General features: G+C 41.6%; 8 protein-coding genes and 4 pseudogenes across 9 annotated transcripts; 4 read left to right on the top strand and 8 right to left on the bottom strand.

Moving 5' to 3' along the window:
• The first annotated feature begins 8,324 nt into the window (after positions 1-8,324).
• LOC113916090 lies at positions 8,325-20,987 on the top strand (annotated as a pseudogene).
• A 4,300-nt stretch (positions 20,988-25,287) lies between these two features.
• On the top strand, positions 25,288-26,223 carry LOC118357207 (olfactory receptor 7A10-like). Its single transcript, XM_035728622.1, has one exon. It carries the CDS (start codon positions 25,390-25,392, stop codon positions 26,221-26,223), a length of 834 nt encoding a protein of 277 aa, XP_035584515.1. The 5' UTR covers positions 25,288-25,389.
• A 1,249-nt stretch (positions 26,224-27,472) lies between these two features.
• LOC118357206 (rRNA-processing protein FCF1 homolog) lies at positions 27,473-28,159 on the bottom strand. Its single transcript, XM_035728620.1, has one exon. It carries the CDS (start codon positions 28,157-28,159, stop codon positions 27,563-27,565), a length of 597 nt encoding a protein of 198 aa, XP_035584513.1. The 3' UTR covers positions 27,473-27,562.
• Positions 28,160-37,811: 9,652 nt separating this feature from the next.
• LOC118356810 (olfactory receptor-like protein OLF4) lies at positions 37,812-38,779 on the bottom strand. The gene is given in 2 exon segments (XM_035726601.1): positions 37,812-38,698; positions 38,701-38,779. Coding segments are annotated over 2 exon segments (966 nt in total).
• A 12,996-nt stretch (positions 38,780-51,775) lies between these two features.
• Positions 51,776-52,708, bottom strand: LOC118357109 (olfactory receptor 7A17-like). The gene has a single exon (XM_035728263.1). It carries the CDS (start codon positions 52,706-52,708, stop codon positions 51,776-51,778), a length of 933 nt encoding a protein of 310 aa, XP_035584156.1.
• A 7,786-nt stretch (positions 52,709-60,494) lies between these two features.
• On the bottom strand, positions 60,495-61,427 carry LOC113935273 (olfactory receptor 7A17-like). Its single transcript, XM_027617015.2, has one exon. The coding sequence runs from the start codon at positions 61,425-61,427 to the stop codon at positions 60,495-60,497; it is 933 nt and encodes a 310-aa protein (XP_027472816.2).
• Positions 61,428-76,206: 14,779 nt separating this feature from the next.
• LOC113912172 (olfactory receptor 7A17-like) lies at positions 76,207-77,139 on the bottom strand. The gene has a single exon (XM_027575108.2). It carries the CDS (start codon positions 77,137-77,139, stop codon positions 76,207-76,209), a length of 933 nt encoding a protein of 310 aa, XP_027430909.2.
• Positions 77,140-79,808: 2,669 nt separating this feature from the next.
• LOC118356804 lies at positions 79,809-80,715 on the top strand (annotated as a pseudogene).
• A 4,839-nt stretch (positions 80,716-85,554) lies between these two features.
• Positions 85,555-90,500, top strand: LOC118356003 (annotated as a pseudogene).
• An 11,273-nt stretch (positions 90,501-101,773) lies between these two features.
• On the bottom strand, positions 101,774-102,607 carry LOC118356802 (olfactory receptor-like protein OLF4). The gene is made up of 2 exons (XM_035726579.1): positions 102,260-102,607; positions 101,774-101,974 (listed from the first exon to the last, which is right to left on the bottom strand). Exons 1-2 carry the CDS (start codon positions 102,605-102,607, stop codon positions 101,774-101,776), a joined length of 549 nt encoding a protein of 182 aa, XP_035582472.1.
• Positions 102,608-113,109: 10,502 nt separating this feature from the next.
• LOC113930153 (olfactory receptor-like protein OLF4) lies at positions 113,110-121,874 on the bottom strand. 2 transcript variants are annotated; one of them, XM_035724710.1, is made up of 2 exons: positions 120,974-121,871; positions 113,110-113,141 (listed from the first exon to the last, which is right to left on the bottom strand). In XM_035724710.1, the coding sequence occupies exons 1-2, from the start codon at positions 121,869-121,871 to the stop codon at positions 113,110-113,112; spliced, it is 930 nt and encodes a 309-aa protein (XP_035580603.1). The 2 variants fall into 2 exon arrangements, with proteins under 2 accessions (XP_035580603.1, XP_027463063.2); XM_027607262.2 differs by lacking the exon at positions 113,110-113,141 and having other exon boundaries at positions 120,939-121,874.
• A 13,003-nt stretch (positions 121,875-134,877) lies between these two features.
• LOC113912188 lies at positions 134,878-136,399 on the bottom strand (annotated as a pseudogene).
• Positions 136,400-144,179: the final 7,780 nt, after the last annotated feature.

Here is a 144,179-nt window from a genome sequence, read left to right as displayed (position 1 = left end):
AATGTATCTAAACAAGAAAGGAGTGGTATTTTTATGATGTCAAGACATTTTACTGATTGAATATCCCTCTAGAAAAAATTGCAAAGGGAATAAACCTGCAAATTACCACAGAAAATACACAGTGTAGGATAATAGAAGGGGATTTTTAAAGATGAAATAATAAAAGACTTTTCTGAATGCTTTAAAGCACTGGGTTTTATACGAAAACAATGAATTGTGGATCACTACATCAAAAACTAATGATGTATTGTATGGTGACTAACATAACATAATATAATAAAATTTAAAAAAAATGCAAAACTTTTGGAATCAGAAAATCAGGTTTTGAATGTCAGATCTACCACATATATGCCGTTTGAACTTGGGAGAGACAACTAACCCATTTCAAATATGAATATCCTTACTCAAATAGTGGGGATAGAAGCATCCATCCTCCTAGGGTGGCAGACAGCGTTAGTCAGTATAAGTAAAAAGCCTATAATATAGTTCCTTCCTGTGAGTAGATGAATGATTATCACAGGTGAAGAGATTTGACTGAGTTTTTTCTTCTATCTCACAAATACCTCCATCATTTCCATGCCTCTTGGTAATGAAGTATTACAAAGTAAAGCTAGTTAGCATACCCCTTTTTGCATATGAAACACAATTTTTCATGTAAATACTCACAGTGAGAGAAGATGCTGAGAAATGTATGTCTCAAGAACTGCTGTTGCAAGGGAATAGCTACCGGAATGGGCCTGGGGCTTTCTATAAATAAAGAACATGCTCAAAACCACCACATCTTAAAAAGTTCACTGCACATGCCTCCAAGCTAATACTCTGTTTTCCTACTCCCCTAAGCTGCAAAACTCAATATGTTCTCCTTTCACTGGAACCACTTTATGTCCCCCATTTCCTTCCTCTGTCGCATCCAACTGGACTTCCATTCCCACCATGTAACGTCAACAATGATGCCTGTATTGCTGGGTCCTATGGACACTTCTCTTTTGAACACACTACGTAAATTAATTATAAATGAGTCTACCTAGCCTCAGGTGACCTCAGATAAAAGTTATCAACTTCCATTCTCTCTGATCCTTTCCTGAAATACCTGTTGAGCTCTGAGACTCACCTGGGAGGGGTGTATTAGATGAAAGTCTCTGTGTGGAGGCCTGAATTTATCCCTAGATAGTTGATGATGGAGACTGAAGCTCTGTTCCCAGACAGGAGAGCAAGAAGGAGTGAAACATGGGTCCCCCAGCCAGATTTTGGAACACAAAACCATAATAACCATGTTCTGGCCAATTCAAGATTTGACATGCTGAAGTTCTGCTGACGTTCTCTGGTAGAGGAGATATTTAAAGCTCTGTATATTGGGCGCCTGGGTGGCTCAGTCGTTAAGCATCTGCCTTCAGCTCAGGTCATGATCCCAGGGTCCCAGGAGTCCCATCGGGCTCCCTGCTCAGCGGGAAGCCTGCTTCTCCCTCTTCCACTCCACCTGCTTGTGTTCCTGCTCTCGCTGTCTCTCTCTGTCAAATAAATAAAATCTTTAAAAAAAAAAAGTTCTGTATATCTGCTCATTAAGCACTTTTCCCATTATTACTCCTACCTTGGCACGCTCCGTTCCCAGTAGGCCACTGGTCTGGACAGAAAGGAAATTTTTCCTGCTGAGACTCTGTTCCTGGGAGACCAGATTAGAAGTCAGGTGAATCCAGTTTTGTATTCCTCGTTCTCATGAACTTGCCTGTCTTCCAGAGGTCAAACCTCTTTGTGCTTTCCCTTAACCTTGAGATGATAATTTATTTAGTTGAGGGTTAACTTTACCATTTATACTTTTGGGGTGATGTTTACCATTTACAGTTTTGGGGTGATGTTAATAAATAAGCCATGTGATCCTCTTCATGTGTGGTTTGGAAAGGAATGTCTAAGTACTCAGCCTGGAGTCTGAAATAAATTCTGTGTTTGATTCTTCAAAGTGAGGGCTCCTGAGTTGACATCAAATATACCTCTCAAAAAGACTTTTAGTAGGCAGAATAATGTCCCCAAAATATCTCCACATCTTAATCTATAGAATCTTTGGTTATGTCTTGTGTCATGGCAAGGGAGAATTAAGGTTGCAAATAGTATTAACATTGCTAGTCATTTGACCCTAGGAAAAAGTTATTCTGGTTATCCAGCTGGGCTAAATAGATCACAAGGGTCCTCCAATTGTAGAAGAGGGAGGCAGAAGACTTGGAGTCAGAGAGAGATTTTGAGATACTATTTTGCTGGCTTTGAAGATAAAGGGAGGGTACATGAGCCAGAGAGTATAGGTGGCTCTAAAGCAGGAATAGGCAAGTAAACCTATTCTCCCCAGACCTCCAGAATGAACTCTTCTATGCAGACCATAGTCTGCATAGAAGTGAATTTAGCCCAGGGAGACCTATTTCAGACTTCTGACTTCCAGAACTATCAGAAAACAAACTGATTTCTTTTAAGACAGCAGTATGGTAATTTGTTGCAACCACAATAAAAATCAAATCCAGACGTTTAGCCAATAATACTTTGTTCAAGAGAAATTAATTTAGCCTTGGATCTTATTCATTTATATTCTCTTGGATAAGGATATTCAGTATTGAAATCCTATTGAAGTAGAAAAAGAAACCGAGGAAGCCACAGAGAAATGGAACATTCCATGTTCATGGATTTGAAGAATAAACATCATTAAAATGTCTATGCTGCCCAGAACAATTTACACTTTCAATGCAATCCCTATCTGAATAACATTGACATTTTTCACAGAGCTGGAACAAACAATCCTAAAATTTCGAATCAGAAAAATGGAATCAGAATCAGAAAAAACCCTGAATCACCAGGGGAATGTTGAAAAAGAAAACTAAAGCTGGGGGCCTCACAATGCCTGACTTCAAGCTATATTACAAAGCCGTAGTCATCAAGTCTGCATGGTTTTGGCACAAAACAGGCATATAGATCAATGGAACAGAATAGAGAGCCCAGAAATGGATGCTCAACTCTATCGTCAATTAATCTCGACAAGCAGGAAAGAACATCCAATGGAAAAAAAGACAGTCTCTTCAATAAATGGTGCTGGGAAAACTGGACAACCCCATGCAGAAGAATGAAGCTAACCATTCTCTTGCCCAATACACAAAGATAAACTCAGAATGGATGAAAGACCTCAATATGAGACCGGAATCCATCAAAATCCTGGAGGAGAATATAGGCAGTAACCTCTGACATTGGCCACAGCAACTTCTTTCAGGACCCATCTCTAAATACAAGGGAAAGAAAAGCAAAAATGAACTTTTGGGACTTCATCAAGTTAAAAAGCTTCTGCAAGGCAAAGGAAACAGTCAACAAAGCTAAGAGTCAATCCACGGAATGGAGAAGATATTTTCAAATGACATAATAGATAAAGGGCTGACATCCAGGATCTATAAAGAACTTCTCAAACTCAATACCCAAAAAACAAGTAATCTAGTCAAGAAATGGCAGAAGACATGAACGGACACTTCTCCAAAGAAGACATACAAATGGCTAACAGACACATGAAAAATGTTCAACATCACTAGCTATCAGCAAAATACAAATTAAAACCCCATTGAGATACCACCTTACACCAGTTAGAATGGCAGAAATTAACAAGACAGGAAACAACAAATGTTGGCAAGGTTATGGAGAAAGGGGAACCCTCTTACACTGTTGGTGGGAATGCAAGCTGGTACAGTCACTCTGAAAAACAGTATGGAGTTTACTCAAGATGTTAAAATTGGAGCTACCCTATGACCCAGCAATTGCACTACTAAGTATTTACCCCAAAGATACAGATGTAGTAAAATGAAGGGGCACATTCATCCCAATGTTCATAGCAGCAATGTCCACAATAGCCAAACTGTGGAAGGGGCTGAGATGCCCTTCAACAGACGAATGGATAAAGAAGATGTGGTCCATATATACAATGGAATATTACTCAGCCATCAGAAAGGATGAATACCCACCACTTGCATCAACATGGATGGAACTGGAGGGTATTATCCTAAGTGAAATAAGTCAAGCAGAGAAAGACAACTATCCTATGGTTTTGCTCATATGTGTAACATAAGGAATAGTGTGGAGGACCACAGGGGATGGGAGGGAAAACTGAATTGTAAGAAATCAGAGAGGGAGAAAACCATTAGAGTCTCTGGACTATGATAAAGAAACTGAAGTTTACAGAAGGGATGGAGGAGGGGGGATGGGGTAACCAGGTGATGGGCATTAAGGAGGGCACGGGTTGGGATGAGCACTGGATGTTATAGGCAACTAATGAATAGTTGAACACTATAACAAAAACTTATGATGTACTGTACGTTGGGTAACTGAATATAGTAAAAAAAAAAAAATGATTTTAGTGCCATTTTATTGCTTGTGTCCCTGTTTCTGTAGATTGCTTCTGTCACTTTCTGATCTATGTGACTCTTTAGGTCTCTCTTTGCTTACAGTATCCCCCTTAATATTTCTTGCAGGGGTGGCTTGGTGGTTAACATATTCTTTTACTTTCTGTCTGTCCTGGAAACTCTTCATATCTAGTTCTATTCTGAATTGCAGCCTTGCTGCATAAAGTATTGGCTGCATGTTTTTCTCATTTAGTACCCTGAATATATTTTGCCAGCCTTTTCTGGCTTGCCAGGTTTCTGTGGACAGGTCTGATGTTAATCTGATATTCCCCTCTCTGTAGGTAAGGAACCCCTGTCTTTTTTTTTTTTAAGATTTTATTTATTTATTTGACAGTGAGAGAGACAGCGAGAGAGGGAAAACAAACAGGGGTAGTGCGAGAGGGAGAAGCAGGCTTCCCACTGAGCAGGGAGCCTGATTCGGGGCTTGATTCCAGGATTCTGGGATCATGACCCGAGCTGAAGGCAGATGTTTAATGACTGAGCCACTCAGGCACCCCAAGAAAACCCCTGTCTTGAACTGCTCTCAGGATTCTCACTTTTTCTCTAAAACTTGCAAGCTTCACTTATATGTTGGGGCATTGATTTGATTTTATTGATTTTGGGAGGTGTCCTCTCTGCCTCTTGGACATGAATGCTTGTTTCCTTCCCCAGATTAGGGAAGTTCTCGGTCATGATTTGCTCAAATATACCTTTTAGCCTTCTCTCTCTTTCCACCCACTCTTGGATCCCAATGATTCTGACACTGGTTCTTTTCAATGCATCATTAAATTCTCCAAGCCTGTCATCTTGGGCTGGTAGTTTTTTTTCTCTCTCTTTTCCTTAGCTTCCTTCTTTTCCATCATCCTGTCCTCTAGATCAGTTACTCTCTCTTCTGCCTCATTGACTCTAGCTGTTAGAGCATCCAATTTAGACTGTATATCAGTTATAGCATTTTTAATTTCAGCCTGATTAGATCTCATTTCTGCACTTAGAGATTCTCTACTGTCCTATACACTTTTCTCAAGCCCAGCTATTAACTTTATAATTGCTATCCTGAATTTCACCTCTGACATCTTACTTATATCCATATCGATTAGATTTGTGGCAGAGATGTTACCTCTGCTTCTTTCTTTTGTTGCGACTTCCTCCTTCTAGTCATTTTGCCCAGAGAAGAATGGGTGAGTGGAATCCAAAATATCAACCATGTCCCAAACAAAATACACACTAGAGAAATCCGAAGTTGTCAGAAACCAAAACAAGACAGCAAACAAAATCAAAGTAAAACAGAATGAAAAAGAAAAAGAGAATGAAAAAAAAAGAAGAAGATCAAAGGGGATGGGGGCTATAATCTCATAAGGTGGACAAAGCAGGGTGATCCACTTGTTCCTGAGTGTATTTTGCTCTGTATGTTAGAAGACACTACCTCCTAAAATTTCAAAGAAATAAAAACCTATATATATAAGTTATATATAAAAGTTCTGTATATATATAAAATTGAATAGAGTGAAAAAAGCCAAAAATGAAGCATATATCTATAAAATGTAGATGTAACAAATAAAAGTTAAAAAGCGACTTAAAAACATGGAATTGGTAAAATAAGGAACTAGTTGAAGTGAGAAACAAGAAAAAAAGGAAATGGAAAATTTTGGACTGAAGATCAACAAAATCATGAGAAAAAACCTCCAGCTCTATATACTATTCCCCTGGCCCTGGAGTTTTACAGTCTTGTGGGATCCATAAAGTAGTTTGCATATGATCTTCCAGTTTGTCTTGTGGGGAGGTGCCTGCTGTGCTGGTTCTCAGGTGTCTTTTCCCGGTAAGAGTTGCACAGCCTATTGCCAGGAGGCTGGACTCAGTGTAAGCTGGTCCTCTGTGTGGCTTTTTTTTCCTCTGAAGCCTTTCCGCTGCTCTTTAGAGGATCAGAATAAAAATGGCTGTGGCCCAATATCTGGCCCCACATCTGAAAGATCCCAATCCCCCCCTCTTCAGTAAACCCTCTGGGACAAACAGTCCTCATTTTTGTGTGTGCCAAACTCAGCAGACTCCTGCGGGTGTGTGCCCACAGCAATCCTCCCGGGAAGGAGTTGAGGGACCCACGTCACAGCCGTTTGTATGCAGTGGGGCTGAGAGTGGTCACCGGCTGGCTCTTGTGTGTGTGTGTGTGTGTGTGTGTGTGTGTGTGTGTGTGTGTGTGTGTACACTCATTCCTCATTCCGCCATTCTGGGGGATGGCTGAGTTTCGCCCTACTGTCCTTTCTGGGGCCGCTGCCCTGAGAGCTGTTGCCTGGTCATGGGCGCACCTGTTTTGCCCCTCCTGGGAGATGGCAGATAGTCAGCACATCCTAGTGCTTATCAACATACTCAGGGGAGAGCTGTCACCCGACCAGCCAGGTTTGCGGTTTATGGTGACCCGAGCTGAAAGTCCGTTCCTGGGCTTGCTGCCTGCAACAAGTTTCCCTGCTCCACTGCTTGGGCACTCTACTGGCTCAGGCACCCCAGCTCCTTCTGTGACTCCTGGGATCCTGAGACTACACTGACCCACCTTAGAATTCTGCCCTTTTCATCTCCTGAGCCCCTTTCAGAAAGCGATGTCTCTCACTGGAGCAGGTTTCTAACGGTTCTCATCTTGCCCTCCTGGGCTATATCATTTCCACCAGCCAGCTTATGGAGGCTCCCTCCCTCTCCCCTGTCTCTCTTCCGATATCTCCCCACAGATTCATGTCTCCACACCTCCTACCTTGCAAAAAGCAGTTGCTTTTCTTCTTGTAGAGCTCCAGATATGTTTTCTTATATCTCAGGCTGAATTCATGGGTGTTCAGAATGGTCTGATAGATATCCTGCTAAATTCAAGGGACCAGATGAAACGAGGTCCCCTACTCTTCCACCATCTTACCTGTCTTGAAGTGGATTCTTGCTCTTCACTCCTTCTCAGTTCTTCTTGCTTCTCTTCTCAGAGCATCATTTCAGGGCCCCCCCTCCTCCTGCAGCAGGAAACGACACTCCCATATGTCTGCTTACCTCTCGGGTCCTGCTTTATTCCAATGTTCACCATTCCTCTTATCTGTGAAGCACTGACTGACTGAGGCAGCCCTGCAGAGTGAGAAGAGCCTTGACTTGGAGTCATAAAATGTGCAGGATTTCTAACCCTAACTTTAAAAACAAAACATGCCCAAATATAACATCAGCATAATATGTGGTGCTTATTTACTTTTAAGAATGATATTTAAAGAAATTCTACTCAAAGAAAGAAGAGAGAAGGCATAATGTCTGACTTTCCAATGACAAAGAACAGCGTGTCACAAAGGGGCGCCTGAGTGGCTCAGATGGTTAAGCGTCTGCCTTCCGCTTGGGTCATGATCCCAGGGTCCTGGGATTGAGCCCCGCATCGGACTCCCTGCTCAGTGGGGAGCCTGCTTCTCCCTCTGCCTCTCTCTCTCTCTCTCTCTCTGACTTTCATGAATAAATAAATAAAACATTAAAAAAAAACAGCGTGTCACAAATGACCATGCAAAATAATATAATACAATCTGGGTCACAGAAGCAATGGAAATCATTATGAAATTTACAAATATTTGCTTTGAAAAGCTGAATACAGGATTCATACACAGTGTCTGGAATAGTTAAGACTAATGTACAAATATTATTCCTTCTACACAGATGGTAGAAAACAGCCCTGATTATTGAGCTCCTATTTTGCCTACATATTATGTAAGGAAGTTTGAGGGATGGTATAGAGGAAAATGAAAGTGAGGAGATGAAAAGTAAAGGACTGAAACCCACAGACGTTCTAGACCAGCACTACTCAGTCATGAATGAACAGGGAAATCCCCCATGATCTTGTCACAATGTGGATTCTGATTCAGCAAGTCTGAATGTGGCCTGGGACTCTGCATTCAGAGTAGCTCTGGGCAATGCTGCTCCTGCTGGTCCATGGACCACACTCTGAGTAGCCAGGCTAAAAGGGGCACAACCGCTTTGGAACTAGGACTACATTTCCAGATGGCAGTGGCAGCAGAGGGAAGGATGGAAGCATTTCAAATTCCCCACCCAAGGCAATTATAACAGGATAGTACTTTATTAATCCATTCACTGGAAATTAAAGGCAATCACATTTCTGTGCTGTCCATGTGATGGTCATTGGATACTGATTTTTTCCCTTTCCTGCTCCTTCTTTCATCCACATGGAATCAGGAAATCAAACACATACTTCAGAGTTTCTCCTCCTGGGACTTTGAGCGAAGCCCGAGGTTCAATTCATGCTCTTAGGGTTGTTTCTGTCCATATACTTGATCACGTTCACTGGGAACCTGCTCATCATCCTGGCCATCTGCTCAGACTCCCACCTCCACAAGCCCATGTACTTCTTCCTCACCAACCTGTCCTTTGCTGACATCTGTTTCACCTCCACCACCATCTTCAAGATGCTGTGGAACATCCAGATTCAGAGCAAAGTCATAACCTATGAAGCCTGCCTCATGCAGGTTTATTTCCTCACACTCTTTGCTGTGTCGGACATCTTTCTTCTGACCGTGATGGCCTATGACCATTTTGTGGCCACGTGTCACCCCCTGAAATACTTAGTTATCATGAACCCCCAGCTCTGTGGGCTGCTGACCTTGGAATCCTGGTGCATCAGTGTCCCGGGCTCCCTGTTGGAGATTTGATGTTTTTGAGGCTGTCCTTCTGCACAAACATGGATATCTTACCCTTTTTTTGGGATCTTCCTCAAGTCCTGAAGCTTGCCTGTTCTGACACCCTCATCGATAACATAGTGGTGTATTCTGCAACTGGGAGTATGGCCATGATTCCTTTCCATGGAATGCTTTCTTCTTACTATCAAATTGTTTCTTCCATACCCAGCATTTCCTCAGCTGTGGGCAAAACAAAGCCTTTTCCAATGTGGGTCTCACTTCTCAGTGGTCTCCTTGTTCTACGGCACAGGCCTTGGGGTTGACCTCACTTCTGCAGGGACTTCATCCTCTAGGACGAGTCTGGTGGCCTCGGTGAAGTACACCATTGTCACCCACATGCTGAACCCCTTCATCTACAGCTTGAGGGACAGGGACATGAAGGGGGCCCTGAGCAGGCTTCTCAGGAGGGTGGTGCCTTTCAGCATCAGGAACCATTACAAGACTCTCCTGAGTAGCTGGGCCCACAATATGGAGGCCCAGAGATCCTGGCTTCTTTCATCTCACTATCTTTATTTTTTCCCAGGTGTACACATTTTAAAGCAGTTCTCTCCTTGGGTCTTCCTTGTCTTCTCTATTTTTCTTCTTCTTGTCTTTTATTTGTCTTCTCTATTTTTCTTCAGGTTATATCCTGGGTTCCCCTTTTCACTTTATAACCAGTCATTTTCTTTCATTTTTTTTAAATTTTTTATTGTTATGTTAATCACCATATATTACATCATTAGTTTTTGGTGCAGTGTTCCATGATTCATTGTTTGTTCATAACACCCAGTTCTCTATGCAGAACGTGCCCTCCTCAATACCCATCACCAGGCTAACCCATCCCCCTACCCCCTCCCCTCTAGAACCCTCAGTTTGTTTTTCAGAGTCCATCATCTCTCATGGTTCGTCTCCCCCTCTGACATACTCCCCTTTTCTTCCTCTCCTGTTATCTTCTTCTTTTTCTTTTTTCTTAAAATATGTTGCGTTATTGGTTTCAGAAGTACAGATCTGTGATTCAACAGTCTAGCAATATTCACAGCGCTCACCGTAGCACATAGCCTCCCCAATGTCTATCACCAAGCCACCCCATCCCTCCCACCCCCAACCACTCCAGTAACACTCAGTTTGTTTCCTGAGATTAAGAATTCCTCATATCAGTGAGGTCATGTGATACATGACTTTCTTTGATTGACTTATTTCACTCAGCATAACACCCTCCAGTTCCATCCACGTCATTGCAAATGGCAAGATCTCATTCCTTTTGATGGCTGCATAATATTCCATTGTGTATATATACCACCTCTTCTTTATCCATTCATCTGTCGATGGACATCTTGGCTCTTTCCACAGTTTGGCTATTGTGGACATTGCTGCTATAAACATTGGGGTACACGTACCCCTTCGGGTCCCTACATTTGTATCTTTGTGGTAAATACCCAGTAGTGCACTTGCTGGATCGAATGGTAGCTCTAATTTCAACTGTTTGAGGAACCTCCATACTGTTTTCCAGAGTGGTTGCACCAGCTTGCATTCCCACCAACAGTGTAGGAGGGTTCCCCTTTCTCCACATCCCCGCCAACATCTGTCGTTCCCTGACTTGTTAATTTTAGCCATTCTGACGGGAGTGAGGTGGTTTCTCATCGAGGTTTTGATTTGGATTTCCCTGATGCCGAGCGATGCTGAGCACTTTTTATTGTGCCTGTTCACCATTTCGATGTCTTCTTTGGAGAAATGTCTGTTCATGTCTTCTGCCCATTTCTTGATTGGATTATTTGTTCTTTGGGTGTTGAGTTTGATAAGTTCTTTATAGATTTTGGATACTAGCCCTTTATCTGATATGTCATTTGCAAATATTTTCTCCCATTCTGTCGGTTGTCTTTTGGTTTTGTGGACTGTTTCTTTTGCTGTGCAAAAGCTTTTTATCTTGATGAAATCCCAATAGTTCATTTTTGCTCTGGCTTCCCGTGCCTTTGGCGATGTTTCTAGGAAGAAGTTGCTGCGGCTAAGATCGAAAAAGTTGCTACCTGTGTTCTCCTTTAGGATTTGGATGGACTCCTGTCTCACGTTTAGGTCTTTCAACCATTTGGAGTCTATTTTTGTGTGTGGTGTAAGGAAATGGTCCAGGTTCATTCTTCTGCATGTGGCTGTCCAATTTTCCCAACACCATTTGTTGAAGAGACTGTCTTTTTGCCATTGGACATTCTTTCCTGCTTTGTCAAAGATGAGTTGACCATAGAGTTGAGGGTCCATTTCTGGGCTCTCGATTCTGTTCCATTGATCTATGTGTCTGTTTTTGTGCCAGTACCATACTGTCTTGATGATGACAGCTTTGTAATAGAGCTGGAAGTCCGGAATTGTGATGCCGCCAGCTTTGCTTTTCTTTTTCAGTATTCCTCTGGCTATTCTGGGTCTCTTCTGGTTCCATACAAATTTTAGGATTATTTGTTCCATTTCTTTGAAAGAAGTGGATGGTATTTTGATGGGGATTGCATTGAATGTGTAGATTGCTCTAGGTAGCATTGACATCTTCACAATGTTGATTCTCCCAATCCATGAGCATGGAACGTTTTTCCATTTCTTTGTGTCTTCTTCAATTTCTTTCCTGAGTATTTTATAGTTTTCTGAGTACAGATCCTTTGCCTCTTTGGTTAGATTTATTCCTAGGTATCTAATGTTTTGGGTGCAATTGTAAATGGGATAGACTCCTTGATTTGCCTCTCTTCTGTCTTGTTGTTGGTGTACAGGAATGCCACTGATTTCTGTGCATTGATTTTATAGCCTGCTACTTGACTGAATTCCTGTATGAGTTCTAGCAGTTTTGGGGTGGAGTCTTTTGGGTTTTCCACATACAGTATCATATCATCTGCAAAGAGTGAGAGTTTGACTTCCTCTTTGCCGATTTGGATGCCTTTGATTTCTTTTTGTTGTCTGATTGCTGTGGCTAGGACTTCTAATACTATGTTGAATAGCAGTGGTGAGAGTGGACATCCCTGCCGCGTTCCTGACCTTAGGGAGAAAGCTCTCAGCTTTTCCCCATTGAGAATGATATTCGCTGTAGATTTTTCATAGATGGCTTTTATGATATTGAGGTATGTACCCTCTATCCCTATACTCTGAAGAGTTTTGATCAAGAAAGGATGTTGTACTTTGTCAAATGCTTTTTCTGCAACTATTGAGAGGATCATATGTTTCTTGTTCTTTCTGTTGTTAATGTATTGTATCACGTTGATTGTTTTGCGGATGTTGAACCAGCCTTGCAGCCCAGGAATAAATCCCACTTGGTCGTGGTGAATAATCCTTTTAATGTACTGTTGGATCCTATTGGCTAGTATTTCTGTGAGAATTTTTGCATTCATATTCATCAAGGATATTGGTCTGTAATTCTCCTTTTTGATGGGGTCTTTGTCTGGTTTTGGGATCAAGGTAATGCTGGCCTCATAAAATGAATTTGGAAGTTTCCCTTCCATGTCTATTTTTTGGAACAGTTTCAGGAGAATAGGTATTAATTCTTCTTGAAATGTCTGATAGAATTCCCCTGGGAAGCCATCTGGCCCTGGGCTTTTGTTTCTTGGGAGATTTTTGATCACTGCTTCAATTTCCTTAGTGGTTATAGGTCTGTTCAGGTTTTCTATTTCTTCCTGGTTCAATTTTGGTAGTTGATACATCTCTAGGAATGCACCCATTTCTTCCAGGTTATCTAATTTGCTGGCATAGAGTTGCTCATAATATGTTCTTATAATTGTTTGTATTTCTTTGGTGTTGGTTGTGATCTCTCCTCTTTCATTCATGATTTTGTTGATTTGGGTCATTTCTCTTTTCTTTTTGATCAGTCTGGCCAGGGGTTTATCAATCTTGTGAATTCTTTCAAAGAACCAGCTCCTAGTTTCGTTGATCTGTTCTACTGTTCTTTTGGTTTCTAGTTCATTGATTTCTGCTCTGATCTTTATGATTTCTCTTCTCCTGCTGGGTTTAGGCTTTCTTTGCTGTTCTTTCTCCAGCTCCTTTAGGTGTAGGGTTAGGTTGTGTATTTGAGACCTTTCTTGTTTCTTGAGAAAGGCTTGTATTGCTATATACTTTCCTCTCAGGACTGCCTTTGCTGTATCCCAAAGATTTTGAACAGTTGTGTTTTCATTTTTATTGGTTACCATGAATTTTTTTAATTCTTCTTTAATTTCTTGGTTGACCCATTCATTCTTTAGTAGGATGCTCTTTAGCCTCCATGTATTTGAGTTCTTTCCGACTTTCCTCTTGTGGTTGAGTTCTAGTTTCAAAGCATTGTGGTCTGAAAATATGCAGGGAATGATCCCAATCTTTTGGTACCAGTTGAGACCTGATTTGTGACCTAGGATGTGATCAATTCTGGAGAATGTTCCATGGGCACTAGAGAAGAATGTGTATTCCGTTGCTTTGGGATTGAATGTTCTGAATATGTCTGTGAAGTCCATTTGGTCCAGTGTGTCATTTAAAGTCTTTATTTCCTTGTTGATCTTTTGCTTAGATGATCTGTCCATTTCAGTCAGGGGGGTGTTAAAGTCCCCCACTATTATTGTATTGTTGTCAATGTGTTTCTTTGCTTTTGTTATTAATTGCCTTATATAATTGGCTGCTCCCATGTTCGGGGCATAGATATTTACAATTGTTAGATCTTCTTGTTGGATAGACCCTTTAAGTAGGATATAGTGTCCTTCCTCATCTCTTATTACAGTCTTTGTTTTAAAATCTAGTGTGTCTGATAGAAGGATTGCCACCCCAGCTTTCTTTTGGTGTCCATTAGCATGGTACATGGTTTTCCACCCCCTCACTTTCAACCTGGGGGTGTCTTTGGGTCTAAAATGAGTCTCTTGCAGACAGCATATTGATGGGTCTTGTTTTTTAATCCAATCTGATAGGCTGTGTCTTTTGATTGGGGCATTTAGCCCATTTACATTCAGGGTAACTATTGAAAGGTATGCATTTAGTGCCATTGTATTACCTGTAAGGTGACTGTTAACTGTCTGTTGTCTGTGTTCGTTTCTGCTCTTTGCTGCTTTTACGTTCTCTCTTTGCTTAGAGGACCCCTCTCAATATTTCTTGGAGGGCTGGTTTCGTGTTTGCAAATTCCTTTAGTTTTTGTTTGTTCTGGAAGCTTTTTATCTCTCCTTCTATTTTCAATGATAGCCTAGCTGGATATAGTATTCTTGGCTGCATATTTTTCTCGTTTAGTGCTCTGAAGATATCTTGCCAGTCCTTTCTGGCCTGCCAGGTCTCTGTGGATAGGTCTGTTGCCAATCTAATGTTTCTACCATTGTAGGTTACATATCTCTTCTCCCGAGCTGCTTTCAGGATTTTCTCTTTGTCTCTGAGACTCGTAAGTTTTACTATTAGATGTCGGGGTGTTGACCTATTAGTATTGATTTTGAGAGGGGTTCTCTGTGCCTCCTGGATTTTAATGCCTGTTTCCTTCCACACATTAGGGAAGTTCTCTGCTATTATTTGCTCCAATATACCTTCTGCCCCCCTCTCTCTCTCTTCTTCTTCCGGGATCCCAATTATTCTAATGTTGTTTCGTCTTATCGTATCACTTATCTCTTGAATTCTGCCCTCGTGATCCTGTAGTTGTTTCTCTCTCTTTTTCTCAGCCTCTTTATTTTCCATCATTTGGTCTTCTATATCGCTGATTCTCTCTTCTGCCTCATTTATCCTAGCATTTAGTGCCCCCATTTTTGATTGCACCTCATCAATAGCCTTTTTGATTTCGATTTGGTTAGATTTTAGTTCTTTTATTTCTCCAGAAAGGGTTTCTCTAATAACTTCCACGCTTTCTTCAAGCCCAGCTAGTATCTTTAAAGTCATGATTCTGAACTCTAGGTCCGAGATCGTACTAATGTCCGTATTGAGTAGGTCCCTGGCTGACGGTACTACCTCTTGTTCTTTTTGCTGAGGTGATTTCTTTCGTCTTGTCCTTTTGTCCAGAGGAGAATAGATGAATGAGAGAACAAAATGCTAACAGGTTTACAACGTCCCCAGCAAATATACTGTATACAAATCAGAAAAGACCTGAAACTGGGGGAAAAGAAAGGGAAAGAAAGAAAAAAGAAAGAGAAAAAGGAAAAAAAAAAGAAAAAAAAGATAAAAACAAAAACAAAACAATACAAAAAAAGCAGAATATGATCAAATATGATCAGGCTAGTGCATAGATCAGTGCCACACACTAGATTTTGGGCGTATTTTGGTCTGTTAGAAAAAAGTGCCTCCTAAAATTTTACAGGAAGAAAGACATATATGTACAAAATAAGGGTTGATACAATGAAGGGATGGAAGATGACTGTAAAGATGAGAATTATAAAAGATTTTATAAAAGGACTTGGTAAGATAAGTTGTTTGAAAAAAGAAAGAAGATTTAAGAAAAAAAAAAAAGGAAAAAGGGAGAGAATGTGATCAGGCAGGAGACTAGAACAAAACCATACACTAGTGATTTAGGGTATATTTTGATCTGTTAGAAGAAACTGTACCTCAAAATTTTAAAGAGAGAACAACTTATATATATATGCGAAAAATAAGGGTAACTACTATGAAGTGATAAAATATGACTCTAAAAATGAAAAATAAAAAATGTTTTTTTTTTTTTAAAAGAGATTGATAAGATGTTGGTTGAAAAAGGGAAAAAGAAAAATAAAAAAAAACAGTCAACAAAAATTAACTTTGATGAAATAATGAATCATGGTAAAAAAAAAAAAAAGAAGCCATGAATCTATGTGCAGTATTCCCCTAGCGCTGGAGTTCTCCCATTCTCCTTGGTGGATCAACTTGGTCTTGGCTTGCTGGCTGTTTGTGCTGATCTTCTGGGGGAGGGGCTTGTTGCTGTGGTTTCCAAATGTCTTTGCCGGAGGCGGAATTGCCCCGCCCTTGTCGGTCCGGGCTAAGGAAGCTGCTCCGGTTTGCTCTCAGGAGCTTTTGTTCCCTGCAAGCTCTCAGTACAGCTTTGGAGGACCAGGGCAGAAATGGTGGCCTCCCAATCTCCACCCGGAGGAGCTGAGAACTCGGGGCCCCGCTCCTCAGTGTGCCCCCAGAGAAAAGTAGGCACTTCCGTGTCCCCGGTCTCCGGCCGCACTCCGTGCTCACCCGGCCTGTGATCGAGCGTTGCTATCTCTGGCACCCGACCCCGCGCGGAGTGTCCAAACCCAGCAGATCCCTGCAGTGCGTTCCCGCACCGCTCCTCCCCGGGAAGGAAGGGGTGTCTCCCCGGATCTGCTGCTTGTTGGGTCCCTGCTGGGGGAGCCGTGCCCCGACTGGGCCGCAGATCACAGTTTATGGCAACCCCGAGCTGAGAGCCCGCGACTCTGCTCCGTCTCTGCAGCCGGCTTCCCCGCTCTGATACCTGGGAGCTCTGGCGCACTCAGGCACCCCCGGTCTCTCTGTGACCCCAAGGGTCCTCAGACCACACTGTCCCGGGAGGATTCCACCCCCCGCTTAGCCACTGCAGCGACGTCCCTCAGCGGAGCCGACTTCTAAAAGGTCTGATTTTGTGCTCCGCGACTCTATCACTTGCCAGAAGCGGCCGGCGGAGGCCCCTCCCCCACCGTCTGTCTTCCCGAATATCACCTCGATTCACTTCTCCGCATGTCCTACCTTCCAGTAAGTGGTCGCTTCTCTGTTCAGAGAGTTGTTGCTACTCTCCTGTTCGATCTCCTGTTGAGTTCGTAGGTGTTCAGAATGGTTTGATCCCTATTCAGCTGAATTCCTGAGACCAGACGAAATCTAGGTCTCCTACTCCTCCGCCATCTTGCTCCGCCAACCTATAACCAGTCATTTTCATTTGGTGTGACTACAACCTGGTATTTTTCTCCGTAATCTTCGGTAATCGTTTGGATTTCTTAAAAAAAAAAAAAAATAAGTCAAATCTCATGTAGTTAATATCCATACTCAGAGTCATGCAATGTGTGCCTATTTTGGAAATGTCCCGAAAACTCACTTACAGAAATGTTTTCTCAGGTCATGTGAATAAAATCAACTCAAAGATCTGACTCTCCCCCTTTTTCCTGATCTGATTCACTTTCCATACAGTCACATCAAATTTACTAAATTTCTCTGCTCATCCACAATATAGATTTCTTGAATTTTAGAACTCTCTCTTACTTATCTTTGAAACTGCAGTGCTTACTATAGTTCTCAGGATGGAGTTTATGGCCAGTGAATTTTTGTTGAGTGAAAAATAGATGTGTGGGTGGTTAAATACAGTCAGGACCAGAACATGAAATGTATTGATTTAATGAAAACTGTTGAGATAGAAAACACATTTGGTGTTTTTGTTTTGTTTTGTTTGTTTGTTTTTAGTAGGTCCCAGGAGGACCCAAGGTGGGGCTTGAACTCAGAACCCTGTGATCATCACCTGAGCTGAGATCAAGAGTCAGTCATTTCACTGAGCTACACAGGTGCCTCAAGAAATTTGGTTATTGTTATGGATCTTGATAACAAAAAGTAATAATAGCACTCTACCAGTACTGATTAAGTGTTTATACACATTATCTAATTTAAGTTTTCCAATAATACTTATGTGATTAGTATCATTCTCCTATTGTTAGGGAGGAGGTGGAGCTTATGGTATCTAGCTGACTCACTCAGGGTCAAGGCTGTGGTGAAAAGGCTCACCCCTTCTGAGGTCTGTAGAGGGCTGCCTGGTTCAGATGCTCTCTCAGGCATCAGATTATGTTGCCTCCAGCCAAATTTTATTATAATAACAGTTTAACCCATAACACATAAACATGCATTTCTGGAAGTCAGCTCCCCAGCTAAGAAATGTTCTGTGTTTGGGGGCTGCAGGCTTACAAATAAATAAAATTCTACAGTGATATTTATTATGGTTTCCTTAATATTATAATTTCACTTCATTTGATTGTTACAAAGCTTAGCACATTTTTGCATGTATATGTTTATTCACAGGTATTCTTCCTATATTTTTCATTTGCACCTTAGATCATTTCTCATCTTAGGTATTTTTATTCTCATTGATTTAAAAGAACTTTTTACATGGTTACACTTTATATTTTGTAATATCCAATGTGTTGTAAATATTTTTCTTACATTTACACTTATTTTTAAATTTTCTTTATTGTTGGACCTGTAGATTTTCATGTGCTGGAATCCATCAATTATTATTCTCAATTCTTTTACTTCCATCTGGTTTATGTTCAGAGGATTAATTTAATCTTTCTTCTAGAAGTCCACTGCAGTTTTATATTTTTTCTACAGGTTCATTTTAGTCATTGTATTTTTCTACAAATTCACTCAATGCCAAAAAGTTGTTGGCATTAAGATAGAAATTTAAAAACAATGAATTGCGGATCACTACATCAAAAACTAATGATATATTGTATGGTGACTAACATAACATAATAAAATTTTTAAAAAGGTGGATTTCTACAAAGAATAAAAAAAAGATAGAAATTTAATGTTATTGTATTTCTGACTAATAGCAAATTGACCAAGCACCATTTATTTCCAAAGCCTTGCTTTCCTCATTGATTTTGATTCCACTTTTATAATATAACAGTTTTTTCTTAATAAGATTTGTGTTTTCTTATTCTCCTGTCTTGACACCAATAGGCTTAAGCCAATTTCACAATGTTTTGATAAACGCAAAGGGGTAACCTGCTTTCTTGCCTTCTCCAGCTTTTAGAGACTGCCTGCATCCCTTGTCCTATGGCCCTGCCCCTCCATCTTCAATGCCTGCAGTGGCTGGCTGAGTCTTTCTCATGTTTCATCTCTTGGACTCTTATTGCTGCCTCCTTTATCCATTCACGGACCCTTGTGATTACAATGGCTTTATCCAAATAACCCCAGATAAACTATTTTAAAGTCAGGTTATTAGCAATCCTCATTCCTTCAATAACTTTAATTCCTTTTCTCTTGTAACCTAATATTTTCACAGGTTCTGGGGATTGGGATGTGGACATTTTTGGAAGGCCATCATTCTGCCTAATATACCAGATGACACAAATTTGCCCAAATGTATGTGAGCTGAAATCTCTTAGTGGAGCGTCTAGGAAAACATGTATTTTCCTAAAAAAAAAAAAAAAATCCTCAAAATGGTGAAATAGGAGTTTTCGCTCTTCTTTTCCCCAAGGGCACTATTTTTGACAATAGCTCATGGGTGACAGTACCTTCGTGGAAGTACAGGGGTCCAATGAAGAAACTCAAGCCTAAAATTGGAGGAAAATACAGCCAGCATTGAACACACTGAAGAGAGTAAGAGGAACAATTACATTTTACCCACGTACCCTCTATCCTAAGGCAGCACATTCAGTGCTACAGGAGATCTTCTTGGCCAGGGAATTCTCCTGTGGATGAATGTGAGTGTGTGAGTGAACGCCTGTTTTCCCCACCTGTGCAGGATGCTGCCAGTGACACACACTTCATTCCCAACCCACCCAGAAAACTGTCCCAGACGCAGAGGAATCCTGGACTTAATTCCAGACCTAAAGGAGACCTTTTTTGGTGTCATAATGAGCTTAGGAAATGTGGAACTTAGATGGTCACAATAGTCCCTGTGGATGGAGCACCAGCTCTGGGCCAGGGAATTTCCTGTGTGTTCTAAAATATTACTAATTTCTCAGACCGAATCCTTAGATGGACTTTCTCCAGTTTACCGATAAGGGAACAAAGGCTTTAAAGGTTCATTTCCTGTCATGAGGGAAAAGTGACACCTGTAAACTTGTTTGACTACCTAAGGTCAGATCTGAGGTGGGGGGGGGTTGGTTCTGGTAGAAGAAGAACACACCTGGCTCTGACACCGGACCACAGCCTTAACACACAAGGCAACATCAATGACTGGGATCTAGTTACAGATGCAGGATCTCTGGGCCACCCTAGACATGCCAAATTAGTAGCAACACTTCCCATGCTATGACAGTCAAAAATTTCTCCAGATATTTTCAAGTGTCCTCTGGAGGCAAAATCATCCCTGGTTGAGAACCCCTGGCCTATCTTGTTGCATTCAAGTCAAAGCACATCAGTTCATAATGACCCAGTTCATAATTCTGGGTCGATCATTCAACCCTTCCAAGTCACATTTCTATAAATATGCAATGAGGCTCATCATTTTATGGTCATCATAGAATGTCTTTTGCACAAAATAAATGAGGCCATCCATATAAGATTCTAAGCTTAGCCCACGGTGCCTTAAGTGATCTAAATGCATTTCTTATACACCCAACTGTTTTAAAAGTGAAGGACTAAATGTCAACTTTTAACCTGTATTAAAATCATTAAGCTCCTAATTGATTTTTCAAAAGAATTATGAACAAAAGGATTGTTGTACCCATGGTTTTATAGCAAAGGAACACACTGTTGCTTGTTGAAGAAGGAAGAGCAATTTTCTAGAGCTATCAGGAGTTGTGGTCCCACCAGGAGTCAACGTTTTGGAGACCCAGGGGGCATGGTCAAGACAGCTTCCTCAGGCTTAGATTTGGAAAAAAACTTTCACTCAGGGCTGTGGAAAGTCTCAGTGTTAGAGCTCTAGAAGCCAGGCAAGTTCAGGGAGGTGTGATAAGCATTGGATGCACTTGAATTCTAACCTGGTCTCTTGGGAACAAGAATCTACAGGAAAAAATTCTATTCTGTCCAGATAAGTTCCCATGGGAAGATGTGCTCAAGGGTTGGAGTAATAATGGGAAAAGTGTCTAATGAACAGGGATAGGGAACAGATATAGCAAACATAAGGAGTTGTAAATTATCTCCTCTTCTGCAGCCCCTGGGCATCTTCAACCTTGAACGTGAGGAGATACGGTTTTTGCATTTGGATTCCTACATCTGCTGGGGGACCCATGCTTCACACCTTCCTGCTGTCTTGTCTGGAAACAAAGCTTCGGTCTCCATCATCAGCCATCCAGCGGGGGATTCAGACCTCCACATGGAGACCTTCCTCTCAGAGACCCCATTCCGGTGAGTCTCAAAGCTCAGCCGGTATTTCAGGAAAGGTTCAGAGAAAATGGAAGCAGAAAGCTTTTACCTGAGGTCACCTGACAGCCTATCCAGCCAAGCCTGGAGCCAAGTGATCACTGTGTTTGTTGGAGTGGTGAACTCATTCATTTCTAGTCAATTTATTTAATATGTGAAAAAAAGAAATCAGAGAAAGGCAATTATCATATGATCTCACTGATATGAGGAATTTGAGGAAAAAGATAGAGGATCATAGGGGACGGGAGGGAAGAATCAAACAAGACAAAACCAGAGAGGGAAACAAACCATAAGAGACTCTTAATCTCAGGAAACAAACAGGGTTGCTGCAGGGGAGCGGGTTGGGAGGGATGGGGTGACTGGGTGATGGATATTGGGGAGGGTATGTGCTATGGTGAGCGCTGTGAATTGTGTAAGACTGATGAATCACAGACCTGTACCTCTGAAACAAATAATACAGTATGTGTTAATAAAAAAAAAAAAGAAGTATCTGTGAACTCGGCAATACAAGGATTACTGTAGATAATTAAGTGGTGGGAATAAAGTCCAGTTGGATTAGACTAAAGAAGGAATGGGAGGCATTCTCTTTAGGAAAATGTGAACACCTCAAGGAGATTTGCAGTAAGGGGGAATATGAAAATAGACTATTAGGGATGAATGCGGGTGCAGAGCAGTGAGGGCATTTACAAAATACTTTTACTGGGCTTCTAGGTGGCTCAGTCAGTAAGCTTCGGGCTCTTGGTTTTGGCTCAGGTCATGATCTCTGGTTCCAGGGATCAAATCCTGTTCCAGGTCTGTGTTCAGTGGGGGGTCTGTTTGAGATTCTTTTTTTTACCTTTCCCTCTACGCCTCCCCTTGATTGCACTCTCTCTCTCAAATAAATGAATAAATCTTTAAAAAAATAAAAATAAAAAATATTTAGGATGGGGTATATTGGACCAAATTTGTATTCATCAGAAAGATCCAGTCCAATGGAGGGAGGCACTACTTGCAACTGCTGTTCTTGAGACATACATTTCACAGAATCCTCTCTCACATTAGGTATTCACTTAAAAAGTTTGTTTAAAACATAAACAGGCTTATGCAAAAGGGCTTATTTTGCACTCAGTTCATTACCTGGAGGCAGAATATATTCTGGGTTTTACTAGCCATTTACTTTATCTATGGCAAATTATCTGTGCAAGTTCTTTGCTCTATATCCTGGGGTATGAGGATTTTTATTCTTGCTTTTGTTTGTGTGTTGTTCTTGCTGAATCATTTTCTTTCTTTCTTTCTTTTTTTTTTTTGATTGCATTCTTTCAACCAAATAATTACAAATGTTGAAGCCAAATTTGCCATCTGCTGTTTAATTCTTGTATGTATGCACAGATCTATTTGGTAGCTAGTGTGAGAGATTATAAATTCTGAGTGGTCAAATCTATCAGGCAGTCATATGGCTCAAGGAGGAAAACCATGAAATGATTTGCTATGCACCCTGACTGCATATGATGCACTCTGATATTTTCTATTGTGTCTTATTTATTCTACCGTGTTATATTCTTACAAAACCACAGTCTGACCCCACAAATGTTTCCAATCTCAGAATATGGAAAACATTTCTCTCCCATGTCCTCCATTCCTGTGCTAGTTGCTCCCTGCTTCTGTTCTCTCTCTCATCACTGAGCACAGAGTCTCTCATTCCTTCCCGAAAATTTATTTGCTCCTACTGTTCCCGACCAAAATATGTCTGGGGTAAAGGGTAGGAGTCTGTATAACATGCCCCACGGCACTTTCAGTCTAGCAGGGAAATATACATGGAATTAAATAAAAGTTACACAGTGATAATCCCTCCATCCAAATTATTGCAAGAGAAAGTGTCCTTTTTCTGGGGGAACATTAAAATACAAAACAAAGCAAAAACAAATTCATGAAGGAGATGACACTTTGCAGTCTGAAAGAGGCGATGGGATTTGAAGATAGGAGGTGAATAATCCCAAATAGATCAGGGCAGCCGGTGTATGGCGGCTCAGCCTGGAGACTAGGGCTTCAGGTGAAGCTACAGCTCAGGTTCAATGTTTGTGAGATCGATGTGTGTGAGGCAGCGTGAGTGGGAAGCTGGTGTGGGTCAGGGGAGGCCAGCCAAAAGCTGGAAGCTATGGAATTTGGGGTTCAGTCTCCAGTAGGGAGTCACCTGGAAAGGGTTAAGGTGGAGAGTTGGACAGTAACTTAACTGCAATATAGAAAGAGCATTCTGGGTAAATGTGAATATTGGCTAGAGGGCGCCCCCTGTGGTAGGTGTAGAGATGACAAGGGACTGAAATAAGGCTGTGGAACTGGGGACCCAAGAGGTTGGGAAGCGATGGGGACATTGAAAGAAGAGAAAGTAGCCAGATCTCATCACCAGTGATAAGCATTCATTATCAACAGGTGGGAACTAGGCTAAGGTCTTTTCATATATTCACTAAATCTGTCAACCACCTTAGCAGGAAGGACACCTCGAGACCTCCTATTTCGGGGAGGATATTAACATTTAGGACAGTTTGGTTGGCCCTCCAAATTCAAATAGCAAATATACATAGATCCAAAATTCAAAACCCAAGTTTCTGATTATAAAACTTTTGCATTTTACATCGTTTAGAAAAGTTTTTTTTTTTTTTAGCAAATAATCTTTTAAAATCCCCCACTTTTGTTGTACTGTGTGTATTTCTTTTTGTGAATTGTGGGTGTCTTCCCTTTGCTTGTTATTCCGGTGGGATGTTCAATGGGTCAGATGTCTTGATAACATAAAGACATCCCTACTTTTTCTTTTGGAGAAACTGCTTCTTGCTGCTTTATTATTTTGGGCATCAAGGCGCTGTAACTGGGGTTGGAGTGTTGCCAGAACCAAGGACGTTTGCTCCTCCTCACCATCTCTAGGGGCTACCTGAGCTTATTAGATCTGTCTCCCTATTTTTATTCCTCAAAGACTTTGGAACTGATTTTTTGTTTAACTACTGGACACAAAATGATCCTATTCAAAGGGAGACCCATGATTACATGCTCATAGGAGACTTGGCTCCTGGAATTTGGATGCCGTTTTACATTTTTTGGGGAAAGACAGTCTGATATCAGCAGCTTGCCTTGTATCCCTGTTTGCTTTATTATTGTGACTGGAGGTGAGAATAGTGATTTTTCAACCAATAAATGAACAAATGGAAAGCGGAATGGTGAAGGGGAGTGGGAGATACAGGCTTCCAGTTAAGGACTGAATGGGTCAGGGAAATAAAAGGCACAGCCCAGGCAATAGAGTCAATATTATATAACGTTGTGTGGTGACAGTTAGAAACTCCACAGGTGGTGAGCACGGGGTAATGTTTAAACTTGCTGAATCACTGTGTTGTACACCCAAAACTAATGTAACATTGTGAGTCAACCACACTCAAATTTTTTTAAAAATTGATTTTGAAAAAAAGCAAGTCTTTTCTGAGAGCCTTTGCAGGGCTGTTCCCTCTGATGGGCACACACTTCCTCAGATAACCTTGTGTCTCCTTCTGTCTCTTCCTGAGGCCTCTGTGTAAATGTGTGCTGGTTTCACTCATGTGGAGTGTAAGAAACAGCACATAGGATCATAGGGGAAGGGAGGGAAAACTGAATGGGAAGTCATCAGAGAGGGAGAAAAACCATGGGAGACTCTTGACTTTAGGAAACAAACAGCGTTGCTGGAGGGGTGGTGGGTGGGGCGATGGGGTAATTGGTGATGGGTATTAAGGAGGGCATGTGTTGTGATGAGCACTGGGTGTTATACGCAACTGATAAATTATTGAACACTACATCTGAAACTAATAAGTTGGCTAATTGAATTTAAATAAAAAAATGTGTGCTGGCCTACCCAAGCAACCAGTAAAAAATAACACCTCCATGCTCTCTTTCCATTTACTGGCTTTTTCTTCATAGTACAGGTCACCTTCTGATATTCTATCTGATCTTTTATCTGCTTACCTTCTCCATCACTAAACTGTGCAGACTTGTTTCCTGACACCTATATTCTTTGCCTGGAGGTTAGTCAGTACTCAAGTTTATTCCTCAAACGTGTGACAGAATTTCTCATTAAAAGTATAGAATACATGAGTACTTGGGGGAAAGGCCATGTGTGGGATGCCCATTCCTATTCAGAGCCGGGATGGGGGTTCCTGACAGGGGACAATTTCTATAGAAAACTGTGGATATTGACTGTGAATGTAAAATAAAAATAGAATTTCAATGGTATTTGTAATGTTCATTATTGAGAAAATTCGTCATGTTATTTTTTGTTTCCTGGTAGTCGCCTCCACCATGTGGAATCAGGAAATGATTCAGGAATTTCAGAGTTTCTTCTTCTGGGATTATCAGAGAAACCGGAATTGCAGCCAGTCATATTTGGGCTTTTCTTCTCCATGTACCTGATCACTGTGTTTGGAAACCTGCTCATCATCCTGGCCGTCAGCTCAGACTCCCATCTCCACACCCCCATGTACTTCTTCCTCGCCAACCTGTCCTTTGTAGACATCTGTTTCACCTCCACCACCGTCCCCAAGATGCTGTGGAACATCCAGGCTCAGAGCAAAGTCATCACCTATGCCGGCTGCCTCACGCAGATGTACTTTTTCATACTCTTTGCTGGATTCGATGACTTTCTCCTGGCTGTAATGGCCTATGACAGGTTTGTGGCCATCTGTCACCCCCTGCACTACACGGTTATCATGAAACCTTCCTACTGCATACTGCTCGTTCTGGTGGTCTGGGTGATGAGTGTCCTGAATTCCTTATTAGAAAGCTTAACGGTGTTGTTGCTGTCCTTTTGTACAGATGTGGAAATCTCCCACTTTTTCTGTGAAATCAATCAGGTGGTCCAACTGGCCTGTTCTGACACCTTTCTTAACGACATGGTGATGTATTTTGCAACTGTGCTGCTGGGTGGTGGTCCCCTCGCTGGGATCCTTTTCTCTTACTCTAAGATAGTTTCCTCCATATGTGGGATCTCATCAGCTCAGGGCAAGTATAAGGCATTTTCCACCTGTGCATCTCACCTCTCCGTTGTCTCCTTGTTTTATTGTACAATTCTAGGAGTGTACCTTAGCTCTGCTGCTCCCCAGACCTCCCACTCAAGTGCAGTAGCCTCGGTGATGTACACAGTGGTGACGCCCATGCTGAACCCCTTCATCTACAGCCTGAGGAACAGAGACATAAAGAGGGCTCTGAAAAGAATTGTTGGGGTTCCAGTGATGTAAGGGCCCATCGTCCTGGGGCTGAAGAAGGGTCCATGATTGCAAGGCTCACAGCTTCAGAGCCAGGAACTGCTAGTTTTCGATCTGACTAGGGAAGTGGAATCTGCACCTTCTATTTATTTCCTGGAATTTCCAATTGTTTGAATTCAACTTTTCCACACATTTAAGTAACTCCCTTTTTAACCTTCTGTTCTATCTGATGTAGACAGTATTCCACTTTGTCCGTTTTCATATGTTCCAATGTTTTCCCCAAATTTCAATTACAAGTGCCTGGAAATTTCTGTATCTTACATGGGAACAGTGTTAGAGTCCACATTCTAATTTCTTCAAACTTATTTCATTTCTTTTTTTTCCCCAGCAACAGCAGATGTACTACAATTTTTATTTTTTTAATTTTATTTTATTATGTTATGTTAGTCACCATACAATACATCATTAGTTTTTTTTTTTAAGATTTTATTTATTTATTTGACAAAGACACAGCGAGAGAGGGAACACAAGCAAGGGGAGTGGGAGAGGGAGAAGCAGGCCTCCCGCGGAGCAGGGAGCCCGATGTGGGGCTCGATCCCAGGACCCTGGGATCATCACCTGAGCCGAAGGCAGACACTTAATGACTGAGCCACCCAGGCGCCTCACATCATTAGTTTTTGATGTGGTGATCCACAATTCATTGTTTTCGTATAACACCCAGTGCTCCATGCAGTACGTGCCCTCCTTAATATCCATCACCGGGCTAATTTCATTTCAAATGACATACCATGCCAAGTAAATTTTCCCTAGATTTCCCAAAAGAATAATCATGAGCTGTATTCTTCATATGGAAGAAACTACCTTGGCCACTAAGCCCTTCACATAACTTTTTTGTAGAGGAAAATACAAAACCCCAGTTTTCACCTTGATTCTGTCAGTCTTTTTACATCACTACCTTCACTCCTCTTCCTGAGAATGTGGACTCTAACACTGTTCCCATTAGGTCTCAGGCTACTGACAGCGATGCTCAGACTAGGAAAGCCTGGGCACTCCCCTGCACCCCTGTGCTTCTGGACATTCCCACAGATGCTTCCCTGACCAGAGGCTCTGCTGTGGCTGTACCAGCCCTTGGGTTCTTTTTTTTTTTTTTTTAATATGAGCAATCATCTGATTTATAAAAAGATGCAACAATATTTAAAATGATACAAAATATCAATTTCAAAACATCAAAAAGTGAGTGTATTTAACTACAGTCAGCTCATAACAGAGCAAATGAGTAAGAAGAATAATTCATGCTACAGCATATTGCTAATATGAACTGGCAACAGAAAAAGTTGGTAAAGGAAGGCAGAGGAACTCTATCTTTTAAGAATTAGAACCGAGGGGCTCCATAATCATCTGGCATCCGCTCAATGTTGTACCTATGGTTAGAAATGTACATGATGGGAACTCCAGGGATCTTCCGGATTCTTCCTTTAAGGTCCCGGTCAACTGTGGCCACAATGTAACACTTGTGCTGAGTTACTCTCTGTACTAAGCAGTCATCTGCATAGGTTCCTTTGTGTGTGCATGGTAATCGTTCAAATCTTGGATCCTTGGCAATCCTTAGAGCCACTCGATACTTTTGCCCCAGTTTTTCAATTTCAGCCATTACACAGTCAGTTATACAAGGGATACACTTGGCATACAGACAGTCCATCATTGACTGTACTAAGTCAAGTTTCGCTTTAATGGAAAAGTTGATAAAGTTGGTATCAACCAGGATGTGGTAAGGTGGGCCCAGCTGTGTGTTATATTGGAAGAATAAGCAGGAAGGATGTTGGGGGACTTCTCTTTCCTTGAGCGCACTGGGATCTTTCTTTTCTTTCTTTTTAGGTTTTAATCTGTCCTTCTCTTTAAGCCTCTGATCTCGGAGACTAAGCGTTCGCTTCATGGTCGCACACTTTCTGGTTTTCTTTTGCTTCCCCATGTTCACGCCGCGCACTTGTTTCTTCCGGAATCACCAACCCAGCCCTTGGGTTCTTATTGTGATTGCAAGACATGCCTCAGCAGTGCCCATCAAAGAACTCTAACAAAACCAGGTTTATACTCACAGGTCCTGGAGAGCAGTGTCAGAAAGTGCAGAGGGTCAGAGATTCAGAACAAGAGAGAGAAAGCCAGAACTGGGGGCCCTGCCTTTATTGAGGTCCATGGGCAGAGTGGCTAGGGGTTCCTAGGTTCACTCTTTATTGACCAGTTTAAAACATAAGAGTGAAATTCTGGCAGGGAAAGGGAAAGCAGGGTCACTACTGGTTCAGTATTGAGGTTACCCAGTTCTTTCTGAAGAGATACTTCGTGGCTGGGGACAGCCTGACTGCTTATCTGGTAATTGTCACACACCTGACAATATGTTTATTCAACATGGTTGTCCTTGAAATGCATGCTTCAGAAATCAAAAGCTTCATGTCAGGCACTTTCTCTACAAACATGCTATTGTGCTTTAAAACTAGTCTCCTTGTTTTATTCTATTATTCACCTAGGTGTCCAGAAAGCCTATCACGGACACTGGCAAACACTGATTAGCAAACATATGTTTCCCAGTGGAGTCTGCATGGAAATACAAATTTGAATAAATGGATTGACTTGATATGTTCTTAGTGTCAGAGATGACCAGAAATAGGTGGATGCATTTTTTGGGGAGTAAATACTCAGTAGTGGGATCCCTAGATCATAGAGTAGGTCTATTTTTAATTTTTAGGAATCTCCACTCTGTTTTCTGAGTGGCTGCACCAGTTTGCTTTCCTATCAATAGTACAAAAGCATTCCCCTTTCTCCACATCCTTGCCCACATCTGTTGTTTCCTGTGCTGTAGATTTTAGTCATTCTGACAGGTGTGAGGTGATATCTCATTGTGATTTTGATTTACATTTCCCTGATGATGAGTGTTGTTGAGTGTTTTTCCTGTGTCTTTTGGTCATCTGGATGTCTTATATATCATTTGGAAGTATCCTCTTCCATTAAGTAGGTTGTGTTTTTGTTTTGTTGACTGTTTCTTTTGCTGTGCAGGAACTTTTTGTTTTGATGTAGCCATTTGCAACATGGATGGGTATAAAGAGTATAATGCTAAGTGAAATAAGGCAGTCAGAGAAAGGCAAATAACATGTGATTTCACTCACAGGTGGGATTCAAGAAACTAAACAAAGAAAAAAAGAGGCAAACAAACAAACAAACAAACAAAACGGAGGAAAACGTATCTTCAATACGGAGAATAAAGTGGTGTTTGCCAGAGGGGAGGTGGACAGGAGGATGGGTGAAATAGGTGAAGGGGTTTAAGGGTACACTTATCAAGGGGCTCATGAGTGGCTCAGTTGATTTGGCATCTGACTCCTGGTTTCGGCTCAAGTCATGATATCAGGGTTATGAGCTCAAGCCCTGCATCAGGCTCCTCCCAAACACGGAGTCAGCTCCAGATCCTCTCTCCCTCTGCCCCTCCCCACACTGCCCTTCTCTCAAATAAATAAATAAATAAACAATACAACCTTAATAAAAAAAGAGTACACTTATCGTGAGGACCAATGAGTAATCTATAGAATTCCTGAATCACTATATTGTACACCTGAAGCTAATATAACACTGTATGCTAATTATACTGGCATTAAAAAAGTAAAAATATTTAAGAACTGTGAGGGTGCAACATTTCAAGCCACCAACTTTATTACTATCCAAAATATTTCCTTTTCATGGTGTGCATCTATTTACTGAAGCATAGATAATTGGTGTCCACAACTGAGGGGGTTTATTCTTTGAGGTGAAGGATTGCTTAATGTCTTCTAAGTTTTATCACAGTTATATTCCTGTTTCTAATTGAAAATTTCCACTGCTACCTGCTAATATGACTCTATCTTGTTCCATGAAATAACTCCCTTTTCCTAGTATTTGTCTCAAATACTAAGGGGTGGCAAGTGGACAATATCAGCATTAGCCATTTCATACCTCCTTCCTGCTCAGAAATCTCTTCCACCTGCATGATCAGAGGATGCTTCACAGGAGAGCTGGATGTCCTGCTGATCATGTGGTACAGGATCACCAGTTCTTCTGCACAAATGTGCATGTCCTTCAAACTCTCTCAGTTACCCAGAAGGGAGCCCACATAGAGTCACTTGTTCATAAAGTCATTGGAAATAAACTTGAATAACAGAATGATCATGACTGCTCTCCTTAAGGTCAGATAAGCCATAAGTAAAAAGGAGCACAAGTTGTAATTGTCTCAGTTCTGTTCACTTGATTATTGTGTCAGTCAGTTCTTACTGTGTAACAGACTGTCCTTGTCAAATGGGATATCATAATACCTTTACAATCAAATGGAATTATATGCTGGGACTTGTTTCTGATCTCTCCTGGGCTTCTCATGGATCTGGAGTCAGGTGTGAATCTCTACACACTTTTTCTAAGGCTAAACCATAGTGTTGTGTGTGGCTGTAGTGCTCTTCTGTCTCAGCAACTTTATGGGCTCTTATTACTACATTTCCAAATGTAGGCTAATCTTCTATTTATAAAAAATTGGTTTATCATGTGAATTACTTAAATTTCATTCCATTGTTCATACATCCGTATTAACACTTGGCTTTCTTCCCCATTAGAAGTGCTACCTCCCATCCCTCTTAAGTGAGAGTCAGCTACATGTGCTCTAGATCCTACCCATAGACATGTACCATTAGGTTTGTTCCACTGAATTAAATCATTAATGTAAAATTATACACAATAACCTGCATACACTTTGGTGAATTAAAGGACCTACACAAAAATGAAAAGTACATAGTTCAAGCTTCTATTTGTGTATGATTTATACACAATAAGCCTGTACATAAGTTTTAACTGCTTTGTTAGGTAATTACTAAAAATTTCAGCTTTCTGAGCATCACATTCCTTATTTCTGAAGGTAATGTGGGATTCTAAACATAACTTCATATGAACATCGTGGACATCACTGTGGTTGTTAGCTTGCTGGATTAACTAATGAATATATTTATCTATGGTCCTAGAAAGAAAAGTAAACATTCAAATCAGCCATGCAGGGGAGATTGTTGAGGATTAACTAGTGGTGATGGAAGAGTGGTGATGGGTGGCAGAGAGTGGTCCCAGTAGGAGTAAGACACAAGTCCAAGAATCTTTGTGAATAAAGGGAATAGAGATATAGGGCATTAGCCAGGAGGGATAAGCAGTCAAGAGAGGGCATTCCTTTTACTCTTTTAAGCCAGGGGCAATTTGAGTATGTTCCCATATTGGTGAGAAAGATCCAGACCAGTGGATCATAAGACGTACATTTCACAGTCCTTTTCTTTGCTGGACATTCAAATCAATTTTTTTAAAAAAAATTTATATGTGAAAGTGGTATATGAAAAAAGCTTTACATTGCAATTATTTCCTTACTGGCCAGTATTTATTTGTGAGTTTCTAAGACATTTGCTTTCTCTATTGTAAATTGTCAGGGTCACTTTTGTGCTTTGTTTGTTGGGTTTGGATTGTTTATATTCCTGTTGTTGATTGCATTTTTCAAACATAAGAATTGGAGTTTTTCCATCAACTTTGCCATTTAACCTTCCGTTCCTTTATGTATGTGTATGTATTTGAGGGTAGTAGGAAAGTTAATACATTCTTGCGCTCAAACCTATCATTTGGTCATATTTTTCTCCCCCTTCTTGCATGTTTAAGTGTAGAAAGTTCTTCTGAATCTTTTGAATAAATAAATCACCATTTACACATATTTCCAACCTATCTTCACATTTCTTTTATTCCTTATTGTATCTTTTGGTATTTTGTGATTAGATCTATTTCTCAAAGTCACGTCACTGGAAGCCCTCATTTGAAAGGTATTCTTTATCATTTGACTAACATTCACCTTTTCTTCCTAAACAAATATGAAGTAATATATCTCTACATGAGATGAAAGCATCACTTTACATAATGCTGCCTATCCACTTTTTTGTTATATTCTTTTATTTCTAATTTTTGTTTTTTAAACATAATCTGTAGGCCCAATGTGGGGGTCAAACTCACAAGCCCAAAATCAGGAGCTGTACTTCTACTGACTGAGCCAGACGGGCACCCCTGTTTTCAAGTCTTTAGCACTTTAATCTTGAATAAGTGACCCAGGTTGATCTCATTACATTAATACTATTTTATACCTGTCTAGAAACTTAGTTTTAGATTGTCATTGTGTTTCAGACTGTTGTTTCAGATAGCTCCATGCCTAACCTATTCTTACTCCTACAGCTATCCTTTGTACCATAAGCTCTTAGTTTCTTTTATTTATTTATTTATTTATTTATTTATTTAAACATTTTATTTACTTTTTGACAGAGGAGAGACAGAGAGAGGGAACACAAGCAGGGGGAGTGGGAGAAGGAGAAGCAGGCTTCCTGCTGAGCAGGGAGTCCGATGCGGGGCTCCATCCCAGGACCCTGGGATCATGACCTGAGCTGAAGGCAGACGCTTAGTGACTAAGCCACCCAGGCGCCCCTTAGTTTCTTTTAAAACTTACATTTCTAGGGGTGCCTGGGTGGCTCAGTTGGTTGAGCATGTGACTCCTTATTTCACCGCAAGTCATGATATGATGTCAGGATAGGTTAAACAAGGCAGAAGGAAGAATTAGTGATCTAGAAGACCAATTGATGGAAAAGAAGGAAAAAGATGAGGCCTGGGAAAAACAGCTTAAAATCCATGAAAACAGAATTAGAGAAATAAGTGATGCCATGAAAAGTTCCAATGTCAGAATTATTGGGATCCCTGAGGGGTGGGGTGAGAGAAGGACTAGAAGACATATTTGAACAAACTGTAGCTGAGAACTTTCCTAATCTGGGGAATGAAACAAACATTCATGTCCTAGAGGCAGACAGGACCCTTCTCTAGATCAAGGAAAACAGAAAAAGGCCCTACAGCATGTAATAGTAAAACTTGCAATCTTAGAACCAAGGAAACCACCTATTTTTTTTTACCATTTCTTTAAATTTTTTATTGTGATGTTAATCACCGTTCATTACATCATTAGTTTTTGATGTAGTGTTCCATGATTCATTGTTTGTGTATAACACCCAGTGCTCCATGCAGAACGTGCCCTCTTTAATGCCCATCACCAGGCTAACACATCCCCGCACCCCCCTCCCCTCTAGAACGCTCAGTTTGTTTTTCAGAGTCCATCATGTCTCATGGTTCGTCTCCCACTCTGATTTCACCCCTTCATTCTTCCCCTCCTGCTATCTTCTTCTTTTTTTTTCTTAAATATATCGAATTATTTGTTTCAGAGGTACAGGTCTGTGATTCAACATTCTTGCACAATTCACAGCGCTCACCATAGCACATACCCTCCCCAATATCTATCACCCCGCCACCCCATCCCTTCAACCCCACACCCACTCCAGCAACCCTCAGTTTGTTTCCTCAGATTAAGAATTCCTCATATCAGTGAGGTCATATGATACATGTCTTTCTCTGATTGACTTATTTCACTCAGCATAACACCCTCCAGTTCCATCCACATCATTGCAAATGGCAAGATCTCATTCCTTTTGATGGCTGCATAATATTCCATTGTGTATATATATATATATATATATATATATATATATATATATACCAACTCTTCTTTATCCATTCATCTGTCGATGGACATCTTGGCTCTGTCCACAGTTTGGCTATTGTGGACATTGCTGCTATAAACATTGGGGTGCACGTACCCCTTCGGATCCCTACATTTGTATATTTGGGGTAAATACCCAGTAGTGCAATTGCTGGGTCATATGGTAGCTCTATTTTCAAATTTTGAGGAACCTCCATACTGTTTTCCAGAGTGGTTGCACCAGCTTGCATTCCCACCAACAGTGTAGGAGGGTTCCCCTTTCTCCACATCCCCGCCAACATCTGTCGTTTCCTGACATGTTAATTTTAGCCATTCTGACTGGTGGGAGGTGATATCTCATGGAGGTTTTGATTTGGATTTCCCTGATGCTGAGTGATGTTGAGCACTTTTTCATGTGTCTGTTTGCCATTTGGATGTCTTCTTTGGAAAAATGTCTGTTCATGTCGTCTGCCCATTTCTTGAGTGGATTATTTGTTCTTTGGGTGTTGAGTTAGATAAGTTCTTTATAGATTTTGGATACTAGCCCCGTATCTTGATATGTCATTTGCAAATATTTTCTCCCATTCTGTGGGTTGTCTTTTGGTTTTGTGGATCGTTTTTTTGCTGAGCAAAAGCTTTTTATCTTGATGAAATCCCAATAGTGCATTTTTGCCCTGGCTTCCCTTGCCTTTGGTGATGTTTCTAGGAAGAAACTGCTGTGGCTGAGGTCGAAGAGGTTGCTACCTGTGTTCTCCTTTAGGATTTGGATGGACTTCTGTCTCACGTTTAGGTCTTTCAAAGTTTGGAGTCTATTTTTGTGTGTGGTGTAAGGAAATGGTCCAGTTTCATTCTCCTGCATGTGGCTGTCCAATTTTCCCAAGACCATTTGTTGAAGAGACTGTCTTTTTGCCATTGGACATTCTTTCCTGCTTTGTCAAAGATGAGTTGACCATAGAGTTGAGGGTCCATTTCTGGGCTCTCTATTCTGTTCCATTGATCTATGTGTCTGTTTTTGTGCCAGTACCATACTGTCTTGATGATGACAGCTTTGTAATAGAGCCGGAAGTCCGGAATTGTGATGCCGCCAGCTTTGCTTTTCTTTTTCAACATTCCTCTGGCTATTCGGGGTCTTTTCTGGTTCTATACAAATTTTGGGATTATTTGTTCCATTTCGATGAAAAAAGTTGATGGTATTTTGATGGGGATTGCGTTGAATGTGTAGATTGCTCTAGGTAGCATTGACATCTTCACAATGTTTGCTCTTCCAGTCCATGAGCATGGAACGTTTTTCCATTTCTTTGTGTCTTCCTCAATTTCTTTCATGAGTATTTTATACTTTTGTGAGTACAGATCCTTTGCCTCTTTGGTTAGATTTATTCCTAGGTATCTCATGGTTTTGGGTGCCATTGTAAATGGGACCGACTCCTTAATTTCTCTTTCTTCTGTCTTGTTGGTGTATAGGAATGCCACTGATTTCTGTGCATTGATTTTATATCCTGCCACTTTAGTGAATTCCTGTATGAGTTCTAGCAGTTCTGGGGTGCAGTCTTTTGGGTTTTCCACATACAGTATCATATCATCTGCAAAGAGTGAGAGTTTGACTTCCTCTTTACCGGTTTGGATGCCTTTGATTTCTTTTTGTTGTCTGATTGCTGTGGCTAGGACTTCTAATACTATGTTGAATAGCAGTGCTGAGAGTGGACATCTCTGCCGCATTCCTGACCTTAGGGAGAAAGGTCTCAGTTTTTCCCCATTGAGAATGATATTCTCTGTAGGTTTTTCACAGATGGCTTTTATGATATTGAGGTATGTACCCTCTATCCCTATACTCTGAAGAGTTTGATCAAGAAAGAATGCTGTACTTTGTCAAAAGCTTTTTCTGCATCTATTGAGAGGATCATATGATTCTTGTTCTTTCTTTTGTTAATAGATTGTATCACATTGATTGATTTGCAGATGTTGAACCAAGCTTACAGCCCAGGGATAAATCCTACTTGGTTGTGGTGAATAATCCTTTTAATGTATTTTTGGATCCTATTGGCTAGTATTTTGGTGAGAATTTTTGCATCCATGTTCATCAAGGATATTGGTCGGTAATTCTCCTTTTTGATGGGGTCTTTGTCTGTTTTGGAGATCAAGGTGATGGTGGCCTCATAAAACGAGTTTGGAAGTGTCCTTCCGTTTCTATTTTTTGGAACAGTTTCAGAAGAATAGGTATTAATTCTTCTTGAAATGTTTGGTAGCATTCCCCTGGGATGCCATCTAGCCCTGGGCTTTTGTTTGTTGGGAGATTTTTGATGACTGCTTCAATTTCCTTAGTGGTTATAGGTCTGTTCAGGTTTTCTATTTCTTCCTGGTTCAGTTTTGGTAGCTGATACATCTCTCGGAATTCACCCATTTCTTCCAGGTTATCTAATTTGCTGGCATAGAGCTGCTCATAACATGTTCTTATAATTGTTTGTATTTCTTTGGTGTTGGTTGTGATCTCTCCTCTTTCATTCATGATTTTGTTGATTTGGGTCATTTCTCTTTTCTTTTTGAGCAGTCTGGCCAGGGGTTTATTAATCTTGTTAATTCTTTCAAAGAACCAGCTCCTAGTTTCGTTGATCTGTTGGTTTCCATTTCATTTATTTCTCTTCTGACCTTTATTATTTCTCTTCTCCTGCTGGGGTTAGGCTTTATTTGCTGTTCTTTCTCCAGCTCCTTTAGGTGTAGGATTAGGTTGTGTATTTGAGTCCTTTCTTGTTTCTTACGAAAGGCTTGTATTGGTCTATACTTTCCTCTTAGGACTGCCTTTGCTGCATCCCAAAGATTTTGAACAGTTGTGTTTCCACTTTCATTTGTTTCCATAAATTTTTTTAATTCTTCTTTAATTTCCTGGTGGACCCATTCATTCTTTAGTAGGATGCTCTTTAGCCTCCATGTATTTGAGTTCCTTCTGACTTTCCTCTTGTGATTGAGTTCTAGTTTCAAAGCACTGTGGTCTGAAAATATGCAGGGAATGATCCCAATCTTTTGGTACCTGTTGAGACCTGATTTGTGACCTAGGATGTGATCAATTCTGGAGGTTGTTCCATGGGCACTAGAGAAGAATGTGTATTCCGTTGCTTTGGGATGGAATGTTCTGAATATGTCTGTGAAGTCCATTTGGTCCAGTGTGTCAATTAAAGTCTTTATTTCCTTGTTGATCTTTTGCTTAGATGATCTGTCCATTTCAGTCGGGGGGTGTTAAAGTCCCCTACTAATATTGTTTTGTTGTCGATGTGTTTCTTTGCTTTTGTTATTAATTGCCGTATATAATTGGCTGCTCCCATGTTAGGGGCATAGATATTTACAATTGTTAGATCTTCTTGTTGGATAGACCCTTTAAAAGGATAGAGTGTCCTTCCTCATCTCTTATTACAGTCTTTGATTTAATATCTAATTTGTCTGATATAAGGATTTCCACCCCAGCTTTCTTTTGGTGTCCATTAGCATGGTAAATGGTTTTCCACCCCCTCCCTTTCAATGTGGGGGTGTCTTTGGGTCTAAAATGAGTGTCTTGCAGACAGCATATCGATGGGTCTTGTTTTTTAATCCAATCTGATAGCCTGTGTCTTTTGATTGGGGCATTTAGCCCATTTCCATTCAGGGTAACTATTGACAAGTATGAATTTAGTGCCATTGTATTGCCTATAAGGTGACTGTTACTGTATATTGTCTCTGTTCCTTTCTGGTTTATCTTCCTTTTCAGCTCTCTTGCAAAGAAATTATTCTTAACAGCTTAATGTAATCCTTTGGATAAGAATGTCCAAATATTTCACATCCAAAGTTAGGAATGACATTGAGACATAGGAAAATGACAAAGGGAAAATCTTTTGGGTATCAGAGATATCACAAATCTTAAAGAAATGAGTTCCATATATTGTACGAGACATTGAAATTGAAAACATAGAAATTCTAGGAAATAAAGTAAGGAAGCAAGTTCTACTTCCACAATATACATAAAATAATCACAACTTCTGACTCTAAGTCATTTGCCCTGCAATCATGGGCACTTCAGGCCTTGGACAATTGGCCCTTTTAGAACTGCCATCCCAGAGAATCTCATCAGGGCTCTCTTTGTGTCTTTGTTTCTTAGGCTATAGATGAAGGGGTTCAGCATGGGTGTGACCACTGTGTACATCACCGAGGCTACTGCACTTGAGTGGGAGCTCTGGGGAGCAGCAGAGCTAAGGTACACTCTTGGGCTCGTACAGTAAAATAAGGAGACAATGGAGAGGTGAGATGCACAGGTGGAAAATGCTGTATACTTGCCCTGAGCTGATGAGATCCCACATATGGTGGAGGAAACTATCTTAGAGTAAGAGTAAAGGACCCCAGCCAGGGGAGCACCAGCCAGCAGCAGAGCTGCAAAATACATCACCATGGTATTAAGAAAAGTATCAGAACAGGCAAGTTGTATCATCTGATTGAGTTCACAGAAAAAGTGGGGGATTTTCACCTCTGTACAGAAGGACAGCCGCAACACCGTTAAGGTTTGTAACAACGAATTCAGGATGCTCATGATCCAGGACACCAGAACCAGCAGTCCACAGAGCTGGGGGTTCATGATGACCATGTAGTGCAGGGGGTGACAGATGGCCACAAAGCGGTCATAAGCCATCACAGTCAGGAGAAAGATGTCTACTCCTGTAAAGAGTATGAAAAAATACATCTGGCTGAGGCAGCCTGCATAGTTAATGACCTTACTGTGAGTCTGGATGTTCCACAGCATCTTGGGGACGGTGGTGGAGGTGAAACAGATGTCTATGAAGGATAGTTTGGAGAGGAAGAAGTACATGGGGGTGTGGAGGTGAGAGTCAGAGCTGATGGTCAGGATGATGAGAAGGTTTTCAAATACAGTGAGCAGGTACATGGAAAGGAAGAGCCCATTATGAGGGGCTGCAGTTCTGGTTCCTCTGATAGTCCTAGAAGGTGAAAGTTTGAAATTCCTGTATTGTTTCCTGGGTCCATTGTTGGAGGTGACTACCAGCACAGGGGAAACTAACATGATTAATTTTCACACAAATGGGCATTGCTCACATTGTGGAAATGCTAAAATTTACATTTTCCATTTCAAGAAACTAATTTCAATATTTTGTGAATGGATTTGGGCCCCTTGAGGGTATCCCCAGTTCCTCTCTGATTAGGAATTTCCTTCCCAACATCAGATGTTCCCCAACGGGTCAGATATTATAAAGTTTAAATAAGAAATCATTTCATGCATTTAAGGAATATATAGAGTGTCGACCATGTTTCAGAAATTCCTAGTCATAAAGTAGAGGGTGCTGAAAAGCAATAGTCCCTACAATTCAATGATGGTGATAGAAAAGAAGCAGATATAAAGATTAAATAATGGACAGATGCTATGAAAAAAAAAACAGAAGCACATTAAAGGAGAGAGTGAATGGGGTTTTACGTTGGGTGTTCAGTCAAGACTGGATAAGAAGGTGACCTTTGAACAGAGACCTCATGGAAGAGAGGGTAGATGATGGGAGGTCTTCCTGGTAGATGGAACAGCCAGTGCAAAGGCACTGAGGAAGTGCTTCTGTCAGAAAAATCAAGGCTCAGAGGGAAGCCAGGGTGTTGAGGGGAATGGAGAAGAGGGAGTGATGAGAGGTGGTGGCAGTGAATTTCCTGGAACCATATGGCCTCATAGCTGCTTAAGTTCAAGACACAGGGAGTTCTTCATCCACAGTATGTACCTCTTGCACTTTATGATCTGGTTGTAATAGGGTCCAGTCCATTGAACATCCCTCCTCTGTATCAACTGTTGATTGAGTTAGGCCTGTGTATTATAAGTGTCACCTTGTAATAGAGGAGCCCATGTATCCCTGCGTGGAGGACTGCTCGCACTCATCGAGATGCCCACATGCACGTGCGCACACACGCGCGCACACACACACGCACACGCACACAGTGTCATACACACAACACAGCACACCATGTCCTCCTGATATGTCTTACTCTATGTCCTTCTCACCCCCAACCCACCGCAACACACTATTTAGGATATGAATGCATACACATCATATTACTTTTCCCATAAGAATTCCAGAAATTCCTATTCATAGCTTTCCAGGGATAAATCATCTTGGGGCTCCATTTTGGAATGGCCACTTTCTGACCTGTGTGTAAGGAAACATAAATAATTATGTTCAATAGAGAGAGAGAGATGGAGGGAGGGAGAAATGAGATGGACATAAAGAGTAAAATGACCTAATCAGCTCATTTGTCCTGAGACACTATGAGGAAGGAAAGCTTCCTTGGTGCTGGTGGCATCCAATCCTGGTTTTACCCCATTTATACCCACCAAAAATAATAAAAGAGCAAAAATAAATTGCCCAGAGACAAAGGTAGTGAGTTATTTATGGTGTAAAACACCTCACAGATTGAACACCACAAGAGAAAAATGAGTAAAGAGAATATACCAACACTTCACAAAATCAGGTATTTTTATTAACAGGTAGAAGCTAGGAGGGGAACTGTTTTTTCTGTGCCTATTGCATATTTATTTGACCCACTGATTTCTGTTTGGTTCATAGAGGATAAGGTGAGCCCCTTTATCACTTTTCTTATGTGACATCTTTTTGTGATTATTTGTCATCTTATCCTTTGGGTTTTAAGTCACTTTCTTGACAAGTCCCAGGAGCACACCTACCTCTATTTGTTCTGTTCTTTTCCAACATGCGAAGACCTCCCCAGACTCTGTAGAATCCAACACACCCCGTGGCAATCTATCCTCCCACTCTGAATACTCTTCATGTGACTTATCTGAGGACATTATCTCGGACTCACATTCATCTCACTGTGCTCTTGTCTATCACTGTGACATAAGGACCAAAGGAGCAGGGACTTCATCTGTACTGTTCGTCTTTTTCTTTATCGGTGTGGATGTATATGCACTCGTATAGAAACGAGTTCAAGCAAATGAGACATTAGGAAATCCAGAGAATGACAGAGGAGATAAAACCAGGTTAGGTCGGTTGGAGCAAGATGGCGGAGGAGTAGGAGACCTAGATTTCGTCTGGTCTCAGGAATTCAGCTGAATAGGGATCAAACCATTCTGAACACCTACGAACTCAACAGGAGATCGAACAGGAGAGTAGCAACAACTCTCTGAACAGAGAAGTGACCACTTACTGGAAGGTAAGACGTGAGGAGAAGTGAATCCAAGGCGATATTCGGGAGGATAGACGGCGGGGGAGGGGGCCTCCTTCGGCTGCTTCTGGCAAGTGCTAGAGCCGCGGAGCACAAAATCGGACCCTTTACAAGTTGGCTCCGCGGAGGGACGTCGCACCAGTGGCCAAGCAGGGGGTAGAATCCTCCCGGGACAGTGTGGTATCAGGACGCTCGGGGTCACAGAAAGACCGGGGGTGCCTAAGTGCAGCAGAGCTCCCAGGTATCGGAGCAGGGAAGCCGGCTGCAGAGACGGAGCCGAGGCGTGGGCTCTCAGCTCGGGGTTGCCATAAACTGTTTCCCGTGGCCCAGTCGGGCCACTGCTCCTCCAGCAGGGACCCAACAAGCCGCAGAGCCGGGGAGACTCCCCTCCCTCCCCTGGGAGGAGCGGAGCGGGAACGCACCACAGGGATCTCCTGGGTTTGCGGACTCCACACGGGTCGGATGCCAGAGATAGCAACGCTCGGTCACAGGCTGGGTGAGCGCGGAGTGTAGCCGGAGACCAGGGAGACGGGAGTGACTGCTTTTCTCTGGGGGTGCACTGAGGAGTGGGGCCCTGAGTTCTCAGCTCCTCCAGGTGGAGATTGGGAGGCCACCATTTTTGCCCTGGTCCTCCAAAGCTGTACCGAGAGCTTGCAGGGAACAAAATCTCCTGAGATCAAACCTGAACAGCTTACTTAGCCCGGACCGACAATGGCGGGGCAATTCCGCCTCTGGCAAAGACATTTGGAAACCACATCAACAGGCCCCTCCCCCAGAAGATCAGCACAAACAGCCAGCAAGCCAAGACCAAGTTTACTGATCAAGGAGAACGGGAGAACTCCAGCGCTAGGGGAGTACTGCACATAGAATTCTTGGCTTTGTTTTTTACCATGATTCATTAGTTCATCAAAGTTAATTTTTCTTAACTGATTTTTTTTTATTTTTCTTTTTCCCTTTTTCAACCAACATCTTATCAGTCCCTTTTTTAAAAAAAATTTTTTTTATTTTTCATTTTTAGAATCATATTTTATCCCTTCATAGTAGTTACCCTTATTTTTGGCATATATATATATATATATATATATATATATATATATATATATATATATATATATATATATAAGTTGTTCTCTCTTTATAATTTTGAGATACAGTTTCTTCTAACAGATCAAAATATACCCTAAATCATTAGTGTATGGCTCTGTTCTAGTCTCCTGCCTGATCACATTCTCTCCCTTTTTTCTTTTTTCTTTTTTTTTCTTAAATCTTCTTATTTCTTTTTTCAAACAACTTCTTATCTTATCAAGTCCTTTTATAAAATCTTTTATAATTTGCATCTTTACAGTCATCTTCCATCCCTTCATTGTATCACCCTTTTTTGTACATATATGTCTTTCTTCCTTTAAAATTTTAGGAGGCACTTCTTTCTAACAGACCAAAATACGCCCAAAATCTAGTGTGTGGCACTGACCTATGCACTAGCCTGATCATATTTGATCATATTCTCCTTTTTTGTATTGTTCTGTTTTTGTTTTTATCTTTTTTATTTTTTTTTCTCTTTCTTTTTTCTTTCTTTCCCTTTCTTTTCCCCTGGTTTCAGGTCTTTTCTGATTTGTATACAGTATATTTGCTGGGGACGTTGTAAACCTGTTAGCATTTGGTTCTCTCATTCATCTATTCTCCTCTGGACAAAATGACAAGACAAAAAAAATCACCTCATCAAAAAGAACAAGAGGTAGTACCGTCAGCCAGAGACCTACTCAATACGGACATTAGTACGATGTCGGACCTAGAGTTCAGAATCATTACTTTAAAGATACTAGCTGGGCTTGAAAAAAGCGTGGAAGTTATTAGAGAAACCCTTTCTGGAGAAAGAAGAGAACTAAAATCTAACCAAGTCGAAATCAAAAAGGCTATTGATGAGGTGCAATCAAAAATGGGGGCACTAACTGCTAGGATAAATGAGGCAGAAGAGAGAATCAGTGATATAGAAGACCAAATGATGGAAAATAAAGAGGCTGAGAAAAAGAGGGAGGAACAACTACAGGATCACGAAGGCAGAATTCGAGAGATAAGCGATACGAAAAGACGAAACAACATTAGAATAATAGGGATCCCAGAAGAAGAAGAAAGAGAGAGAGGGGCAGAAGGTATATTGGAGCAAATAATAGCAGAGAACTTCCCTAATGTGAGGAAGGAAACAGGCATCAAAATCCAGGAGGCACAGATTACCCCTCTCAAAATCAATAATAATAGGTCAACATCCCGACATCTAATAGTAAAACTTACGAGTCTCAATGACAAAGAAAAATTCCTGAAATCAGCTCGGGAGAAGAGATATGTAACCTACAATGGTAAAAACATTAGATTAGCAACAGGCCTATCCACAGAGACCTGGCAGGCCAGAAAGGACTGGCAAGATATCTTCAGAGCACTAAACGAGAAAAATATGCAGCCAAGAATACTATATCCAGCTAGGCTGTCATTGAAAATAGAAGGAAACATCAAAAGCTTCCAGAACAAACAAAAACTAAAGGAATTTGCAAACAAGAAACCAGCCCTCAAGAAAAATTGAAAGGGGTCCTCTAAGCAAAGAGAGAGCCTAAAAGCAGCAAATATCAGAAAGAAACACAGACAACATACACTAACAGTCATCTTACAGGCAATACAGTGGCACTAAATTCACACCTTTCAATAGTTACCCTGAATGTAAATGGCCTAATGCCCCAATCAAAAGACACAGGCTATCAGATTGGATTAAAAAACAAGACCCATCCATATGCTGTCAGCAAGAGACTCATTTTAGACCCAAAGACACCCCCACATTGAAAGTGAGGGGGTGGAAAACCATTTACCATGCTAATGGACACCAAAAGAAAGCTGGGGTAGAAATCCTTATATCAAACAAATTAGATTTTAAAACAAAGACTGTAATAAGAGATGAGGAAGGACACTCTATCCTACTTAAAGGGTCTACCCAACAAGAAGATCTAACAATTGTAAATATCTATGCCCCGAACGTGCGAGCAGCCAATTATATACGGCAATTAATAACAAAAGCAAAGAAACACACTGACAACAATACAATAATAGTGGGAGACTTTAACATCCCCCATCCACTGAGATGGACAGATCATCTGAGCAAAAGATCAACAAGGAAATAAAGACTTTAAATGACACACTGGACTGAATGGACTTCGCAGATATATTCAGAACATTCCATCCCAAAGCAAAGGAATACACATTCTTCTCTAGTGCTCATGGAACATTCTCCAGAATAGATCACATCCTGGGTCACCATCAGGTCTCAACCGGTACCAAAAGATGGGGATCGTTCCGTGCATATTTTCCGACCACAATGCTTTGAAACTAGAACTCAATCACAAGAGGAAAGTCGGAAAGAACTCAAATACATAGAGGCTAAGGAGCATCCTACCAAAGAATGAATGGGTCAACCAGGAAATTAAAGAATATTAAAAAAAAATGGAATCAAATGAAAATAAAAACACAACTGTTCAAAATCTTTGGGATGCAGCAAAGGCAGTACTAAGAGGAAAGTATATACCAATACAAGCCTTTCTCAAGACACACAAAGGTCTCAAATACACAACCTAACCCCACACCTAAAGGAGCTAGAGAAAAAACAGCCAATAAAGCCTAAACCCAGCAGGAGAAGAGAAATAATAAAGATCAGAGCAGAAATCAATGAAATAGAAACCAAAAGAACAGTAGAACAGATCAACGAAACTAGGAGTTGGTTCTTTGGAAGAATTAACAAGATTGAAACACCCCTGGCCATAATTATCAAAAAGAAAAGAGAAAGGACCCTAATCAACAAAATCATGAATGAAAGAGGAGAGATCACAACCAACACCAAAGAAATACAAACAATTATAAGAACATATTATGAGCAACTCTATGCCAGCAAATTCGATAACCTGGAAGAAATGGATCATTCCTAGAGATGTATCAACTACCAAAATTGAACCATGAAGAAATAGAAAACCTGAATAGACCTATAACTGCTAAGGAAATTGAAGCAGTCATCCAAAATCTCCCAACAAACAAAGGCCCAGGGCCAGATGGCTTCCCAGGGGAATTCTACCAAACATTTCCAGATGAATTAATACCTATTCTCCTGAAACTGTTCCAAAAACTAGAAATGGAAGGAAAACTTCCAAACTCATTTTATGAGGCCACCATTACCTTGATCCCAAAACCAGACAAAGACCCCATCAAAAAGAAGAATTACAGACCAATATCCTTGATGAACATGGATGCAAAAATTCTCACCAAAATACTAACCAATAGGATCCAACAGTACATTAAAAGGATTATTCACCACGACCAAGTGGGATTTATCCCTGGGCTGCAAGCCTGGTTCAACATCCGCAAATCAATCAACGTGATACAATACATTAACAAAAGAAAGAACAAGAATCATATGATCCTCTCAATAGATGCAGAAAAAGCATTTGACAAAGTACAGCATCCTTTCTTGATCAAAACTCTTCAGAGTATAGGGATAGAGGGTACATACCTCAATATCATAAAAGCCATCTATGAAAAACCTACAGTGAATATAATTCTCAATGGGGATAAACTGAGAGCTTTCCCCCTAAGGTCAGGAACGTGAGAGGGATGTCCACTCTCACCACTGCTATTTAACATAGTATTAGAAGTCCTAGCCACAGCAATGAGACAACAAAAAGAAATCAAAGGCATCCAAATCAGCAAAGAGGGAGTCAAACTCTCACTCTTTGCAGATGATATGATACTTTATGTGGAAAACCCAAAAGACTCCACCCCAAAACTGTTAGAATTTGTACAGAAATTCTGTAAAGTGACAGGCTATAAAATCAATGCACAGAATTCATTGGCATTCCTATACACCAACAAAAAGACAGAAGAGAGACAAATTAAGGAGTCGATCCCATTTACAATTGCTCCCAAAACCATAAGATACCTAGGAATAAATCTAACCAAAGAGGCAAAGGATCTGTACTCAGAAAACTATAAAATACTCAGGAAAGAAATTGAAGAAGACACAAAGAAATGGAAAAACGTTCCATGCTCATGGAGTGGGAGAACCAACATTGTGAAGATGTCAATGCTACCTAGAGCAATCTACACATTCAATGCAATCCCCATCAAAATACCATCCACTCTTTTCAAAGAAATGGAACAAATAATCCTAAAATTTGTATGGAAGCAGAAGAGACCCCGAATAGCCAGAGGAATCTTGAAAAAGAAAAGCAAAACTGGCAGCATCACAATTCCGGACTTCCAGCTCTATTACAAAGCTGTCATCAAGACAGTATGGTACTGGCACAAAAACAGACACATAGATCAATGGAACAGAATAGAGAGTCCAGAAATGGACCCTCAACTCTATGGTCAACTACTCTTTGACAAAGCAGGAAAAAATGTCCAATGGAAAAAAGACAGTCTCTTCAACAAATGGTGTTGGGAAAATTGGACAGCCACATGCAGAAGAATGAAACTGGACCATTTCCATACACCACACATAAAAATAGACTCCAAATGGTTGAAAGACCTAAACGTGAGACAGGAGTCCATCAAAATCCTAAAGGAGAACACAGGTAGCAACGTCCTCAACCTCAGCCGCAGCAACTTCTTCCTAGAAACATCACCAAAGGCAAGTGAAGCTAGGGCAAAAATGAACTATTGGGATTTCATCAAGATAAAAACCTTTTGCACAGCAAAAGAAACAGTCCACAACATCAAAAGACAACCCACAGAATGGGAGAAAATATTTGCAAATGACTCTTAGATAAAGGGCTAGTATCCAAATTCTATAAGGAACTTATCAAACTCAACACTCAAAGAACAAATAACCCAATCAAGAAATGGGCAGAAGACATGAACAGACATTTTTCCAAAGAAGACATCCAGATGTCCAATAGACACATGAAAAAGTGTTCAACATCACTCAGCATCAGGGAAATCCAAATCAAAACCTCCATGAGAAACCACCTCACACCAGTCAGAATGGCTAAAATTAACAAGTCAGGAAACGACAGATGTTGGCGGGGATGCGGAGAAAGGGGAACCCTCCTACACTGTTGGTGGGAATGCAAGCTGGTACAACCCCTCTGGAAAACAGTATGGAGGTTCCTCAAACAGTTGAAAATAGAGCTATCATACAATCCAGCAATGCACTACTGGGTATTTACCACAAAGATACAAATGTAGGGATCCGAAGGGGTATGTGCACCCCGATGATTATAGCAGCAATGTCCACAATAGCCAAACTGTGGAAAGAGCCAAGATGTCCATCGACAGATGAACGAATAAAGAAGAAGTGGTATATAAACACAATGGAATATTATACAGCCATGAAAGGAATGAGATCTTGCCATTTGCAATGACATGGATGGAACTGGAGGGTGTTATGCTGAGTGAAATAAGTCAATCAGAGAAAGACATGTATCATATGACCTCACTGATATGAGGAAGTCTTATACTCAGGAAACAAACTGAGGGTTTTGGAATGGTGGGGTGTGGGAAGGATGGGGTGGCTGGGTGATAGACACTGGGGAGGGTATGTGCTATGATAAGCGCTGTGAATTGTGCAAGGCAGTTGATATCACCGATATGTACCTCTGAAACAAATAATGCAATATATGTTAAGAAAATAAAAGATAGCAGGAGGGAAGAATGAAGGGGGGTAAATCGGAGGGTGAACACAGTCAAGGAGAGATGATCGACTCTGAAAAATAAACTGGGGGTTCTAGAGGGGAATGGGGTGCGGGGATGGGTTAACCTGGTGATGGGTTTTAAAGAGGGCACGTTCTGCATGGAGCACTGGCTGTTATGCACAAACAATGAATCATGGAACACTACATCAAAAACTAATGATGTAATGTATGGTGATTGACATAACAATAAAAAATTTTAAAGAAAAAAAAATGTACACTCCTAAATTATACATACAACTTGCACTATATACTCTTCACCTTTGTACAGGTCCTTTAATTCTCCAAAGTGTACCCTTTACATATACAAGTTATTGTGTATAATTTTACACCAATGATTTATTCTGTGGAAAAAAATCTAATGGTGCATGGCTACGGGTAGGATCTAGAGCACAGGGAGCTGAGTCTCACTTAAGAAGGGTGTGAGATAGCACTTCCAACGGGGAAGAAAGCCAAGTGTTAATATGGATATACGAACAATGGAATTAAATTTAAGTAATTCACATGATAACCCAATTTTTTCTGTGAATAGATTAACCTACATATGGAAATGTAGTAATAAGAGCCCATGAATTGGCTGAGACAGAAGAGCACACAACCACACACAACACCATGGATGAGAGTTTGAAACACCATGTAGAGATTCACACCTGATTCCAGATCCATGAGGAGCCAGCAGAGTTCAGAAACACTCCCTAGCATATAATTCCATTTGATTTTAAAGGTATTATGATATCCCATTTGACAAGGACAGCCTGTTATACAGCAATAGCTGACTGACACAATAATCCAAGCGAACAGACATGAGGCAATAAGCATGCACTGTTTTTTGTCTGTGGCATACGATCTGACATTAAGGAGAGCAATTAGTCATTCTGTTATTCAAGTTTCCTTCCAATGACTTTATGAGCAGTGACTGGGTGTGGGCCACCTTCCAGGTAACTGGGAATATTTGAAGGACATGCTTGTTGTGTAGAACTGCTGACCCTGAACCACAGGACCAGAAGGACATCCAGCTCTTGTGTGAAGCATCCTCTGGTCATGCAAGTGGATGGGATTTCTGAGCAGGAAGGAGATACGAAATGGATGATACCGATGCTGTTCCTTCACCGCATTTTAGGAAAATTTTAGGTAAAGGGAGTTATTTCATCGAAAAATAAGAGAGTCATATTAGCAGGTAGCATTAGAAGTTTTCAAGTGGAAATAGGAAAACAAATCTGTGATAAAACAGGTGCACTAAGCAATCCGTCACCTCAATGAATAAACCCCCTCAGTTGTGGACACCAAACATCTCTGCTTCAATAAATAGATGCACAGCATACAAAATAAATATTTTGATTATTAACAAAATGGTTGGTTTGAAATGTTGCACGCTTGTAGTTCTTATTTTTTTATTTTTTAATTCCGGTATAATTAACGTACATAGTAATATTAGTTTCATGTGTACAATATAGTGATTCAGCAATTCTATACATTACTCAGTGTTCATAACAATAAGTGTATTCTTTTTTTATTTTTTATTGTTATGTTAATCACCATATATTACATATTTTGTTTTGGTGTACTGTTCCATGATTCATTGTTTGTTCATAACACCCAGTGCTCCATGCAGAATGTGCTCTCCTCAATACCCATCACCAGGCTAACCCATCCCCCCACCCTCCTCCCCTCCAGAAACCTCAGTTTGTTTTTCAGAGTCCATCATCTCTCCTGGTTCGTCTCCCCCTCTGACTTACTCCCCTTCATTCTTCCTCTCCTGCCATCTTCTTCTTTTTCTTTTTTCTTAAAATATGTTGCGTTATTTGTTTCAGAAGTACAGATCTGTGATTCAACAGTCTTACACAATTCACAGCGCTCACCATAGCACATATCTTCCCCAATGTCTATCACCCAGCCACCCCTTCCCTCCCACCCCCGACCACTCCAGCAACCCTCAGTTTGTTCCTGAGATTAAGAATTCCTCATATCAGTGAGGTCATATGATACATGTCTTTCTCTGATTGACTTATTTCACTCAGCATAACACCCTCCAGTTCCACCCACGTCGTTGCAAATGACAATGAGTGTATTCTTAATCCTCATCACATATTTCATCCAACCTCCACCCACCTCCCCTCTGGCAACCACCACTTTTTTCCCAATATTGAAGAGTCTAGATTTTTGTTTGTCTCTTTTTTTCATTGTTTGTTTTGTGTGCTAAATTCCACATATGGGTGAAATCATATGGTATCAGTCTTTCTTTGACTGACAGATTTCCCTTATTATTATACCCTCTAAGTCCATCTGTGTTGTAGATGGCTACATTGAATAAAAAGCTTCTGCACAGCAAAGGAAACAGTCAACAAAACAAAAAGACAACTACTGAGTGGTAAAAGATATTTGCAAATGATCTATCCAATAAGGGATTAATATCCAAACTATATAAAAAAGTATACCAAAAAAATTAATGGTAATTCAATTAAAAATGACAAGAAACATGAGTAGACATTTCTCCAAAGAAGACATCCAGATGATCAACAGACCCATGAAAAGATGGTCAATGGCACTCATGAGCAGGGAAACACAAATCAAAATCACAATGAGATATCAACTGATACCTGTCAGAATGGATAAAATTAACCACACAGGAAACAACTGATGTTGGCAAAGATGTGGAGAAAGGGGAACCCTCTTGCACAGTTGGTGGGAATGCAAACTGGTGCAGCCACTTGGGACACAGAGTGGAGGGGCTCAAACAATTGAAAATAGAACTCCCCTATGATCCATGGATCCCACTACTTGGATTTACCCAAAGAAAATTCATCCTCATACTTGTGGTCATCAGAGAAATTAAGAAAATATCAGGTCAATCTATTTATTCAAATTTTCTTCCCATGTAGACTTCCACCGGAGATATATTTTACTCATCAGTGTTTAATAGTGACTATGGTAGGCATTCTGGAATATAATAGAATAAATAGTTGAATAATAGAATAAAACAAGGAAACTAGTTTTAAAGCATAGGAACATGTTTGTAGAGAAAGTCCCTGACTTTAAGCTTTTGATTTCCGAAGCTTCCATTTCAGAGACAACCGTGCTGAATAAACACATTGTCAGGTGCGTGACACTATTACCAGATAAGCACTCAGGCTGCCCCAGCCATGAAGAACCTCCTCAGAAAGCCCTGGATACTGACACATGAGTGACCATGCCTTCCCTTTCCTGGCCAGAATTTCACTCTTATGTTTTAAACTAGTCGATATAGAGTGAACCTAGGAACCCCTAGCCACTCTGTCCATGGATCCCAATAATGGGCCCCCTAGACCTTTTTGTTATCTCTACAAGAACCTTTGGTAATAAACCTCATCTTGTTAGAGTTCTCTGATGAGTGATGCTGAGCTGTGTCTTGCATTCACAATAAGAACCCAAGGGCAGGTGCAGCCACAGCAGAAGCTCTGGTGAGGGAAGCATCTGTGGGAATGTCCACAAGTACAGGGGTGCAGGGGAGTGTCCAGGCTTTCCTAGTCAGAGCACCCCTGTCAGTAGCCTGAGACCTAAACAGAACAAGATTAGAGACCACATTATTAGGAAGAGGAGTGAAGGTGTGATGTAAAAAGACTGACAGTCTCAAGGTAAAAACTGCTGTTTTGTATTCTCCTCTACAGTAAAGTTATGTGAAGGGCTCTTGGCCAAGTGTAGTTTCTTCCATATGAAGAATACAACCATAATTATTTTTTAGGAATTCTAGAGAAAATTTACTTGGCACAATATTAAGTGGTTTAAAAAGAAATTATTTTTAAGAAATCCAACTTGCCCCATGTAAGATGTAGAAATTTCCAGGGACCTGTGATCCAAGGCTTGGGAAAACAATGGGGACATATGAAAATCTAGAGAGGGGAACACTGTCTGTGTATCAGACAGAGCAGAAGCTTAATAAAGTGAGTTAAGCAAATGCATGGAGAAGTTGAATTCAAACGAACGGAAATTCCAGAAAATATATACAAGGAGCAGATTCTATTTCCACAGATTGATCAAAGAATAGCAGTTCCTGGCTCTGAGTCTGTGAGCCCTTCAAACATGGGCACTTCTTCAGGCCCAGGACGATGGCCCCTTACATCACTGGAACCCCAGTGATTCTTTTCAGAGCCCTCTTTATGTCTCTGTTCCTCAGGCTGTAGATGAAGGGGTTCAGCATGGGCGTCACCACCGTGTACAGCACCGAGGCTACTGCACTTGAGTGGGAGCTCTGGGGAGCAGCAGAGCTAAGGTACACTCCTAGGCTGGTACAAAAAAATAAGGAGACAACGGAGAGGTGAGATGCACAGGTGGAAAATGCTTTATACTTGCCCTGAGCTGAGGATATCCTACGTATGGAGGGAACAATCTTAGAGTAGGAATAAAGGATCCCAGCCAGGGGAGCACCACCAAGCAACATAATTCCGGAATTCATCACCATGTCATTAAGGAAGGTGTCAGAACAGGCCTGCCCAACTACTTGATTGAGTTCACAGAAAAAATGGGGGATTTCCACCTTTGTACGGAAGGACAGCCGCAACACCATTAAACTCTGTAACAAGGAATTGAGAACACTGATGACCCAGGACACCAGAACCAGCAGTCCACAGAACCGGGGGTTCATGATGACTGTGTAGTGCAGGGGGTGACAGATGGCCACGAAGCGGTCATAGGCCATCACAGCCAAGAGAAAGTCATCCCAGGCTCCAAAGATTAAGAAAAAGTAAATCTGTGTGAGGCAGCCGGCATAGGTGATGACTTGGCTCTGAGTCTGGATGTTCCACAGCATCTTGGGGATGGTGGTGGAGGTGAAGCAGATGTCTACAAAGGACAGGCTGGAGAGGAAGAAGTACATGGGGGTGTGGAGATGGGAGTCTGAGCTGACGGCCAGGATGATGAGCAGGTTCCCCAGCACAGTGATTAGGTACATGCAGAGGAAAAGCCCAAATATGATGGGCTGTAATTCTGGTTCCTCTGATAATCCCAGAAGAAGAAACTCTGAAATTCCTGTGTCATTGTCTGCTTCCATGTGGTGGTGGTGACTACAAGGAAAGAAAAAAAAAGCATAAAAGTGTTGAATTTTATGGGCTTCATTTATTTATTTATTACATTTTTCTTTTTTTTAGTTTTTCTTTAAATGTCAGTTAGTGGGGCGCTTGGGTGGTTCAGTCGTCAAGCGTCTGCCTTCCACTCAGGTCATGATCCCAGGGTCCTGGGATCCAGCCCCACATCAAGCTCCCTGCTCGGTGGGAAGCCTGCTTCTCCCTCTCCCATTCCCCCTGCTTGTGTTCCCTCTCTCGCTGTGTCTCTCTCTGTCAAATAAATAAATAAAATCTTAAAAAAAAAAGGAGGTTCATCAAATGCAGGAAAGAAATGGACATGAGAGGTCACAGAGATCTAATAACCGCAAGGGATTCCTGAGACACTGTGATGAGCAGAAAGCTTCCCCAGTTCTGGCAGCCTTCCAGCCCCTGCCACATGCCCTTGCTGCCCAGAATAATTAACAAAGCAGAAAAATAACAGTGTATCTAAACAAGAAAAGAGTGGTCTTTTCATGATGTCAGACATTTTACTGATTGAATATCCCTCTAGAAAAATGTGCAAAGGGAATAAACCTGCAATTTACAACAGAAAATACACACTGTAGTACACAATGTAGGACATTAGAAGGGGATTTTTAAAGATGAAATAACAAAGGACTTTTCTGAATGATTTTAAGTGCCAAATTTTTGAATCAGAAAACCAGGTTTTGAACATCAGATCTACCACATATACAATGTTGGAACTTGGGAGAGACAATCAATCCATTCCAAATGGGACTATCCTCACTCAGAGAGTGGGGACAGCAGTACCCATCCTCCTAGGGTGGATACAGCATGGGTCACTACATGTAGGAAGCTTATAGCACTGTTCCTTCCTGTGAGTAAATGAGTTATTTTCACCATCGAACAGATTTGGGTGCGTTTTCTCTGCTTTTCACAAATGCCTCCATCGTTTACACACTTTTTGGTCATGAAGTATTACAAGAAAAGCTAGTTAGCATACCCCTTGTTGCATATGAAATACACTTTCCCATGTGAATACTCAGTGTGAGAGAAGGTTCTGAGAAATGTGTATCTCAGGAACTGCTGTCACAAGAGAATAGTTACCTGCATGGATCTGGGTCTTTCTATAAATACAGAACATGTACAAAACCACCACATTCTAAACTGTCAAATACTCTGATTTCCTGCTCCCCTTAGCTGCAAAACTCCTTGGACATGTCTAATTTCACTGGAATCACTTTAGGTTCCCATTCCTTCCCCTGTCTCATCCAAGTGGACTTCCATTCCAACCCATGTATCGTCAACAACGATGCCTGTATTGCTGGGTCCTATGGACACTTCTCTTTTGAACATACTACGTAAATTAATTATAAATGAGTGTACCTAGACTCAGGTGACCTCAGGTCAAAGTTCTCAGCTTCCATTCTCTCTGCTCCTTTCCTTAAGTACCTGCTGAGCTCTCAGGCTCACCTGGTTGGGATCTCTAAGATGAAAGTCTCCATGTGGAGGTCTGAATTCCTCCCCGGATGGTTGATGCTCGAGACCGCAGCTCTGTTCCCAGACAGGACAGCAGGAAGCAGAGAGGCATGGGTCCCCCAACCAGACTTAGGAACCCAGAAATAACAACCATGTTGTGGCCAGTCCAAGGTTTCACATGCTGAAGCTCTGCAGCAGAGGAGATATTTACAGCTCTGTGTCTGCTCATTAGGCACTGTTTCCATTGTTACTCCCACCTCAGAGCACTGCATTCCCAGTGGACAACTGGTCTGGACAGAAAGGCAACTTTTCCTGCTGATATTTTGGTCCTGGGAGGCCAGATTAGAAGTCAGGTGAATCCATTTTTTTTTTAATCCTCTTTCTCATGAATTTACCTGCCTTCCAGAGTTCTAACCTCCTTGACTTTACCTTAACTTTGAGATGATACTGAATTTCTTTTGTTGATAGTTTACTTTACCATTACAGCTTTAGGGTGATTTTAGTAAATAAGCCATGTGATCCTCTTCCTGTGTGGTTTGGAGAGAAAAGACTCAGTACTCACCCTAGAGGTGAGATCAATTGTGTTTGATTCTCCAAAGAAAGGCCTCTGAGTTGACATCAAATATACCTAGGAAAAATAGTATAGTAGGCAGGATAATGTCCCCCGAATATTTCCACATCTTAATCTACAGAATCTTTGGATATGTCTTGTGTCATGGCAAGGGAGAATTAAGGTTGCAAATGGGATTAACATTGCTAGTCAGCTGGCCCAGGATAAAGTTATTCTGATTATCCAGCTGGGCTCAATAGATGACAAGCGTCCTCCAGTTGTGGAAGGGGGAGGCAGCAGTCTTGGAGTCAGAGAGAGATTTCGAGATGCTATTTTGTTGGCTTTCAAGGTAAAGGGAAGGGACATAAACCAGGGAGTACAGGTGGCCCTAAAGCTGAAATAGGCAAGAAAACCTATTCTCCCCAGACCTCCACAATGAACTCTTCTCTGCAGACAGAGTGATTTTAGCTCAGGGGGACCTATTTCAGTCTTCTGACTTCCAGTACTATCAGAAAATAAATTGATTTGTTTTAAGGGAGCAGCATGGTCATTTCTTACAACCACAATGAAAAAATAATCCAGACATTTATCCAATAACACTTTGTTCAAGGGAAGTGAATGCAGCCTTGGATTTTATTCATTTACATTCTCTTGGATAAGGATATACCGTGTTGGTGCCCTACTTCAAGTAGCCAAAGGAGTCTGAAGTCACTTTGGAGTTGTTCAGCCCCACGAGCTGGTACAGAAGATCTCCCATGCCATGAGCCATGCTGACTTGCAGGTACTATCGTAGAAAAACTGAATCCTTAATGCGATTTGTTCTATCTTAAATCTTTGTGTCCAAATATTTACATAGTTTAACTTTCACGCTAATCTAAATATTCATTCTTTTCATTCTTATCCTCTCCCACTTTCTGTCAAGTTTATTGTGACAGGAAAGATCACCTAATAATGATTCTGTGTGTGTGCACATGAGCATCCAGGTTTACTTCAAAGAAAAGTGTGAATAAACACACGCACACACAAATATCATACCCCTCACCTTTGAACATTTTGTTAGGATCTACAAAGTATGCCCACAGCTTTGTTTATTAGCCACAATATCACTCTGAAATTGATTTTATTATCCCCATGTTATCTGCAAAAATAAGAAAACTGAGGCTCAAGCTGAGAGCTTTCCCCCTAAGGTCAGGAACACGGCAGGGATGTCCACTATCACCACTGCTAATCAACATATTATTAGAAGTCCTAGCCACAGCAATGACACAACAAAAAGAAATCAAAGACATCAAATTGGCAAAGAGGAAGTCAAACTCTCACTCTTTGCAGATGATATGATACTTTATGTGGAAAACCCAAAAGACTCCACCCCAAAACTGCTAGAACTCATACAAGAATTCAGTAAACTGGCAGGATATAAAATCAATGCACAGAAATCAGTGGCATTCATATACACCAACAACAAGACAGAAGAGAGACAAATCAAGGAGTCGATCCCATTTACAATTGCCCCCAAAACCATTAGATACCTAGGAATAAATCTAACCAAAGAGGCAAAGGATATGTACTCAGAAAACTATAAAATACTCATGAAAGAAATTGAGGAAGACACAAAGAAATGGAAAAACGTTCCATGCTCATAGATTGGAAGAACAAACATTGTGAAGATGTCAACGCTACCTAGAACAATCTACACATTCAATGCAATCCCCATCAAAATACCAACCACTTTTTTCAAAGAAATGGAACAAATAATCTAAAATTTGTATGGAAGCAGAAGAGACTCCGAATAGCCAGAGGAATGTTGAAAAAGAAAAGCAAAGCTGGCGGCATCACAATTCCGGACTTCCGACGCTATTTCAAAGCTGTCATCATCAAGACAGTATGGTACTGGCACAAAAACAGACACAAAAATCAATGGAGCAGAATCGAGAGCCCAGAAATGGAACCTCAGCTCTACGGTCAACTACTCTTTGACAAAGCAGGAAAGAATGTCCAATGGAAAAAAGTCTCTTCAACAAATGGTGTTGGGAAAATTGGACAGCCACATGCAGAAAAATGAAACTGGACCATTTCCTTACACCACACACAAAAATAGACTCCAAATTAGGTTGAAACACCTAAACGTGAGACAGGCGTCCATCCAAATCCTAAAGGAGAACACAAGCAGCAACCTCTTCCACCTCAACCGCAGCAACTTCTTCCTAGAAACATAGCCAAAGGCAAGGGAAGCTAGGGCAAAAATGAACTATTGGTATTTCATCAAGATAAAAAGCTTTTGCACAGCAAAAGAAACCGTCCACAATACCAAAAGACAACCCACAGAATGGGAGAAAATATTTGCAAATGACATATCAGATAAAGGGCTAGTATCCAAAATCTATAAAGAACTTACCAAACTCAACACCCAAAGGACAAATAATCCAATCAAGAAATGAGCAGAAGACATGAATAGACATTTTTCCAAAGAAGACATCCAAATGGCCAACAGACACATGAAAAAATGCTCAACATCCCTCGGCATCAGGGAAATCCAAATCCAAACCTCAATGAGATACCACCTCACACAAGTCAGAATGGCTAAAATTAACAAGTCAGGAAACGACAGGTGTTGGCGGGGATGTGGAGAAAGGGGCACCCTCCTACACTGTTGGTGGGAATGCAAGCTGGTGCAACCACTCTGGAAAACAGTATGGAGGTTCCTCAAACAGTTGAAAATAGAGCTACCATACATTCCAGCAATTGCACTACTGGGTATTTATCTCAAATATAAAAATGTAGGGATCCGAAGAGGTATGTGCACCCCAATGTTTATAGCAGTAATGTCCACAATAGCCAAACTGTGGAAAGAGCCAAGATGTCCATCGACAGATAAATGGATAAAGAAGAAGTGGTATATATACACAACGGAATATTATGCAGCCATCAAAAGGAATGACATCTTGCCATTTGCAACGACGTGGATGGAACTGGAGGGTGTTATGCTGAGTGAAATAAGTCTATCAAAGAAAGACATGTATCATATGACCTCACTTATATGAGGAATTCTTAATCTCAGGAAACAAACTGAGGGTTGCTAGAGTGGTGGGGGTGTGGCAGGGATGGGGTGGCTGGGTGATAGACATTGGGGAGGGTATGTGCTACGGTGAGCGCTGTGAATTGTGCAAGACTGTTGAATCACAGATCTGTACCTCTGAAACAAATAATGCAATATATGTTAAAAAAAGAAGAAGAAGAAGATAGCAGGAGGGGAAGAATGAAGGGAGGGAAATCGGAGGGGGAGAGGAACCATGAGAGATGACTGGACTCTGAAAAACAAACAGGTTTCTAGAGGGAAGGGGGCATGGGTGGATGGGTTAGCCTGGTGATGGGTACTAAAGAGGTCACGTTCTGCAGGAAGCACTGGGTGTTATGCACAAACAATGAATCATGGAACACTACTTCCAAAACAATGATGTAATGTATGGTGATTAACATAACAATAAAAATGAAAAAAAAGTTCAAAAAAAAAGAAAACTGAGGGTCAGGGGTATGAAATTTTAATAACTTACAGAACAAAGTAAAGGTTATTGTGCACTTTCTGGAATTTATAGAAACAGAATCATTCAGAATGTCCTCCTAAATGTTGCACACCTCCTCCATGCATCAAACTGTATAGTCTATTTAAAAATTTTTTCAATGTGTGGTTGACACACAAACTCCTTAAGTTTCCAGTGTGCAACATAGTGGTTCAACTGCCAACTCTTTAGGGTATGCTGGGCTCACCACAAATGTGAAGCTATGTACTTTTATTTTTTTTTTAAGATTTTATTTATTTATTTTGACAGAGAGAGACACAGCGAGAGAGGGAACACAAGCAGGGAGAGTGGGAGAGGGAGAAGCCGACTCCCCGCTGAGCAGGGAGCCCGATGTGGGGCTCAATCCCAGGAGCCCAGGATCATGACCTGAGCTGAGGGCAGATGCTTAAGGACTGAGCCACCCAGGTGCCCCGAAGCTCTGTACTTTAAATAGGTGCAGTTTATTACATATAATTATACTTGAGGGATATACTTGAAGGAAAAAGTCTAGTGGACCATAGCTGAGGGTAAGATCTAGTGCACTGGTGTAGCTGATTCACAATGAACAGGAATGGAAGATATCACTCCTAACTAGGAAGAAAGCAGTGTCTCTAGGGATATGGGAAAAAGGAAATTAAATTAAGGTAATTCACATTTGGTATGCCTGCTCTAAATCAGTCCCTGGTACTGATTTTATATTCAAAGTACTCTTTCCTAAAGAAAAAGAAGGCCCAAAGTGAGTAGAACAAAGGAAATCATAAAAAAGAAACATTTTGCATAGTAATAAAACTTTTGAAATTTTGCATCATCATATTTATGATTATCCTGACACGAAGAATATACCTGGTCAATCTATTTGTTCAAATTTGTCTTTCCATGTAGACTGCACTGGGAGGTATATGTTTGCTACTCAGTGTTTGCCAGTGGCTATGGTAGGCTTCCTGGACAGGGAGCTGCATCACAGAATAAAAGCAGGAGACCAGTTCAGAAACACAGGAGCATGTTTCCAGAGTAACTGCCTGACATTAAGCATTTTGATTGTAACGTAATGACCTGACATTAAGCTTTTGATCCCTGAGGCATGCATTTCTAAGGTAGTCAGGTTGAGTAAACACACTATTAGGTGAGGGACACAATTACCAGATAAGCGCTCAGGCTGCCCCACCTATGAAGTACCTCTTCAAAAAGCCCTGGGTAACCTCCATACTGATACAAGAGTGACCATGATTTTCCCACTGAACACCCAAATTCTAATCATATAAAAATCTCCAATAAAGTGTGAACCCACAAACCCCTAACCACTCTGGCCATGCGCCCTTATAAAGGCAGATACCTCAGGGGAGCTTTGTCTCCCTCTCAATGCCACTCTCCCTCTCTGACACCTCCCTGAATGGCTTTGGGATCCCAGGTGCTCACCAGGACCTGTGAGGATAAACCTGGTTTTGTTACAGTTCCCTGATGGGCATTGCTGAGGTGTACCTTGCAGTCACAGTAAGAACCCAAGGGCCAGTGTGGCCCCAGCAGAGGCTCTGGTCAGAGAAGCATCTGTGGGAATGTCCAGAAGCACAGGGGTGCAGGGGAGTGCCCAGGCTTTCTGAGCCTGAGCATCCCTGTCACACCCTGAGACTTCAATAGAACAACATTAGAGTCCACATCATCAGGAAGAGGAGTGAAGGAAGCGATGTAAAAAGATATACAGACTCTAGGTGAACCCTGGGCTTTTCTGTTTTCATCTACAATAAAATTAGGTGAAGGGCTTAGTGGCCAAGTATAGTTACTTCCAAATGGAGAACACAACTCAACACTATCCCTCTGGAAAAGGTAGGGAAAATTTACTTGGCATGGTAGAAGTCTATGAAATAAATTTATTTTTAAGAAATCCAACTTGCCCCATGTAAGATACAGAAATTTCCAGGCATTTGTGTCCAAGGTTGGGGAAAATTTTGCGATTGTATGCAAATGGACAAAGGGGAACGTGTGTGTATATCAGCCAGAGCCAAAATTTAGTAAAGTGAGTTACTTAAATGTATGGAGAAGTGGAATTATTCAAACAAATGAAAATTCCAGGAAACACGTGGAAGGAGCAGGTTCTAGTTCCACAGCCTGATTTAAGAATGGCAGTTCCAGGCTCTCAGACTCTGAGCCCTGCAATCATGGGCACCTCTTCAACTGCAGGACGATGGCCCCTTATATCACTGGAATCCCAGTGATTCTTTTCAGAGCCCTCTTTATGTCTCTGTTCCTCAGGCTGTAGATGAAGGGGTTCAGCATGGGCGTCACCACCGTGTACATCACCGAGGCTACTGCACTTGAGTGGGAGCTCTGGGGAGCAGCAGAGCTAAGGTACACTCCTAGAATTGTACAATAAAACAAGGAGACAACGGAGAGGTGAGATGCACAGGTGGAAAATGCTTTATACTTGCCCTGAGCTGAGGATATCCTACATATGGAGGAAACAATCTTCGAGTAGGAATAAAGAATCCCAGCCAGGGGAGCGCCACCAAGCAGCACAATTACGAAATACATAACCATATCATTAAGGAAAGTGTCGGAACAGGCCTGCCCAACTACTTGATTGAGTTCACAGAAAAAATGGGGGATTTCCACCTTTGTATGGAAGGACAGCCGCAACACCATTAAACTATGTAACAAGGAATTGAGAACACTGATGACCCAGGACACCAGAACCAGCAGTCCACAGAGCCGAGGGTTCATGATGACCGTGTAGTGCAGGGGGTGACAGATGGCCACGAAGCGGTCATAGGCCATCACAGTCAGAAGAAAGTCGTCCCAGGCTCCAAAGATTATGAAAAAGTGTATCTGTGTGAGGCAGCCGGCATAGGTGATGACTTGGCTCTGAGTCTGGATGTTCCACAGCATCTTGGGGACTGTGGTGGAGGTGAAGCAGATGTCTGCAAAGGACAGGGTGGCGAGGAAGAAGTACATGGGGGTGTGGAGATGGGAGTCTGAGCTGACGGCCAGGATGATGAGCAGGTTCCCCAGCACAGTGATTAGGTACAGGCAGAGGAAAAGCCCAAATATGATGGGCTGTAATTCTGGTTCCTCTGATAATCCCAGAAGAAGAAACTCTGAAATTCCTGTGTCATTGTCTGCTTCCATGTGGTGGTGCTGCCTACAAGGAAAGAAAAAAAAAAGCATAAAAGTGTTGAATTTTATGGGCTTCATTTATTTATTTAATACTTTTTTTTCTTTTTTTAAAGTTTTTCTTTAAATGTCAGTTATTGGGGTGCCTGGGTGGTTCAGTCGTCAAGCGTCTGCCTTTGACTCAGGTCATGAGCCCAGGGTCCTTGGTTCGAGCCCCGCATCGGGCTCCCTGCTTGGTGGGAAGCCTGCTTCTCCCTCTCCCATTCCCCGTGCTTGTGCTCCCTCTCTCGCTGTGTCTCTCTCTGTCAGATAAATAAATACAATCTTTAAAAAAACAAAAAGGAGGTTCATAAAGCGCAGGAAAGAAATGGACACGAGTGGTAAAGGAGATCTAATAAACTCAGGGGATTCCTGAGAGACTGTGATGAGCAGAAGTTTCCCCGGTTCTGGCAGCCTTCCAGCCCCTGCCACATGCCCTTGCTGCCCAGAATAATTAACAAAGCAGAAAAAGAACAGTGTATCCAAACAAGAAAACAGTGGGCTTTTTATGATGTCAGACATTTTACTGATTGAATATCCCTCTAGAAAAATGTGCAAAGGGAATAAACCTGCAATTTACAACAGAAAATACACACTGTAGTACACAATGTAGGACATTAGAAGGGGATTTTTAAAGATGAAATAAAAAAAGACTTTTCCAAATGATTTTAACTGCCAAATTTTTGAATCAGAAAACCAGGTTTTGAACATCAGATCTACCACATATACAATGTTGGAACTTGGGAGAGACAATCAATCCATTCCAAATGGGACTATCCTCACTCAGAGAGTGGGGACAGCAGTACCCATCCTCCTAGGGTGGATTCAGCATTGGTCACCACATGTAGGAAGCTTATAGCACTGTTCCTTCCTGTGAGTAAATGAGTTATTTTCACCATTGAACAGATTTGGGAGCGTTTTCTCTGCGTTTCACAAATGCCTCCATCGTTTACACGCTTTTTGGTCATGAAGTATTACAAAGTAAAGCTAGTTAGCTTACCCCTTGTTGCATATGAAACACACTTTTCCATGTGAATACTCAGTGTGAGAGAAGCTTCTGAGAAATGTGTATCTCAGGAACTGCTGTCGCAAGGGAATAGTTACCTGCAAGGGTCTGGGTCTTTCAATAAATACAGAATATGTTCAAAACCCCCCACACCCTACACAGTTCACCACCCATGCTCCAAGCCAAACACTCTGATTTCCTGCTCCCCTTAGCTGCAAAACTCCTCGGATATGTTCTAATTCCACTGGAACTATTTTAGGTCCCCCATTCCTTCCCCTGTGTCATCCAACTGGACTTCCATTCCCATCATGTATTGTCAACAACGATGCCTGTATTGCTGGGTCCTATGGACACTTCTCTTTTGAACACACTACGTAAATTAATTATAAATGAGTGTCCCTAGTCTCAGGTGACCTCAGGTCAAAGTTCTCAGCTTCCATTCTCTCTGCTCCTTTCCTGAAATACCTGCTGAGCTCTCAGACTCACCTGGTTGGGGTCTCTAAGATGAATGTCTCCATGTGGAGGTCTGAATTCCTCCCCGGATGGTTGATGCTCGAGACCGAAGCTCTGTTCCCAGACAGGACAGCAGGAAGCAGAGAGGCATGGGTCCCCCAGCCAGACTTAGGAACCCAGAAATAACAACCATGTTGTGGCCAGTCCAAGGTTTCACATGCTGAAGCTCTGCAGCAGAGGAGATATTTACAGCTCTGTGTCTGCTCATTAGGCACTGTTTCCATTGTTACTCCCACCTCAGAGCACTCCATTCCCAGTGGACAACTGGTCTGGACAGAAAGGCAACTTTTCCTGCTGATAGTTGGTTCCTGGGAGGCCAGATTAGAAGTCAGGTGAATCCATTTTTTTTTAATCCTCCTTCTCATGAATTTACCTGCCTTCAAGAATTCTAACTTCCTTGACTTTACCTTAACTTTGAGATGATACTGAATTTCTTTAGTTGATGGTTTACTTTACCATTTATAGCTTTAAGGTGATTTTAGTAAATAAGCCATGTGATCCTCTTCCTGTGTGGTTTGGAGAGAAAAGACTCAGTACACACCTTAGAGTTGAGATCAGTTGTGTTTGATTCTGCAAAGAAGGGCCCCTGAGTAGACATTAAATATACCTCGGAAAAACACTTTAGTCGGCAGAATAATGTCCCCCGAATATTTCCACATCTTAATCTACTGAATCTTTGGATATGTCTTGTGTCATGGCAAGGGAGAATTAAGGTTGCAAATGGGATTAACATTGCTAGTCAGCTGACCCAGGATAAAGTTATTCTGATTATCCAGCTGGGCTCAATAGATGACAAGAGTCCTGCAGTGGTGGAAGAGGGAGGCAGAAGTCTTGGAGTCAGAGACAGATTTCGAGATGCTATTTTGCTGGCTTTCAAGGTAAAGGGAAGGGACATAAACCAGGGAGTACAGGTGGCCCTAAAGCTGAAATAGACAAGAAAACCTATTCTCCCCAGACCTCCACATGAACTCTTCTCTGCAGACAGAGTGATTTTAGCCTAGGGGGACCTATTTCAGTCTTCTGACTTCCAGAACTATCAGAAAATAAATTGATTTGTTTTAAGGGAGCAGCATGGTCATTTCTTGCAACCACAGTGAAAATCTAATCCAGACATTTATCCAATAACACTTTGTTCAAGGGAAGTGAAAGCAGCCTTGGATTTTATTCATTTACATTCTCTTGGATAAGGATATACCGTGTTGGTGCCCTACTTCAAGTAGACAATGGAGTCTGAAGTCACTTTGGAGTTGTTCAGCCCCACGAGCTGGTACAGAAGATCTCCCATGCCATGAGCCATGCTGACTTGCAGGTACTAACCTAGAAAAGCTGAATCCTTAAGGCGATTTGTTCTATCTTAAATCTTTGTGTCCAAATTTTTACATATTTTAACTTTCACGCTAATCTAAATATTCATTCTTTTCATTCTTATCCTCTCCCACTTTCTGTCAAGTTTACTTGTGACAGGAAAGATCACCTAATAATGATTCTGTGTGTGTGCACATGAGAACCCAGGTTTACTTCAAAGAAAAGTGTGAATAAACACACGCACATACAAATATCATACCCCTCACCTTTGAGCATTTTCTTAGGGATCTACAAAATATGACCACACCTTTGTTTATTAGCCACAATATCACTCTGAAATTGATTTTATTATCCCCATGTTATCTTCAGAAATAAGAAAACGGAGCCTCAAGCTGAGAGCTTTCCTCCTAAGGTCAGGAACACGGCAGGGATGTCCACTCTCACCACTGCTATTCAACATAGTATTAAAAGTCCTAGCCACAGCAATCAGACAACAAAAAGAAATCATAGGCATCCAAATTGGCAAAGAGGAAGTCAAACTCTCACTCTTTTCAGATTATATGATACTTTATCTGGAAAACCCAAAAGACTGCACCCCAAAACTACGAGAACTCCTACAGGAATTCACTAAAGTGACAGGATATAAAAATCAATGCACAGAAATCAGTGGCATTCCTATACACCAACAACAAGACAGAAGAGAGACAAATTAGGGAGTCGATCCCATTTAGAATTGCACCCAAAACTATATGACACCTAGGAATAAATCTAACCAAAGAGATAAAGGATCTGTACTCACAAAACTATAAAATACTCATGAAAGAAATTGAGGAAGACACAAAGAAATGGAATAACCTTCCATGCTTATGGATTGGAAGAACAAATATTGTGAAGATGTCAACGCTACCTAGAGTAATTTACACATTCAATGCAATCCCCATCAAAATACCAACCACTCTTTTCAAAGAAATGGAACAAATAATCCTAAAATTTGTATGGAACCAGAAGAGACCCCGAATAGCCAGAGGAATGTTGAAAAAGAAAAGCAAAACTGGCAGCTCACAACTCCGGACTTCCGGCTCTATTACAAAGCTGCCATCATCAAGACAGTATGGTACTGGCACAAAACCAGACACATAGATCAATGGAACAGAATAGAGAGCCCAGAAATGGACCCTCAACTCTATGGTCAACTCATCTTTGACAAGCAGGAAAAAATGTCCAATGGCAAAAAGACAGTCTCTTCAACAAATGGTGTTGGGAAAATTGGACAGCCACATGCAGAAGAATGAAACTGGACCATTTCCTTACACCACACACAAAAATAGACTCCAAATTAGGTTGAAAGACCTAAACGTGAGACAGGAGTCCATCCAAATCCTAAAGGAGTCCATCCAAATCGTAAAGGAGAACACATGTAGCAACCTCTTTGACCTCAACCGCAGCAACTTCTTCCTGGAAACATCTCCAAAGGCAAGGGAAGCAAGGGCAGAAATGAATATTGGGATTTCATCAAGATAAAAAGCTTTTGGAGAGCAAAAGAAACAGTCAAGAAAAGCAAAAGACGACCAACAGAATGGGAGAAAATATTTGCAAATGACATATCAGATAAAGGGCTAGTATCCAAAATCTATAAAGAACTTATCAAACTCAACACCCAAAGAACAAATAATCCAATCAAGAAATGGGCAGAAGATATGAACAGACATTTTTCCAAAGAAGACTTCCAAATGGCCAACAGACACATGAAAAAGTGTTCAACATCGCTCGGCATCAGGGAAATCCAAATCAAAACCTCAATGAGATACCACCTCACAACAGTCAAATGCCTAAAATTAACAAGTCAGGAAATGATAGATGTTGGTGGGGATGTGGAGAAAGGGGAACCCTCCTACAATGTTGGTGGGAATGCAAGCTGGTGCAAACACTCTGGAAGACAGTGTGGAGGTTCCTCAACAGTTGAAAATAGAGCTACCATACGATCCAGCAATTGCACTACTGGGTATTTAACAGAAAGATACAAATGTAGGGATCCGAATGGGTACGTGCACGCCAATGTTTATAGCAGCAATGTCCACAATAGCCATATTGGGGAAAGAGCCAAGATGTCCATCAACAGATGAATGGATAAAGAAGAGGGGGTATATATACACCGTGGAATATTATGCAGCCATCAAAAGGAATGAGATCTTGCCATTTACAACGACATGGTTGGAACTGGAGGGTTTTATGCTGAGTTAAATAAGTCAATCAGAGAAATACATGTATCATATGTCCTCACTGATATGAGGAATTCTTTTTTTTTTAATTTTTTATTGTTATGTTAATCACCATATATTACATCATTTGTTTTGTTGTAGTGTTCCACGATTCATTGTTCATAACATGCAGTGCTCCATACAGAATGTGCCCTCTTTAATACCCATCACTAGGCTAACCAATCCCCCTACCCTCCTCCCCTCTAGAACCCTCAGTTTGTTTTTCAGAGTCCATCATCTCTCCTGGTTCGTCTCCCCCTCTGACTTACTCCCCTTCATTCTTCCTCTCCTGCTATCTTCTTTTTTTTTTCTTAAAATATGTTTCATTATTTGTTTCAGAAGTACAGATCTGTGATTCAACAGTCTTGCACAATTCACAGTGCTCACCGTAGCACATGCCATCCCCAACGTCTATCACCCAGCCACCCCATCCCTCCCACCCCGACCACTCCAGCAAACCTCAGTTTGTTCCTGAGATTAAGAATTCCTCATATCAGTGAGGTTATAGGATACATGTCTTTCTCTGATTGACATATTTCACTAAGCATAACACCCTCCAATTCCATCCATGTCGTTGAAAATGGGATGATCTCATTTCTTTTGATGGCTGCATAATATTCCATTGTGTATATATACCACTTCTTCTTTATCCATTCATCTGTCGATGGACATCTTGGCTCTTTCCACAGTTTGGCTATTGTGGACATTGCTGCTATAAACATTGGCGTGCACGTACCCCTTCGGGTCCCTACATTTGTATCTTTGGGGTAAATACCCAGTAGTGCAATTGCTGGATCGAACGGTAGCTCTAATTTCAACTGTTTGAGGAACCTCCATACTGTTTTCCAGAGGGGTTGCACCAGCTTGCATTCCCACCAACAGTGTAGGAGGGTTCCCCTTTCTCCACATCCCTGCCAACATCTGTTGTTCCCTGACTTGTTAATTTTAGCCATTCTGACTGGTGTGAGTTGGTTTCTCATTGAGGTTTTGATTTGGATTTCCCTGATGCTGAGCAATGTTGAGCACTTTTTCATGTGCCTGTTGGCCATTTGGATGTCTTCTTTGGAAAAATGTCTGTTCATGTTTTCTGCCCATTTCTTGATCGGATTATTTGTTCTTTGGGTGTTGAGTTGGATAAGTTCTTTATAGATTTTGGATACTACCCCTTTATCTGATATGTCATTTGCAAATATTTTCTCCCATCTGTCGGTTGTCTTTTGATTTTGTGGACTGTTTCTTTTGTTGTGCAAAAGCTTTTTATCTTGATGAAATCGCAATAGTTCATTTTTGCTCTGTTTTCCCGTGCCTTTGGTGATGTTTCTAGGAAGTAGTTGCTGCGGTTGAGGTCGTAGAGGTTGCTACCTGTGTTCTCCTTTAGGATTTGGATGGACTTCTGTCTCACGTTTAGGTCTTTCAACCATTTGGAGTCTATTTTTGTGTGTGGTGTAAGGAAATGATCCAGTTTCATTCTTCTGCATGTGGCTGTCCAATTTTCCCAACACCATTTGTTGAAGAGACTGTCTTTTTTCCATTGGACATTCTTTCCTGCTTTGTCAAAGATAAGTTGACCATAGAGTTAAGGGACAATTTCTGGGTTCTCTATTCTGTTCCATTGATCTATGTGTCTGTTTTTGTGCCAGTACCATACTGTCTTGATGATGACAGCTTTGTAATAGAGCCGGAAGTCCGGAATTGTGATGCCGCCAGCTTTGCTTTTCTTTTTCAATATTCCTCTGGCTATTTGGGGTCTTTCTGGTTCCATACAAATTTTAGGATTATTTGTTCCATTTCTTTGAAAAAAGTGGATGGTGTTTTGATGGGGATTGCATTGAATGTGTAGATTGCTCTAGGTAGCATTGACATCTTCACAATGTTGGTTCTCCCAATCCATGAGAATGGAACGTTTTTCCATTTCTTTGTGTCTTTTTCAATTTCTTTCCTGAGTATTTTATAGTTTTCTGAGTACAGATCCTTTGCCTGTTTGGTTAAATTTATTCCTAGGTATCTTATTGTTTTGGGTGCAAAAGTGAATGGGATCGACACCTTGATTTGTCTCTCTTCTGTCTGGTTGTTGGTGTATAGGAATGCCACTGATTTCTGTGTATTGATTTTATAGCCTGCTACTTGCATGAATTCCTGTAGGAGTTCTAGCAGTTTTGGGGTGGAGTCTTTTGGGGTTTCCACATACACTATCATATCATCTGCAAAGAGTGAGAGTTTGACTTCCTCTCTGCCGATTTGGATGCCTTTGATTTCTTTTTGTTGTCTCATTGCTGTGGCTAGGACTTCTAATACTATATTGAATAGCAGTGGTGAGAGTGGACATCCCTGCCGCGTTCCTGACCTTAGGGGAAAAGCTCTCAGCTTTTCCCCATTGAGAATGATAGTCGCTGTAGGTTTTTCGTAGATGGCTTTTATGATATTGAGGTATGTACCCTCTATCCCTATACGCTGAAGAGTTTTGATCAAGAAAGGATGCTGTACTTTGTCAAATGCTTTTTCTGCATCTATTGAGAGGATCATATGATTCTTGTTCTTTCTTTTGTTAATGTATTGTATCACTTTGATTGATTTGCGGATGTTGAACCAGCCTTGCAGCCCAGGAATAAATCCCACTTGGTCGTGGTGAATAATCCTTTTAATGTACTGTTGGATCCTATTGGCTAGTATTTTGTTGAGAATTTTTGCATCCATGTTCATCAAGGATATTGGTCTGTAATTCTTCTTTTTGATGGGGTCTTTGTCTGGTTTTGGGATCAAGGTAATGGCGGCCTCATAAAATGAGTTTGGAAGTTTTCCTTCCATTTCTAGTTTTTGGAACAGTTTCAGGAGAATAGGTATTAATTCTTCTTCAAATGTCTGATAGAATTCCCCTGGGAAGCCATCTGGCCCTGGGCCTTTGTTTCTTGGGAGATTTTTGATCACTGCTTCACTTTCCTTAGTGGTTATAGGTCTGTTCAGGTTTTCTATTTCTTCCTGGTTCAGTTTTGGTAGTTGATACATCTCTAGGAATGCACCCATTTCTTCCAGGTTATCTAATTTGCTGGCATAGAGTTGCTCATAATATGTTCTTATAATTGTTTGTATTTCTTTGGTGTTGCTTGTGATCTCTCCTCTTTCATTCATGATTTTGTTGATTTGGGTGATTTCTCTTTTCTTTTTGAGCAGTCTGGTCAGAGGTTTATGAATCTTGTTAATTCTTTCAAAGAACAAGCTCCTAGTTTCGTTGATCTGTTCTACGGTTCTTTTGGTTTCTATTTCATTGATTTCTGCTCTGATCTTTATGATTTCTCTTCTCCTGCATGGTTTAGGCTTTATTTGCTCTTCTTTCTCCAGCTCCTTTAGGTGTAGGGTTAGGTTGTGTATTTGAGAGCTTTCTTGTTTCTTGAGAAAGGCTTGTATTGCTATACACTTTCCTCTCAGGACTGCCTTTGCTGTACCCCAAAGATTTTGGACAGTTGTGTTTCCATTTTCATTGGTTTCCATGAATTTTTTAAATTCTTCTTTAATTTCCTGTTTGACCCATTCATTCTTTAGTAGGATGCTCTTTAGCCTCCATGTACTTGAGTTCTTTCTGACTTTCCTCTTGTGATTGAGTTCCATTTTCAAAGCATTGTGGTCTGAAAATATGCAGGGAATGCTCCCAATCTTTTGGTACCGGTTGAGATCTGATCTGTGACCTAGGATGTGATCAATTCTGGAGAATGTGACATGGGCACTAGAGAAGAATGTGTATTCCGTTGCTTTGGGATGGAATATTCTCAATATGTCTGTGAAGTCCATTTGGTCCAGTGTGTCATTTAAAGTCTTTATTTCCTTGTTGATCTTTTGCTTAGATGATCTGTCCATTTCAGTCAGGGGGGTGTTAAAGTCTCCCACTATTTTTGTATTGTTGTCAATGTGTTTCTTTGCTTTTGTTATTAATTGCCTCATAAAATTGGCTGCTCCCATGTTCGGGGCATAGATATTTACAATTGTTAGATCTTCTTGTTGAATAGACCCTTTACGTAGGATAGAGTGTCCTTCCTCATCTCTTATTACAGTCTTTGTTTTAAAATCTAGTTTGTCTGATATAAGGATTGCCACCGCAGCTTTCTTTTGGTGTCCATTAGCATGGTAAATGGTTTTCCACCCCCTCACTTTCAATCTGGCGGTGTCTTTGGTTCTAAAATGAGTCTCTTGCAGAGAGCATATGGATGCGTCTTGTTTTTTAATCCAATCTGATAGCCTGTGTCTTTTGATTGGGGCATTGAGCCCATTTACATTCAGGGTAACTATTGAAAGGTATGAATTTAGTGCCATTGTATTGCCTTTAGGTGACTGTTACTGTATGTTGTCTGTGTTCCTTTTTGATCTTTGCTGCTTTTAGGCTCTCTCTTTGCTTAGAGGACCGCTTTCAATATTTGTTGGAGGGCTGGTTTCGTGTTTGCAAATTCCTTTAGTTTTTGTTTGTTCTGGAAGCTTTTGATCTCTCCTTCTATTTTCAATGACAGCCTAGCTGGATATAGTATTCTTGGCTGCATATTTTTCTCATTTAGTGCTCTGAAGATATCTTGCCAGTCCTTTCTGGCCTGCCAGGTCTCTGTGGATATGTCTGTTGCCAATCTAATATTTTTACCATTGTAGGTTACATATCTCTTCTCCCGAGCTGTTTTCAGGATTTTCTCTTTGTCTCTTAGACTCGTAAGTTTACTATTCGATGTCCGGGTGTTGACCTCTTATTATTGATTTTGAGAGGGGTTTTCTGTGCCTCCTGGATTTTGATGCCTGTTTCCTTCCTCACATTAGGGAAGTTCTCTCCTATTATTTGCTCCAATATACCTTCTGCCCCTCTCTCTCTTTCTTCTTCTTCTGGGATCCCAATTATTCTAATGTTGTTTCATCTTATCGTATCGCTTATCTCTCGAATTCTGCCCTCATGATCCTGTAGTTGTTTCTCCCTCTTTTTCTCAGCCTCTTTATTTTCCATCATTTGGTCTTCTATATCACTGATTCTCTCTTCTGCCTCATTTATCCTAGCAGTTAGTGCCCCATTTTTTATTGCACCTCATCAATAGCCTTTTTGATTTTGACTTGGTTAGATTTTGGTTCTTTTATTTCTCCAGAAAGAGTTTCTCTAATAACTTCCACGCTTTTTTCAAGCCCAGCTAGTATCTTTAAAGTCATGATTCTGAACTCTAGGTCCGACATCGTACTAATGTCTGTATTGAGTAAGTCCCTGGCTGACGGTAGTACCTCTTGTTCTTTTTGCTGGGGTGATTTTTTCCATCTTGTCATTTTGTCCAGAGGAGAATAGATGAATGAGAGAACAAAATTCTAACAGGATTACAACGTCCCCAGCAAATATACTGTATACAAATCAGAAAAGACCTGAAACCAGGGGAAGAGAAAGGGAAAGAAAGAAAAAAGAATGAGAAAAAAAAAAAGAAAAAAAAAGATAAAAACAAAAACAGAACAATATAAAAAAAGCAGAATGTGATCAAATATGATCAGGCTAGTGCATAGATCAATGCCACACACTAGATTTTGCGCGTATTTTGGTCTGCTAGAAAGAAGTGCCTCCTAAAATTTTACAGGAAGAAAGATGTATATGTACAAAATAAGGGTTGATACAATGAAGGGATAGAAGATGAGTGTAAAGATGAAAATTATAACCAAAATCTAATGATGTAATATATGGTGATTAACATAACAATAAAAAAATAAAAAAAAGATGAAAATTATAAAAGATTTTATAAAAGGACTTGATAAAATAAGAAGTTGTTTGAAAAAAGAAAGAAGATTTAAAAAAAAAAAGAAAAAAGGAGAGAATGTTATCAGGCAAGAAACTAGAACAGAGCCACACACTAGTGATTTAGGGTATATTTTGATCTGTTAGAAGAAACTGTATCTCAAAATTTTAAAGTGAGAACAACTTATATATATATGCCAAAAATAAGGGTAACTACTATGAAGGGATAAAATATGACTCTAAAAATGAAAAATAAAAAATGTTTTTTTTTTTTAAAAGAGATTGATAAGATGTTGGTTGAAAAAGGAAAAAAGAAAAAAAAACAGTTAACAAAAATTAACTTTGATGAACTAATGAATCATCGTAAAAAAAAAAGCCATGAATTCTATGTGCAGTATTCCCCTAGCGCTGGAGTTCTCCTGTTCTCCTTGATCGGTAAACTTGGTCTTGGCTTGCTGGCTGTTCATGCTGATCTTCTGGGGGAGGGGCCTGTTGCTGTGGTTTCCAAATGTCTTTGCCGGGGGCGGAATTGCCCCACCCTTGTGAGTCCGGGCTAAGCAAGCTGCTCGGGTTTGATCTCAGGAGCTTTTGTTCCCTGCAAGCTCTCGGTACAGCTTTGGAGGACCAGGGCAAAAATGGTGGCCTCCCAATCTCCACCCCGAGGAGCTGAGAACTCGGGGCCCCACTCCTCAGTGCGCCCACAGAGAAAAGCATTCACTCCTTTGTCCCCGGTCTCCGGCCGCTCTCTGTGCTCAACCGGCCTGTGACCGAGCGTTGCTATCTGTAGCACCCGACCCCGTGTGGAGTCTCCAAACCCAGCAGATCCCTGCGGTACGTTCCCGCGCCACTCCTCCCAGGGAAGGAAGGGGAGTCTCCCCGGATCTGCCGCCTGTTGGGTCCCTGCTGGAGGAGCACTGCCCCGCCTGGGCCGCGGATCACAGTTTATGGCAACCCCAAGCTGAGAGCCCGCACCTCGACTCCGTCTCTGCAGCCGGCTTCCCCGCTCCAATCCCTGGGAGCTCTGCCGCACTTAGGCTCCCCTGGTCTTCCTGTGACCCCAAGGTTCCTGAGACCATACTGTCCCGCAGGATTCCACCCCCTGCTTAGCCACTGGAGCGACGTCCCTCCGCGGAGCCGACTTATAACAGTTCCGATTTTGTGCTCCGCGGCTGTATCACTTGCCAGAAGCGGCCGGCGGAGGCCCCTCCCCCGCCGTCTATCCTCCGGAATATCGCCTCGGATTCACTTCTCCGCACGTCCTACCTTCCAGAAAGTGGTCGCTTCTCTGTTCAGATAGTTGTTGCTACTCTCCTCTTCGATCTCCTGTTGAGTTCGTAGGTGATTAGAATGGTTTGATCCCTATTCAGCTGAATTCCTGAGACCAGAGGAAATCTAGGTCTCCTACTCCTCCGCCATCTTGCTCCATCCCCGATATGAGGAATTCTTAATCTCAGGAAACAAACTGAGTGTTGCTGGAGTGGTGGGGGGTGGGAGGGATGGGGTGGCTGGGTGATAGAATTTCGGGAGGGTATGTGCTATGGCAAGTGCTGTGAATTCTGCAAGACTGTTGAATCACCCTGATCTGTACCTCTGAAACAAATGATGCAATACATGTCCAAAAAAAAAAAAAAAAAAAAAGAAGAAGACAGCAGGAGGGGAAGAATGAAGCAGGGAAATGGAGGGGGAGATGAACCATGAGAGATGATGGACTCTGAAAAACAAACTGAAGGTTCTAGAGGGGAGGAGCATGGGTGGATTGGTTCGCCTGGTGATGGATATTAAAGAGGGCCCGTTCTGCATGAAGCACTGGGTGTTATGCACTAACAATGAATCATGGAACACTACATCCAAAACAAATGATGTAATGTAAGGAGATTAACATAACAATAAAAAATTTAAAAAAAGATTCCAAAAAAAAAAAGAAAACTGAGGGTCAGGGGCATGAAATTTTAATAATTTACAGAACAAAGTAGTTAAAGCTTATTGTGCACTTTTTGGAATTTATAGAAACAGAATCATTCAGAATGTCCTCCTAAATGTTGCCCAACTCCTCTATGCATCAACCTGTATAGTTTATTTAAAAATTTTTTCAAAGTGTAGTTGACACACAAAGTTCTTTAGTTTCCAGTGTGCAACATAGTGGTTCAACCGCCAACTCTTTAGGCTATGATGGGCTCACCACAAATGTGAGGCTATATAGTTTAAATAGGTGCAGTTTATTACATATAATTATACTTCAGGGATATAGTTGAAGGAAAAAGTCTAGTGGACCATAGCTGAGGGTAAGATCTAGTGCACTGGTGTAGCTGATTCACAATGAACAGGGATGGAAGGTATCACTCCTAACTAGGAAGAAAGCAGTGTCTCTAGGGATATGGGAAAAAGGAAATTAAATTAAGGTAATTCACATTTGGTATGCCTGCTCTAAATCAGTCCCTGGTACTGATTTTATATTCAAAGTACTCTTTCCTAAAGAAAAAGAAGGCCCAAAGTGAGTAGAACAAAGGAAATCATAAAAAAGAAATATTTTGCATAGTAATAAAATTTTTGAAATTTTGCTTCATCATATTTGTGATTATCCTGACACGAAGAATATACCTGGTCAATCTATTTGTTCAAATTTGTCTTTCCATGTAGACTGCACTGGGAGGTATATGTTTGCTACTCAGTGTTTGCCAGTGGCTATGGTAGGCTTCCTGGACAGGGAGCTGCATCACAGAATAAAAGCAGGAGACCAGTTCAGAAACACAGGAGCATGTTTCCAGAGTAACTGCCTGACATTAAGCATTTTGATTGTAACGTAATGACCTGACATTAAGCTTTTGATCCCTGAGGCATGCATTTCTAAGGTAGTCAGGTTGAGTAAACACACTATTAGGTGAGGGACACAATTACCAGATAAGCGCTCAGGCTGCCCCACCTATGAAGTACCTCTTCAAAAAGCCCTGGGTAACCTCCATACTGATACAAGAGTGACCATGATTTTCCCACTGAACACCCAAATTCTAATCATATAAAAATCTCCAATAAAGTGTGAACCCACAAACCTCTAACCACTCTGGCCATGGGCCCTAGTAAAGGCAGATCCCTCAGGGGAGCTCTGTCTCCCTCTCAATGCCACTCTCCCTCTCTGACACCTCCCTGAATGGCTTTGGGATCCCAGGTGCTCGCCAGGACCTGTGAGGATAAACCTGGTTTTGTTACAGTTCCCTGATGGGCATTGCTGAGGTGTCTCTTGCAATCACAGTAAGAACGCAAGGGCCAGTGTGGCCCCAGCAGAGGCTCTGGTCAGAGAAGCATATGTGGGAATGTCCAGAAGCACAGGGGTGCAGGGGAGTGCCCAGGCTTCCCGAGCCTGAGCATCCCTGTCACAACCTGAGACTTCAACAGAACAATGTTAGAGTCCACATCATCAGGAAGAGGAGTGAAGGAAGTGATGTAAAAAGATATACAGACTCTAGGTGAACCCTGGGCTTTTCTATTTTCATCTACAATAAAATTAGGTGAAGGGCTTAGTGGCCAAGTGTACTCACTTCCAAAAGGACAACACAACTCAACACTATCCTTCTGGAAAAGCTAGGAAAAATTTACTTGGCATGGTAGAAGTCTATGAACTAAATTTATTTTTAAGAAATCCAACTTGCCCCATGTAAGATACAGAAATTTCCAGGCATTTGCGACCAAGGTTGGGGAAAATTTTGGGAGTGTATGCAAATGGACAAAGGGGAAGCTGTCTGTATATCAGCCAGAGCTGAAGCTTAGTAAAGTGAGTTACTTAAATGTAAGGAGAAGTGGAATTATTTAAGCAAATGAAAATTCCAGGAAACATGTGGAAGGAGCAGGTTCTAGTTCCACAGCCTGATCTAAGAATGGCAGTTCCAGGCTCTCAGACTCTGAGCCCTGCAATCATGGGCACTTCTTCAGCCCCAGGACCATTGGCATTTACATCACTGGAACCCCAGTGATTCTTTTCAGAGCCCTCTTTATGTCTCTGTTCCTCAGGGTGTAGATGAAGGGGTTCAGCATGGGCGTCACCACCGTGTACATCACCGAGGCTACTGCACTTGAGTGGGAGCTCTGGGGAGCAGCAGAGCTAAGGTACACTCCTAGAATTGTACAATAAAACAAGGAGACAACGGAGAGGTGAGATGCACAGGTGGAAAATGCTTTATACTTGCCCTGAGCTGAGGATATCCTACGTATGGAGGAAACAATCTTCGAGTAGGAATAAAGAATCCCAGCCAGGGGAGCGCCACCAAGCAGCACAATCCCGAAATACATAACCATATCATTAAGGAAGGTGTCAGAACAGGCCTGCCCAACTACTTGATTGAGTTCACAGAAAAAATGGGGGATTTCCACCTTTGTACGGAAGGACAGCTGCAACACCGTTAAACTCTGTAACAAGGAATTGAGAACACTGATGACCCAGGACACCAGAACCAGCAGTCCACAGAGCCGAGGGTTCATGATGACTGTGTAGTGCAGGGGGTGACAGATGGCCACGAAGCGGTCATAGGCCATCACAGTCAGGAGAAAGTCGTCCCAACTTCCAAAGAGTATGAAAAAGTACATCTGTGTGAGGCAGCCAGCATAGGTGATGACTTGGCTCTGAGTCTGGATGTTCCACAGCATCTTGGGGATGGTGGTGGAGGTGAAGCAGATGTCTGTAAAGGACAGGCTGGTGAGGAAGAAGTACATGGAGGTGTGGAGATGGGAGTCTGAGCTGACGGCCAGGATGATGAGCAGGTTCCCCAGCACAATGATTAGGTACATGCAGAGGAAAAGCCCAAATATGATGGGCTGTAATTCTGGTTCCTCTGATAATCCCAGAAGAAGAAACTCAGAAATTCCTGTGTCATTGTCTGCTTCCATGTGGTGGTGCTGCCTACAAGGAAAGAAAAAAAAGAGCATAAAAGTGTTGAATTTTATGGGATTCATTTATTTATTTAATCCTTTTTTTTCTTTTTTTAAAGTTTTTCTTTAAATGTCAGTTATTGGGGCGCTTGGGTGGTTCTGTCGTCAAGCGTCTTCCTTTGACTCAGGTCAGGAGCCCAGGGTGCTTGGTTCGAGCCCCGCATCGGGCTCCCTGCTCGGTGGGAAGTCTGCTTCTCCCTCTCCCATTCCCCCTGCTTGTGTTCCCTCTCTCGCTCTGTCTCTCTCTGTCCAATAAATAAATACAATCTTTAAAAAAACAAAAAGGAGGTTCATAAAACGCAGGAAAGAAATGGACACGAGTGGTAAAGCAGATCTAATAAACTCAGGGGATTCATGAGAGACTGTGATGAGCAGAAAGCTTCCCAGGTTCTGGCAGCCTTCCAGCCCCTGCCACATGCCCTTGCTGCCCAGAAAATTAACAAAGCAGAAAAAGAACAATGTATTCAAACAAGAAAAGAGTGGGCTTTTTATGATGTCAGACATTTTACTGATTGAATATCCCTCTAGAAAAATGTGCAAAGGGAATAAACCTGCAATTTAGAACAGAAAATACACACTGTAGTACTCAATGTAGGACAATAGAAGGGGATTTTTAAAGATGAAATAATAAAAGACTTTTCCAAATAATTTAAGTGCCAAATTTTTGAATCAGAAAACCAGGTTTTGAACATCACATCTACCACATATACAATGTTGGAACTTGGGAGAGACAATCAATCCATTCCAAATGGGACTATCCTCACTCAGAGAGTGGGGACAGCAGAACCCATCCTCCTAGGGTGGATACAGCATTGGTCACCACATGTAGGAAGCTTATAGCACTGTTCCTTCCTGTGAGTAAATGAGTTATTTTCACCATTGAACAGATTTGGGAGCGTTTTCTCTGCGTTTCACAAATGCCTCCATCGTTTACACACTTTTTGGTCATGAAGTATTACAAAGTAAAGCTAGTTAGCATACCCCCTGTTGCATATGAAACACACTTTTCCATGTGAATACTCAGTGTGAGCGAAGGTTCTGAGAAATGTGTATCTCAGGAACTGCTGTTGCAAGGGAAGAGTTACCTGCAAGGGTCTGGGTCTTTCTATAAATACAGAACATGTTCAAAACCCACCACATTCTAAACAGTTCACCACCCATGCTCCAAGCCAAATACTCTGATTTCCTGCTCCCCTTAGCTGCAAAACTCCTCGGATATGTTCTAATTCCACTGGAACTATTTTAGGTCCCCCATTCCTTCCCCTGTCTCATTCAACAGGACATCCATTCCCACCATGTATCATCAACGATGCCTGTTTTGCTGGGTCCTATGGACACTTCTCTTTAACACACTATGTAAATTAATTATAAATGAGTGTACCTAGTCTCAGGTGACCTCAGGTCAAAGTTCTCAGCTTCCATTCTCTCTGCTCCTTTCTTGCAATACCTGCTGAGCTCTCAGACTGAAATGGTTGGGGGCTCTAAGATGAAAGTCTCCATGTGGAGGTCTGAATTCCTCCCCGGATGGTTGATGCTCGAGACCGCAGCTCTGTTCCCAGACAGGACAGCAGGAAGCAGAGAGGCATGGGTCCCCCAGCCAGACTTAGGAACCCAGAAATAACAACCATGTTGTGGCCAGTCCAAGGTTTCCCATGCTGAAGCTCTGCAGCAGAGGAGATATTTACAGCTCTGTGTCTGCTCATTAGGCACTGTTTCCATTGTTACTCCCACCTCAGAGCACTGCATTCCCAGTGAGCAATTGGTCTGGACAGAAAGGCAACTTTTCCTGCTGATACTTGGTTCCTGGGAGGCCAGATTAGAAGTCAGGTGAATCCATTTTTTTTTTTAATCCTCTTTCTTATGAATTTACCTGCCTTCCAGAATTGTAACTTCTTGACTTTACCTTAACTTTGAGATGATACTGAATTTCTTTAGCTGATGGTTTACTTTACCATTTACAGCTTTAGGGTGATTTTAGTAAATAAGCCATGTGATCCTCTTCCTGTGTGGTTTGGAGAGAAAAGACTCAGTACTCACCCCAGAGTTGAGATCAATTGTGTTTGATTCTCCAAAGAAGGGCCCCTGAGTTGACATTAAATATACCTCAGAAAAACACTTTAGTCGGCGGAATAATGTCCCCCGAATATTTCCACATCTTAAACTACAGAATCTTTGGATATGTCTTGTGTCATGGCAAGGGAGAATTTAGGTTGCAAATGGGATTAACATTGCTAGTCAGCTGGCCCAGGATAAAGTTATTTTGATTATCCAGCTGGGCTCAATAGATGACAAGAGTCCTGCAGTGGTGGAAGAGGGAGGCAGAAATCTTGGAGTCAGAGAGAGAATTCAAGATGCTATTTTGTTGGCTTTGAAGGTAAAGGGAAGGGACATAAACCAGAGAGTACAGGTGGCCCTAAAGCTGAAATAGGCAAGAAAACCTATTCTCCCCAGACCTCCACAATGAACTCTTCTCTGCAGACAGAGTGATGTTAGCTCAGGGGGACCTATTTCAGTCTTCTGACTTCCAGAACTATCAGAAAATAAATTGATTTGTTTTAAGGGAGCAACATGGTCATTTCTTGCTCATCATCCTTGCCATCAGCTCTGACTCCCACCTCCATACTCCCATGTACTTCTTTCTCTCCAACCTGTCCTTTGTAGACATCTGTTTCACCTCTACCACCATCCTTAAGATTCTGCTCAACATCCAGACTCACAGCAAAGCCATAACATATGAAGGATGCCTCAGCCAGATTTTTGTTTTTAAAGATTTTATTTATTTATTTGAGAGAGAGAATGAGAGACAGAGAGCATGAGAGGGAAGTAGGTGAGAGGGAGAAACAGACTCTCCGCCGAGCAGGGAGCCCGATGTGGTACTCGATCCCGGAACTCCAGGATCATGACCCAAGCTGAAGGGAGTCGCTTAACCAACTGAGCCACCCAGGCACCCCAGATATTTTTTTTTTTATTGTGTTTGGATGCCTGGACAATTTAAAGCCTATGATCACTTTGTGGCCATCGGTCAACCCCTGTACAACTTGGTCATCATGAACCTCCAGCTCTGTGGGCTGCTGACCTTGGAGTCCTGGTGAATCAGTGTCATGGGCTCCCTGCTTGAGACCTTGACCCTTTTGAGGCTGTCCTTCTGCACAAACATGGAAATTCCACACTTTTTTTTGGTGATCTTCTGAAAGACCTGAAGCTGTCCTGTTCTTACACCCTCATCAATAACATAGTGGTGTATTCTGCAATTGGGCACCTAGCCGTGATTCGTTTCCATGGAATACTTTCTTCTTACTATCAAATTGATTCTTCCATACCCAGCATTTCCTCAGCTGCGGGCAAGTACAAAGCCTTTTCCACATGTGGGTCTCCTTGTTCTATGGCACAGGCCTTGGGGTCCACCTCAGTTCTGCAGCAACTTCATCCACTAGGACGAGTCTGGTGGCCTCGGTGATGTACAACATCATTTTCACCCCCATGCTGAATCCCTTCATCTACAGTTTGAGGAACAGGGACATGAAGGGGGCCTGAGCAGGCTCCTTGGCAGGGTGGTGCCTCTCATTGTCAGGCCCATTACAGGACTCTCCTGAGTAGCTGGGCCCACAATATGGAGGCCCAGAGATCCCAGCTTCCTTCATCCAGTATTTTTATTTTTTCCCCAGGTGTACACATTTTAAAGCAGTTCTCTCCTTGGGTCTTCCTTGTCTTCTTTCTTTTCCTTCAGATTATATCTTGGGTTCCCCTTTCCACTTTATAACCAGTCATTTACACTTGATGTATGTTCTTGGTATTACACCCTGATATTTTCTTGGTAATCTTCAGTAATGGTTTGGATTTCTTAAAACAATAGGGCTAGCCTATGACCCCGCAATTGCACTCCTGGGTATTTACCCCAAAGACAGAGATGTACTGAAACGAAGGGCCATATGCACCCCAATGTTCATAGCAGCAATGTCCACAATAGCCAAACTGTGGAAAGAGCCGAGATGCCCTTCAACAGATGAATGGATAAAGAAGATGTGGTCCATATATACAATGGAATATTACTCAGCCATCAGAAAGGATGAATATCCAACATTTACATTAACATCAAATGTCTGGCTGAGGCATCCTTCCTATGTTATGGCTTTGCTGTGAGTCTGGATGTTCAGCAGAATCTTGGGGACTTCTCCCAGGAATGAATGTGAGAGTGTGGGATGAGTGCCCAGTTTTTCAGGATGCTGCCAATGACACCCACTTCATTCCCTACCCACCCAGAAAACTGTCCCAGAGGCAGAGTAATCCTGGACTCACTTCCTATCCTAACAGACCTTTTATGGTGTCATCGTGAGCTTAGGAAATGTGGAACTTAAATGGTCACAATTGTCTTCGTGGATGGAGCACCCGCTCTGTGCCAGGGAATTTTCTGTGAGCTCTAAAATATTACTAAGTTCTCTGACCAAATCCTTAAATGGAATTTCTCCACTTTATGGACAGGAAACAAAGACTTTACATGTTTAATTTCTGTCACGAGGGAAAAGAGACACTTGTTAACTTGTTTGAGCACCAAAAGTCAGACCTGAGGTGGATGGGGTATTCTGGGAGAAGAAGAACACAACTAACCCTGACACTGGACCACAGCCTTGACCTCAAATGTGTCTACACACCAAGATGAATGGGAGCTAGATACAAATGCAGACTGTCTCAGGCACCCTAAAAGTAGCAGTTCCCACACTATGATAGTCAAAAATTTCTCCAGATAATTTCAAGTGTCCTCTGGAGGCAAAAATCATCCCTGGTTGAGAACCCTTGGCCTATCTGGTTGCATTCCAATCAAAGTACATTATAATGACCCAGATCATAATTCTGGGTTGATCACTCGACCCTTCCAAGTACATTTCTGCAAATGTGGAATAAGGCTCGTCACTTTATGTTCCTCATAGAATGGCTTTTGCACAAAATAAATGAGAGAATTCATATAAGAGTCTGAGTTCAGCCCATGATACCTTAAATGGTCCAAGTAGATTTCTTATAATATCAAATGTTTTAAAAGTTAAAGACTAAATATCAACTTTTAACCTGTATGAAACATACAAAGTTCCTAATTGATTTGTGAAAAGAATTATGAATCCAAGGATTGTTGTACCCGTGGTTTTATAGCAAAGGAACAGACTTTTACTTGTTGGAGTAGGAAGAACAATTTTCTGGAGCTATGAGGAGTTGTGCTCCCACCACAAGTCAATGTTTTGGAGACCCAAAGAATATGGTCAAAGCAGGTTCCTCAGTCTTAGTTTTGGAAAAAAACATTCACTCAGGCCTGTGGAAAGTTTCAATGTTAGAGTTCTGGAAGCCAGGAGAGTTCAGGGAGGAGTAACAAACAGTGGATTCACCTGAATTTTATCTGGTCTCTTGGGAACCGAGAATCTACAGGGAAGAATTTCATTCAGTCCAGATAAGTTCCCATGGGGTGATGTACTCAGGGGTTGGAGTAATAATGGGAAATGTGTCGAATGAGCAGGTACAGGGAACAGATACAGCAAACATAAGGAGCTATAAATATCTCCTCTGCTGTAGGCTCTGAGCACGTTCAACCGTTTCAAGCTGGAGGAGACATGGTTTTTGCTTTTGGATTCCTAAGTCTGACTGTGGGACCCATGCTTCACTACTTCTTGCCATCCTGTCTGGGAACAGAGCTTCAGTCTCCACCATGAAACATCCAGGAAGGAGTTCGGACCCCCACATGGAGACCTTCCTCTCAGAGACCGCATCCCGGTGAGTCTCAGAGCTCAGCAGGTATTTCAGGAAAGGTTCAGAGGGAATGAAAGCTGAGAGCTTTTACCTGAGGTCACCTGGAAGCCTAACCTGCTGAGCCCAGGGCCAAGAGACCATTGTGTTTGTTGGTGGGTGAGCTCATTCATTTCTAGTCAATTTATTTATATGTAAAAAAAAGAAAGGTCTGTTGAACTTACACGAAAATGATTTGCTATGCACCCTGACTACGTAGGATGCACTCTAATATTTCCTATTGTGCCTTATTTATTCTATTCTATTTTATTCTTACAAACCACAACCTGACCCACAAATGGTCCCAAGCTCAGAATATGGAAAATATTCCTCTCCCACATCCTCCATTCCTGTTGCTAGTAACTCCCTACTTCTGTTCTCTCTCTCATCACTGGCAACTTCTGTGAGCACAGATTCTCTCATTCCTTTATGCAATATGTATTTATTCCTACTGTTCCTATCCAAACTGTGTCTGGGGGTAAAGGGCAGGGGTATTTATAACATGCCCCATGCGCTCACATTCTAGCGGGAAAACGGACATAGAATTAAATAAAAATTACACCCTGATAACCCCTACATCTAAATTATTGCAAGAGAACGTGTCCTTTTTTTTGAGGGAATGTTACAAAAGCCCAGCAAAACAAAAACAGGTTAGTGAAGGAGATGAGTCCTTGGAGTCTGAAAGAGGAGATGGGATTGTGAAGATGGAGAGGAGGTGAATGATCCTAAACAGACCAGGGAGTGACTCCAAGCAGAGGGCAGCTGTGTATGGAGGCTCTGAGCCTTGGAGATTGGGGCTTCAGGTGAAGCTACAACTCAAGGTCAGTGTTTGTGACATCGATGTGGGCAAGACAGTGTGAGTGGGAACCTGGAGGGTCAGTCAGGGGAGGCAAGCCAAGTGTTTGGAGCTACAGAATTTGGGGTTCAGTCTCCAGCAGGGAGTCACCAGGAAGGTGTTAAGGTGCGGAGTTGGACAGTAACTTAACTGCAATATAGAAAGATCTCTCTGGGTAAATGTGAATACTCGCTAGAGGGCGCCACCCTGTGGTAGGTGGAGAGCCAACAAGGAGCTGAAAGAAGGCTGTGGAATTGGGGACCCAGAGGTGGGGAAGCAATCCGAGAAAAAACTCAGCCAAATCTCATCACCAATGATCAGCACTCGTTATCAACAGGAGGGACTATGTTAAGCTCTTTCCATATATTCACTAAATCTGTCAACCACCTGAGGAGGTTGGACATCTCTAGCCCTACTAGTTAGGGGAGGATATTAACATTTGGAACAGTCTGGTTGTGCTCCAAGTTCAAATAGGAAATATGAGTAGATCCAAAATTCAAAACCTGAGTTTCTAATTAGAAGTTTTGCATTTTATGTCATTTAGAAAAGTTCTTTTAGCAAATCATCTTTTAAAATCCCCCACTTCTGTTGTACTGTGTGTAGTTCCTTTTGTGAATTGTGGGTGTCTTCCCTTTGCTTGTTATTCTGGTGCAACGTTCAATCAGTAAGATGTCTTGATAACCGTAAAGACATCCCTACTTTTTTCTTTTGGATAAATTTTCCTTTGCTTCTTTATTAGTCTGGGCATCAAGGTGCTTCAACTGGGGTTGGAATATTGCCAGAACCAGGACATTTACTGCTCCTCACCATTTCTACGGGCCCCCTGAGCTTATTAGATCTTTCTCCCCACATTTCTTCCTCAAAATTTTGGGAATGATTTTTTTACGTTTCTTTAAATACTGGATACAAAATGAACATATTAAATTGGAGACTCATGATCACATGCTCATTGGAGACTTAACTATTGGAATTTGGATGAAGTTTTACATTTTTAGGGGAAAGACAATGCGATGTTGTCAGCTTACCTCATAGTATTGTTTGCCTAGTTATTGTGGTTGGGGTTGAGAACATCCTGGTAGTGCCATGGTCCCAGGAGGCCATAGTGTGTGTGTGTATGTGTCCTTGTGTGGGTAACATCAGAATTTCTCAAGGCAGGGGTTCTGGAACCCATTGCTCTTATATGTGACCCTTAAAATACCGGTGCCAGATTATTACCTAATATATGAAAATAAGAAGGGAGACCATTTCCATGCAATAATTCCATGGAAACAAAATTGATCCTGTTTGAGGTACACCATGTGAAGGAGGGAGTTCCTTGTGTAATGAAGTTTCATCACTACCAGGGAGGCCACCCCATTCTTCAACGTTCTCAGCCACCACTTCTCATCACTCTCTCACTTGATCATTCCCCTCTACGTACTGGCTTTCTTTTGAGCCTCCTTGATCTTTTATTTTTTAATTTTTTGGTTTTTCTTTTTATATAAATTCAATTAGCCAAAATATAGTACATCAGTAGTTCAGATGTAGTGTTCACAAATTCATCAGGTGCATATACAACCCAATGCTCATCACATCACGTGCCCTCCTTAATGCACATCACCCAGTTACTCCATTCCCCCACCCAGCTCTCCTTCAGAAACCTTCAGTTAGTTTCCCAGATTAAAGAGTCTCTCATGGTTTGTCTCCCTCTCTGACTTCTTCCCATTCAGTTTTCCCTCCCTTTCTTTATAATCCTCTGCACTATTTCTTATATTCCACATGAGTGAAACCATATGATAATTGTCTTTCTCTGGTTGACTTTTTTCACTTAGCTTATTGCCCTCCAGTTCCATCCACGTGGATGTAAATGGTAGGTATGAATGGACATCACGGCTCTTTCCACAGGTTGGCTATTCTGGACTTTGCTGCTACGAACATTGGGGTGCATGTGCCCCTTCATTTCACTATATTTGTATTGTTGTGATAAATACCAAGTAGTGCAATTACTGGGTCATAGGGTAGCTCTACTTTTAACTTCTTAAGGAACCTCCATACTGTTTTTCCAGAGTGGCTGTACCAGCTTGCATTCCCACCAACAGTGTAAGAGGGTTCCCTTTTCTCCATATCCTCGCCAATGTTTGTTGTTCCCTGTCTTGTTAATTTTAGCCATTCTAACTGGTGTAAGGTGGTATCGCAATCATGTTTTGATTTATATTTCCCTGATGAAAAGTGATGTTGAGCATTTTTTATGTGTCTCTTTGCCATTTGTATGTCTTCTTTAGAGAAATGTCTGTTCATGTCTTCTGCCCATTTCTTGATTGGATCATTTGTTCTTTGGGTGTTGAGTTTAAGAAGTTCTTTATAGATTTGGGATATTAGCCCTTTATCTGATATGTCATTTGCAGATATCTTCTCCCATTCTGTCAGTTGTCTTTTGGTTTGGTTGACTGTTTCTTTGGCTGTGCAAAAGATTTCTATCTTGATGAAGTCTCAATAGTTCATTTTTGCCCTTGCTTCCCAGCCTTTGGCAGTGTTTCTAGGAAGAAGTTGCTGCAGCTGAGGTCGAAGAGGTGGCTGCCTGTGTTTTCCTCTAGGATTTTGATGGACTCTTGTCTCACATTTAGGTCTTTCAACCGTTTTGAGTTTATTTTTGTGTGTGGTATAAGGAAATGGTCCAGTTTCATTCTTCTGCATGTGGCTGTCCAATTTTCCCAACACCATTTGTTGAAGAGACTGTCTTTTTGCCATTGGACATTCTTTCCTGCTTTGTCAAAGATGAGTTGACCATAGAGTTGAGGGTCCATTTCTGGGCTGTCTCTTCTGTTCCATTGACCTATGTGTCTGTTTTTGTGCCAGTACCATGCTGTCTTGATGATCACAGCTTTCTAATAGAGCTTGATGTCAGGCATCGTGATGCCCGCAGGTTTGGTTTTCTTTTTCAACATTCCCCTGGTGATTCACGGTCTTTCTTTTTCCATACAAATTTTTGGATTGTTTGTTCCAGCTCCATGAAAAATGTTGATGGTATTTTGATAAGGATGGCATTGAATGTGTAGATTGCTCTGGGTAGCATGACCATTTTAACAATATTTATTCTTCCAATCCATGAGCATGGAATGTTTTTCCATCTCTTTGTGTCTTTCTCAATTTCTTTCATAAGTGTTCTGTACTTTCTACAGTATAGATCATTTACCTCTTAGGTTAGGTTTATTCCTAGGTATCTTATCGTTTTTAGTGCAATTGTAAATGAGATCGATATCTTAATTTCCCTTTCTTCAATTTCATTCTTAGTGTATAGAAAAGCAACTGATTTCTGTGTATTAATTTTGTATCCTGCCATGTTGCTGAGTTGCTTTATGAGTTCTCGCAATTTGGGGGTGGAGTCTTTTGGGTTTTCCACATAAAGTATCATGTCATCTGCAAAGAGTGAGAGTTTGACTTCTTTGCTAGTTCAGATACCTTTTATTTCTTCGATTGCTGGGGCTAGGACTTCTAGTAATGTGAACAATAGTGGTGAGAGTGGGCATCCCTGTTGTCTTCCTGTCTTTAGGGGAAAAGCTCTCAGTTTTTCCCCATTGAGAATGATATTCACTGTGGTCTTTTCGTAGATGGCTTTTATGATATTGAGGTATGTTACCTCTAACCTACATTTGGAGAGTTTTAATCAAGAAAAGATGTTGTATTTTGTCAAATGCTTTTTCTGCATCAGTTGAGAGGATCATATGATTCCTGGCCTTTCTTTTATTAATGTGGTATGGCAGTGAATAATTTGCCGATGTTGAACCACCCTTGCAGTCCAGGAATAAATTCCAGTTGGTCTTGGTGAATAATCCTTTTAATGTTCTGTTGGATCCTATTGACTAGTATCTTGGTGAGAAGTTTTGCCTCCATGTTCATCACCGTCCCACCCCTCCCTGGGATTGGTAGAGGGTCCCCACATGCCAGTCCTCTGCAGGGTCCGGAGTTGGAGAGCAGTCTCCCAGTTGGCCCCAGCTCACAGTTTATGACAAACCCAGCTGAGACCCCTCCTGGGCTTGCTGACTGTAACCAGTTTCCCCACTCTAATGCTTGGGAACTGTACCAGCTCAGGCACCCCCACTAATTCTGTGACTCTGGGAATCCTGAGACCACACAGTCCCACTTAGAATTCTGCCCATTTCTACCTGAGCACCTTTCAGGCAGGGACGTCTCTCACTGGAGCAGATTTCTAAGGGTTCCGATTTGGCCCTCTAGGGCTGTATCACTTTCTGGTAGCTGGCTTAGAGAGGCTCCCTTCCCCCACTGTTTATCTTCTGATATCTCCCCTCAGATTCACTTCTCCGTACCTCCTACCTTGCAGAAAGTGGTCGCTTTTCTGCTCGTAGAGTTCCAGATATTCTTTTCTCACATCTTAGGTTGAATTCATGGGTGTTCAGAATGATTTGATACTTATCTAGCTAAATTCAAGGGACCAGATGAAACGAGGTCCCCTACTCTTCCACTCTCTTGCCTCCTCGTAGCTTAAGCCTTGATTTTTTAAAACAATAAACGAACAAACGAAAAAGCAGAATGCTGAAGGGGAGTGGGAGATACAGGCTTCCAGTTAAGAAATGAATGAGTCACAGGAATAAAAGGCAGAGCCTAGGGAATATAGTCAGCGATATCATAATAGCATCGTGTGGTGACAGATGGAAGCTCCACACGGTGCAGTGTTTAAACGTGTTGAGTCACTGTGTTGTACACCCAAATTTAATGTAACATAGTGTGTCGACCACACTCAAGTTTTAAAAATTAATAAAAAAAGCCCGTCTTTTCTTTTTTTTAAAAAGCTCATTTTATTTTATTTTTTTAAAGATTTTATTTATTTATTTGAGAGAGAGAATGAGATAGAGAGAGCATGAGAGAGGGGAGGGTCAGAGGGAGAAGCAGACTCACTGCTGAGCAGGGAGCCCGATGCAGGACTCGATCCCGGGACTCCAGGATCATGACCTGAGCCGAAGGCAGTCGCTTAACCAACTGAGCCACCCAGGTGCCCACCCCAAGTCTTTTCTTAAGGCCTTCGCAATGTTTGTTCCATCTGTTTGGCACACATTTCCCTGGATAACCTTGTGTTTCCTGCTGTTTCCCCCTTGGAGCCTCTGTGTAAATGTGTGCCTGTGTACCTGAGCAACCAGAAAAAAATAACACCTCCATGCACTCTTTCCTTTCTACTGGCTTTTTCTTCATAGCACTTGTCACCTTCTGATATTCTATCTGATCCTTTCTTTGCTTATCTTCTCCATCCTTGAACTGTGCAGACTTGTTTCTTGACACCTACAGTCTTTGCCTGGAGGTTAGTCAGTACTCAAGTTTATTCCTTAAACATGTGACAGAATTTCTCATTGAACGTATAGAACACAGGAGTACTTAGTGAACAGGCCATGTGTGGGATTTGCATTTCTATTCAGAGCTGGCATGAGGGGGGCCATCCCCACAGGGGACAAGTTTCATACAAAAACTATGTATATTCACTTTTTTAAAATTATTATTCATTTGAGATACAGAGATACAGAGAGAAGAGAGAGCATGAGCAGGGGAGAGGCAGAGGGAGAGGAAGAAGCAGGCTCCCTGTTCATCAGGGAGCCCGTTGCGGGACTTGATCCCAGGACTCTGGGATCATGACCTGAGCTGAAGGCAGACGCTCAACCGTCTGAGCCACCCAGGCGCCCCTGTATATTCACAGTTGAATGTAAAATAGAAATTGTATACTTTCAATGATATTTATACTGTTAATTATTGAAAAAATTAGTCATGTTATTTTTTGTTCCCTGGTAGTCCCCTCGACCACATAGAACCAAGAAATGATACAGGAATTTCAGAGTTTCTTCTTCTGGGATTTTCAGAGAAACCAGAATTGCAGCCAGTCCTATTTGGGCTTTTCCTCTCCATGTACCTGATCACTGTGTTTGGGAACCTGCTCATCATCCTGGCCGTCAGCTCAGACTCCCACCTCCACACCCCCATGTACTTCTTCCTGGACAACCTGTCCTTTGTAGATATCTGCTTCACCTCCACCACCATCCCCAAGATGCTGTGGAACAATCAGACTCAGAGCAGAGTTATAACCTGTGAAGCCTGCATCACTCAAATATACTTATTTCCACTCTTTGCAGGATTGGATGCCTTTCTCCTGGCTGTGATGGCCTATGACCAATTCGTGGCCATCTCTCACCCCCTGCACTAAATGGTCATCACGAACCCCCAGCTCTGTGGACTGCTGGTTTTGGCGTCCTGGATCATGAGTGCCCTGAATTCCTTATTACAAAGCTTAATGGTGTCATGGCTGTCCTTCTGTATATTGGTGGAAATCTCCCACTTTTTCTGTGAAATCAATCAGGTGGTCTGACTTGCCTGTTCGGACACCTTTCTTAATGACATTGTGATGTATTTTGCAACTATGCTGCTGGCTGGCGGTCCCCTCACTGGGATCCTTTACTCTTACTCTAAGATAGTTTCTTCCATACTTGGGATCTCATCAGCTCAGGGCAAGTATAAAGTATTTTCCACCTGTGCATCTCACCTCTCCATTGTCTCCTTATTTTATTGTACAAGCCTAGGAGTGTACCTTAGCTCTGCTGCCCCCCAGAGCTCCCACTCAGGTGCAGTAGCCTCGGTGATGTACGTGGTGGTAGCGCCCATGCTGAACCCCTTCATCTACAGCCTGAGGAACAGAGACATAAAGAGAGCTCTCAAAAGAATCTTTTGTGTTCCAGTGATGTAAGTGTCCATCATCTTGGGCTGAAGAAATGCCCATGATTGCAGGGCTTACAGCCTTATAACCAGGAACTCCTATTCTTTCTATCAGACTAGGGAAGTAGAATCTGCACCTTATATTTATTTCCTGGAATTTCCATTTGTTTGAATTCAATTTCTCCACACATTTAAGTAACTCACTTATTAATCTTCTGTCTGATGTATGGACAGTATTCCACTTTGTCTATTTTCATGTGTTCCAATGTTTTCCCCAAACTTGGATCACAAGTGCCTGGAAGTTTCTGTATCTTACTTGGGGCAAGTTGGATTTCCTCAAACTAATTTCATTTCAAATGACTTATACCATGCCAAGTAAATTTTCCCCAGATTTCCTAAAAGAACACACGTGAGTTTTATTTTTCATATGGAAGATACCACATTTGGCCACTAAGCCCTTTGTGTGACGTTATCGTAGAGGAGAATACAAAACCAGTTTTCACCTTGAGTCTGTCAGTATTTTTACGTCTCTAACTTTACTCCTCTTCCTGATAATGTGGACTATAACCTTGTTCTGTTTAAATCTCAGGCTCCTGACAGGGATGCTCAGACTAGGAAAGCCCGGGCACTCCCCTGCACCCCTGTGCCTGTGGACATTCCCACAGATGCTTCCCTGACCAGAGGCTCTGCTGTGGCTGCACCTACCCTTGGGTTCTCATTGTGATTGCAAGACATGCCTCAGCGATACCCATCAGAGAACTCTAACACAGGGCCTGGAGGACGGAGGCAGAAAGTGCCGAGGGTCAGAGATTCAAAACAAGAGAGAGAAAGCCCAGAACCGGGGGCCCTGCCTTTATTGGGGGTCCATGAGCAGAGTGGCTAGGGGTTCCAAGTTCACTCTTTATTGACCAGTTTAAAACATAAGGGTGAAATTCTGGCAGGGAAAGGGAAAGCAGGGTCACTACTCGTTCAGTATCGAGGTTGCCCCGATCTTTCTGAAGAGGTACTTCACAGCTGGGCACAGCCTGAGTGCTTAATCTGGTAATTGTGTCCTATCCCTAACAATATGTTTATTCAGCATGGTTGTCCTTGAAATGCATACTTCAGAAATAAAAAACCTAATGTCAGTCACTTTCTCTACAAACATGTTACTGTGCTTTAAAAATAGTCTCCTTGTTTTATTCTATTATTCACCTAGGTGTCTAGAATGCTGACCACAACCACCGGCAAGCACTGACTAGCAAACCTATATGTCCCAGTGGAGTCTACATAGAAAGAAAATTTGAATAAATAGATTGACCTGATATATTCTTAATGTCAGAGATGACCACAAATATGTGGATGCATTTTCTTTGGGCAAATACCCAGTAGTGTGATACCTGGGTCACAGGGTAGTTCTATTTTTAATTTTTTAAGGAAACTCCATACTCTTTTCTGAGTGGCTTCTCCAGTTTACATTCCCACCACCAGTGCAAGAGAGTTCCCTTTCTCCACATCCTCACCAACATCTGTTGTTTCCTGTGTTGTTGATTTTAGCTCTGACTGGTGTGAGGTGACATCTCATTGTGATTTTGATTTGCATTTCCCTAGTGATGAGTGTTGTTGAGCATTTTTTCATGTGTCTGTTGTTCATCTGGATGTCTTCTTTGGAGAAATGTCTGTATATGCCTTCTGGCCATTTTTACATTGAATTATTATTAATTTTTTTGGTGTTAACTTGTATAAGTTCTTTATGTATTTTGGGTATTAACCCCTTATTGGATATATCATTTGAAAATATCTTCTCCCATTAAGTAGGTTGTCTTTTTGTTTTGTTGACTGTTTATTTTGCTGTGCAGAAATGTTTTATTTTGATGTAGACTTTTACAATATGGATGGATCTAGAGGGTATAAAGCTAAGTGAAATAAGTCAGTCAGAGAAAGGCAAATACCATATAATTTCATTCATATGTGGAATTTAAGAAACAAAACAATGGGAAAAAAAGAGACAAACGACAAAACAGATTCTTCCGTATAGAGAACAAAGTGGTGGTTGCCAGAGGGGAGGTAGATGAGGGGATGGGTTATTAGGTGATGGGGATTAAGACTACAGACAAAGGACTGATATCCAAGATCTATAAAGAACTTCTCAAACTCAACAAACAAAAAAAACATATAATCAAGGCAATAAATGGGCAGAAAACATGAAAAGACAATTCTCCAAAGAAGACATACAAATGGCTAACAGACACAAGAAAAATGTTCATCATCATTAGCTGTCAGGGAAATTCAAATCAAAACCACATTGAGATAGCACCTTACACCAGTTAGAATGGCAAAAAGGGACAGGGCAAGAAACAACAAATGTTGGAGAGGTTGTGGAGAAAGGGGAACCCTCTTACAGTGTTGGTGGCAATGCAAGTTGGTACAGCCACTTTGGAAAACAGTGTGGAGGTGCCTCAAAAAACTAAAAATAGAGCTACCGTATGACCCAGCAATTGCACTCCTGGGTATTTACCCCAAAGACACAGATGTAGTGAAAAGAAGGGCCACATGCACCCCAATGTTCATAGCAGCAATGGCCACAATAGCCAAACTGTGGAAAGAGCCGAGATGCCCTTCAACAGATGAATGGATAAAGAAGATGTGGTCCATATATACAATGGAATATTACTTAACCATCAGAAAGGATGAGTACCCAACTTTTGCATCAACATGGATGGGACTAGAGGAGATTATGCTAAGTGAAATAAGGCAAGCAGAGAAACTCAATTATCATATGGTTTCACTTATTTGTGGAACATAAAGAATAACATGGAGAACATTAGGAGAAGGAAGGGAAAAATGAAGGGGGGGAAATCAGAAGGGGAGATGAACCATGAGAGACTATGGACTCCAAGAAACAGACTGAGGGTTTTAGAGGGGAAGGGGGCGGGGGGATGGGTTAGCCCAGTGATGGGTATTAAGGAGGGCATGTATTGCATGGAGCACTGGGTGTTATACACAACCAATGAATTATGGAACACTACATCAAAAACTAATAATGTACTGTATGGTGACATAACATAATTTTTAAAAAGCACATGCTGTGAAAAAACAAAGAAATTGAAAAGATGATTGTTTTGTATATACAGATACATGATAGACAATAGATGTAACAGATAAATTGATACATGATAGGGGCCGGAACAAGATGGCGGAGGAGTAGGAGACCTGGATTTCGTCTGGTCCCAGGAATTCAGCTGGATAGGAATCAAAGCATTCTGAATACCTACGGACTCAACAGGAGATCGAAGAAAAGAATAGCAACAACTCTCTGAACAGAAAAGCGACCACTTTCTGGAAGGTAGGACGTGCGGAGAAGTGAATCCGAGGTGATATCCGGGAGAATAGACGGCAGGGGAGGGGGCCTCCATCGGCCGCTTCTGGCAAGTGGTAGAGCCCTGGAACACAAAATCGGAACTTTTAGAAGTCGGCTCTGCTGAGGGACGTCGCTCCAGTGGCTAAGCGGGGGGTGGAACCCTCGTGGGACAGTGTGGTCTCAGGACCCTCGGGGTCACAGAAAGACTGGGGGTGCCTGAGTGCAGCAGAGCTCCCGGGTATCAGAGTGGGGAAGCAGGCTGCAGAGATGGAGTCTAGGCGCGGGCTCTCAGCTTGGGGTTGCCATAAACAGTGATCGGCGACACAGTCGGGCCACTGCTCTTCCAGCAGGGACCCAACAAGCGGCAGATCCGGGGAGACTCACCTTCCTCCCCCAGGAGGAGTGGTGTGGGAGCACACCGCAGGGATCTGCTGGGTTTGGAGACTCCACACTGAGTGGGGTGCCAGAGATAGAAACACTCAGTCACAGGCTGGGTGAGCATGGAGTGCGGCCAGAGACTGGGGAGATGATGGGAGTGACTGTTTTTCTCTGGGGGCGCACTGAGGATTGGGGCCCCGAGTTCTCAGCTCCTCCGGGGCGGAGATTGGGAGGCCACCATCTTCACTCTCGTCCTCCAAACCTGTACCGAGAGCTTGCAGGGAACAAAAGCACCCAAGAGCAAACCCCGAGCAGATTGCTTAGCCCAGACTGACAAGGGCGGGCAATTCAGCCTCTGGCAAAGACATTTGGGAACCACAGCAACAGGCCCCTCCCCTAGAAGATCAGCACGAACAGCCAGCAAGCCAAGACCAAGTTTACCGATCAAGGAGAATGGGAGAACTCTAACCCTAGGGGAATACTGCACATAGAATTCATGGCTTTTTTACCATGATTCATTAGTCTTTCAAAGTTAATTTTTTAACTGTTTTTTTTTTAATTTTTCTTTTTCTCGTTTTCAACCAACATCTTATCAATCCCTTTTTAAAAAAAACATTTTTATTTTTCATTTTTAGAGTCATATATTCTATCCCTTCATAGTAGTTACCCTTACTTTTGGCATATATATATATAAGTTGTTCTCTCTTTAAAATTTTGAGATACAGTTTCTTCTAACAGATCAAAATATACCCTAAATTAGTAGTGTATGGCTTTGTTCTAGTCTCCTGCCTGATCACATTCTCTCCCTTTTTTTTCTTTTTTTTTTCAAAAATCTTCTTCTTTCTTTTTTCAAACAACTTCTTATCTTATGAATTCCTTTTATAAAATCTTTTATATTTTCATCTTTACAGTCATCTTCCATCCCTTCATTGTATCAACCCTTATTTTGTACATATATAAGTCTTTCTTCCTTGAAAATTTTAGGAAGCACTTTCTTCTAACAGACCAAAAAACACCCAAAATCTAGTGTGTGGCACTGATCTATGCACTAGCCTGATCATATATGATCATATTCTGTTTTTTTTTTTTTGTTTTATTCTGCTTTTGTTTGCTTTTATCTTTTTCTTTTTCTTTTTTCTTCTCTTTCTTTTTTTTTTTTCTTTCCCTTTATTTTCCCCCGGTTTCAGGTCTTTTCTGATTTGTTTAGAATATATTTGCTGGGGACGTTGTTAACCTGTTAGCATTTTGTTCTCATTCATCCATTCTCCTCTGGACAAAAAGAGAGACGAAAAAAATCAGCTCAACAAAAAGAACAAGAGGTACTACCGTCTGCCAGGGACCTACTCAATATAGACATTAGTACAATGTCAGACCTAGAGTTCAGAATCATGATTTTAAAGATACTAGCTGGCTTGAAAAAAGCATGGAAATTATTAGAGAAACCCTTCCTGGAGAAATAAAAGAACTAAAATCTAACCAAGTCGAAATCAAAAAGGCTATTAATAAGGTGCAATCAAAATTGGGAGCACTAACTGCTAGGATAAATGAGGCAGAAGAGAGAATTAGCGATATAGAAGACCAAATGATGGAAAATAAAGAAGCTGAGAAAAAGAGAGATAAACAACGACTGGATCACGAGGGCAGAATTCAAGAGATGAGCGATACCGTAAGACAAAACAACATTAGAATAATTGGGATCCCAGAAGAAGAAGAAAGAGAGAGAGGAGCAGAAGGTATATTGGAGCAAATTATAGCAGAGAACTTCCCTAATGTGGGGAAGGAAACAGGCATCAAAATCCAGGAGGCACAGAGAACCCCTCTCAAAATCAGTAAAAATAGGTCAACACCCCGACATCTAATAGTAAAACTTATGAGTCTCAGAGACAAAGAGAAAATGTTGAAAGCAGCTCAGGAGAAGAGCTATGTAACCTATAATGGTAGAAACATTAGATTGGCAACAGACTTATCCACAGAGACCTGGCAGGCCAGAAAGGACTGGCATGATATCTTCAGAGCACTAAATGAGAAAAAACAAAATCATGAATGAAAGAGGAGAGATCACAAACAACACCAAAGAAATACAAACAATTATAAGAACATATTATGAGCAACTCTAAGACAGCAAATTACATAACCTGGAAGAAATGGATGCATTCCTAGAGATGTAACAACTACCAAAACTGAACCAGGAAGAAATAGAAAACCTGAACAGACCTATAACCACTAACGAAATTGAAGCAGTCATCAAATATCTCCCAACAAACAAAAGCCCAGGGCCAAATGGCATCCCAGGGGAATTCTACCAAACATTTAAAGAAGAATTAATACCTATTTTCCTGAAACTTTTCCAAAAAAATAGAAATGGAATGAAGACTTCCAAATTCATTTTATGAGGCCACCATTACCTTGATCCCCAAACCAGACAAAGACCCCATCAAAAAGGAGAATTACAGACCAATATCCTTGATGAACATGGATGCAAAAATTTCTCACCAAAATACTAGCCAATAGGATCCAACAGTACCTTAAAAGGATTATTCACCATGACCAAGTGGGATTTATCCCTGGGCTGCAAGGCTGGTTCAACATCTGCAAATCAATCAACGTGATACAATACATTAACAAAAGAAAGAACAAGAATCATATGATCCTCTCAATAAATGCAGAAAAAGCATTTGACAAAGTACAGCATCCCTTCTTGATCAAACTCTTCAGAGTATAGGGATAGAGGGTACATACCTCAATATCATAAAAGCCGTCTATGAAAAACCTACAGAGCATATCATTCTCAATGCAGAAAAGCTGAGAGCTTTCCCCATAAGTTTAGGAACGTGGCAGGGATGTCCACTGTCACCACTGCTATTCAACATAGTATTAGAAGTCCTAGCCACAGCAATCAGACCACAAAAAGAAATCAAAGGCATCCAAATTGGCAAAAAGGAAGTCAAACTCTCACTCTTTAAGATGATATGATACTTTATCTGGAAAACCCAAAAGACTGCACCCCCAAACTGCTAGAACTCATACAGGAATTCAGTAAAGTGACAGGATATAAAATCAATGCACAGAAATCAGTGGCATTCCTATACACCAACAACAAGACAGAAGAGAGACAAATTAAGGAGTCGATCCCATTTACAATTGCACCCAAAACCATAAGATACCTAGGAATAAATCTAACCAAAGAAGCAAAGGATCTGTACTCAGCAAACTATAAAACACTCATGATAGAAATTGAGGAAGACACAAAGAAATGGAAAAACGTTCCATGCTCATGGACTGGAAGAACAAACATTGTGAAGATGTCAATGCTACCTAGAACAATCTACACATTCAATAAAAATCCCCATCAAAATACCATCCACTTTTTTCAAAGAGATGGAACAAATAATCCTAAAATTTGTATGCAATCAGAAGAGACCCTGAATAGCCAGAGGAATGTTGAAAAAGAAAGGCAAAGCTGGCGGCATTACAATTCCGGACTTCTGGCTCTATTACAAGGCTGTCATCATCAAGACAGTATGGTACTGGCACAAAAACAGACACATAGATCAATGGAACAGAATCGAGAGCCCAGAAATGGACCCTCAACTCTATGGTCAACTTATCTTTGACAAAGCAGGAAAGAATGTCCAATGGCAAAAAGACAGTCTCTTCAACAAATGGTGTTGGGAAAATTGGACAGCCACATGCAGAAGAATGAAACTGGACCATTTCCTTACACCACACACAAAAATAGACTCCAAATGGTTGAACGACCTAAACGTGAGACAGGAGTCCATTAAAATCCTAAAGTAGAACACAGGCAGCAAACTCTTCGACCTCAGCTGCAGCAACTTCTTCCTAGAAACATCGCCAAAGGCAAGGGAAGAAAGGGCAAAAATGAACTATTGAGACTTCATCAAGATAAAAACTTTTGCACAGCAAAAGAAATAGTCAACAAAATCAAAAAACAACCAACAGAATGGGAGAAAATATTTGCAAATGACATACCAGATAAAGGACTAGTATCCAAAATCTATAAAGAACTTATCCAACTCAACACCCAAAGAACAAATAATCCAATCAAGAAGTGGGCAGAAGACATGAACAGACATTTTTCCAAGGAAGACATCCAAATGGCCAACAGGCACATGAAAAAGTGCTCAATATCGCTTGGCATCAGGGAAATCCAAATCAAAAGCTCCATGAGATACCACCTCACACCCGTCAGAATGGCTAAAATTAACAAGTCAGGAAACGACAGATGTTGGTGGGAATGCGGAGAAAGGGGAACCCTCCTACACTGTTGGTGGGAATGCAAGCTGGTGCAACCACTCTGGAAAACAGTATGGAGGTTCCTCCAAAAGCTGAAAATAGAGCTACCATTCGATCCAGCAATTGCACTACTGGGTATTTACCACAAAGATACAAATGTAGGGATCCGAAGGGGTACGTGCACCCCAATGTTTATAGCAGCAATGTTCACAATAACCAAACTGGAAAGAGCCAAGATGTCCATTGTCAGACGAATGGATAAAGAAGAAGTGGTATATATACACAATGGAATATTATGCAGTCATCAAAAGGAATGAGATCTTGCCATTTGCAATGATGTGGATGGAACTGGATGGTGTTATGCTGAGTGAAATAATTCAATCAGAGAAAGACATGTATCCTATGACCTCGCTGACATGAGGAATTCTTAATCTCAGGATACAAACTGAGGGTTGCTGGAGGGTGGGCGTGTAATGGATGGGGTGGCTGGGTGATAGACATTGGGGAGGGTATGTGCTACAGTGAGCGCTGTGAATTGTGCAAGACTGTTGAATCACAGATCTGTACCTCTGAAACAAATAATGCGATATATGTTAAGGATTAAAAAAAAGAAGAAGAAGATAGCAGGGGGGGAAAAATGAAGGGGAGTAAGTCGGAGGGGGAGACGAACCATGAGAGACGATGGACTCTGGAAAACAAACTGAGGGTTCTAGAGGGGAGGAGGGTGGTGTGATGGGTTAGCCTGGTGATGAGTATTAAAGAGGGCACATACTGCGGGGAGCATTGGGTGTCATGCACAAACAATGAATCATGGAACACTACATCGAAAACTAATGATGTAATGTACGGTGATTAACAGAACAATAAAAAGTTAAAGAAAGAAAAAAAGAACTGATACATGATAGACAATTCATGATAGACCATAGTTGTAACAGATAAATTGAAAGGTCTAGTGAGCAAGGATCTGAGAGAGAAGGTGTACAGAATTGAAGACACAACGTTTAGTTAGAATTTTCATAGAGGAACAGCTAGACATGATTATGATTAATATTCATTGTTTTCCTATGAAGCAAATAATGACTGACCTGATAATAGCATTAAGGAGAACTTCTGTGATCCCCCTATTTAAGTCATAGGTTTACTGTCTTTATGCATATTGCTTTCTAGAAAATTCGAATTCATGGTCCCCTACAAGCAAGCTCTCTCCACAGTGACACCTATGGTTCATGTGCTTTAATATGCTTTCATTACAAGAGGACATGAATTCGGCTATCTAAAGCAATCTACTGAAATTTCATAAAGTAATCTGTGTAAAATTCACCAATGTCCTTTAAACTATGAGGATGCACAGATTAGGAAATGTAGGTATAAACACTTGTCCCTGTGAACGGTCGGTTCTGGGGTTTCCAAAATGACTATGGTACCTGGATTGATTACCTGTGGGGTCAAATCTGAACAACTTTCTTACAAATAAAAAACAAATAACCCCCCCCAAAAAAGTACACTTATTATGATGAACACTGAGTAGAAACAGGAAGATAATTCAGGGAGAAAACATTCCAGACACTAAGCTATCTTTCAGGTCAATGAATAAATCCCCTCATTTGTGGACAACAGTACTCCACGCTTCCACAAATACATGCACAGCATGAACTCTGATGTAAAAAGAAAAAAGAAAAAAAATCAGAAAAAAAGGAATATTTTGTGTAGTAACAAAATTAATGTTTTTAAATTTTGCTTCATCATATTTATGGTCATCCTGACACTAAGAAAATATCAGGTCTATCTGTTTATTCAAATTTGTCTTTCCATGTAGACTCCACTGGGAGTGATATATTTCTAATCAGTGTTTGCCAGGGACTATGGTGGGCACTCTGGACACCTAGCTGAATAACAGAGTAAAATCAGGAGACCAGTTAGGAAACACAGGAGCATGTTTATGGAGTAACTGCCTGACATTAAGCTTTTTGATTTTAATGTAAGTACCTGACATGAAGCTATTGACCCTGAGGCATCCATCTCAAAGACCATCAAGTTGAGTAAACACATTGTCAGGTGCTGGACACAATTACCAGATTAAACACTCAGGCTGCCCCAGCCATTAAGTACCTCCTCAGAAAGCTTTGGGTAACCTCCATACTGACACATGAGGGACTCTGCTTTCCCTTCAACACCCAATTTCTACACATATAAAATTGTCCTATAAAGTATGAATCCACAAATCACTAAACACTCTGGCCATGGACCCTAGTAAAGGCTGATCCCATAGCACCACTTGCTCTCTCTCCCTCTCAATGCCTTCTCTCCTTCTGAGACCTCCCCAAATGGTCTTTGGGATCCTATGGGCCCTCCAGGATCTGTGAGGAATAAACCTGGTTTTGTTAGAGTTCCCTGATGGGCATTGCTTAGGTGTGTCTTGCAATCACAGTAAGAACCCAAGGGCAGGTGCAGCCACAGCAGAACCTCTGGTCAGGGAAACATCTGTGGGAATGTCCACAAGTACAGGGGTGCAGGGGAGTGCCCAAGCTTTCCTAGCCTGAACATCCCTGTCAGTAGCCTGAGACTTAAAGGAAACAGTATTAGTGTCCATATTATCGGAAGAGGAGTGAGGGTAGTGATTTTAAAAAGACTGACAGGGGCGCCTGGGTGGCTCAGTCGGTTAAGCGGCTGCCTTCGGCTCAGGTCATGATCCCAGGGTCCTGGGATCGAGCCCCATGTCCGGCTCCCTGCTCGGCGGAGAGCCTGCTTCTCCCTCTCCCTCTGCCTGCCACTCTGCCTGCTTGTGCTGTCTCTCTCTCTGTCGAATAAATAAATAAAAAATCTTTAAAAAAAATAAAAAAAAATAAAAAGACTGACAGACCCAAGGTTTGTGTTTTCATTTACAATACATTTGTGTGAAAGGCTCAGAGCCAAATATAGTTTCTTCCATATGAAGAATAGCTCATGCTTAGTCTTTTGGGGAATCTAGAGAGAATTTATGTGGCATGATATAAATCATTTGAAATGAAATTATTTTTAAGAAATCCAACATGTCCCATGTAAGATACAGAAATTTCCAGGCATTTGTGATCCAAGATTGGGGAAAACATTACGAATCTATGAAAATGGACAAGGGCGAGGCTGTCTGTATATCAGACAGAGCAGAAGCTTAATATAACAAATTACTTAAATGTATGGGGAAGTTGAATTCAAACAAATGGAAATTCCAGAAAATATATAGAAGGAGCAAGTTCTACTTCCACAGTGTGATCTAAGAATGGCAGATCCTGGCTCTCAGGTTATGAGCCCTGCAGTCATAGACCCTTCTTCAGCCCCAGAACGATGGGCCCTTACGTCACTGGAATCCCAACAATTCTTTTCAAAGTCCTCTTTATGTCTCTGTTCCTCAGGCTGTAGATGAAGGGGTTCAGCATGGGCGTCACCACCGTGTACATCACCGAGGCTACTGCACCTGAGTGGGAGCTCTGGGGAGCAGCAGAGCTTAGGTACACTCCTAGGATTGTACAGTAAAATAAGGAGACAACGGAGAGGTGAGATGCACAGGTGGAAAATGCTTTATACTTGCCCTGAGCTGATGAGATCCCAACTATGGATGAAACTATCTTAGAATAAGAGTAAATAATACCAGCAAGGGGACTACCACCCAGCAGGACAGTTGCAAAATACATCACTATATCATTAAGAAAGCTGTCGGAACAGGCAAATCGGAGCACCTGATTAATTTCACAGAAAAAGTGGGAAATATCCACCTGTCTACAGAAGGACAGCCACAATACCATCAAGCTTTCTAACAAGGAATGCAGGGCACTCATCATCCAGGACACCAGAACCAACAGTCCACAGAAACATGGGTTCATGATAACTGTGTAGTGCAAGGGGTGACAGATGGCCACAAAGCGGTCATAGGCCATTACAGCCAGGAGAAAATCATCCATTCCAGCAAAGAGTAGGAAAAAGTATATCTGAGTGATGCAGCCATCATAAGTTATGACTTTACTCTGAGTCTGGATGTTCTGAAGCATCTTGGGGTTGGTGGTGGAGGTGAAAGAAATGTCTACAGAGGACAGGTTGGCGAGGAAGAAGTACATAGGGGTGTGGAGGTGGGAGTCTGAGCTGATGGCCAGGGTGATGAGTAGGTTTCCAAACACAGTGATCAGGTACATGGAGAGGAAAAGCCCAAATAGGAGGGGCTGCAGTTCTGGTTCTTCTGATAATCCCAGAAGAAGAAACTCTGGAATTTGTGTGTCACTGCCTGGTTTCATGTAATGGTGGTGACTAAAAGGAAAGAAAAAAACACCATAATCATTTTCAAGCAAATGGGCTTCTTTCACTTATTTGTTACCTTTTATTTTTTCATTTTTATTTTATTTTATTTTTATTTTATTATGTTATATTAGTCACCATATAATACATCATTAGTGTTTGATGTGGTGATCCGCGATTCATTGTTTTCATTTAACACCCAATGCTCCATGCAGTACGTGCCCTCCTTAATACCCATCACCGGGGAAACCCATTCCCCTGCCCCTCTCCCCTCTAAAACCCTGTTTGTTTCTCAGAGTCCATAGTCTCCCATGGTTCATCTCTTCCTCCGATTCCCCCCCTTCATTTTTCCCTTCCTTCTCCTAATGTCCTCCATGCTATTCCGTATGTTCCACAAATAAGTGAAACCATATGATAATTGACTTCCTCTGCTTGCCTTATTTCACTTAGCATAATCTCCTCCAGTCCCATCCATGTTGATGCAAAAGTTGGGTATTCATCCTTTCTGATGGTTAAGTAATATTCCATTGTATGTATGGACCACATCTTCTTTATCCATTCATCTGTTGAAGGGCATCTCGGCTCTTTCCACAGTTTGGCTATTGCGGACATTGCTGCTATGAACATTGGGGTGCATATGGCCGTTCTTTGCACTACATCTTTGTCTTTGGGGTAAATACCCAGGAGTGCAATTGCTGGGTCATACGGTAGCTCTATTTTTAGTTTTTTGAGGCACCTCCACACTGTTTTCCAAAGTGGCTGTACCAACTTGCATTGCCACCAACAGTGTAAGAGGGTTCCCCTTTCTCCACAACCTCTCCAACATTTGTTGTTTCTTGCCCTGTCCCTTTTTGCCATTCTAACTGGTGTAAGGTGCTATCTCAATGTGGTTTTGATTTGAATTTCCCTGATGGCTAATGATGATGAACATTTTTTCATGTGTCTGTTGGACATTTGTATGTCTTCTTTGCAGAAGTGTCTGTTCATGTCTTCTGCTTATTTACTGACTTGATTATGTGTTTTTTGGGTGTTGAGTTTGAGAAGTTCTTTATAGATCTTGGATACCAGCCCTTTATCTGTAGTGTCATTTGCAAATATCTTCTCCCATTCTGTGGGTTGTCTCTTTGTTTTGTTGACTGTTTCCTTTGCTGTGCAGAAGCTTTTTATCTAGATGAAGTCCCAAAAGTTCATTTTTGCTTTTGTTTCACTAGACTTTGGAGATGTATCTTGAAAGAAGTTGCTGCAGCCGATGTCAAAGAGGTTACTGCCTATGTTCTCCTCTAGGATTTTGATGGATTCCTGTCTCACATGGAGGTCTTTCATCCATTTTGAGTTTATCTTTGTGTATGGTGTTAAGGAATGGTTAAGTTTCAGTCTTCTGCATATGGCTGTCCAATTTTCCCAGCACCAATAATTGAAGAGACTGTCTTTTTTCTTTTTTTTTGTCTAAAGATTTTTATTTATTTGACAGAGAGAAACACAGCGAGAGAGGGAACACAAGCAGAGGGAGTAGGAGAGGGAGAAGGAGGCTCCCCACTGAGCAGGGAGCCCGATGAGAGGCTTGATCCCAGGACCCCGAGATCATGACCTGACCCGAAGGCAGACGCTTAACGACTGAGCCACCCAGGTGCCCCTAGACTGTCTTTTTTCTATTGCATATTTTTTCCTGCTTTGTCGAAGATTATTTGACCATAGAGTTGAGGGTCCATATCTGGGCTCTCTATTCTGCTTCATTGGTCTATACGTCTGTTTTTGTGCCAGTAGCATGCTGTCTTGATGATCACTGTTTTGATATAGCTTGAAATCGGGCAACGTGATGCCCCCAGCTTTGTTTTTCTTTTGCAACATTTCCTTGGTGATTCAGGGTTTTTTCTGATTCCATACAAATTTTAGGATTGTTTGTTCCAGCATTTTGAAAAATGTCATTGGAATTTCGATTGGGATGGCATTGAAGGTATAGATTGCTCTGGGTGACATAGACATTTTAACAATGTTTGTTCCCCAGGATGCAAGGGTGGCTCAACATTCGCAAATCAATCAATGTGATAGAACACATTAATAAGAGGAGAGAGAAGAACCATATGGTCCTCTCAATTGATACAGAAAAAGCATTTGACAAAATACAACATCCTTTCCTGAGTACAACTCTTCAGAGTGTAGGGATAGAGGAAACATTCCTCAAGTTCATGAAATCCATCTATGAAAAGCCCACAGCAAATATCATCCTCAATGGGGAAAAGCTGAGAGCCTTTCCCTTAAGATCAGGAATACGTCAAGGATGCCCACTCTCGCCACTATTGTTCAACATCGTACTAGAAGTCCTAGCAACAGCAATCAGATGACAAAAAGAAATAAAAGGTATTCAAGTTGGCAAGGAAGATGTCAAACTCTCCCTTTTCGCAGACTACATGATACTTTACGTGGAAAACCCAAAAGACTCCACCCCAAATTACTAGAACTCATACAGCAATTCAGTAATGTGACAGGATACAAAAATCAATGCACAGACATTTTTCTATGTGCAAAGGGAATAAACCTGCAATTTACAACAGAAAATATACAATGTATGACAATAGAAGGGAATTTTTAAATCTGAAATAATAAAAGAGTTTTCTGAATGATTTTAAAGGCAAAGCTTTTGGAATCAGAAAACCAGGTTTTGAATGTCAGATCTACCACATATAAGCTGTTTGATCTTAGGAGAGACAACCAATCCATTCCAAATGTGAATATCCTTACTCAAATAGTGGGGACAGCGGTACCCATCCTCCTAGGGTGGCAGACAGCATTAGTCAGCATATGTAAAAAGCTTACAATATAGTTCCTTCCTGTGACTAAGTGAGTGATTATAACCAGTGAAAAGATTTGGCTGAGTTTTTCTTCTACCTCACAAATCTCTCCATCATTTTCACGCCTTCTATAATGAAGTATTACAAAGTAAAGATAGTTCGCATACCACTATTTGCATATTAAATACAATTTTTATTTGTTTCAGATCTGTGATTCAACAGTGTTACACAATTCACAGCGCTCACCGTAGCACATATCTTCCCCAATGTCTATCACCCAGCCACCCCCATCCCTCCCACCCCCGACCACTCCAGCAACCCTCAGTTTGTTCCTGAGATTAAGAATTCCTCATATCAGTGAGGTCATATGATACATGTCTTTCTCTGATTGACTTATTTCGCTCAGCATAACACCCTCCAGTTCCATCCACGTCGTTGCAAATGGCAAGATCTCATTCCTTTTGATGGCTGCATAATATTCCATTGTGTATATATACCACCTCTTCTTTATCCATTCATCTGTCGATGGACATCTTGGCTCTTTCCACAGTTTGGCTATCGTGGACATTGCTGCTATAAACATTGGGGTGCACGTACCCCTTCGGGTCCCTACATTTGTATCTTTGTGGTAAGTACCCAGTATTGCAATTGCTGGATCAAATGGTAGCTCTAATTTCAACTGTTTGAGGAATCCCCATACTGTTTTCCAGAGGGGTTACACCAGCTTGCATTCCCACCAACAGTGTAGGAGGGTTCCCCTTTCTCCACATCCCCGCCAACATCTGTCGTTCCCTGACTTGTTAATTTTAGCCATTCTGACGGGTGTGAGGTGGTATCTCATTGAGGTTTTGATTTGGATTTCCCTGATGCCGAGCGATGTTGAGCACTTTTTCATGTGCCTGTTGGCCATTTGGATGTCTTCTTTGGAAAAATGTCTGTTCATGTCTTCTGCCCATTTCTTGATTGGATTATTTGTTCTTTGGGTGTTGAGTTGGATAAGTTCTTTATAGATTTTGGATACTAGCCCTTTATCTGATATGTCATTTGCAAATATTTTCTCCCAATCTGTCGGTTGTCTTTTGGTTTTGTTGACTGTTTCTTTTGCTGTGCAAAAGCTTTTTATCTTGATGAAATCCCAATAGTTCATTTTTGCCCTGGCTTCCCGTGCCTTTGGTGATGTTTCTAGGAAGAAGTTGCTGCGGCTGAGGTCGAAGAGGTTGCTACCTGTGTTCTCCTTTAGGATTTGGATGGACTCCTGTCTCATGTTTAGGTCTTTCAACCATTTGGAGTCTATTTTTGTGTGTGGTGTAAGGAAATGGTCCAGTTTCATTCTTCTGCATGTGGCTGTCCAATTTTCCCAACACCATTTGTTGAAGAGACTGTCTTTTTGCCATTGGACATTCTTTCCTGCTTTGTCAAAGATGAGTTGACCATAGAGTTGAGGGTCCATTTCTGGGCTCTCGATTCTGTTCCATTGATCTATGTGTCTGTTTTTGTGCCAGTACCATACTGTCTTGATGATGACAGCTTTGTAGTAGAGCTGAAGTCCAGAATTGTGATGCCGCCAGCTTTGCTTTTCTTTTTCAAGATTCCTCTGGCTATTTGGGGTCTCTTCTGGTTCCATACAAATTTTAGGATTATTTGTTCCATTTCTTTGAAAAAAGTGGATGGTATTTTGATGGGGATTGCATTGAATGTGTAGATTGCTCTAGGTAGCATTGACATCTTCACAATGTTGGTTCTCCCAATCCATGAGCATGGAACGTTTTTCCATTTCTTTGTGTCTTCTTCAATTTCTTTCCTGAGTATTTTATAGTTTTCTGAGTACAGATCCTTTGCCTCTTTGGTTAAATTTATTCCTAGGTATCTTATGGTTTTGGGTGCAATTGTGAATGGGATCGACTCCTTGATTTGTCTCTCTTCTGTCTTGTTGTTGGTGTATAGGAATGCCACTGATTTCTGTGCATTGATTTTATAGCCTGCTACTTGACTGAATTCCTGTATGAGTTCTAGCAGTTTTGGGGTGGAGTCTTTTGGGTTTTCCACATAAAGTATCATATAATCTGCAAAGAGTGAGAGTTTGACTTCCTCTTTGCCGATTTGGATGCCTTTGATTTCTTTTTGTTGTCTGATTGCTGTGGCTAGGACTTCTAATACTATGTTGAATAGCAGTGGTGAGAGTGGACATCTCTGCCGCGTTCCTGACCTTAGGGGAAAAGCTCTCAGCTTTTCCCCATTGAGAATGATATTCGCTGTAGGTTTTTCGTAGATGGCTTTTATGATATTGAGGTATGTGCCCTCTATCCCTATACTCTGAAGAGTTTTGATCAAGAAAGGATGCTGTACTTTGTCAAATGCTTTTTCTGCATCTATTGAGAGGATCATATGATTCTTGTTCTGTCTTTTGTTAATACATTGTATCACGTTGATTGATTTGCGGATGTTGAACCAGACTTGCAGCCCAGGGATAAATCCCACTTGGTCGTGGTGAATAATCCTTTTAATGTACTGTTGGATCCTACTGGCTAGTATTTTGGTGAGAATTTTTGCATCCATGTTCATCAAGGATATTGGTCTGTAATTCTCGTTTTTGATGGGATCTTTGTCTGGTTTTGGGATCAAGGTAATGGTGGCCTCATAAAATGAATTTGGAAGTTTTCCTTCCGTTTCTATTTTTTGGAACAGTTTCAGGAGAATAGGTATTAATTCTTCTTTAAATGTCTGATAGAATTCCCCTGGGAAGCCATCTGGCCCTGGGCTTTTGTTTCTTGGGAGATTTTTGATGACTGCTTCAATTTCCTTAGTGGTTATAGGTCTGTTCAGGTTTTCTATTTCTTCCTGGTTCAGTTTTGGTAGTTGATACATCTCTAGGAATGCACCCATTTCTTCCAGGTTCTCTAATTTGCTGGCATAGAGTTGCTCATAATATGTTCTTATAATTGTTTGTATTTCTTTGGTGTTGGTTGTGATCTCCCCTCTTTCATTCATGATTTTGTTGATTTGGGTCATTTCTCTTTTCTTTTTGATCAGTCTGGCCAGGGGTTTATCAATCTTGTTAATTCTTTCAAAGAACCAGCTCCTAGTTTCGTTGATCTGTTCTACTGTTCTTTTGGTTTCTATTTCATTGATTTCTGCTCTGATCTTTATTATTTCTCTGATCCTGCTGGGTTTAGGCTTTATTTGCTGTTCTTTCTCCAGCTCCTTTAGGTGTAGGGTTAGATTGTGTATTTGAGCCCTTTCTTGTTTCTTGTGGCCATTTTTTTTTTAATTTTTTATTGTTATGTTAATCACCATATATTACATCATTAGTTTTTGGTGCAGTGTTCCATGATTCATTGTTTGTTCATAACACCCAGTGCTTCATGCAGAACGTGCCCTCCTCAATACCCATCACCAGGCTAACCCATCCCCCTACCCCCCTCCCCTCTAGAACCCTCAGTTTGTTTTTCAGAGTCCATCATCTCTCATGGTTCGTCTCCCCCTCTGACATACTCCCCTTTTCTTCCTCTCCTGTTATCTTCTTCTTTTTCTTTTTTCTTAAAATATGTTGCATTATTTGTTTCAGAAGTACAGATCTGTGATTCAACAGTCTTGCACAATTCACAGCGCTCACCGTAGCACATACCCTCCCCAATGTCTATCACCCAGCCACCCCATCCCTCCCACCCCCAACCACTCCAGTAACACTCAGTTTCTTTCCTGAGATTAAGAATTCCTCATATCAGTGAGGTCATGTGATACATGTCTTTCTCTGATTGACTTATTTCACTCAGCATAACACCCTCCAGTTCCATCCACGTCGTTGCAAATGGCAAGATCTCATTCCTTTTGATGGCTGCATAATATTCCATTGTGTATATATACCACCTCTTCTTTATCCATTCATCTGTCGATGGACATCTTGGCTCTTTCCACAGTTTGGCTATCGTGGACATTGCTGCTATAAACATTGGGGTGCACGTACCCCTTCGGGTCCCTACATTTGTATCTTTGTGGTAAATACCCAGTAGTGCAATTGCTGGATCGAATGGTAGCTCTAATTTCAACTGTTTGAGGAATCCCCATACTGTTTTCCAGAGGGGTTACACCAGCTTGCATTCCCACCAACAGTGTAGGAGGGTTCCCCTTTCTCCACATCCCCGCCAACATCTGTCGTTCCCTGACTTGTTAATTTTAGCCATTCTGACGGGTGTGAGGTGGTATCTCATTGAGGTTTTGATTTGGATTTCCCTGATGCCGAGCGATGTTGAGCACTTTTTCATGTGCCTGTTGGCCATTTGGATGTCTTCTTTGGAGAAATGTCTGTTCATGTCTTCTGCCCATTTCTTGATTGGATTATTTGTTCTTTGGGTGTTGAGTTTGATAAGTTCTTTATAGATTTTGGATACTAGCCCTTTATCTGATATGTCATTTGCAAATATTTTCTCCCATTCTGTCGGTTGTCTTTTGGTTTTGTGGACTGTTTCTTTTCCTGTGCAGAAGCTTTTTATCTTGATGAAATCCCAATAGTTCATTTTTGCCCTGGCTTCCCGTGCCTTTGGCGATGTTTCTAGGAAGAAGTTGCTGTGGCTAAGGTCGAAAAGGTTGCTACCTGTGTTCTCCTTTAGGATTTGGATGGACTCCTGTCTCACGTTTAGGTCTTTCAACCATTTGGAGTCTATTTTTGTGTGTGGTGTAAGGAAATGGTCCAGTTTCATTCTTCTGCATGTGGCTGTCCAATTTTCCCAACACCATTTGTTGAAGAGACTGTCTTTTTGCCATTGGACATTCTTTCCTGCTTTGTCAAAAATAAGTTGACCATAGAGTTGAGGGTCCATTTCTGGGCTCTCAATTCTGTTCCATTGATCTATGTGTCTGTTTTTGTGCCAGTACCATACTGTCTTGATGATGACAGCTTTGTAATAGAGCTGGAAGTCCGGAATTGTGATGCAGCCAGCTTTGCTTTTCTTTTTCAGTATTCCTCTGGCTATTCTGGGTCTCTTCTGGTTCCATACAAATTTTAGGATTATTTGTTCCATTTCTTTGAAAAAAGTGGATGGTATTTTGATGGGGATTGCATTGAATGTGTAGATTGCTCTAGGTAGCATTGACATCTTCACAATGTTGATTCTCCCAATCCATGAGCATGGAACGTTTTTCCATTTCTTTGTGTCTTCTTCAATTTCTTTCCTGAGTATTTTATAGTTTTCTGAGTACAGATCCTTTGCCTCTTTGGTTAGATTTATTCCTAGGTATCTAATGGTTTTGGATGCAATTGTAAATGGGATCGACTCCTTGATTTGTCTCTCTTCTGTCTTGTTGTTGGTGTATAGGAATGCCACTGATTTCTGTGCATTGATTTTATATCCTGCTACTTTACTGAATTCCTGTATGAGTTCTAGCAGTTTTGGGGTGGAGTCTTTTGGGTTTTCCACATACAGTATCATATCATCTGCAAAGAGTGAGAGTTTGACTTCCTCTTTGCCGATTTGGATGCCTTTGATTTCTTTTTGTTGTCTGATTGCTGTGGCTAGGACTTCTAATACTATGTTGAATAGCAGTGGTGAGAGTGGACATCCCTGCCGTGTTCCTGACCTTAGGGGAAAAGCTCTCAGCCTTTCCCCATTGAGAATGATATTTGCTGTATGTTTTTCATAGATGGCTTTTATGATATTGAGGTATGTACCCTCTATCCCTATACTCTGAAGAGTTTTGATCAAGAAAGGATGTTGTACTTTGTCAAATGCTTTTTCTGCATCTATTGAGAGGATCATATGATTCTTCTTCTTTCTTTTGTTAATGTATTGTATCACGTTGATTGATTTGCGGATGTTGAACCAGCCTTGCAGCCCAGGAATAAATCCCACTTGGTCGTGGTGAATAATCTTTTTAATGTACTGTTGGATCCTATTGGCTAGTATTTTGGTGAGAATTTTTGCATCCATGTTCATCAAGGATATTGGTCTGTAATTCTCTTTTTTGATGGGGTCTTTGTCTGGTTTTGGGATCAAGGTAATGCTGGCCTCATAAAATGAGTTTGGAAGTTTCCCTTCCATTTCTATTTTTTGGAACAGTTTCAGGAGAATAGGTATTAATTCTTCTTGGAATGTCTGATAGAATTCCCCTGGAAAGCCATCTGGCCCTGGGCTTTTGTTTCTTGGGAGATTTTTGATGACTGCTTCAATTTCCTTAGTGGTTATAGGTCTGTTCAGGTTTTCTATTTCTTCCTGGTTCAATTTTGGTAGTTGATACATCTCTAGGAATGCATCCATTTCTTCCAGGTTATCTAATTTGCTGGCATAGAGTTGCTCATAATATGTTCTTATAATTGTTTGTATTTCTTTGGTGTTGGTTGTGATCTCTCCTCTTTCATTCATGATTTTGTTGATTTGGGTCATTTCTCTTTTCTTTTTGATCAGTCTGGCCAGGGGTTTATCAATCTTGTTAATTCTTTCAAAGAACCAGCTCCTAGTTTCGTTGATCTGTTCTACTGTTCTTTTGGTTTCTAGTTCATTGATTTCTGCTCTGATCTTTATGATTTCTCTTCTCCTGCTGGGTTTAGGCTTTCTTTGCTGTTCTTTCTCCAGCTCCTTTAGGTGTAGGGTTAGGTTGTGTATTTGAGACCTTTCTTGTTTCTTGAGAAAGGCTTGTATTGCTATATACTTTCCTCTCAGGACTGCCTTTGCTGTATCCCAAAGATTTTGGACAGTTGTGTTTTCATTTTCATTGGTTTCCATGAATTTTTTTAATTCTTCTTTAATTTCCTGGTTGCCCCATTCATTCTTTAGCAGGATGCTCTTTAGCCTCCATGTATTTGAGTTCTTTCCGACTTTCCTCTTGTGACTGAGTTCTAGTTTCAAAGTATTGTGGTCTGAAAATATGCAGGGAATGATCCCAATCTTTTGGTACCAGTTGAGACCTGATTTGTGACCTAGGATGTGATCAATTCTGGAGAATGTTCCATGGGCACTAGAGAAGAATGTGTATTCCGTTGCTTTGGGATGGAATGTTCTGAATATGTCTGTGAAGTCCATTTGGTCCAGTGTGTCATTTAAAGTCTTTATTTCCTTGTTGATCTTTTGCTTAGATGATCTGGCCATTTCAGTCAGGGGGGTGTTAAAGTCCCCCACTATTATTGTATTGTTGTCAATGTGTTTCTTTGCTTTTTTTATTAATTGCCTCATATAATTGGCTGCTCCCATGTTCGGGGCATAGATATTTACAATTGTTAGATCTTCTTGTTGGATAGACCCTTTAAGTAGGATAGAGTGTCCTTCCTCATTTCTTATTACAGTCTTTGTTTTAAAATCTAGTTTGTCTGATATAAGGATTGCCACCCTAGATTTCTTTTGGTGTCCATTAGCATGGTAAATGGTTTTCCACCCCCTCACTTTCAATCTGGGGGTGTCTTTGGGTCTAAAATGAGTCTCCTGCAAACCGCATATGGATGGGTCTTGTTTTTTAATCCAATCTGATAGCCTGTGTCTTTTGATTGGGGCATTGAGCCCATTTGCATTCCGGGTAACTATTGAAAGGTATGAATTTAGTGCCATTGTATTGCCTGTAAGGTGACAGTTACTGTATGTTGTCTGTATTCCTTTCTGATCTTTGCTGCTTTTAGGCTCTCTCTTTGCTTAGAGGACCCCTTTCAATATTTCTTGGAGGGCTGGTTTCGTGTTTGCAAATTCCTTTAGTTTTTGTTTGTCCTGGAAGCTTTTTATGTCTCCTTCTATTTTCAATGACAGCCTAGCTGGATATAGTATTCTTGGCTGCATATTTTTCTCGTTTAGTGCTCTGAAGATATCTTGCCAGTCCTTTCTGTCCTGCCAGGTCTCTGTGGATAGGTCTGTTGCCAATCTAATATTTTTACCATTGTAGGTTACATATCTCTTCTCCCGAGCTGCTTTCAGGATTTTCTCTTTGTCGCTGAGACTCGTAAGTTTTACTATTAGATGTCGGGGTGTTGACCTATTTTTATTGATTTTGAGAGGGGTTCTCTGTGCCTCCTGGATTTTGATGCCTGTTTCCTTCCTCACATTAGGGAAGTTCTCTGCTATTATTTGCTCCAATATACCTTCTGCCCCTCTCTCTCTTTCTTCTTCTTCTGGGATCCCAATTATTCTAATGTTGTTTCGTCTTATCGAATCACTTATCTCTCGAATTCTGCCCTCGTGATCCTGTAGTTGTTTCTCCCCCTTTTTCTCAGCCTCTTTACTTTCCATCATTTGGTCTTCTATATCACTGTTTCTCTCTTCTGCCTCATTTATACTAGCAGTTAGTGCCCCCATTTTTGGTTGCACCTCATCAATAGTCTTTTTGATTTCGACTTGGTTAGATTTTAGTTCTTTTATTTCTCCAGAAAGAGTTTCTCTAATAACTTCCATGCTTTTTTCAAGCCCAGCTAGTATCTTTAAAGTCATGATTCTGAACTCTAGGTCCGACATCATACTAATGTCCGTATTGAGTAGGTCCCTGGCTGACGGTACTATCTCTTGTTCTTTTTGCTTAGGTGATGTTTTTCGTCATGTCCTTTTGTCCAGAGGAGAATAGATGAATGAGAGAACAAAATGCTACAACGTCCCCAGCAAATATACTGTATACAAATCAGAAAAGACCTGAAACCAGGGGAAAAGAAAGGGAAAGAAAGAAAAAAGAAAGAGAAAAAAAAAGAAAATAGAAAGAAAGATAAAAACAAAAACAGAACAATACAAAAAAAGCAGAATGTGATCAAATATGATCAGGTTAGTGCATAGATCAGTGCCACACACTAGATTTTGGGCGTATTTTGGTCTGTTAGAAAAAAGTGCCTCCTAAAATTTTAAAGGAAGAAAGACATATATGTACAAAATAAGGGTTGATACAATGAAGGGATAGAAGATGATTGTAAAGATGAAAATTATAAAAGATTTTATAAAAGGACTTGATAAGATAAGAAGTTGTTTGAAAAAAGAAAGAAGATTAAAGAAAAAGAAAAAAAGGGAGATAATGTGATCAGGCAGGAGACTAGAACAGAACCATACACTAGTGATTTAGGGTATATTTTTATCTGTTAGAAGAAACTGTATCTCAAAATTTTAAAGAGAGAACAACTTAAATATATATGCCAAAAATAATGGTAACTACTATGAAGGGATAAAATATGACTCTAAAAATGAAAAATAAAAAATGTTTTTGTTTTTTTTTTTAAAAAAAGAGATTGATAAGATGTTGGTTGACAAAGGGAAAAGAAAAAGAAAAAAAAAACAGTTAACAAAAATTAACTTTGATGAACTAATGAATCATGGTAAAAAAAAAAGCCATGAATTCTATGTGCAGTATTCCCCTAGCGCTGGAGTTCTCCCGTTCTCCTTGATCGGTAAACTTGGTTTTGGCTTGCTGGCTGTTCGTGCTGATCTTCTGGGGGAGGGGCCTGTTGCTGTGGTTTCCAAATGTCTTTGCCGGAGGCTGAATTGCCCCACCCTTGTCGGTCCGGGCTAAGCAAGCTGCTCGGGTTTGATCTCAGGAGCTTTTGTTCCCTGCAAGCTCTCCGTACAGCCTTGGAGGACCAGGGCAAAAATGGTGGCCTCCCAATCTCCACCCGGAGGAGCTGAGAAATCGGGGCCCCGCTCCTCAGTGTGCCCCCAGAGAAAAGCAGTCACTCCCTTGTCCCTGGTCTCCGGCCGCTCTCCGTGCTCATCCAGCCTGTGATCAAGCGTTTGTATCTCTGGCACCCGACCCCGTGTGGAGTCTCCAAACCCAGCAGATCCTTGCGGTGTGCTCCCGCGCCACTCCTCCCGGGGGAGGAAGGGGAGTCTCCCCGGATCTGCCGCCTGTTGGGTCCCTGCTGCAGGAGCAGTGGCCCGACTGGGCAGCGGATCAGAGTGTATGGCAACCCCAAGCTGAGGGCCCGCGCCTCAGCTCCGTCTCTGCAGCCAGCTTCCCCGCTCCGATACCTGGGAGCTCTGGCGCACTCAGGCTCCCCCGGTCTGTCTGTGACCCCAAGGGTCCTGAGACCCCATTTTCCCGCGAGGGTTCCACCCCCGCTTAGCCACTGGAGCGACGTCCCTCAGCGGAGCCGACTTCTAAAAGGTCCGATTTTGTGCTCCATGGCTCTAGCACTTGCTAGAAGCGGCGGGCAGAGGCCCCTCCCCCGCCGTCTATCCTCCCGAATATCGCCTCGGATTCACTTCTCCACACGTCCTACCTTCCAGTAAGTGGTCGCTTCTCTGTTCAGACAGTTGTTGCTACTCTCCTCTTTGATCTCCTGTTGAGTTCGTAGGTGTTCAGAATGGTTTGATCCCTATTCAGCTGAATTCCTGAGACCAGACGAAATCTAGGTCTCCTACTCCTCCGCCATATTGCTCGCCCCCCCCCCCACCCCGGGGCAATGGTTCTTAACCAGAAACGAATTTTCCCCTGGGGATATCTGGCATTGTCTGAAGGGATGCTGCTGAAAAGCTACCATCCAAAGGAAAACACTCCCAAAATATTATTATCCTACCACAAATGTCAACCACAAAAGGTTAGAAACTCATCTAGATCAGCATTTCTCCGACTTCAGTGTACCTGTGCGTGCACATGGATCCCACTACAAATGCAGGAGCTGATCACAGGTCCTGTGTGGTCCAGAGATTCTGCATTTCTGGCAAGCTCCCAGGGGATGTGGATGTGCTGGTCCTGGTCTGTGAACGATTCCTCAATTAGCAAGGCTGTGTTCCTGTGTAAGAGATAGGTGTAGGTGGTTTTAAGCATTCTGTAACAAATACTGTCATTGCATGTAATTTTGAATGAATAGTCTACGATGAGGGATCATCAAGCCCAACGGTCAAGAGAGAATTCTTGAAAGTTTTACAGTGCAAAAGAGTGATTTTATTATGGCATGGGGACAGGGTCTGTGGGCAGAAAGAGCTGCACTGGCATTGTGAGGAGTGACTGATTATGTACTTTTTAGTTAGTGAAGGTTAGGGATCATGTAAGTCTCTAAGGATTTGGAAGCAAAGCTTTCAGAACCTTGAGGGCCTTGCTGCTCTCAGATAAGTTGACAATGGTCTTTAATAAAACAGAACATTAGTCATTAAGGCATCCATGAGTTCCTTGAAGAATGTCATGCTCTGCATGTTTCGGGTATCTATCAGTCGGCTGCAAGCTGTAAGGAGATTTAATTTAAGCTACATTTATCTTGCCTTTGTTTCCCTCATCGGTGTATTCATTCATTCATGAGGCTGTGTAAATTCAACGTTTATCGCTTTTAATGAGTGACACAAAATAAGACACTTCTGAAAAAAGCTTTTGTAGAAGGCAGAAGAAGGCCCTCCCAAATATGTCCACATCCTAATGCCCAGTGCCTTTAATGTGTTATTTGTTATAGCAAAGAAGGGTTATGGTAGCAGATTGTACAGGGTTGCTAATCAGCTGCCATTAATATAAAAAGATTACTTATGATTGTCCAGGTGGGACTAAGGTAATCACAATGGTCCTCCAAATGTTGATGAGGGAGCCAAAGAGTTAGTGTCGGAGAGACTTTGAAAATGCTGCCCTGCTGGCTCTGAAGGTGGATGAAGAGCCAGGAGCCCAGGAATGCAGGTGGCCAGCAAGAGAGACTGGAATTGGATAGGCAACAGACTCTCCCTTGAGCCTCCAGAAGGAACTCAACCCTGCAGACATGTTGCTATTAACCTGATGAGACTCCTTCCAAGCCTCTGCCTCCAGAACAGTAAGAGCACGTATGTGTTTGTTTTAAGTACCTGGTGTGGGGATTCTTTACAGCAGCGGGAGGAATCTTAGAGGGACATAGCCAATAAAATTATTTGAGGCAACAGAGTTTAAGCCTCTCAGTTCACTCGCCAGCTTCCCTTGGATAAGGGTAAATGCATTTTAAGAACCCACATTAAGTAGAAAAAAAATAAATCTAGAGATATTCTTCTCCATCATCTGGTACAGCAAATTCCTCCTGGCTTAAATGTGAGTGTGGCCTGATTCTGAGGCCTTTGAGGCAGTGACATAGGACAGGAACTCATGACCAAAGTTGAAGTTACCCATTGTAATTTGCAATTTTGTGCCCATATTTCCATCCTTTTATTTCATGTTGATTCAACCATTCATCCTTTTCAGTGCTACCCTCTCCAAATCTCTCTCAGGTTTTCTTTCAACATAAAAGAAAAAATAATACATCATCTGTGTGTGTACACAAGTGGGGAGTGTGCTTATTATGTTCATGATGCTTCTTTAATTCATTAAATTGTACACTGTAAATATGCAGATTGTTGTATGTCATTATACTCCAGTGATTTAATGAAGTGGGAAAATATCTATGGTGCAAGAGAAAGGGAAGGATCTAGAGCACAGGTAGCTGACTCTCCACTGAAGTTTTGGGAGAGAGCTCTTCTACCAGCGAGGAAAGCAAGTAGTAATCATGGATGTAAGAACAGTGGGATGAAATTCAAATAATTCACATAAATTCATTTAATTCATAAATAGAATAATTTACATACAGAAATGTCATAATAAGACCATAAATTGACTGAGACAGAACACTACAGCCACACACATCATGGATGAGCCTTAGAAACACAACATAGAGATTCACACCTGACTCCAGACACATGAGGAGCCCAGCAAAGATCAGAAATGCTTCCCAGAATATAATGCCATTTGTTCATAAAGAGATTACTGATGAGGGCGCCTGGGTGGCTCAGTTGGTTAAGCGACAGCCTTCGGCTCAGGTCATGATCCTGGAGTCCCGGGATCGAGTCCCGCATCAGGCTCCCCGCTCAGCGGGGGGTCTGCTTCTGCTTCTGACTCTCCCCCCTCTCATGTGTTCTCTCTCTCTCTCATTCTCACTCTCTCAAATAAATAAATAAAATCTTTAAAAAAGAGAGAGAGAGATTACTGATGAGGGAACAAAGACAAGAGAAATGCAGCTAGAAGTCAATCTCCTTACAACTTGCAGCCCCTGATAAATCCCTGAGACATGCAGAGGATGACATTCCCCCAGGAACTCATGCCTGTGTTAATGTTGATGTTTTATTAGAGACGAAAAGGAAGCTTATCTTGACAATAGCCAGACCTCTAAGGTCTTGTAAACTTCACGTTCAGCATACACAAATTCTTTAGAAACTTACATTATCTCTACCCCCTCCCTCCGTAAACTCAAAAGTATATAACCAGTCATTCTCACAGCTCTTTTTGTCCATGGGTCCTGAAACTTGCTATAATAAAAACACATTCTTGCATCATAAAATGGCTCAAGAATTCTCTCTACCTTTGCACCTGGTGACCCACATCAGTATGATATCCTATTTGACAAGGACAGCCTGTTATACAGCAAGAGCTGACTGACACAATAATCCAAGTGAACAGACATGAAGCAATTAGAACATGTGCTGCTTTTGATTTGTAGCACATGATCTGAAAAATAAGGAGAGCAGTTGTGATCATTCTGTTATTCAAGTTTATTTCTGATGACTTTATGAACAAGTGACTACACGTGGGCTTCCTTCTGGGTCACTGGGAGCGTTTGAAGGACATGCAACCTGAACCACAGGACCGGGAGGACATCCAGCTCTCCAGTGAAACATCCTCTGATCATGCAGGGCAAAGAGATTTCTGAGCAGGAAGGAGGTATGAAATGGATGATGCTGATAGTGTTCATTCACCATCCGTTAGAATTTGTGGCAAATATTACAAAAAGGGAGTCATTTCCTGTACCAATAGAGAGAGTCATATTAGCAGGTAGCAGTGGAAGTTTTAAAGTAGAAACGAGAAGATAAGTCAGTGATAAAACATATAAGACACTAACCAACACTTCATCTCAATGAATAAATAAACCCCCTCAGTTGCGGACAACAATCTTTCATGCTTCAATAAACGATGCACAGCATGAACTCTGATGTAAAAAAGAAAGAAAGAAAGCCATATCTTGTGTAGTAACAAAATGAGTGTTTTGAAATTTTACTTTATCATATTTATGATCGCCCTTACACTAAGAACATACCAGGTTCATCTATTTATTCAAATTTGTCTTTCCATGTAGAATCCACTGGGAGAGATATGTTTGCCCATCAGTGCTTGCCAGGGGCTATGGTGGGCATTCCGGACACTGAGCTGAATCACAGAGTAAAAGCAGGAGACTGGTTAGGAAACACAGGGGCATGTTTGTAGAGTAAGTGCCTGATATTAAGCTTTGGATTTCTGAGGCATCCATTTCAAAGACAACCATGGCGAATAAACACATTGTCAGGTGTGGGAAACAATAACCAGAGAAGCGCTCAGGCGGCTCCAGCCATCAAGTACCTCTTCAGAAAACCCGGGGTAACCTCCATACAGACACATGAGTGACTCTGATTTTTCCTTCAGCACCCAATTTCTACTCATATAAAATTCTACAAAAGGATAAACCCACAAACCCCTAACCACTCTGGCCATGAACCCTAATAAAGGCAGATCCCCCAGGGGAGCTCACTCTCCCCCTCTGAAACCTCTCAAAAAGCCTTTGGGATCCCTTGTGCCCTCCAGGACCTGTGAAAAATACACCTGGTTTGGTTAGAGTTCTCTGATGGGCATTGCTGAGGCATGTCTTGCAATCACAGTAAGAACCCAAGGGCAAGTGTAACCACAGCAGAGGCTTTGGTCAGGGAAGCACCTATGGGAATATACACAAGCACAGGGGTGCAGGGGAGTGTCCAGACTTTTCTGGCCCGAGCATCCCTGTCAGGAGCCTGAGACATTAAGGGAACAGTGTTAGAGTCTACATTATCAGGAAGAGGAGTGAAGGTAGAGATGTAAAAAGATTGACAGACTCAAGGTGAAAACTGGGGTTTTGTATTTTCCTCTACAATAATGTTATGTGAGGGGCTTAGTGGCCAAGTGTAGTATCTTCCATATGAAGAATATAATTCATGATTATTATTTTAAGAAAGCTAGTGAAATTTTACTTGGCATGACATAAGTCATTTGAAATGAAATTATCTTTAAGAAATACAACATGTACCATGTAAGATGCAGAAATTTCCAGGCTTTCGTTATCTGTGGTTGGGGAAAACATTGGGAGCCTTTAAAAATGGAGAAAGGGGACACTGTCTGTATATCAGAAAGATTAGAGGCTTGGGCGCCTGGGTGGCTCAGTTGGTTAAGCGACTGCCTTCGACTCAGGTCATGATCCTGGAGTCCCGGGATCGAGTCCCACATCGGGCTCCCTGCTCAGCGGGGAGTCTGCTTCTCCCTCTGACCCTCCCCCCCCATGCTCTCTCTCTATCTCATTCTAAATCTCAAATAAATAAAATCTTTTAAAAAAAAAGAATAGAGGCTTAAAAAGTGAGTACTTAAATATATGAAGACAGTTGAATTAAAACAAATTTAAAATCCAGGAAATAAATAGAAGGAACCGATTCTACTGCCACAGCCTGATCAAAGAATAGCAGTTCCAGCTCTGAGGCTGTGAACCCTGCAATCATGGGCACTTCTTCAGCCCCAGGAAGATTGGCCCTCACATCACTGGTACCCCAGTGATTCTTTTCAGACCCCTCTTTATGTCTCTGTTCCTCAGGCTGTAGATGAAGGGGTTCAGCATGGGTGTGACCACCGTGTACATCACAGAGACCACTGCACTTGAGTGGGAGCTCTGGGGAGCAGCAGAGCTAAGGTACACACCAAGCATTGTACAATAAAATAAACAGACAACTGAGAGGTGAGATGCACAGGTGGAAAATGCTTTATACTTGCCCTGAGCTGATGATATTCTACGTATGGAGGAAACTATCTTAGAATAAGAGTAAAGGATCCCAGCAAAAGGACCCCCACCCAGCAGGACAGCTGCAAAATACATCGCCAAGTTATTAAGAAAGGTGTCAGAACAGGCAATTTGGATCATCTCATTGAGTTCACAAAAAAAGTGGGGGATATGCAAGTGTGTACAGAAGGACAGACGCAACATCATTAAACTTTGTAACAAGGAATTCAGGATACACATGACCCAGGACACCAGAACCAGCAGTCCACAGAGCAGGGGGTTCATGATGATCCTGTAGTGCAGGGGATGACAGATGGCCACAAACTGGTCATAGGCCATCACACTCAGTAAAAAGACGTCCAGCACAGCAAAGAGTATGAGGAAATAAATCTGAGTAACGCAGCCTGCATACGTGATGACTTTGCTCTCTTTCTGTATATTCATCAGCATCTTGGGGATGGTGGTAGAGGTGAAGCAGATGTCTACAAAGGACAGGTTGGAGAGGAAGAAGTACATGGGGGTGTGCAGGTTGGGTTCTGGGCTAATGGCCAGGATGATGAGCATGTTTCCAAATGCAGTGATCAGGTACATGGAGAGGAAAAGCCCAAATATGAGGGGCTGCAGTTGTGGCTTCTCTGAAAATCCCAGAAGAAAAAATTCAGAAATTTGTGTATCATTTTCTGGTTCCATGCGGTGGAGGTGACTTCTGGAAAAGAGGGAAATAACATGATTGATATTCACACAACTTGCATTACTCACAGATTTGAAATGGTACATTTTATATTTTGCAGTCCAGACATACTTTTTATTTTGTTTATTGTTTATTGTTTTTGTTTTTAAGGGGGTTCCATCTGGGCATGGAGCCCAACGTGGTGCTTATACTCAGGACCCTAGAGAAGAGCTGAGCTGAGGGCGCCTGGGTGGCTCAGTCAGTTAAGCATCTGCCCTCAGCTCCAGTCATTATCCCAGGGTTCTGGGATCAAGCCCTGCTTCAGGTTCCCTACTTAGCGGGGAGTCTGCTTCTCCCTCCCCCACTCCTGGCTCTTGCTCTCTCTCTTGTTCTCTCTCTCAAATAAATTAAAAAACAACAACAACAACAACAACAAAAAAGCCGAGCTGAGATCAAGAGTCAGATGCTCATTGGATCTAGGCAACCAGACATCCTCTGAAATAATTTTTAAGAAGTTCTATATGGATATGGCCCCCCCTAGAGGATCTCCTCTGCCACATCTGGTATTTTTTTTAATTAGCTTCTTTCCTAAGAAATCATATATTTTATAGTTTTACTAAGAAATTCTTCAAATATTTCAGGAATATATATTGATTGCTGATGGTGTTTCAGGCACACTCTAAGCAATGAGCATAGGCTACTTAAGAACAAAAGTCCCTACAGTGATGGAGAAAAAATGTACAAGCAAATAAGAGAATTGCATACCTTTGCAGATGGTGAGGGGTGCCAGGAAAAGGAAAACAGGGATAAAGCAGAGATTGAATAGAATATTCTATTTTCATTGTTCTATGGAAGTGTGTGCCCAGCAAAGGGAATGGCCAGTGCAAACGCCCCGAGGAAGATACTTGTTTCCAAGGTTCAAGTCAAAGAAGCAAAGCCAGTGCTGCAAGGGGGATGAACAGGAGGGAGACTGAGGAGAGAGGCTGTCCGACATGCTGAGGAGGGAAGTGGCCTCTCTGCTACCTCTGAACCCTCAAGGCACAGGGACTTCCTTGTGCACACTGCCTCTCCCACTGTATTCATCGTGTTGCAGAGGCATCCCATGAATTGAACAAGATCCCCTTCTTAGTGGCCTCTCTTGATTGAGTTCAGGCCCCTGTGTTGTGTCACCTTGGGATTTATGAGCCCTGGCACCCTGTTGTGGGGGCTGCTCACACACTACAGGTCACACACATGCAGGACACCATGGCCTCCTGGGTTTCTCAGCCCCTGCCATCCTGGTGATGCTAGGAATGTATCCAACCCAAATATGCCAGATCAGTGGTCATTCCCCTACAAAATGCAGAAATGGCTTCCAGAAAGGCCAATTCTTACTCCTCCCATGGACAAAGAGATTTGGGGCTCTCTATTGGAATAGGCATTTTCTGCTGTATATTTCACGAACGTTTAAAAAAAAAGAATCTGTTTAAGAAGGGGAAAGACAAAGAGTGAGGGAGAAGGGGCAACAAAATGAATGAGGGAGAAGCATAAGCCAAGTGTCCCTGAGAAACTGTGAGGAAGAATAATCTCCCTTGTTTTTGGCAGCTTTGCAGCCCTGATTACATCCCCTGATGCCCAACGAAAATAATATGAGAACAAATTAAACTCATCCGAAAGACAAAAGTAGTGTTATATTTATAAAATAAAAAATCTTACCTAAGATAGACCCAAGGGAAAAAAAATGAGCAAAGGGAAAACCAACACTTCACAAAGAAAGTATACGTGATAAAACAAAAGGTGGGCGTTTGAAATATCAAGCATAGAAGATGTATTTTTCATAGGCCTCCTCTATAACTATTTGGCCAATTCATTTCTAATGTGGTCTGTTAGGGAATGAGGTTAACCCCTTTCTCCCTTTATTATGTGGCATCCTTTCATTGATCTTGGGCTTTGGATACTGATCTCCCTTGACAAACCTGACAGGCACACTCTAATCCTCATTCTGGATTGCATCCAATGTGCAAATGTACACCCAGACCATGCTCTATATATCCTGCTGATTTATGACAGTCTATCTTTATACCAAACAATTTGCTTCATATGATTATGGTTGAGAGCCTTATGTCATCCATACATTTATATTGCTGTACTCTGTCTTCAATTCTATACTGCAACATGCAAAAGAGAAAGGACTTCACCTTCTTTGTTTTTGTTTTTGTCACAAGGTATGTGAATATATGGTTTTAATATAAAAGATCTAAGAAGATGAAGTGCTGTGGAATAAAAAACTGAAGGTATACTGACACCAGGTTAAAAGGAGTAGCTTCAAAACAAGTGTCCTAGGCAAAATTATATGAAAAATAAAAGCTAAATGAAATAGGATGTGAAATAACAATCACTAATGATATCAATATGGGTTAATAATTAAGTTGTCAAAGGCCAACTCTATACAGAAGAATGAAACTCAACCATTCTCTAACACCATACACAAAGATAAACTCTAAATGGATGAAAGACCTCAATGTGAGACAGGAATCCATCAAAATCCTAGAGGAGAGCACAGGCAGTAACCTCTATGACATCAGCCAAAGCAATGTCTTTCAAGATACATCTCCAAAGGCAAGAGAAACAAAAGCAAAAGTTAACTTTTGGGACTTCAAGATAAAAAGCTTTTGCACAGCAAAGGAAACAGTCAACAAAACAAAAAGGCAACCCACAGAATGGGAGAAGATATTTGCAAATGACACTACAGACAAAGCATTGATTTCCAAGATTTATAAAGAACTTGTCAAACTCAACACCCAAAAAACAAATAATCAAGTCAGTAAATCAGCAGAAGACATGAACAGACACTTCTCCAAAGAAGACATACAAATGACTAACAGACAGATGAAAAAGTGTTCATCATCTTTAGTCATCAGGGAAATTCCAATCAAAACCTCATTGAGATAACACCTTACACCAGTTAGAATGGCAAAAATTGACAAGGCAAGAAACAACAAATGTTGGAGAGGTTGTGGAGAAAGGGGAACCCTCTTACACTGTTGGTGGGAATGCAAGTTGGTACAGCCACTTTGGAAAACAATGTGGAGGTTCCTCAAAAAGTTAAAAATAGATCTATCTTATGACACAGCAATTGCACTACTAGATATTTACCCCAAAGACGTAATGAAAAGATGTAGTGAAAAGAAGGGCCATATGAACCCCAATGTTCATAGCAGCAATGTCCGCAATAGCCCAACTGTGGAAAGAGCCGAGATGCCCTTCAGCAGATGAATGGATAAAGAAGATGTGGTCCATATATACAATGGAATATGACTCAGCCATCAGAAAGGATGAATACCCAACTTTTACATCAACATGGATGGGACTGGAGGAGATGATGCTAAGTGAAATAAGCCAAGCAGAGAAAGTCAATTATCCTATGGTTTCACTTATTTGTGGAACATAAGGAACAGCAGGGAGGACATTAGGAGAAGGAAGGGAAAAATGAAGGGGGAATCGGAGGGAGAGATGAACCATGAGAGACTATGGACTCTGGGAAACAAACAGGGTTCTAGAGGGGAGGGGGGTGGGGGGATGGGTTAGCCTGGTGATGGGTATTAAGGAGGGCATGTACTGCATGGAGCACTGGGTGTTATATGCAAACAATAAATCATGGAACACTAAAAAAAAAAACCGAAAAAACAACTAATGATATATTGTATGGTGACTAACATAACATAATAATTTAAAAAAATGAAAAAAATTAAAAATTAAAAATATATAAACTGAAAAATAAATTGTCAAAGGCCTACACACAAAAGAATGTAATATATAGTGTTCCTAGAATGCTCAGTTTTTATTTGTTAAATGAGTCAGGAATTAGGTCTCAGTGTATAAGGATATTTACCAGATGGCAAGGTTGTATTTCATTTCGGTGGGGAAAGTTTGAATTGCTAAATAAATGCTGGCCTAAAGGGATATATGTCTTGAAGAATATAAAATCAATCCCCTTCCTCAAATCTTACAAAGAACCAGAGGGATTATGACCTCAGTGTAAGTGTAACCATACGTTATATTAAAACATCAAGAAAACTACATATTGGGTGCCTGGGTGGCTCAGTCTGTTAAGTGTCTGCCTTTGGCTTGGGTCATGATCTCAGGGTCCTGGGATTGAGCCCCACGTCTGGCTCCCTGCTCAGAGAGGGTCTGCTTCTCTCTCTCCCTCCTCCTGCCCCTCCCCCTGCTCTCTCTGTTTCTCTCTTTCTCTCAAATAAATAAAATCTTTAAAAAAAGGAAATTACATATAAAATTTAAAGGTGGAGAACCTTGGTTTATTTAAGATAAACCAAGAATAAACCAAGAAACTCAGAAGAAAGAAGGTATTTAAATTAAATTTAAAATTTTTATGGTCAAAATATGTTCCAAACATCAACTGAGAAACAATGACCTGACGGTATCATTTGAAATGCTGATAATGTTTTAAAAATAAAGAGAAAAAGAGAATAACATATGGGCATATAATAATAAAGGCCAATCAGAATGGTCATCAAATATCTGAAGTTTGCTGAAATTGAGGGATAGTTTAAGAAAACAACAAGAAACATTCTATCACCCCGTAGCCTGGGAAACAGACTTAAATTGTGGTTGGAACTTTTAAGCTGGTGGCCAAGGGGTTACTCTGAATTTACTGGCAGGAAAGTAAGTGTTACAAGGTTGAAGGCAGAACCTGAAGGCAGCTGGGTTCCAAATACTGATATTCTTTAACTCAGGGTTTCTCTGTCTCTGCACATGGACATTCTGGCCAGATCCTGCCCTGGGGTGGGGTGTATCCTGTATATTGTAGGGTGTTTAGACATTCCTGTCCTCCATGCACCCCTCTCCAGTGTGACAGGCAAAGCTGGCTCCAGACAGTGATCAATGACCCCCCCAGGGGACAAAATCACACCCAATTAGAATCACACATTGAGTGTCTCAACATACTTTTTCTAGCCTTGTTATAACAGCAGTTTAATAATAATATTTAATAAAATAATAAAATATTTAATAATAATATTTAATAAAAATAACATCCGGTTAGAACCATACATTGAATTTAATAACATACTTTCTCTAGCATTGCTATAATAGTAATTTAATAACAAAGAATATGAAAGACCTTCAAAAGTGTAGCAGTCACTCTGTGAAATTGACATCAAGCAAACAAACACAGGGATCTATTCCTCTAGGCTAAGTTGTATTGGCTCTCAGGTGATGAGGGGTCAGTGTTCTTGGCTTCCATTCTCTCTGACACTGTCATCCATGGTCCACTGGGGTGCTGGACTCACCTGGCTGTTGTGTGTGACAGGAAGGTCACCTTGTGGAAGTCTGAATTTCTCCCTGGACAGCAGATGATAGAGACTAAAGCTCTGTCCTCAGCCAAGGCAGCAGGAAGGAGTGAAGCATTGGCCTCCAGCCAGAATTAGGACTCGGAACAAGCAGACAAGAAGCATGGCCCTTCCCGTCCAAGGTTGCCCGGGCTGACAGACTGGAGATGAGGAGGTATTTACAACTCCCTGTGTCTGCTCACTAGACACACTTCCCTCTTGTGATTCCAGCCTGGATCCCAAGTGGAAAACTGCTTTGCACATAAAGAAATTTCTGTAATGAATCTCTGTTCCCAAGAGACCTGTTTAGAAGTAGTGAATCCAATTTTTTTTAAGTTTTTATTTAAATTCCAGTTGTTTTCTTTTACTCCCTTTCTCTGAACTTGCGCCCTTCCTGATGTGTGAATCTCCCAGCATCTTATCCCAGCGCAAAGTTATCATTTTCTCCAAGTCTATGACCGAGTAACCTGCCCAGATTAGGTCTCTTTATCTTTGAAGCATTGTCATGTGGTAGGGACCCAGCCCTGCTGTCTCCTGACAGGGTCTATTTTTCTTTTCAATAAGGCAGCGAAGCTGGTTTGTTGTTGAAAACTGACCCCCGAGTTTCAGAGCCAAAGTGTAATGGGAAGGCAGAGTTTGGGATAAAGAACACTAGCTTTATTGGTCTGCCAGGCAAAGGAGGCTGCAGCAGGCTAGGCCCTTCAAAAACCTGCAAGCCCAGCCAGGAGGAAGGGGCTGGGGTTTTATAGGGAAATACAGGATCTAGCTGGTTTTGACAGGAATTGTGTACTTGCTGCCAGCCTCCATATTTCACTTAGCATAATCCCCTCCAGTCCCATCTATGTTGATGCAAAAGTTGGGTATTCATCCTTTCTGCTGGTTGAGTAATATTCCATTGTCTATATGGACCACATCTTCTTTATCCATTCATCTATTGAAGGGCATCTCGGCTCCTTCCACAGTTTGGCTATTGCGGACATTGCTGCTATGAACATTGGGGTGTATATGGCCCTTCTTTTTGCTACATCTGTGTCTTTGGGGTAGATACCCAGGAGTGCAATTGCTGGATCATAGGGTAGCTCTATTTTTAATTTTTTGAGGCAGCTCCACACTGTTTTCCAAAGTGGCTGTACCAACTTGCATTCCCACCAACAAGGTAAGAGGGTTCCCCTTTCTCCACAACCTCTCCAACATTTGTTGTTTCTTGCCTTGTCAATTTTTGCCATTCTAACTGGTGTAAGGTGCTACCTCAATGTGGTTTTGATTTGAAATTTCCCTGATGGCTAACGATGATGAACATTTTTTCATGTGTCTGTTGGCCATTTGTATGTCTTCTTTGGAGAAGTGTCTGTTCATGTCTTCTGCCCATTTACTGACTTGATTATTTGTTTTTTGGGTGTTGAGTTTGAGAAGTTCTTTAGTGATCTTGGATACCAACCCTTTATCTGTAGTGTCATTTGTAAATATCTTTTCCCATTCCATGGGCTGTTCCTTTGTTTTGTTGACTGTTTGCTTTGCTGTGTAGAAGTTCTTTATCTTGAGGAAGTCCCAAAAGTTCATTTTTGCTTTTGTTTCCCTTGCCTTTGGAGACGTGTCCTGAAAGAACTCCTGAAAGAAGTTGATGTGTCCGATGTCAAAGAGGTTACTGCCTGTGTTCTCTAGGATTTTGATGCAGCTTTGTTTTTCTTTTTCAACATTTCCTTGATGATTCAGGGTCTTTTCTGATTCCATACAAATTTTAGGATTGTTTGTTCCAGCTCTTTGAAAAATGCCATTGGTATTTTGATCAGGATGGCATTGAAAGTATAGATTGCTTTGGGCAGCATAGACATTTTAGCAATGTTTATTCTTCCAATCCATGAGCATGGAATGTTTTTCCATCTTTTTTGTGTCTTTTTCAATTTCTTTCAGATTCTAGATAATAAACGTTGGGCACTACACACTTCAACATCAAGACAGTTTTGCCATTACAAGGAGCACCTGGGTGACTCAATGGGTTAAACATCTCAGCGTCCTGAGTTCAAGCCCCATGATGGGCTCCAAGCTGGGTGTGAAGCGTACTTATGGGGGGAAAAAAAAAAGGTATTTTGCTGTTACAGTTAAGAATTTCTTACCTTATCACAAATTTAGAGCTGTCATTTAGCCCTTCATTACAAAACATTTGTTAATTATAGGTGATATACTTAGCTTTTTGTATGTGCTATCACCTATACTGAGCACCTTATTGGGATTGTTTGATTTCATTTTCGCAAATGTGCTATCCCCGAAGAAGTACATTTCTCATCTCCATTCTCCATGCAAGAATGGTGCTTGGTGGCATCTAGTGATCTGCCCCAAGTTCATATTCAAGTATGTGTTGGGCCTTGAGTGTGATTATCTCAGAATGCTTCTAGTTCTCAAGCTCTGGGGCAGGGGTTCTCAACCAGAAATGAATTTTTGCCTCAGGATGTCTGGTAATGTCTCATGCTCTGAACACCTACATCCACAAGAAAAGAGCCTCCAAAAATAGAATTACGCTGTCCCAAATGTCAAAGGGAACCAGTGAGAAAATCTTTCCTAGACCAGCACTTCTTTAACTTCAAATTGTCCACAAGACGTCCCTAAATCCACATGGATCCCACTACATGTGCAGTATCTGATCACAGGTCTGGGTGCCCCAGAGATTCTGCAATTCTAGGGAGCTCCCAGGTGATGTTGATGTTAGGGTCCTGGTCTGTGGACCACTGTTTGATTAGCAAGCCTGTGATCATGCGTTAGAGTTAGGTGTAGGTAGTTTTAGGTCTTCTGCACCAAAAATTGTCATTGCATGTAATTTTGAAGGAATAGGGTATTCATTCATTCTAGAGGCTGTGTAAATTCTGTTTGTTTCTTTTATATACAGGCCCTTGAGTGACACAAAATAGTATACTTGCTTTTTTTGTTTTTTAAAATATATTTATATTTTATAATAGTTTTTAGTAGAGTTGACACACAAGGTTACATTAATTTTGGGGTACAATAGTGAGACATACAGGTTTCCAGTTATGAAACGAATAAGTCACAGGAATAAAAGTCACCACATAAAGAATACAGTCAATACATTGTAATAGTGTTGTATGGGGACAGATGGTATCTACACTTATGGTGAGCAGAGCATACTGTATAAATTTGTCAAATCACTATGTGGTACACCTGAAAAAGACTTTTTATAGATTTTGGAGAATAGTACCCAGACTTATAACTTATAAAGAACTTATCAAACTCAACACCCAAAGAATAAATAATCTAATCAAGAAATGGGCAGAAGACATGAACAGACATTTTTCCAAAGAAGACGTCCAAATGGCCAACAGACACATGAAAAAGTACTCCACATCACTTGGCATCAGGGAAATACAAATAAAAACCACAATGAGCTACCAGCTCACACTGGTCAGAATGGCTAAAATTAACAAATCTGGAAACAACAGATGTTGGCGAGGATTCAGAGAAAGGAGAACCCTCCTACACTGTTGGTGAGAATGCAAGCTGGTGCAACCACTCTGGAAAACAGTATGAAGGTTCCTCAAGAAGTTAAAAGTAGAGGTACCCAATGACCCCACAAATGCACTACTGGGTATTTACCCCAAAGATACAGATGCAGTGATCTGAAGGGGCATCTGCTCCCCAATGTTTATAGCAGCAATGTCCACAACAGCCAAACTATGGAAAGAGCTGAGATGTCCTTCAACAGATGAATGGATAAAGAAGATGTGGTATATATATACAATGGAATATTTCAGTCATCAAAAAAAATGAAATCTTGCCATTTCCAATGATGGATCTAGAGTGTGTTATTCTAAGGGAAATAGGCCAATCAGAGAAAGACGATTATCATCTGATCTGGCTAATACGTGGAATTTGAGAAACAAAACAGGATCATAGGGGACAAGAGGAAAAAATTAAACAAGACGAAGTCATGGAGACAAACCCTAAGAGACTCTTAAGCTAGGAAACAAACTGAGGGTTGCTGGAGGGGAGAAGGGTGGGGAGATGGGGTAACTGGGGGATGGACATTAAGGAGGGTATGTGATGTGATGAGCACTGGGTATTATATGAGATTGATGAATCACTGACCTCTACCTCTGAAACCAATAATACATTATATGTTAATTGGATTTAAATCATTTTTTTAAAAAGGCTTTATGGATTAATTAATTAATTTTTTATTGTTATGTTCAATTAGCCAACATATAGTACCTCATTAGTTTTTGATGTAGTGTTCAATGATTCATCCGTTGTGTAAAGACTTTTCAGAAGACAGAATAAGGGCCTCCTAAGTATGTCCACATCCTAATCAGTACTTACAAAAATGTTATTTTTCTAGAGCACAAGGAAATTAAGGTAGCAGATTGAACAGGGTTGCTAATCAGCTGCCATTAAGATAAAGAGATTACTTCTGATTGTCCAGGTGGGGCTAAGGTAATCACAACAGTCCTCCAAATGTCGACAAGGGAGACAGAAGAGTTGGTGTCAGAGAGACGTTGAAAATGCTGCCCTGCCAGCTCTGAAGGTGGAGGAAGATCCATGAGCGAGGAATGCAGGTGGCCAGCAAGAGAAACTGGAATTGGAAAGGACACACATTCTCCCTTGAGCCTCTAGAAGGAACTCAGACAGCAGACATCTTGCTGTTAGCCTGATGAGACTCCTTCCAAGCTTCTGACTCCCGAACTGTAAGAGCATGTGCGTGTTTGTTTTAAGGAACTAGTGTGGGGATATTTTACAGCAGCGGGAGGAATCTCATATGGACAGAGTCACTAAAGTTGTATGAGGAAACTGAGTGTAGTCTTCTCAATTCATTCATCAGCTTCTCTTGGGAATGGGCATTTTGAGTTGAAACCCACAGCGGGTAGAAAGGAAATTTTAATTTGATTTGGTTATATTCTGCCCCATCAGCTGGTACAGTGAATTTCTCATGGCATGAATGTGCCTGTGGTCTGACTCTGAGGACTTTGAGGCAGTGACATAGGAAAGGAACTCCAGGATCAAAATTAAGGTCACTCATTGTAATTTAAATCTCTGTCTGTATTTCTGCATCCTTTTATTTCATGTGGTTCATTCTCTTCATGGTACCCTTTCCAACTTCCTATAGTTTCCTTTCAACATAAGTGATGAAATCATAAATGTGTGTGTACCTATGTGAGTGAGCTGATGTGAAAGAAAGTGTATACAAACACACATATACACAATTACAACTTTTACCCTGAAATATTTTCTTTGAACTAAGAAAGGAAATTCCACACATGTCATTCATCCTCACAATATCCACACTGAGTGATGTTCAGTATGCAACACTGCCTTCAGAAATTGAGAGACTAAGGCTCAGGATACTTAAATTTTTAGAAATTACCTAATAAAGCAGTGGGGCATCTGGATGGCTCAGTCAGTTAAGTATCTAACTCTTGATCTCAGCTCAGATAGTGATGTCATTATTGTGAGTTCAAGCCCCACATTGGGCTCTATGCTGGGTGTGGAGCCTACTTAAAAAAAAAAAATTACCTAACAAAGCAGTTAAAACTTATGTGACAGCCTTAAATTATATACAAATAGAAACTTGCACTATATACTCTTCATTTTTGTGTAGCTCCTTTAATTCACAAAGTGTACCCTTTACATGTACAGATTATTGTGTATAATTATACTCCAGTGACTTATTCAGTAGGAAAAAAAATCTAATGGTGCATGGCTACGGGTAGGATCTAGAGCACATGTAGCTGATTCTCACTTAAGAGGGGTGGGAGATAGCCCTTCAAATGGGGAAGAAAGCCAAGTGTTAATATGGATATACGAACAATGGAATTAAATTCAAGTACTTCACAGATAAACTAATTTTTATCTATAAATAGAAGATTAACCTACATATGGAAATGTAATAATAAGAGCCCATAAAGTGGCTGAGTCTGAAGAGCACTCCAACCATACACAACACCATGGTTCACACTTAGAAAAAAAATATGTAGAGATTCACACCTGACTCTAGACTCATGAGGACCCAGCAGAGAGATCAGAAACACTCCCCAACATATAATTCCAGTTGATTATAAAGGTATTATGATATTCCACTTGACAAGAACAGCCTGTTATACAGCAAGAGCTGACTGACACAGTAATCCAAGTGAACAGACATGAAGCAATTAGAACATGTGCTGCTATTTATTTGTGGCACATGATCTGATAAATGAGGAGAACAGTCATGATCATTCTATTATTCAAGGTTGTTATCGATGACTTTGTGAACAAGTGACTATATGTGGGCTTCCTTCTGAGTCACTGGGAGAGTTTGAAGGACATACACGTTTGTACAGAACTGGCGATGCTGAACCACACGACTGGCAGGACATCCAGCTCTCTTGTGAAGCGTCCTCTGATCATGCAGGGGGAAGAGATTTCTGAGCAGGAAGGAGGTATGAAATGGATGATGCTGATAGTGTTCATTCGCCATCCCTTGGCATTTGTGACAAATATTTGGAAAGGGGACTCATTCGTGTGACAATAGGAAGAGTCATATTAGCAGGTAGCATTGGAAGTTTTCAATTAGAAACAAGATAATTCAGTAATAAACATATATGACACTAACTGACCCTTCACCTCAAGGAATAAACCCCCTCAGTTGTGGACACCAATGCTCAATATTTCCATAAACACATTCACGGCATGAAAAAGAAATACTTTGCACAGTAAGAAAATGAGCGTAATGAAATTTTGCTTCCTCATATTTATGGTCGTCTCTGATGCTAAGAATATATTAGATCAATCTATTTATTCAAATTTGTCTTTCCATGTGGATTCCACTGGGAGAGATATACATGCTAATCAGTGCTGGCCAGGGGCTATGGTGGGCTTTCCGGACACTGAGCTGAATCACAGAATAAAACCAGGAGACCAGTCAGGAAACACAGGAGCACATTTGTAGAGTAAGGGCCTGACATTAAGCTTTTGATTTCTGAAGCATCCATTTCAAAGACAGCCATTCAAATTAACCTATGGCCAGTTGTATGTATGACACAATTACTAAATAATCACCCAGGCCACCCCACCCACAAAGTACCGATTTAGAAAGCCCTGGTAATCTAGGTAACTATCAGGAGTGAGCCTGCTTTTCCCTTTCTGTGCCAAATTCTAGTAGTGTGCTCTTTGCATGGTTTTGTTGTTATTTTTAAACATTGTAGGAAAATATTTTATTATATTCTCTTTGATTTTTTATTTGAGTATATAGACACACAATGTTACATCAGATTCAGATGTACAACATAGTGATTCATTGTCTCTGTAAGTTTTGCTGTGTTCACCCCAAGTGTAGCTGTCCTCTGTCCCCTTACATCACTATTATAATATCATTGACTGTATTCATATGCTGTGCCTTCCCATTCCCACGACTTTATTCATCGCATATCTCCATTTCCACTCTCCTCCACCGAGTTTACCCATCTTCCAACTCCACCCGTGTTTTAAATTCACCAACAAAAAAATGAGCCCACAAGCCCCTAAACATCCCCCCCATGGACCCCACTGAAGACAGATCATTCTCTCTCTCTCTCTCTCTCTCGCTCAATGCCTCTCTCCCCCTCTGAGACCTCTCCAAATGGCCTTTGGGCATCCCAGGTGCCCTCCAGGACCTGTGAGGAATGAATCTGGTTTTGTTAGAGTTCTCTGATGGGTGTTGCTGAGGCATGTCTTGCAATCACAAGAAGAACACATGGGCTGGTGCAGAGGCTCTGGTCCGGGAAGCATCTGTGGGAATGTCCACAAGCACAGGGGTGCAGGGGAGTGCCAGGGCTTTCCTAGCCTGAGCATCCCTGGCAGGAGCCTGAGACTTAAACAGAACAAGATTATAGACCACATTATCAGGAAGATGAGTGAAGGTGTGATGTAAAAAGATTTGCAGACTCTAGGTAGAAACTTCAGTGTTATATTTTTATTTACCATAAAATTATGTAAAGGTCTTAGTGACCAAGTATAGTTCTTTTTCCACAAGAATATACAACCCATGATTATTATTTTAGGAAAGCTAGGGAAAATTTACTTAGCAGGATGTAAGTTCTTTGAAACGAAATTATTTTTAAGAAATCCAACTTGCCCCATGTAAGACACAGAGATTTCTAGGCATTTGTGATCCAAGGTTGAGGAAAACATTAGGAACATATGAAAATGGAGAAAGGGGAAACTGTTTGTATATCAAACAGAGCAGAAGCTTAATAAAGTAAGTACTTAAATGTATGGAGACGTTGAATTCAAACAAATGAAAATTCTAGGAAATAAATAGAAGGAGCAGATTTTACTTCCTCAGTCTGATAGAGGAATAGCAGTTTCTGCCTCTGAGGCTGTGAGCCCTGCAATCATGGGCACTTCTTCAACCCCAAGACCACTGACCCTTAAATTACTGGAACCCCAACGATTCTTTTCAGAGCCCGTTTTATGTCTTTGTTCCCCAGGCTGTAGATGGAGGGGTTCAGCATGGGCGTGACCACCGTGTACATCACCGAGGCTACTGCACTTGAGTGGGAGCTCTGGGGAGCAGCAGAGCTAAGGTACACTCCTAGGATTGCACAATAAAATAAGGAGACAATGGAGGGGTGAGACGCACAGGTGGAGAATGCTTTATACTTGCCCTGAGCTGATGAGATTCCATGTATGGAGGAAACAATCTTAGAGTAAGAGTGAAGGATCCCAGCAAAAGCGCCATACCCAGCAAGACAGCTGCAAAATACATCACCACATTATTAAGAAAGGTGTCAGAACAGGCAAGTTGGACCATCTCACTGAGTTCACACAAAAAGTGGGGGATTTGGAAGTGTGCGCAAAAGTACAGCCACAGCATCATTATACTTTGTAACAAGGAATTCAGGATAGACATGATCCAGGACACCAAAACCAGCAGTCCACAGAGCTGGGGGTTCATGATGACTGTGTAGTCCAGGAGATGACAGATGGCCACAAACGTGATAGGTCATCACACTCAGGAGAAAGACATCCAACACAGCAAAGAGTGTGAAAAAGTACATCTGTGTGGTGCAGCCTGCATAGGTGATCGCTTTGCTCTGAGTCTGGATGTTCCACAGCATCTTGGGGATGGTGGTAGAAGTGAAGCAGATGTCTACAAAGGACAGGTTGGCAAGGAAGAAGTACATGGGGGTGTGGAGGGCGGAGTCAGAACCAATGGTCAGGATGATGAGCAGGTTCCCAAACACAGTGATCAGGTACATGGAGAGAAAAAAACCCAAATACGAGGGGTTGCAGTTCTGTTCTCTCTGAAAATCCCAGAAGAAGAAATTCTGAAATTTGTGTATCATTGCCTGGTTCCATGTAGTGGAGGTGACTTCCAGGAAAGAGGGAAATAGCATGACTGATTTTCATACAATCGTGCATTACTCACAGATTTGAAATGGTACATTTTATATTTTGCAGTCCAGAAATTTATTTTAATATTTTGTTTATGGGTATGGTCTCCTGTAGGGGATCCCCATGTCATCTTAGTTATTCAATTTTTCCTCTAATACTTTTCCCCCCTAATGGGTCATGTATTCCACAGTTAATGAGATAGCCCTCCAATTTTAAAGGATATAAATGAAGTGCTGACCATGTTTTAGGCATTGTTTAGGCAAGGAGTATAGGGTGTTAAAGAACAAATGTCCCTAAAATTCAATGATGGAGCTAATAATAAAATAATAAAATTGAGTATCATTTCAGATGGGAACATTTGGGTGGTTCCGTTGGTTTTGTGTCTGACTCGGTTTTGGCTCAGGTCATGATCTCAGGGTTGTGGAATCAAGCTCTGCACCCTGTTATGCTGAGCATGGAGTCTGCTTGGGATTCTCTCTCTTTCCCTCTCCCTCTCCCTCTGCTCGCTCTCTCTCTCTCCGTCAAATAAATAAATGAAATCTTCAAAATATGTATCATTTCAGATGGTGACAGGTGGTTAGAAGGATAGAGTAAATAGGTCATTCTATTTTCACCAGTGTTTAGGCCAATTCTGCAAAGAAGGCAACATTGGAACACAGAACTCAAGTAAGACAGAGGACTAGATGTAAGATTTTTAGGGAAGGGTGTGCCCAGCAGAGGGAACGGCCAGAGCAAAGGCCCCGAGGAAGGTACTTGTTTCCAAGGTTCAAGTCAAAGAAGCAAAGCCAGCGCTGCAAGGGGAATGAACAGGAGGGAGACTGAGGAGAGAGGCTGTCAGACATGCTGAGGAGGGAAGTGGCCTCTCTGCTACCTCTGAACCCTCAAGGCACAGGGACTTCCTTGTCACACTGCCTCTCCCACAGCATTCATCATGTTGCAAAGGAATTGAACCAGATCTGCTTAGTGGCCTCTGTTGATCGAGTTCAGTCCCCTGTGTTGTGTCACCTTGGGATTTATGAGTCCTGGCACCCCGTTGTGGGGACTGCTCACACTCTACAGTCACCATGGCCTCCTGGGTTGTGTTATTCCCCTGTCTTTCTCAGCCCCACCATCCTGGTTATGCTAGGAATGGATCCAACCCAAGTAGGCCAGGTAAGTGATCTTCCCCCTACAAAATTCAGAAATGGCTCACAAAAATGCCAATTCTTATGTCTCCCATGGATAAAAAAAACTGGGGCTCCATATTGGGATGGCCATTTTCTGCTGCGTAAGCTCAGGAGGTTCCTGAGAGCCTGGTAGGAAAAATAACCTTCTTTGGTTTGGGCAACTTTCTACCCCTGAATCTATCCCCCGAAACCCAGGAAAAATAATCAGAGAACAAAATAAACTTCCAAAAGACAAAAATAGTTATATATTTCTGTAGCCAAATATAGTACATATGATAGACCCATGAGAAAGTGAGCAAAGCGATCAACCAATACTTCACAAAAGCAACCTACACAAAATAGCAAAAGGGGGCATTTGTAAAGTCAAGCATAGAAAACTTGTTTGTCCTGTACCTCCTCCATCATTATTTGATCAATTCATTTTTATGAAGTCTGATAGGGGATGAAATTACCTCCTTTATTTCTCTTCTTCTTTTTTTTTTCTTAAGTTGCATTTATTTCCGTAACCTCTCTGCTCAATGTGGGGTTTGAACTCATCACCCTGAGGTGAAGAATCACTTGTGCCTCTGACTAAGCCAGCCAGGCACCCCTCCTTTACCCCTTTTCTTGGGTGGCATGCTTTCATTGATATTCTTGGGCTATTGATCTCTCTTTTTTTTTTTTTCTCATTAAACTTTTGTTTTAATGGGTCTCAAAATTCTGTGACAGATTTTTGGTCAAGTTGTTTCCATTTAAAAAGTACTGATTTTAAAAACTAATAACTTAAAACTGCCACACACACACACAAAAAACATGGTCCACAAAACATTCTCCTTTCCTTCTGAAGGTTTTACGATGCATTGTTATCATTAACCAGTCTTTTACTATTAAACTTAAATGGCCAATTGACACAAACAGTTCTGAGACCGTTCTGCCACCACAGATTAAGACTGGGGTGGCAGGTATTGGGGATAATATTCATTTAGCCTTCTGAGCTTTCTGGGCAGACTTGGTGACCTTGCCAGCTCCAGCTTCCTTCTTGTCCACTGCTTTGATGACACCCACAGCAACCGTCTGTCTCATGTCACAAACAGCAAAACGGCCCAGAGGAGGATAGTCAGAGAAGCTCTCAACACACATAGGCTTGCCAGGAACCATATCAACAATGGCAGCATCACCAGATTTCAAGAACTTGGGACCATCTTCCAGCTTTTTTCCAGATCGACGATCTATTTTCTCCTTCAGCTCAGCAAACTTGCAAGCAATGTGAGCCGTGTGACAATCCAGCACAGGTGCATATCCAGCACTGATTTGGCCTGGATGGTTCAGGATAATCACCTGAGCCGTGAAGCCAGCTGCTTCCATTGGTGGGTCATTTTTGCTGTCACCAGCCACATTGCCACGACGAACATCTTTGACAGATACGTTCTCGACATTGAAGCCCACATTGTCCCCAGGAAGAGCCTCACTCAAAGCTTCATGGTGCATTTCAACAGACTTTACTTCAGTTGTAACATTGACTGGAGCAAAGGTGACCACCATCCCAGGTTTAAGAACACCAGTCTCGACTCGGCCCACAGGGACAGTACCAATACCACCAATTTTGTAGACGTCCTGGAGAGGCAGACGCAAGGGCTTGTCAGTTGGACAAGTTGGTGGCAGGATGCAACCCAGAGCTTCAAGCAGTGTGGTGCCACTGGCATTCCCATCTTTACGGGTTACTTTCCATCCCTTGAAGCAAGGCATGTTAGCACTTGGCTCCAGCATGTTGTCACCGTTCCAACCAGAAATTGGCACAAATGCTACTGTGTCGGGGTTGTAGCCAATTTTCTTAATGTAGGTGCTGACTTCCTTAACAATTTCCTCGTATCTCTTCTGGCTGTAGGGTGGCTCAGTGGAATCCATCTTGTTAACACCAACAATTAGTTGTTTTATACCCAGTGTGTAAGCCAGAAGGGCATGCTCACGGGTCTGCCCATTCTTGGAGACACCGGCTTCAAATTCACCAACACCAGCAGCAACAATCAGGACAGCACAGTGAGCCTGAGATGTGCCTGTAATCATGTTTTTGATAAAGTCTCTGTGTCCTGGGGCATCAATGATGGTCACGTAATACTTGCTGGTCTCGAATTTCCACAGGGAGATATCAATGGTGATACCACGTTCACGTTCAGCTTTCAGTTTATCCAAGACCCAGGCATGCTTGAAGGAGCCCTTTCCCATTTCAGCAGCCTCCTTCTCAAATTTTTCGATAGTTCTTTTGTCGATCCCACCACATTTGTAGATCAGATGACCAGTAGTGGTAGACTTGCCCGAATTACGTGTCCAATGATGACGAAGTTGATGTGAATCTTTTCCTTTCCCATTTTGGTTTAGGTTGAGCGGTGGTTTTCACTACACCTGTGTTCTGGCGGCAAACCCGTTGCGAAAAAGCGGGCTATTGATCTCTTTTGACAAACCCAATGGGCACCTCTAATCCTCATTCTGCATTTCATTCCACCTGCAAAGTCCTCCCCAGACCATGCTCCATAAATCCTGGTGATATCATGACAGCCTGTCTTTTCATAACAAATAACTTGCTTCATATGATTATGCCTGAGGACACGATGTCATCCACACATTTATATCATTGTACTCTGTCCTCATTGTTATGATGCGGGATTCAAAGGTGCAGGGAATTCACGTCCTTTGTTCACTTTTGTTTTTTTTTCCCACAAAGATATGTGAATATATGTGCTGAATATACAAAAAAAAGTCTAAGAACATTAAAAGTTATAGAATGAGAAGAACAAAGGGATAATGAAACCAGGTTAAAATGAGTACTTTCAAGAACCTGTTTTCCCAGAATTAGGATGAGGGTGTGTCCCTAGTATCCTGCATTTCGGAGACCTCTCCAGCGAATAAACCCCTGACTGCAGCTGGGGTGAGAATGAACTTGGCAGATATCCACCGAGCTGAGGCATAGAGGGGATTTGGGACTCTAAATACCTTGTATTTATTTTTTAAAATACTTTTTAAATAGCTATTCAGTTGTTACTCTGTTTATCTCTATCTTCACCCCTATTTTCAGAAATATTACAATACTTGAATGTTTGGGGTTTTCTTCAAAATAACTAGGTTGCTTCTCAGGTTTTCTTATCATGTGTTCAAGAACCCACTTTCTCAGGTTTAGGACTAGGGTCAGGGTTAGATTTAGGGGTAGGGCTGGGGTTTGGGCTAGGGTATGTGCTGGGTGACGCAAGACAGTATGTACATCCACTGAGCTGAGGCAAGGGAAGGACTTGGGGGCCTCAATGCCCTTTAAGTTTATATTCAGTGACTCTTGGTTTTATCTCTGTCTTCATACTTATTTTCAGAAATATTACCAATTCATTTTTTAAGTTTTTATTTAAAATCCAGTTACTTAACATACAGTGTAATATTAGTTTCAGGAGATGGATTAAGTGATTCAACACTTCCATACAACATGGGTGCTCATCGCAAGTGCTCTCCTTCATCCCCATCACCTATTTCACCCATCTCCCACCCCCTCTGGTAACCAGCAGTGTGTTCTCCAGAGTTAAGGGTCTGTTTCCTGGTTTTCTCTCTCTCTCTCTCTTTTTCCATACCCTTGATTGTTTTGTGTCTTAAATTCCAGACAATAAGAAAACCTGGATAGCAGCCTAGTTATTCTGGAGAAGAATCCAAACATTAAACAACTGGCAATATTTTTGAAATTGGTGTGAGGACAAATAAAAACAGAAGGAACAATTGGTATCTATTTAAAGAGAATTTAGAGTTTCAAATCCCCTCCTTGCCTCTACTTGGTCAACATCTGCAATGTCTTCTCTCACCCCAGCAGAAATCTGGGGTATTATTCTCTGGAGATGTCTCTGAACTGCAGGATGGTAGACACATACCCTAATCCAAACTCTAACCCTAGCCCTAACCATAACACCTAACCCTAACCTAATCCTAACCCTCTGGAGGGGTCCCTGAAGTGCAGGATACCAAACACATACCCTCACTCTGGCCCTAAACCTAACTGTAACCCTAACCTTGGCCCTAATCCTAACACTAATGCTGGGCCTGAGGGGAAAAAAAAAGTAGAAGTGGTATATATATGCAATGGAATATTACTCGGCCATCAAAAGAAGAATGAAATCTTGCCGTTTGCAACAACTTTGGTGGAGATAGAGAGTATTATGCGAAATAAGTCAGAGAAAGACAAATACCACATGGTTTCACTCATGTATGGAGTTTAAGGGAAAAAAAAACCCCACAAATGATCAAATGGAAAAGAAAAAGAAAGAAAGAAAGAGGCAAACCAAGAAACAGACTCTTAACTATAACATACTGAGGGTTACCAGAGAAGAGGTGGGTAAGGGAATGGGAGAAATAGGTGATGGGGATTTAGGAAGGCACTTGTCGTGATGAGCACTGGGTGATGTATGGAAGTGTTGAATCACTATATTGTCCACCTGAAGCTAAGATTACACTGTAGGTTAACTAACTGGGATTTATTTTTTTGTTTGTTTTTTAAATTTTATTATGTTATGTTAGTCACCATACATTACATCATTAGTTTTTGATGTGGTGATCCACGATCCATTGTTTTCATATAACACCCAGTGCTCCATGCAGTACGTGCCCTCCCTAATACCCATCACCGGGCTAACCCGTCCCCCCCTCTCCCCTCTAGAACCCTCAGGTTGTTTCTCAGAGTCCATCGTCTCTCATGGTTCGTCTCCCCCTCCGATTCCCCCCCTTCATTTTTCCCTTCCTTCTCCTAACGTCCTCCATGCTGTTCCTTATGTTCCACAAATAAATGAAACCGTATGATAATTGACTTTCTCTGCTTGATTTATTTCACTTAGCATCATCTCCTCCAGTCCCATCCATGTGGACGTAAAAGTTGGGTATTCATCCATTCTGATGGCTGAGTCATATTCCATTGTATATATGGACCACATCTTCTTTATCCATTCATCTGTTGAAGGGCATCTCGGCTCTTTCCACAGTTTGGCTATTGCAGACATTGCTGCTATGAACATTGGGGTGCATCTGGTCTTTCTCTTCACTACCTCTGTGTCTTTGGGGTAAATACCCACTAACTGGGATTTAAATAAAAATCTTAAAACATGAGTAGTTTCAAAGCAAAATTATATGGAAACTCAAACACTAACTGAAACAGGATATAAAATAGCAGTAATTTCCTGATAACCTTGAGTATAATTAAATTGTCAAAGACCTAGAAACAAAATAATGTAACAGAGAATGTTCCTAGAACATTCTGGCCCATGGAAGATGCTCAGTTATTATTTGTTGAATGAATCAGGAAATAGGTCTCAAAGTATATGGACATTTACCATATAGCAAAGTTGTATTTCGATTTAGTTGGAATGGATTAAACTGCTAAATAAAAGCCGGCATAAATGCATATCCAACTGGAAGAATATGAAATAGGGCCCTCCCATCAGAATTCTACAAAAAAGGGGCGGAGCAAGATGGCGGAGGAGTAAGAGACCTAGATTTCTTCTGGTCTCAGGAATTCAGCTGAATAGGGATCAAACCATTCTGAACACCTACGAACTCAACAGGAGATCGAACAGGAGAGTAGCAAGAACTCTCTGAACAGAGAAGCGACCACTTACTGGAAGGGAGGGCGTGCGGAGAAGTGAATCCAAGGCGATAATCGGGAGGATAGACGGCGGGGGAGGGGCCTCCGCCGGCCGCTTCTGGCAAGTGATAGAGCCGTGGAGCACAAAATTGGACCTTTTAGAAGTTGGCTCGACTGAGGGACGTCGCTGCAGTGGCTAAGCGGGGGGTGGAATCCTCCCGGGACAGTGTGGTCTCAGAACCCTTGGGGTCACAGAGAGACCGGGGGTACCTGAGTGCGCCAGAGCTCCCAGGTATCGGAGCGGGGAAGCCGGCTGCAGAGACAGAGCAGAGTCGCGGGCTCTCAGCTCGGGGTTGCCATAAACTGTGATCTGCGGCCCAGTCGGGGCACGGCTCCCCCAGCAGGGACCCAACAAGCAGCAGATCCGGGGAGACTCCCCTTCCTTCCCGGGGAGGAGCGGTACGGGAACGCACTGCAGGGATCTGCTGGGTTTGGACACTCCGTGCGGGGTCGAGTGCCAGAGATAGCAACGCTCGATCACAGGCCGGGTGAGCACGGAGTGCGGCCGGAGACCGGGGACACGGAAATGACTGCTTTTCTCTGGGGGCACACTGAGGAGCGGGGCCCCGAGTTCTCAGCTCCTCCGGGTGGAGATTGGGAGGCCACCATTTCTGCCCTGGTCCTCCAAAGCTGTACCGAGAGCTTGCAGGGAACAAAAGCTCCTGAGAGCAAACAGGAGCAGCTTCCTTAGCCCGGACCGACAAGGGCGGGGCAATTCCGCCTCCGGCAAAGACATTTGGAAACCACAGCAACAGGTCCCTCCCCCAGAAGATCAGCACAAACAGCCAGCAAGTCAAGACCAAGTTGATCGATCAAGGAGAATGGGAGAACTCCAGCGCT

Source organism: Zalophus californianus, chromosome 1, assembly GCF_009762305.2.
Source record: "Zalophus californianus isolate mZalCal1 chromosome 1, mZalCal1.pri.v2, whole genome shotgun sequence".
NCBI classification, from domain to species: Eukaryota; Metazoa; Chordata; class Mammalia; order Carnivora; family Otariidae; genus Zalophus; species Zalophus californianus.
This window is presented reverse-complemented; position numbering and strand designations above follow the sequence as displayed.

Excerpts from the sequence above, each read along its gene's own strand:
- LOC118357207 (XM_035728622.1), top strand. The coding sequence starts at position 25,390 with ATGTACCTGATCACTGTGTTTGGAAACCTGCTCATCATCCTGGCCGTC.
- LOC118357109 (XM_035728263.1), bottom strand. The coding sequence starts at position 52,708 with ATGGAAGCAGACAATGACACAGGAATTTCAGAGTTTCTTCTTCTGGGA.
- LOC113912172 (XM_027575108.2), bottom strand. The coding sequence starts at position 77,139 with ATGGAAGCAGACAATGACACAGGAATTTCTGAGTTTCTTCTTCTGGGA.
- LOC113935273 (XM_027617015.2), bottom strand. The coding sequence starts at position 61,427 with ATGGAAGCAGACAATGACACAGGAATTTCAGAGTTTCTTCTTCTGGGA.
- LOC113930153 (XM_027607262.2), bottom strand. The coding sequence starts at position 121,871 with ATGGAACCAGAAAATGATACACAAATTTCTGAATTTTTTCTTCTGGGA.
- LOC118357206 (XM_035728620.1), bottom strand. The coding sequence starts at position 28,159 with ATGGGGAAGCAAAAGAAAACCAGAAAGTGTGCGACCATGAAGCGAACG.
- LOC118356802 (XM_035726579.1), bottom strand. The coding sequence starts at position 102,607 with ATGTACCTGATCACTGTGTTTGGAAACCTACTCATCACCCTGGCCATC. Across the intron at positions 101,975-102,259 it reads TGTTGGTTCTGGTGTCCTGG|CTCTCCGTTGTCTCCTTATT; the intron begins ATGATGAGTGCC and ends TGTGCATCTCAC.